Below are 107,849 nucleotides of genomic sequence, written 5' to 3' on the forward strand. Positions count from 1 at the left end.
ATTAAGTTTCATTATAAATTTTATGTTTTATTTTTAGAATTATATATATTCTTGTATCTTATGCAAAAAAAAAATGAACTGAACAACAAATTTAGTTTCAAATACAAAGTCATGTGTCTTTATTCATAATTTTGAATGTGAAATATTTGTGGACCTTGTAACATTAACAAATATGCGACGATTTTGATGAAATAATTTTTTTTTTATTGTATATGACTTAGTAAAGTAAAATTATGCTAATTATAATAATTTTATTCTCATAAAAACAAAAATATTTAAGTTTTAGTTTTAAAATTTTAATTTTTGACCATGACTTAGCAATCTTTTTTTTGCAAGAAAGTTCCCTACTTACGAAAGCAAACACAATTTCTTTAAAGCTAGTCGATTATACACTCCTTAATAAATAATATATAAAAAGTTTTGTTCAATTATCTTTCCCGGTCACTGAGTAATAGCTTCTTGAAGTAAACAAATTCAAATTCTGCATAATGTACATTATACGTTATGAAGGCGTTTTTCTTTATGTTTTTTGCATACGATATTTTTGTTAATAGGAAAGCAATAAGAAAACTCTAAAAAGAATTGCTAAAATTTAATGGTTTATAATCAAAAACTATTTAATTTATATATACAGACGTCTTATTAAATTAGTTTTTATCTGAATTATACACTAGAAATGTATAAAAAGATGAAATAGCCATATAAATTGTATGACATACCCGCGGGTGTGTTGGGTACTGATGTACGTAATTTTGCTCGGGTATAGACAAGACGGTTAACAGTAGCAGTATAGTGACGAAATTCGAGATTAACAAGTTGTATGAGAACAAGTTGTATAAGAACAAAAATCTATCTTCCAAATTTTAATTTAACAATCAGAACTGGCTTAATAATAGCATTATTATGACGAAATTCAACACAAACAGGAACAAAAATAACTATACCAAATTTGGTGATGATCGGCTCATAATTTATCCTATCCCCCATATTAGCTCCCCACGCTTTAACGCTCAAAGCAGGCAATACTAGCATAGTGGTGAAATTCGTCATAAACAAGTTTATAAGAACAAAAATACATACAACAGTCTAAAATACAAGTATAGTGATGAAAATCAACACAAACAAGTTTCATAGGATGCAAAATCTCATTACCAAATTTTGTAAGGATGGGTCCATAATATGCTTTCTGGTCCCTTATTTATTTATAGCCAAAAATTTTATGCAAAAAATATATCAATCTTTCATAGATTACTGTCATTAAAACGTGCAATATTTAAAAATTTTGAATTTTTTGTCACCTTTTTATAGAAAGCGTTCAAAAAATATAAAATTCTTTAAAAAATATTAAAGTTTAAAGTTTTCAAATAGACCAAGTTTTTAGTATTTAACTGTATCCAAACTCTCCACATAAATTAGTTACTATATTTTAAATTTCCAAAAAATATCTTTTAATTCGAAAAACACGAAAATTTCGGAATGTATGATCATGTTCTACATCTTATTTAATTGCACTTCGTAGGAGTTTGTTTGTTTGTTTTTAGGAACTTTTCAATTAACAAACACTTTAAAGAATTAAAAATGTTCTTGCAATATTAACTTGTACATGGAACAAATTCAATGGGAGTGATAGGTTTGTATGGCTTAAGAAAGATTGGATCATAACTTGTTGTTAAAGTTTCAAAAATGACTCTAAATTTTCATTTATTAGTTGGCTTTTTACCTCTCTTCCAACTTGCTTTTAAACTTTGCATTTCTAGAGATCCCATACCAATTCCAAATGGTTAAATGAGGATTTATTCTCAAATGTACGATTGTAAAAGCAAGAAAATGAGCGAAAAGCTAATTGTGTAGTTTTCTTTTTTTCTCACTCAAAAAGTATATGTTTTGTTTCGTTCATGTACAGAACGATTAAGCAAAGTTAAAAAGTTGTGTATGTATTTTGTAGAAACTTTTGCGAATTGTTTTGTTAGTATTAATACACTGCACAGTGGGGCAGCATCGAAATTTTTTGGAAATAAATCTGGCATTTCTAAACGGCTGATCCGATCGGTGAGCGTAGCCAAGGAGTATTCGAGTTTAAGTTTTGAAGATGAACCCCGCACATGCCCCAGGGACGGCGCTGAGGCGGCTCAAAGTAGGGTACCTACGACATGTAAAATTTTTAAACTCGTGCCATTTTTTTTGGTTTTTCACCCAAATACAAAGATTTTTATATTTTCTGAAAGCGACGAGATCTTGAAAAAACATGCTTGGACATACTACTTATCTCTTATAATATCCGAGTTATAGGCATTTTAAAATTTAGTGATACAAAATTTACCATACCTTAGTCCGCCTTTTTTTGAATACCGGGCGTAATTTTGAACCAAATGGACTCAATTCTTGTTAGTTAGACAACAAAATTTCCAATAATATACAAAAAATTTCAGATCAATATCATTTACAGATCCAAAAATATACGTTTTTTAATTTAAAAATTCAAAAAATTTTAGATTTTTGCCAAAAATGTGTCTTAACTCTTTTATTAATAAAATAAAATTTTCTTTAAGAACATATAACAATTTTATAGTTTTCTAAAAGGTATCTTTAGGCAGAACGCTTTGGCGTAAAAAACTTGTCCTATTTTTTGAAAATGTTGCCACTGCGTCCTTCCGAATATGACCTATTTTTTATCAAAACTTCAAATTTGGGCGACATGTTCTAAAATCCCAAAGCTGGGATCAGAAAACTGAAAGCAGTTTGGGAAACCTCAATATGTTTTCTATTTACTCCAAAAGTATTTTCCCAGCCCTGAAAGAAATGTGGACCCTATGGGCAAAAAAGTAAAAAATCCCATTTTTGGGATTTTCATTCCTATTTTTGGGAATTGCGGGATGCCCTTTGACCTTTTCAATTTTTGCATTTTCTTATTTGAAATGACAAATTTAACAAGCGTTGAAAATTTCATAGAGTTTTGTTCATAAATAAAGATTTTGTCATATATTACATATTTGTTTAATTTCTAAAACTACGATTTATATCAAAATTTTAATAGGGTCGCTACAACAATTTAGTCCATATTTATCCCTTAATATCTTTTTTTTAGTTAGATATGGAAATTCTCGATTCTTTACAAAAATTTTCAAGTCAATATCTCAATTACATTCAAAAATATGTTCATTTAAACCTGTATCCTTTAATTTCATATTTTTCATATTTTAGTATTAAATATGACAGAACATATTTAAATCTTATATTTACCTATTTTCTATTTGTTTGCTTATCCTTATAATTTAAAGGTCCTATTATGCTTAAATTTTCAGAAATTTATAACTATTTTTTTCCTTTAATTTCATATTTTTCATATTTTAGTATTAAATATGACAGAACATATTTAAATCTTATATTTACCTATTTTCTATTTGTTTGCTTATTCTTATAATTTAAAGGTCCTATTATGCTTAAATTTTCAGAAATTTATAACTATTTTTTTCCTTTAATTTCATATTTTTCATATTTTAGTATTAAATATGACAGAACATATTTAAATCTTATATTTACCTATTTTCTATTTGTTTGCTTATCCTTATAATTTAAAGGTCCTATTATGCTTTAATTTTCAGAAATTTATAACTATTTTTTACCTAAATTTTTTCGACAGATCATTTCGTTCTGTTTCGTTTATGATCATGTAGGTAAAAATATACAGGTAATGATAATTTCGATTCATTCACTAATAAGAAATATCAATGACTGAATTACAGGTTATAGTAATATAGTCCTAAATGTTAATAGGTAGACAATTCGTAATTTTTTACTTTGGAATACCTGTATCGGAAATGACAAGAATTGGTATATAAGTAAACTTCTCAGATTTTAAGTACCATATTTAATAAATCTACAATGAAGATTACATTAAAGTACGAAGAGTTGTGTTCCGTTTTATGGAGTGTATCTTCAAAAGGGCCAGAAAGAATTGAAGACATTTCAAATTATATAAAAACTACATATAGTAGAAAAGTAGACAAAACAGGCATATCAAAAATTGAAAACATTTTAAAACTTTTTGATGTAAAAAATAAGTCTGTGGATGGAAATCAAAAGAAATTTCGATTAAAATTTTGTAGTTGGATGGAAACTACTACGGAAATCTCAACTTACAACACATCAAGAGGAGCGCCTTGCAAGTCATACGAAGATGTTCAAGGTCAAAAAAAAAGAGGGTCACACAAAAACTTTTTTCAATCTCAAATGAGGAAATTGCTGATAATTTAACGAAATGCTGAAAAAGGAAAACCAACCTACGGATGCCGTACATATTGCAACTATTCTTCTTAATGCATCACCAAAACGACTTAAGCGAATTGTGGAAAGTATACCAACTCCAACATCACAATCAAATTTTACTGAAGAGGAAGCAATAGCGCTTATGTTGGAACTGGGTCTCAGTCGAAATAAGTACCAAATATTAAGGAAAGCTCTGCATGAAATAGGACACAATATATTACCATCATACAAGGCGATCCAGGAAAAAAAAAACAAACTATCCTACCATCACCTATTGCTGTTAATGATGTGGAAGCTTGTATTGATATATCATCTTTGCTCGAAAACACAGCATCAAGAATTGTGTCAGACTTTTCAGAAGACCAACTAAGGAAAATTCATAACTGTGATGTTGTCTTAATGTGTAAGTGGGGATGTGACGGTTTATCAGCACTTCCAGAATACAAACAAGCTTGTGGAAGTCGGACATTAGCAGACTACAAAAGTGTATTTATGTCATCATTAGTGCCATTACGAATTCGTTCATATTCCCTTAATCCATCATCGTCAAGCATCGGAAATTCATTTGAAGATATATGGATCAATACAACTCCGGGTTCAAAAAATTTTTGTAGACCCATTGGATTTGAATATATAAAGGAGTCAAAGAAAACAACAAAAAATTTAGTGGAATATTTAAAAGATGAAATAAATGCACTGGAGCCCATTTGCATAAAAATAAAGGAATCTGCTTTTTTCCGCAGCTCTCAGTTCTTTCAACTCTTCATTATTTTTTGTTGATTTAGTAAGATTCTCTGGCACACTTCTATATTTGAGGTCGTATGCTATGTGTAAAAAGTAATCCAAAAATCGTATTCTGGCATGAAGTGGTGAAATTCCGAAAGACAGGACTTTTTCATTAATACTTCTGCTTTTGTTTATATTTGAGAATTGCGCCTTTTTCTCATTACATATTGAGCATCTCGAGAAGGAAGAAGTTTCTGTTACTGGAGCCCATTTGCATAAAATAAAGGAATTCTCTATTAACGTATCATATCAGCTAAGCTTAACAATGATTGATGGAAATGTCAGCAATGCCATAACAGAAACTTCTTCCTTCTGGAGATGCTCAATATGTAATGAGAAAAAGTCGCAATTCTCAAATATAAACAAAAGCGGAAGTATTAATGAAGAAGTCCTGTCTTTCGGAATTTCACCACTTCATGCCAGAATACGATTTTTGGATTACTTTTTACACATAGCATACGACCTCAAATATAGAAGTGTGCCAGAGAATCTTACTAAATCAACAAAAAATAATGAAGAGTTGAAAGAACTGAGAGCTGCGGAAAAAAGCAGAATCCAAGAAGAATTTAAAGTTCAGATGGGATTAAACATCGACAAACCACTTCCAAGTTGCGGTAGTACAAATGACGGTAATACGGCGAGAAGGTTTTTTCGTGATTTTGAAATTACTTCAAAAATAACTGGAATCGACAAGGAGTTGCTTCGAAGAGTTAACACTATTTTAATGGCACTGAATAGTAAACATAAAATTAATGGAAATCGATTTGGGGAATATACATCTGAAATTTCTAAATTACTTGTATCTCTGTATCCATGGAGGGAACTAACACCAACAGTACACAAAGTATTGTGTCATGGTCAAATAATAATTGAATCGAATATTCTTCCACTTGGAGAGTTAACAGAAGAAGCCCAGGAAGCGAGGAATCGAGATTTTAAGCATGTTCAACTATTCAGCTCAAGAAAATGCTCCAGGCAATCACAGAATGAAGATATTTTTAATAGTTTACTTCTATCTTCTGATCCTGTTCTTTCAACTATGCGAAAAAGATGGATTTGTTATGAAACTCTATCATCTCAAAACAAGGAAGATTTAAAGGACTTATATTACCTTATGGATATGTATACCGATATGACAGATTATTTTATAGAAAATAAGTAGTGTTAGGAATTAACTATATAAGTAGGTTGTAAGAATTAATTGTATTATGTTTAAGATAAACAGTTCAAATAAAAAAGCTATTATACTAACTGATGATATTGTATTAAATTGTGTTTTATATTTCGGTGGGCGGGAAAGGTGGTTTGTGTGGGGTGATTTAGGTGTTGTTGTGCGTGGCTCATAATAAAATTATAATTTTTTTATTGTATATACAATGTTATAGTCTTTAATAAAATAATTAACTAAATAATTTTTAAAAATTGTCCAAATATTTTATTCAACACCAAATGTATGTTCTGTCATACTTAATACTAAAATATGAAAAAGATGAAATTAAAGGACACAGGTTTAAATGAACATATTTTTGAATGTAATTGAGATATTGGCTTGAAATTTTTTGTAAAGGGTCGAGAATTTCCATATCTAACTAAAAAATTATATTAAGGGATAAATATGGACTAAATTGTTGTAGCTATCTGCGACCCTATTAAAATTTTGATGTAAATCATAGTTTTAGAAATTAAACAAATATGTAATATATGACAAAATCTTTATTTATGAACAAAACTCAATGAAATTTTCAACGCTTGTTAAATTTGTCATTTCAAATAAGAAAATACAAAAAAAATTGAAAAGGTCAAAGGGCATCCCGCAATTCCGAAAAATAGGAATGAAAATCCCAAAAATGGGATTTTTTACTTTTTTACCCATAGGGTCCACATTTCTTTCAGGGCTGGGAAAATACTTCCGGAGTAAATAGAAAACATATTGAGGTTTCCCAAACTGCTTTCAGTTTTCTGATCCCAGCTTTGGGATTTTAGAACATGTCGCCCAAAGTTGAAGTTTTGATAAAAAATAGGTCATATTCGGAAGGACGCAGTGGCAACATTTTCAAAAAATAGGACAAGTTTTTTACGCCAAAGCGTTCTGCGTAAAGATATCTTTTAGAAAAATATAAAATTGTTATATGTTCTTAAAGAAAATTTTATTTTATTAATAAAAGAGTTAAGACACATTTTTGGCAAAAAAAACAGCAAAAATCTAAAATTTTTTGAATTTTTAAATTAAAAAACGTATATTTTTGGATCTGTAAATGATATAAATGATATAAATTTTGTTGTCTAACTAACAAGAATTGAGTCCATTTGGTTCAAAATTACGCCCAGTATTCAAAAAAAGGCGGACCAAGGTATGGTAAATTTTGTATCACTAAATTTTAAAATGCCTATAACTCGGATATTATAAGAGATAAGAAGTATGTCCAAGCATGTTTTTTCAAGATCTCGTCGAGCGCTTTCAGAAAATATATCTTTGTATTTGGGTGAAAAACAAAAAAATGGCACGAGTTTAAAAATTTTACATGTCGTAGGTACCCTACTTTGAGCCGCCACAGCGCCGTCCCTGGGGCATCTGCGGGGTTCATCTTCAAAACTTAAACTCGAATACTCCTTGGCTACGCTCACGCCAAATATTTTCCCGATCGGATCAGCCGTTTAGAAATGCCAGATTTATTTCCAAAAAATTTCGATTCTGACCCACTGTGCACTGCTCGTTAATCGATTCCGAAAAATTTTAAAATATATAAATATTTTTTTATAAAATAAATAAAAAGTGTGTATGAAACTAAAGAGCCACAGCTCCACATTCAAAGAGCCGCATTTGGCTCGCGAGCCATAGTTTGCCGACCCCTGATCTATCCTCAATTATCGATCTATCCTCATAACTTTTTGTAGACCGATTTTGGTTCATATAAAACTTGTTTACTTGAATATCATCGATGTACTCGCATTTTTATGCCAGTAATTAGCGTTGAAGTAATTTTCTAAACGGGGCTTATATGCGGGGTAGGTTATGTCGAATTTCATACCTCATATTTTTAAGCCCGCAAAGATCATTTAAGTAATTTTCTGAAGGACCTTATATGGGGGTAGGGCCAATTATGGACCGATCCACATATAATTTGTAAGAGAGATTTTGCCTCGCGAGGAACTTACTTGTGTCAAATTTTATCGCTATACTCGTATTTTTTAACCAGTAATGAACGTTAAAGTCATTTTCTGAAGGGGACCTTGTATGGTCAATTATGGACTGATCGTAACTAAATTTGGTAGAGAGATTTTGGCTCACATAAAACTTATGTGTGTCGAATTTCGTCACTATATTCATATTTTTAAGCCATTAATGAGCGTTAAAGTCATTTTCTGAAGCGGACTTTATGTGGGGGGTAGGGTCATTTATGGGCCGATCCTAAAAAAAGTTGCTAGGGAGGTTTTGGTCCGTAAGAAACTTACTTATACCTAATTTCATCGCTATACTCGAATGTTTAGGCCAGTAATGAGTGCTAAAGTCATTTTTTGAAGGGGACCTTATATGGAGGATAGGGTCAATTTTGGAACGATCCTCAAAAAATTTGGTAGAAAGATGAAACTTACTTATACCGAATTTCATCGCTATACTCCGATGTTTAGGCCAGTAATGAGTGTTAAAGTCATTTTATGAAGGGGACCTTATATGGGGAATAGGGTCAATTATGAACCGATCCTCAAAAAAATTGGTAGAAAGATTTTGGCTCATATGAAACTTATTTATGTCGAATTTCATCGCTATACTCGAATGTTTAGGCCAGTAATGACGGTTAAAGTCATTTTCTGAAAGGGACCATATATGGGGAGTAGGGTCAATAATGGACCGATCCTCAAAAATTTGGTAGAAAGATTTTGGGTAATACGATACTTATTTATGTCGAATTTCATCGCTATACTCGAACTTGGAAGTCGACTTGTATAGGGGCTATCCGAAAACGTGGACCGATATTGCTCATTTTCAATACCAAACAAACCTTAGCAATAGAGAATATTTATGTAAAATTAGCTCCTCCCTTGTGGGTGCTATCGTGATTTAAACAGACAGACGGACGGATGGACAGACGGGCGGACATGGCTAGATCGTCTTAGAATTTAATAAGGACCCAGAATATACATACGTTTATGGGTCTATGACCAATATTTCGATGTGTTACAAATGGAGTGACAAAATCAATATACCCCCCATCTTTTTTGATGGTGGGTATAATAAATTAAAAGAAAATGATGAAACTAAAAACGCTTTCATTAATGATTTTTTAATGTGATTTATTTTTCATAATAAAGCATTTATATTTAATATTACCTTGTTTCGATACATTTAAGCAATTTATAGATGAAAAACTAATTTTCTGAAAGAGGCTTTATATGGGGGGGCTAGGGGCAAATATGGACCAAGCCCGATAAAATTTTGTGAATATTTTTATATTTCTGAATTTCATCGCAATATTTGTGTTTACATTGACAGCCAGCCAGACGGACGAAAACAGCTTAATCGACTCAGATTAAATCTAAGCCGATTGGTATATTTTAAGGTGGGTATAGGACAAATATTTTCGTATGTTACAAAAATCAGCACAAACCCAATATACCCTCCTCACTAAAGTGGTGTAGGGTATAATGAAGAAGATGTGGAAAGTTTACTGTTGGCGGCAACAAATAATCCATTGAAACGTAGATCAAATCATCACCCAAGAGAAGACACAGATGACGATGACAATCAATCTGCTTTTTTATCTCCTAATTAATAATTAACAAGTAGGAAAGTAAAGTCGGACATGGCCGACTATATGACACCCTAGACCAGGGGTATATTTTGAAAATTATTTATTTTAAATAAAGAAACTTTTATGTTGAATTTTACCTTAATTCCGATGTATTTAAGCAATTTATTGATGAAAAACTAAATTTCTAAAAGAGGCTTTATATGGGAGTTAGGGTTAGGGCTAGGTGAAATAATGGACCGATTTCAACCATTTTCAATAGGCATCGGCCTTGAGGTAAAAAACTAGTTTGGTCCAAATTTTATCAAAATATCTTGAAAAGTGACCTAATTCTGAGTCCATCGGTATACTTTAAGGTGGGTGTAGGACCAATATGTTAGTGCGTTACAAACATCAGCACAAACGTATAATACCCTCCCCACTATAGTGGTGTAGGGTATAAAAATATAAATTTTTTTTATTGTCTTGTTTTTTAATAAATTTTTAATGAATAAACACTTTAATAATTTTGAAATCTTTGAAAATTAGTATACATCTTTTAATTTCCCAATGTTAAATATAATTTCTGTCAACATGAGAAGCAATTGATAAGTTTAATATGTTTAAAACAATGATTACAAAATTTCCACAACTACCCTACAAGAAACTTGGCTTTCTTTAAACGTAGTGCAAATCTATAATATTTGGTTGCATTGTGTTCATTACTGTAGATCAGATGGCTATGGCGGGACATCAATTTTTATACACAACAGTTTAAAATATAAAACAGAAATCTGTCAAAGTAAAGACTTTGTCGAAACAATTACTATCATCTTGAAAGATATCAGAATTAATGCTAATACTTTAAAATTTACATCATTCTATAGATCTCAGAATTTATAGAAAGTTTACTGGTAGAAATCCTACCATAATTGTTTGTGATTCAAATATTGATATTTTACAAAATTCAACAAAACCAAGATTTGCTACATGTATTGATCATGTTTATAGTTATATAAATCAAACAATGTTTATGATACTATAGCTTGTGAATTAACAGATCATAATACAATATCATGTAAGATTAAATCCCAAATTTTAAGAAATAATGAATATGTTGAAATAAAGACCAAGATTTGTAATTATGAGCTTGCAAAGTTAAAACTGCATAATTTCTTGCAGACATATCAAGAATCTGGAAATCCGTCGGAAGATACCTCAAATATCTCAAATGCTGCTAAAATTGCTACCACAGAAAAATGTGAACAAAAATTAAAAAAAATTATATAACGCCTTGGATGAATAAAAACTTACAGGATTTAATATTATACAAGAAAAATGTAATGTTGATAGCATTTTGAAGAGAATTAGTAATATTATTTGGAAGGCCTGCAGAGAATATATGAATAATTACTAATTTGAAAACTTAAGCCAAATTCAACAAGAACCGAAAAAATGCTGGAAATTTTTAAATGAAAATCTAGGTCGAAACATAAAAAGTCAAAATAACTGTTAAGATGAAATGGGGAACTGATTACAGATGATCAAAAAAGCAATTTTTTTAAAAAATATTTTATTGAAACTTCAAGAAAATTGAAAGACCAAATACAAATATTTAATAATATTGTGAATACATGAATATACCCTGATGTGTTAAAAGTAGAAAAAATTGTACCCATACCCAAAGAATCCAATATTGTATTTATATAAAAATACAGACCAGTCGCATTACTGCCAATAATTGACAAAGTATTCGAAAAAATTCTTTATAAACAATTATTATCGTATATGGATGAACACAACACATTGGTATAGGAAAAAAAAGAGGGAAATAATTCGGTAACTTCTAAACGGTTAATCCGATTTTGATGAAATTTGGTATGCACAAAGAGGAGGTGTTGTCGAGTTTAGGTTTTGAATTTGGACACCTCGGCTATGTTAAATTTTTAAAACGATCCTATTTCTTCATTTGAGTTCCGATTTAAAAAAAATTCGTATATAGAATCTCCTCATCGAGCACTATAAAAAATGTCGTCGTAGCAGTAAATTATCTCTTATAGTTTAGGAGATATTCGCATTTGAAAATTAAAATTTTAAAATTTTTACCGTCCTTACTTTAGTTTTTTGATAATAGTGGGTCCAAATATTCCCGATTTTCGCCATTTTTTTTTTGCTTAACAACAAGTTTATATATCAAGCAGTGAAAGAATTATGTAAAAATCATGACTGAGTCCAAAGTTATAGGCATTTTAATTTAAAAAATTAAAAAAAAAGACGATTTTTTGCCATTTTTTTGGGAAAAAAGTATCTTTTTCTTTTTAAGTTATCTAAAAAGTTTCTAAGAAGATGTATATAGAATTTATACTTTTTGGAAAGCTGACTTTACATAAAATACGATAAATGAAACAAAACCTAAAAATTTTTGATACCGAGGGGACCAGGTCCATCCAAAAAAACCCTGTTTTTTATGGAAAATTCAATTTTGAGCAAAAATTCTCAAATCGCATAGTCGATATCAAATTATAGTGACCTGTTTTATATGACCCAATAAGTTCTTAATCATTTTGTAACGGGTTTCGATAACCCCGCCCCTGGTATGGATATAATAGGCAAAAAACCAAAAAATCCCATTTTTGGGATTTTTTAAAACTTTTTTGGGAATTCCGGGATTTTTAATAAGAAAATTCGAAATTTTTATTTAATTTTGGATTTTGAGTAAAAAAATCTACCTAACTGTAAAATTTCATCAAAAAATATTCATAAATAAAATTTTTATTGCAATTTGAAAAATTTGTATCTTCGCAAAAACTGAATAAAAAACATTTTTTAATTTTTTTTAAAGTATTCCGCGAAATTTAAGGTTAACTCTTAAATTTGTTACATATATGGATGAAAATAATAGTGCTAGGTAAATTTTCTAAAAGATGTTGATAATTGCAATAAAAATTTTATTTATGAATATTTTTTGATGAAATTTTACAGTTAGGTAGATTTTTTTTACTCAAAATCCAAAATTAAATAAAAATTTCGAATTTTCTTATTAGAAATCCCGGAATTCCCAACAATGGGATTTTTTGGGTTTTTGCCTATTATATCCATACCAGGGGCGGGGTTATCGAAACCCGTTACAAAATGATTAAGAACATATAAAACAGTTCACTATAATTTGATATCGACTATGCGATTTGAGAATTTTTGCTCAAAATTGAATTTTCCATAAAAAATAGGGTTTTTTTGGATGGACCTGGTCCCCTCGATATCAAAAATTTTTAGGTTTTGTTTCATTTATCGTATTTTATGTAAAGTCAGCTTTCCAAAAAGTATAAATTCTATATACATCTTCTTAGAAACTTTTTAGATAACTTAAAAAGAAAAAGATACTTTTTTCCCAAAAAATGGCAAAAAATCGCCTTTTTTAATTTTTTAAATTAAAATGCCTATAACTTTGGACTCAGTCATGATTTTTACATAATTATTTCACTGCTTGATATATAAACTTGTTGTTAAGCGAATAAAAAAAAAACTAAAGTAAGGACGGTAAAAATTTTTAAATTTTAATTTTCAAATGCGAATATCTCCTAAACTATAAGAGATAATTTACTGCTACATTTTTTATAGTGCTCGATGAGGAGATTCTATATACGAAATTTTTTTTAAATCGGAACTCAAATGAAGAAATAGGATCGTTTTAAAAATTTAACATAGCCGAGGTGTCCTAATTTGAGGACCCCCCGCCGGGCCCCTGGTTGGCCTATAAGGTCCAAATTCAAAACCTAAACTCGACAACACCTCCTCTTTGTGCATACCAAATTTCATCAAATTTTTTTTTCCTATACCACTGTGCACATGTTATTATTTAAACATCAATATGGTTTCAAAAAAGGATGTGGGACAGAGAAAGCCTTAATCAATATGGTTAATAATATTTGCAAAGGTTTGGGCAATGGATTTAATGGTGTAGGTGGAATTTTTTATGATTTATCAAAAGCATTTGACCTTGTTGATCATGCAATATTAATAGAAAAACTTCGTTATTCTGGTCTTAGCCAGAGTTCGTTATTATTGCTAAAAAATTACTTAGCGAATAGGCAACAATATGTTGAAATTAATTCTCGGAAGAACAGTTTGAGTGCTGTTGAGTTTGGAGTTCCACAGGGAAGTGTATTGGGCCCATTGTTGTTTTCTATCTATCTGAATGATATACAAAATCTACAACTATATATTTGGAAAGCTTATAATGTTTGCAGATGATATTAGTTTTTATACCCTTATAAACACGAACTTGTTTTGAAAACCAAAATGGAATATGACTCAGCACTAATTATGGAGTATATGAGGATTAACAAGTTGAACTTAAATGCAAAAAAAAAAAACTAACTAATAAGATTCAGACCTTATTCGATAGATGGCCATATGATACCCTACACCAGTTATGAATATTAAATGTGATTTATTTTTCATAATAAAGCATTTATCTTCAATATTACCTTGTTCCGATACATTTAAGCAATTTATGGGTGAAAAACTAATTTTCTGAAAGAGGCTTTATATGGGGGGCAAATATGGACCAAGCCCGATAAAGTTTTGTGAATATATTTATATAATATTTATTTCTGCTGAATTTCATAGCGATATTTGTGTTTATAAGTCAATTTTTGAAATTCAAGTAATTTTCTAAAGGGGACTTTATATGGGAGCTAGAAATTTATAAAACTTAGTTGTGTCGCTTTTTATTAATTATGAGCTAGGGGGGCTAGGTGAAATAATGGACCGATTTTAACAATTTGCAATAGGGCCAAAAAAAAGCGTGTGTACCAAATTTCATCCAATTATATTGAAAATTGTGACCTGTACTGTTGCGCACAACGTTTACATGGACAGCCAATATACAGGTATATATAACATAATTATGAGCTCAGAAGCCCTTTTCTGTTGTATGGGGGCTTGGTGAAATAATGGATCGATTTTAACCATTTTCAATAGGCTTCCTGGGCCAAAAATGCGTGCGTGCCAAACTTCATCCAATTATCTTGAAAATTGCGAATTGTACCTTTTTTTGTATGTTACAAACATCAGCACAAACCCAATATACCGTTCTCGCTAAAGTGGTGTAGGGTATAACAAAACTTATTATCTATCAAACGTTGGTTCACAGTCATTTAAATTACTTACCTAATTTATATGCCTTCAAAAAAAAAAAAACAACTAGCTAAAATCACTGCAAAGATGCCAGAATAAAGCTTCAAAGACATTTTACAATTTGCCTTTGACGTTTTCAACATTATATCTGTATAAAGATGTATCTGTTTCAATTCTTCCAATATATGGACTATATAAATTTCGACTATTAACGTATGTTTTTTATACCCTACACCACTTTAGTGGCGAGGTATATTGGGTTTGTGCTGATGTTTGTAACATACAAAAAAAGGTACAATTCGCAATTTTCAAGATAATTGGATGAAGTTTGGCTCGCACGCATTTTTGGCCCAGGAAGCCTATTGAAAATGGTTAAAATCGATCCATTATTTCACCAAGCCCCCATACAACAGAAAAGGGCTTCTGAGCTCATAATTATGTTATATATACCTGTATATTGATAAAAATCGGCATAACTAAGTTTTATACAAGTCTTAATGACCTCGCCAAATTTCATAAAGATGGGGCCTCATTTGACCCTAGCTCCCATACAAATCCCCCTTCACAAAATTACTTCAATGCCCAAAATTAACTTATAAACGCAAATATCGCGATGAAATTCAGCACAAAGAAATATTATATAAATATAAATACATTCCCTAGCCAATAATTTCCAAATAAAATAATGAAAAACACCCAATTTAACTGAAAAAATAGACGATATAATTTAGAAAAAAGGGTCTTTATTTCATTATGAAATAACCCCCAAAAAATGGAAATAAAGCCCAATGAAACAATACCCAAAACTATTTTGAGAATACATGTGTGTGTATGTAAACATATAAAAATGAAAGATCTTTCTTATCAAGTTCAAGTTTGCCAGTTGAAATCGTCGCTCAACTTATCAGTTGAAATCGTCGTTCAAACATATTCAATTCCTGACCATTCAGTTCAATTTATGAATAAAGTCCATTCAAATTTAGAATATAGGTATTAATTAAAGTGATATAAAACATAGTAACTAACACTTACATTCAAATAATTATTTAAGAAAAAATTGTATGTTTCATATTTTAAACAGATAGGCTCGATAGTGGCCTGTATACGAAGAGAGCATACGAAGTTATGTTCAGGATCCCTTAGATCGAACTTCGTATACAGCAGCTTTGAACGACATTCATAGAGACGCCATCAATACCGCGGTTTCAGGTTACCGCATGAATGTCGTTCTTGGAGGTCGCCCACCGCCCATAGCAGAAATAGAGAAGAACCTGCCGCGGAAAACAAGAGTTGCTCTGGCACAACTGAGATCGGGATGGAGCAACAGGATCAACGCCTACTGGTCCCGCATAGACCGTGCCGTCCCCAATATATGCCCATCTTGTGGACAGGGTCCCCGTGATATCCACCACATATTCAACTGTCCAGCCCACCCTACTTCACTTAGCCCAATGGATTTATGGACTTGGACCTAAATACAGAACCCCCGGATTAAAATTGTATAGTTTAAGCTGTTACAACAACAACATAGTGGCCTAGGTGTATTACTTTCGGATTTCTTCCGCGATTTTTGTTACCATTTACCATTTGTTACCATTGTTCAACCATTACAAATATTTCATCTGTTAAAACTCTATTACCATATCATGCATGTTACTTCTAAATTCAATTATTTTAAATTAAAAATATATCATCGCTTCTAGAAACAAAGTGTGACGTTGGATATATTTCAATAAAGACCACTGACTGCCATATAAATAAACTTTGGTATTTTGAATATTTTATTATTATATATTGATATTAATGCGAACATCAGGGTAATATTTGAAAGACGTCCATTAATGGACAGTGCTCTTTCGAATTAAAAATATTAAAAAATTTAAATAGGGAGTAGGGTTATTTATACATATATGCACTAATTCTCATAAAAGTCGGTAGGAAGATTTCATTTCCTTATTTATTTCAAATTTCATAGATCTACTTGTATTTTTAAGCTAGTAATGAGCATTAAAGTAATTTTCTTAAAGGGAACTTATATGGGGTAGGGTCAATTATGGACCGATCCACATAAAATATGGTAGAGAGATTTTAATTAATATTTTTAATTCGAAAGAGCACTGTCCATTAATGGACCTCGTTCAAATATTACCCTGATGTTCTCATTAATATCGATATATAATAATAAAATATTCAAAATATCAAAGTTTATTTATATGGCAGTGATTTGATGGTGGGTATACAAGATTCGGCATAGCCGAATATAACACTCTTACTTGTTAAGTCTTTATATAGTATTGGTAATCACACCATTTCATTTTCAAGAAACCAATCATCATACAACACAAGAAATAATATGAATTTGAAAATCAAAAGATGCCGTTTAGAAACAACATAATAGATGATTGAGTATGCGGGTAGTTTGGAATTTAATAATCTTCCAGATAATATTAAAAACTCTGAAAGAATTTCTGTGTTTAAAAGAAATTTAATAGAATATTTAATTGAAAATTTTGAAATGTTTCTGTTGTAACTTATTTACAAATACATGTATATAAATCATAAACATACTTTTTATATGATAAATCTGTAATAAATTAGTATGTTAATTTCTTGCCAACTCGTCCCAATTATGTCCAAGGGGCGCACGAAGGAGTAAATATCGCAAAAGTGGCGATTAATTGGTTTTTGAAAAATGATTTTTTTGTATAAAATTGGGTACCGAATAAAACTAGACAAAATTATGTATCACTAACATTTAAAATATTCTTTTTAAAATTTACTGATTTTTTGTACTGCGCTTTCAAAGTTGAAAATTTTTTATTTTTTTTTAAAAAACTAAAAAAATTTAAATTTAAGAATTTTTCAGATTTAATTTGAACAAGAAAAAATTTTAAAAATAAATATTTCAAAATGGAACCATCAACTTCAGGTACTTGGGAATATATTTTGATAGATTTTATTAAACTCTTTGTTTTCTTAATATTTATTGAATTTTTTTAAATAGTCTAAAATTAACCCGTTTTTGAACTTTAATGGAATGCATCTTAAAATGTTATCATTTGTTAGCTCTGAAAAAATGGGTAAAAATTACTACATATAGTCTTCTTTAATATTATATTCTTTAATAATATGATTTTAATAAACGTACCCAGCTCTTGTAATCATAATACAGGAGAACGAATTAGTTATGTTTTCGTGTTTATTATCAGTATTTACATCGTTATTGTTATTGTTTTAAATGTAGCCATAAAATATTTACTAAAACTAATGTTAATAGTTTTCTTAGTTTTTTTTATTTATTTTATTATTATTATAATTAAAATTGTTGTTTTTTTAAATTTTAAAAAATATATAATGGGGTGCAATTTGTTGTACTAAAAAAATTGAGAAAAAACCAATGAAGACATATTTAATAGACTTTTGTTAAACTCCGATCCTATAGTTTCAAGTATGAGCAAAAAATATGAAAAAAAACCGGTTCTACCAAAAGCGGCATTGGATCTCCTTATTCTTTCAAATGACTCAAATAATAAGAATAACTCTGCAGAAAGCAGTGATGATAGTTTCGATGATGATAGTGAGAATGAAAATTACAAAGAATAAGAAAATAACCGCAATAATTCACTACCCACTTTCAAATTAATCCTAACATATATTATAAATCTCTTTGTAAGTCTGATCGTTTGTTTGGTTGTTCGTCAATCACGCCTAAGCGGCTGGACCGATTTTCTTCAAATTTGGAACATGAACATAGATCTATACTTGGAGAGTGTTATAGGCTATATATTTTTTTCAGAACTTGGACTAGGAGGGGGCAAAAAGGGGGTAAAATGGGTGAAAACGGGCAAAATGAGTACTATTGATAGTAAATACTGATTTTGTTTATCCTTAAGCAAAATCATTTTCGATTAAACTACTTAATTTGTTAGAAATATAAATTAATAAAGTGCCGTTGCGAAAATTGGACCGGAAGGGGACAAAAAAAATAGGCCAAATGGCGAATATCTAACAAAATTAGTACTTTTGTGCTTTAAGAACGATTTTTTCTATTCTAAAGCCAAAATATTATAATAAACTATGATTTTGATAGTCTCAGACATTATAAATCTCTTTGTAAGTCTGTTCGTTTGTTTGTTTATTTGTTTGTTTGTTTGTTCGTCAATTACGCCTAAGCGGCTGGACCGATTTTCTTCAAACTGGGAACATGGTAGATCTATACTTGGAGAGTGTTATAGGCTATATATTCTTTTCAGAACTTGGACTAGGTGGGGGCAAAAAGGGGGTACAATGGATGAAAAACGGACAAAATGAGTACTATTGATAGTAAATACTGATTTTGTCTATCCTTAAACAAAATCATTTTCGATTAAACTACTTAATTTGTTAGAAATATAAATTAATAAAGTGCCGTTGCGAAAATTGGACCGGAAAGGGACAAAATATAGGCCAAATGGCGAAAATCTGACAAAATTAGTACTTTTGTGCTTTAAGATAGATTTTTTCTATTCAAAATATTATAAACTATGAATTTGATAGTCTCAGACATATGTTCATATATTTAGAACTCCTACCCTTAGGGGAAAAAGCCGGTAAAAAATGGAAATCTGTATTTGCTGCGTAAAGAGACTCAATAAATGCATATTTTCAGACAATTTATACTACTTCAATGAATAAATAAAACAAATAAATAAACAAGTAAAAATTTATAGTTGATGATGGCTGACGATATGATGCCCTACACCAGTGATTACGTTACAATTGTTGATTATTTTTTTAATAATAAAACATTTAAATTAATTTTTACTTTATTTCAGAAATATTTTAACAATTTATTGACAAAAAAGGATTTTCTGAAAGAGGGTTATATGGGGGTAGGTGGTTAATATGGGCCTATCCCTATAAATTTTGATGAAGGGATTAACGTCTACATTAGAGATATTTATGTAGAATATCGCCGTAATATTAGTGTTTATAAGTGAATTTGAACCATCAAGTCCTTTTATGAAGGGGACATTATATGGGGGATGTGATCAAATGAGGACCGATCATTGCGAAAATCAGCAGTGTCATTAAAACTTATAAAAAACTTAGTTTTGCATATTTTTGGTGTGATACAAGAACATTTAACATATTTATGAGCTCAAAAGCCATATTCGGAGGTGCGATTGTATGGGGGCTATGCGAAATAATGGTCCGATTTTAAACATTTTCAACAGGATTCTTTCTTGGAAGAGTATGTGCCAAATTCATCAAATTATCTTGCAAATTGCGACCTGTAGCGTGTGCATAATGTTTTTAATTACACTAAATTTGAAACATAGTTAGATATATAGGTGTATGGTGTGATATACTATATTCTTTTCCAAAACTTGGATAAGAAAGGTCAAGAAGGGGTATGTGGATGAAAAAGTGACAAAATTCCTACTTTTGGGAGTAAATACTAATTACACTGAAAAAAATCCATGCCTAATATATACGAAATTGTACGAAATATTTTGGTATAATGCAAAATAAAAAAAAAAAAACAAGTAGGAGTGTTATATTCGGCTATGCCGAATCTTATATACCCACCATCAAACCTCGTTTGAATCGAATGAAACTTATGTCGAATTTCATCTATATACTCGTATTTTTAGGCCAGTTATAAGCGTTAAAGTAATTTTCTGAAGGGGACCTTATATAGGGAGGTAGGGTCAATTATGGGTCGATCCTCATAAAATTTGGTAGACAGAATTTGGTTCGTATTAAATTTATTTGTGCGTTGCAGTCATTTTCTGAAGGGGACCTTATATGGGGGGTAGGGTCAATTATGGACCGATCCTCATAAAATTTTGCATAGTGATTTTGGATCACAAGAAACTTACTTATGTCGAATTTAATCGCTATATTCGTATTTTTAAACAAGTTATGGCTGTTAAAGCTGCTTTTCGAGGGGCCACTTGTATGGGGGCTATCCGAAAACGTGGACCGATATTGCCCATTTTCAATACCAAACAAACCTTACCTATAAGAAATATTTATGTGAAATTTCAACCCTCTAGCTCTTTCCATTCGGACTCTATCGTGCTTTCAACAGACAGACAGACGGACAGACATGGCTAGATCGTCTTAGAATTTAATGAGGACCCAGAATATATATACTTTTGTGGGTCTATGACCAATATTTCGATGTGTTACAAACGGAATGACAAAATCAATATACCTTCATCTTTTTTGATGGTGGGTATAAAAATAATAATTTACATAAATTGAAAACGTGAATTTTTAATAAATATGGTAAAATTTACGAAATATTAATTTATGCAAACATTTTTGTTAATTTTAAAATTATTTTTCTAATTTTAGTTAAAAAATATTCTCCACACGAATTTTTCATTTTTTTATGAAAATAGTGCGTCAAATATATTATACTTTTTCTTAAATTTTATAAAAATGTTGTAGTTTTATCTAATGATAATATACTTAATATTATTATGTTTAATTTCGCTAAAATTTATGAAAAAATATTACGAAATGTTTAATATAATAAGTAATATTTAAGTAATATTTCGTATTATACACGAAATTTTTGTAAATATTACGCAAATATATGTTAAGAATTTTTTTTTCGTAAAGTTGAGCATGGATTAATTTCCCTAGAGGGAAAAACAAAAAAAAAAATCAAAATAAATGTGCAAAAACGGCTTATTATGCGTGCCTTTGCTACATTTTTTGTAGTTTTATGAAATTTGAGAAATATATATTTTTTTATTAATATTTTTCTGCAATCGGTTAAAATATGTGTTTTTGAAAAATGTTTTTGCAAAATATCATTAAAGAGGGAAAGGTTCCTCTCTGACGTGATTTTCTTAATAAATATTCTACAACATAGATTTCTGAAATGATACAAAATATATTAAACAAAATACATAAAGTAGTATGTAGTATTTTTGGTACTGTGTTGGTATGTTTTATAAATATTGTTCAAATTCAATGAAATTTCTTTTATAGCTTTATAAGATCACAAAAAAATTGCAAGGAGTTTTTTTTATAAGGAGACCTTCAGCATTTTTGGAAACATGAATAAGTTAGGGAAAAATTAGCACTTTATGCTTTAAGTCAAGAATTATTCTTTCTCCTAAGTTAAATATGTATGTATATTATAGTTTTACCTAACTAGATATTATTAGAATTATAATTTTGGAATCTTTTAGCTTTGTAAATTGGAAAAAAAATTGTGAAGTAATCTCTTAGTGAGGAATAAAATGAGTAAACTTTTTTAATTTCGTAAATGCTATATTATGTTATGTAAGTCAACGAAATTTTTATATTTCTAAATGTTGAAAAATTTCAGAATTTGATCTATGGACATAAAGCACATTTTTTAGTTTAATCTAACGGGAGAATACTTTAGTATAATGTTATGAAACAACTTAAAACCCCGGGCAACGCCGGGTACAAAAATCTAGTAAAAAATAAATTTTAGTTATATTATAAGATATTTTATTTCTTTGGTTAAATATTGGTATATTTTTTAAGTTATTAATATTGTGGGTCTATTTCGGTTGTAATTTCTATGTGAACTAGGAGAAATAATGGACCAATTCAAACTAAACAATGCGCGACAGATACTTTATATGGGAACTATGATTAAATATGGACATACCATTTTGAATATAAAAAAACATATTTAGTATAAGCTCTAAAACCATATCCGGAAGGTCCATTTGTATGGGAGCTATGCGAAATAACGGAGAGGTTCTCACCAAATTGTAGTTCCGCCTTTTTGAACAATATAAACCTATGTGCCAAATTTTATTATGATATCTTCAAAATTGTGACTTGCACTCATACAAACATATTTAAAATTAAGTCACGGGAATTTTTTTAATTCCAAACATTATTTTTTTACATGAAAATAAATAAACAAATACGACAATAACAAAAAAAATTAATTTTACCCTCCACTGAATTAAGAGCCATTTTCGACGCTTTTACCCCAATGTGCGACGCTGGGACACAATATATTTTTGTAATAACCATTTTATACTGAAATAAATACGATATATAAAAAACTTGTAGTTTTTTTGTACCCAAGTGAGTACAGTCGGAACGAATGGGTTAAAAAATCTTAAAAAAATAAAAACTATTTTTTGGATAGAATGAAGAAATAGCTATCTGAACTCCTTTGGATAATTTTTGCTAGGACCAATTGGTGAACAGTTACGCTCATTTGAATAAAACCCTGTATGACCAAAATGTCCAACTTTGACCCCATGTGCGTCCGGCAGTTCTTGACCGATGGCCTACTATCCTATAGTACTGACAAATGCTATAAAAATTATCAATGAAATAATCATACCTCTAACAACATCCGGTGGTAATTCACTTGGTTGATTTTCACGTATAATTAATTCTGGTTTTCTCGGTTGAATTGGCTCGTCATCTTCAACAAATTTAGGAGCAAACAATAACTTGAAATGTATAGTACAATATACAACTCCTTCGTGACTTTGATATGTATCTAGTCTTTTAAGTGACAAAAACAACAAAAAGTTATAAATAAAATTTAAATGCATTTTGAAAAACATATAAACTTACTTTAATTGCTTGTTGCATTCATTACATCTGAAACAGCTCTTGTGGTAAATATTCTTTTCAGCTTTTACCTCTTCCATTTTATAAACCGGCTTATCACATAGAAAACAATTTTTTTTTACTTCGCCTTGTGGTTGCTATTTAAATAAACAATATAAATAATTAATTATACAGTGATATTAAAGTGAGCGGTAGCGTACATATGTACACTAGAGTGACCGCAAAAAGTCAATGTTGGAATCTTGTTCGTCTTAACCCCACAAAATGTTTCCCCTTTACAGATATTGAGATAGCCGAAATTTGAGCTCGATTAATATGCGTTTAACCGTCTTGTCTATACCCGAGCAAAATTACGTACATCAATACCCAACATATTCGTATATGTAATACAATTTATATGGCTATTTCATCTATTTATACATTTCTAGTGTATAATTCAGATAATTATTAAAACTAATTTAATAAAACGTCTGTATATATAAATTAAATAGTTTTTGATCATAAACCATTAAATTTTAGCAATTTTTAAAGTTTTCTTATTGCTTTAATATTAACAAAAATGTCATATACAAAAAACCTAAAGAAAAACGCCTTCGCAACGTATAATGTACATTATGCAGAATTTGACTTTGTAAAATTTTGACTTCAAGAAGCTATTACTCTGTGACCGGGAAAGATAATTGAACAAAAGTTTTTATATAATATTTATTAAGGTGTATAAAATCGATTAGCATTAAAGAAATAGTTTTTGCTTTCGTAAGTGGGGAACTTTTTTGCAAAAAAAGATTGCTAAGTCATGGTCAAAAATTAAAATTTAAACTTTAATATTTTTGTTTATATGAGAATAAAATTATTATAATCAGCATAATTTTTCTTTACTATTTTGATGAAAAAATTTTTTTAGTCCAAATTTCAAGCCGATACGATAAATAGATCTCGAGATATATCACTTCAAAAATTAAAAACATACCCGGGTATGTGGGTAAGTCAAACAGAGTTACAACAGATTTTGTATCCAAAAACGTAACCTGGTCGCGGTAGGAGAATACTTCGTATATTTTGATATTATGAGATATATGTTACTATTAGGTAAATATTTTGCACATTATTGTTAAAGAATCATAATGTACATAGATTTAGAATTTCAAAAAAATTTAAATCACAGAAATTGATTGAAAAATATGAAAGTTATTAAAAATTCCCCAGGCCATTAACGTGTCTCAGATCACTTGATTAGGAAATGTGGGAAAAATATTAACTTGTTTTGGAAAATATTCTAATAAATCTATTTTATTACATAAAATCTATATGTACACTGAAAATAATCCATGCTTAACTTTACGAAAAAAAATTTCGTAACTACTTTTTTCGTAATATATACGAAAATTTCGTGTATAATACGAAATATTGTTTAATCAACCCCTTTTCTAATTTTACGAAAGTACGAAAACCTGTCGTAATATCTTTTTTCGTATATATTAAGAAACTTTGTTTTCTTTTACAAAAATAATTTCGTTAAGGCATGTAATATTTAACGAAAGTAACGAATTTTTTCGTAACAAGATTATTTAGTAATATACAAGAATTATTTTTGATTTCACAAAAAAATTATTTTGTTACGATTTTTTTTTTTGTTATTTTCGTAATTTTAAGGGAGTTAAATTAAACGTAATTTTTAATTTACAGGAAATTAGCTGCCTAAATTCCTGCAAAATTTTTTATGTTTTTTTAAAAAACGTAAAAAATTTTTTTTTTTTTTTTTTAATTCGCAATCTTTTTCTAAATTTACAATAATTATTTTAAAAGAACTAAAATATTTATGTCTTTAAAAAAATCGTAAAATGAATATTTTTTTCTAAAATTAAATAAAATTATTTTGCATTTTACTAAAATCTTTCGTACAATTTCGTATATATTACGAAAGAATTTCGTGGTGCGAAACCACGAAGCATTTCGTACAATGTACAACATTTTTCGTGTATATTAGGCATGGATTATTTTCAGTGTATAAAAATGAATGTGTGTTTGTTTGTTAGTTTGGACTTTATAGACAGCTAAACGGCTGAACCGATTTTTCTGAAATTTTCACAGTCTCTTCCTGCATGTCTCAAAGGAACTATAGGCTACTTTTTACTTTAATATTTTAAGTGGGAGACGTGCCACGCCAAAATAAGCATTAAAAGTCCTCAAATTTTGTATGCAAAACTTTGACATCCATATGAACATATAAGAATAAAATGGGCAATGTAGCTATAGTGGGCGTGGCACCTCGCATCTAAAGAAAATCTTAAATTAGTATATCTGAGAAAATATAACAACTAGAGTCCTCATTTTTTTTCGATGGAACTTAAGTATCAAATTGAATGTTTAGGACAAAAAATGGGTGTACTAGCAAAAGGGGGCATGGTACCTCCCATATGAGTTATGATATGTTGATGAGTTAATCTAGGAAACTATTGGAGATAGAATCTTAATCTTAATTTTTCACAAGGACCTTTAACATCCACGTGAATATTTATGAGAAAAATGGGTGGACTTTCATAAGGGGATTTTGGTACCTTCTATACGGATCTAGTATATGTATAAAAATGAATGTGTGTTTGTACGTTTACTTTATTTGTTTGGACTTTATAAACAGCTAAATTTTCATGGTGTTGCTTTATGTCTGGAAGGAACTATATGCTACTTTTTACTTCAAAATTTCAAGTTTTTACTTCAAAATTTCAAGTGGGCGACGTGCCACGCCCATTTACAAAATAAGTATTAAGAGTCGCTTATCTGAGAAACTGTAAGAGCTAGAGTCCACAAATTTTGTATGAACAACTTTAACATTCATTTGAATACATGGGAATGAAATTAGCAGCCTAGCTGCAGTGGGCGTGGCACCTCCCATATTAAGAAAATCTTAAATTAGTATATCTGAGAAAATATAACAGCTAGAGTCCTCACTTTTTTCGGAGGAACTTTAGTATCAAATTGAATGTTTAGGACAAAAATGGGCGGACTAGCAACTTTTAGGCAGTCTTGGTACCTCCCATAAGAATTAAGTACAAAAATTCGTGTATCTGGAAAGCTAAAATCCTCAATTTTGCACGAAGAACTCTGACATTCAATAGGGGCTTGGCACCTTCCATATAAATTAAAAGCAAAAATTCGTATATCTGGGAAACTGAGCTAGAATCTTCAAAAATAGTAAAGGAAGTTCTTTAATTATTATAACTTTAGGATAGCAAAACACATTTGGTATAGCTTAGAGATATGAAGATAAAGAAAATACTTAAATTAATGTATCATGGAAACTAAAACAGCTGGAGTCTCAAATTTTGTGAAAGTCTCTGTAGTAAGTATTCATATTATTATTTAGAGCAAATGACCAAGATCTGCAACGTGAAATGGGTTACAGTCCACAAGATTTAGAGAATTTGGTGGCAGAAAATTTACCGCATCTACAACCAGAGCAGAGAATGGCATACAATACAATAATGTCAACAATTACAAACCAAACAAGTTAGAGTGCTATATTCGGCTGAGCCGAATCTTAAATACCCTCCACCAGCTACTTTTATATTAATACTGTTTTAATTGATCAAATATTTATAGAAATAAGTTTTCTCATGTCTTAAATAGAAAAACCCCAAGAGTTAAACAGCTTAAATCTCTTACAATTCCAAGATTTTTTGAACATTACAAACCCCATTTTCTTTTATATTTTTATAGCGCCCTAAGATATGCTTTAACGATACTTAATAATTAATAATTCTCGGGGGAGTTTTCCAGATTTTTCCTACCGAGCGCGTCCCCGGGTGGCGGATAGGGGGTGGTGATGGACCATCTGTCCTCTCCCAGCTTTAATTTCACTTAAGCTGAGGGAGGGCAGATTGTCCACCACCTGGGAATATTATATTCCCCGCGGACCAAAAAACTGGAAAAAAAAAAAAAAAAAAACAAATATGGAAAATAAAAATAAAAAGATAAAAGTTACGGTGCAGGGCCTAAATAACCCAGTACCGGCGGCAAGTGTTGATCTACTCGCGAGTCACGTGTCGTCGTCATCCTGCAATCGTGAGCAGAATACTACTACGGAGGTGGGTACCTTGGCCTCCGTGGCGGACAATGCGTCAAGTGTACAGCATGCCGCTGGCAAAAATATAGGGGTGAAAGAGAAGGATGTACTCGGAGAGAGCTCTAAGCTACCTCAGCCTTTAAATATAGGTGAGGGTTCCGACTCTGAATCCTCAGATGATAATAATAATAATACCATTATAGCAAATCCCAAAAAGGATGAAGTAGAGCAAATGGTGAAAGAGGTGAGTGATAGCATAGCTAAACTACCTATTACTAAGAAAAGACTTTCTGGAGCACAGAGGAGGAAGTTGAAAAAGATGCTTCAGGAAATCATAGTTAGTCAATCCCACGACACTCCAAAGGAATCGGACTCTCTCACAAGATCTGAGGCAAAAAGGATCAGGTCACCCGAGGAGTTGACAACTGAGAATAAGCCTAAGAAGAAAAAGAGCTCCCCGTCTTCTAATACACAGTCGAAGCCAAGCCATACTTCACTCAAAGGAATCTCAAGTGAGAATCCTGCGAGTAAGGGTGACAACGCCAAGCCAGATATTCCGAAGATGAACACGTCGGCGAAATCAACCTCGAAGGTAAGGGAATCTCAAAAGAAGCCCCGAAAAACGAGGAAGGAGAAGCTAGACGGAGGAAAAGGTAAAGAGCCGCCATCTTACGCCAAAGTTGCCAGAAGTAGGCACCGGGACGATCTCTGCTATGCAGTTTACGATGCCGGTAATCCGACAGGCAAAATTCCAATAGACCAACAGAGTAAAATAGAAGACCTGGTCAACAATAAGATAGTGGACCATGCAATAGCTTCAAAGGGCAAACAACCAATAGAGAGCGAGAGCTGCGAGTTCAGCATGGGCGTGATGTTGATGAGGTTGGCATCTCACCAATGTGTTAGCACCCTAAAGAACTTGGTGGAAAGTATCCCTCCTCCCTGGGACGGCGCTAGGCTGGGACTGGCAAAGAAGAGCGAGCTTCCGGTGCTCCTAAAGTCCACTGTCTACATAAAAGGATGGGGCAGTAAACTGGCTAATGAACGTATACTGGAAATTCTTGGAGGTCAAAATGCTGAGCTGGCCGTGGAAAAATGGGATGTCTTTTACAGGAAAGAAGAACCTGAGGGAACTTTATTTGTAATAGGTATCGACCAGAAATCCATGGCTAGTCTTGCCAAGAATAAAGGTAGGGCTTACTTCGCCTCTAAATCTGTCATATTCAAAATTGGGAAGGTGCCGATTGGAAGGGCTGTTACAACAAGCCTCGAAAAGGACACTAAAAAACCTAAGACCACAGTATCCACTACTGATAACGTTGAGGAGTCAAATCCTAAAATCGAGGAATTTACCATTAACTCGCCAGAAGAAAGTGTAGTTGCCCTTTCCAAAATTGGGAAGGCGCCGATTGAAAGGGCTGTCAAAACCGGCCCCGACAAGGACACTAAAACACCTAAGACAGTACCCAAAGCATCATTAGCAAGTACTAGCAATGTTGAGGAGTCAAATCCTAAAAGCGAGGAGGAAATCACTCACCCGCCAGAAGACAGAACAGCAATGCTCTCCAGAATTGGGAATGTGTCTATTAAAAATACTGCTATTCCTATGCCTGATAAGGACACCGCAGTGCCATCAACAGTACTCACTGCATTAATAGCCACTTCAGGCTATCCGGAGGAGTCAAATCCAAAGAGCGAGGAGGTGACCACCAACTCGCTGGAAGACAGTTTAATGGATGACCATGATTGAGGTTATCCAAATAAACCTCCATCGGAGCGAGACAGCTACCAACGCTCTGATGGCTAAAATCAACACAGGTAAAATACATATAGCTTTAATCCAGGAACCTTGGACGATTCGCAACAAGGTTTCTGGATTAAATCACGTAAATTTCCAACTTTTCTACGCTGATACAGGATCTCGCCCGAGAACATGTATCTTATGTCACAAGAACTTATGTTTTCTCCTCTCAACAGGATTATCAACATCGGATGCAACGGTGCTGAAGCAAGGTCGAGGCAACATATACCTTGCATCTATTTACCTGCCTTTCGATTCTCCGACCCTACCACCAACGTCGGATCTGATGAAACTGGTTGAAGAGGCACAAAGGAAAAATAAGAAAATTGTAATAGGTTGTGATGCCAACTCGCATCATGTAGCTTGGGGTAGTACAAACACCAATCGCAGGGGACAAGCCCTCATGGATTTCTTTAATACTAAAGACTTGATAACATTGAACTTAGGTAATAAAGCTACCTTCGTCAATAGAATCAGAGAAGAAGTATTAGATATAACTATATGTTCAGAAGAGCTTATAAACGAAATTCAGGATTGGAGAGTTTCGGACGAGCACTCCTTTTCTGATCATCGGTACATAAGATTCAAAATACTAAGGCCACCACCAAAGCCGATAAAGTTTCGGAATAAGTCTAAAACTAATTGGACAATGTTCGGGGCCTTACTAAAGAACCGTTTAGGTCAGGACACTTTTCAATGTCGAAATAAAGAGGATATAGATGCCAAAGTGGAAACGTTCACAAGTGCCCTGGTTGAATCGTTCGAGGACAGCTGCCCTCTGCGTGAGCGGAGATCTGCCCAGGAAAAACCCTGGGTAACTGGGGAGATCCGGAACCTTGGGAAGACTCTTCGCAAACTATTTAACCGGGCACGGCGTAAAAAGACCGCAGTATACTGGGATGAGTATCGTAATAAACTTGGTGAATATAAGAAAATCGTTCGAAGAGCCAAACGAGACTCCTGGAAACTTTTCTGTGAACAGGTAGATAGCGTAAATGAGGTATCGAAGATAAAAAAATTCCTATCCAAAACTCATGTCCAACCGGAATCTATGATCGATGACACGGGCAGGAGGCTTGAGGATATGGAGGAGACAATGAAACTCCTAATGGATTCTCATTTCCCACCCGGTATATCGAATAACATAGATGAACCGATATTGGAGGAAGGGGAGGGTAACACGGAAATAGTTATTACAACTGACATGGTTAAAGGGGCAATCAAGAGCTTTGCTCCCTATAAAGCTGCAGGGCCGGATGGAATTTTCCCGGCACTTTTGCAGATGGAGGCGGGACTGGTTTCCGTACATCTGTCACAGATATTCACTGCATGCTTAAAATTGGCATATACCCCAGTTAAATGGCAGGATGCAAGGGTAATATTTATACCCAAACCAGGGAAACCTAGCTATGCGACACCTAAGTCCTATCGACCGATAAGTCTTACGTCCTTCCTACTTAAAACCTTGGAACGGATAGTCGATAGCATGGTTAAAAGCAGCATACCATACAATGACCTTAAATATAAGCAGCATGCTTATGTAAAGGGACGATCGGTGGAGACCGCTTTAAATGAAGTTGTCCACTACATAGGTGAATCTTTCAATAGCAAACTGTATACACTGGCAGTATGCATTGACATCGAAGGCGCTTTCAATAACGTGCACACTGATACCCTTATCCAATCCCTAGACCAGTTTTATGTTGACCGGGTGCTCCGTAACTGGATCAACTACATGCTAAGGAACAGATGGATAAGCTGCGAGATGTACGATATAACTATCAGGAAAAAGGTATTTCGCGGTATACCACAGGGTGGCATTTTGTCACCTTTACTCTGGGTCACCACGATTAATAGCCTCCTAAGGACCCTAACCGAGAAAGGACTTAGACCTGTCTGCTATGCAGACGATGTCGTAATACTTTTAAAGGGAAAGGATCCAAATTACTTGTGTAGAAGAGCTGAGGAGGCTCTGAATACGGCCTTGAGCTGGGCTCAACCGAGAGGCCTCAATGTTAACCCGGCGAAGACGGAAATCTGTCTTTTCACAAGAAAGACAAAAATTTCTACATATACTGAACCTTGCTTCTTGGGCAAGAAGATACCGGTGACAGACAAAGTTAAGTACTTAGGTGTAATACTTGACCGGAAATTAAAATGGAGACACCACATAGAGGATAGGATCAACAAGGCACATCGGTGCTGGGCGATATGTAGGAGAACCATAGGCATGAAATGGGGTCTTAGTCCTACTATGACAAATTGGCTTTATAAAAGTGTAATTAGACCAATTCTAGCTTATGCTTCAATAATCTGGTGGACTGCTTTGGACAAAAAGTGTAATATCAAACTACTACAGGGAGTTCAGCGTACATGCTGCTTGGGTATAAGTGGTGCCATGTGTACTACTTCAACCAAGGCTCTGGAAACGTTGCTAGATATTCCACCCATTGAAACATATATAAGATATGAGGCGGCGCTTACAGCCGAACGGCTCTTTACTTTAGGCGAACTGGCCAAAAACGGTTATAGGACACGTCATCAATGTATACTGGACACATTGGAAGGTTATACACATTCATCGGACGTGCCTGATCGCATACCAGACACTGAATATGTCGGAAACTTTGAAACGCTAATCCCAGATAGAATGTCTTGGTCAAGCGGAACATTAGAGCAAATACCAGTAGGAATCCGTTGCTACACGGATGGCTCTAAATTAGGGGACAAAGTGGGTCTGGGGTTCTATATTGAAGACCCAGAAACAGAAATATACCACCGTTTACCTAATCATAACACAAGCTTCCAGGCAGAAGTACGAGCAATAACGGAATGTGTAAATTGGATTAGTATAAATATGGCGCCCACAGGGCTTAATATATTTACCGACAGCCAGAAGGCAATTTGTGCGATATCAGGTGATAGAATTAAATCTAAGACCGTATTGGATTGTAAGAAAGCTTTAACTGAATACTCTCCCAGAGGTAAGGTTCACATCATATGGGTACCAGGCCACTCGGGAGTAGCCGGCAACGAAAGGGCGAATGTAATAGCTTTAAAGGGAAGGGAGCTCGATGTAGTTAACCTGACAAACGCAAAACCATTCGACGCAACAAAAGCTGAATTAAAAATATGGATGAGAGAATCCCATAAGGCCTCTTGGAATAATGAAACGGTGGGTAGAACCACAAAGATTCTATGGGGTGACCCTGATGAGAGCAAGACGAGAAATCTTCTCAAAATGAGCAAGTCTGAGGTTAGTATGATGGTACGTATTCTCAGTGGACACACAGGATTACGAGCACATCTATACAAAATTGGACGTGCGAATTCAGACGAATGTAGAGCATGTGGAGAGGACAGTGAAACTCTGGAGCACTTTCTTTGCCATTGTCAGGCATTCGTCGAAGTTAGATCCAAGTATCTTGGAAGTGATGTTATTCCAGAAATAACATTCTTAACCAACACCGATTGGAAGATTCTTAGGAATTACGTCCAGGAAACTGAGTTTCTGAACATGGAAAAATAATACATTCAGTGAACAATTTTTTTTTTTTTTTTTTTTTTTTTTTTTTTTTTTTTTTTTTTTTCTTGAATTGGAGCGCACAACAGGCCCGATAGTGGCCTAGGTGTATTTCTTCGGATTTGATGTAGTATACATCCTCCTATCAACCTACCTACCTACCTACCTAATAATTTGTGTGAAAAACTTAAGGAAATTCAAATTTTCGGGGCAGGACCTAGTATGGGAGATATGACCAATTATGGACCGACCGTAAAAAAATCTTTAAGTAACATTTCTGTATATAAAAACTATATTTCAGTCAAATTTTGTATCTATATCGTAATTTAGTAATAAGTAATGTGTGTTTAAGTGACTTTCGAAAGGCAACCTTGTACGGGACCGATCGCAACCATATTATGAACCGATCGTGAAAAAATCTTAAAATATAATTTTTGTATACAAATTAATATTTGTGCCAAATTTTGTGTCAATAGCTTTATTTGGTAATGAGTAATGTGAGTTTAAGAGATCTTCGTAAAAGGACCTTGTATGTGAGCTATGACCAATTATGTATATAAAGACAAAATTTCAAAATTCTGTATCTATATCATTATTTGGTAATGAATATTGTGCATTTAAGTGATTTTCTGGAGGGGACCTAGTATGAGAGCTATGACCAAATATGGACCGATTGCAAAACAATTTTATAGTGTAATTTATGTATATAAGAGCAATATTTGTGCTAAATGTTTATATATCAATATTTTGTAATGAGCTATGTGCGTTTAAGTGATTTTCAGGAGGGGAACTTGTATGGGAGCTATGACCAATTATGGACCGATCCGAAAAAAAAACTTCCATAATAATATTTCTGTATATGTGAACAATACTTGTACCAAATTTTATATGGATATCTTAATTTAGTAATGAGTTATGTGCGTTTAAGTGATTTTCGGAAAGGGACCTTGTACGGGAGCTATGACCAATTATGGACCGATCGGAAAAAAATTCCATAGTAATATTTCTATATGTGAGAGCAATACTTGTACCAAACTTTATATGGATATTTTAATTTAGTAATGAGTTATGTGTGTTTAAGTGATTTTCGGGATTGGACCTTGTACGGAGCTATGACCAATTATGGACCGATCGGAAAAAAATTTCATAGTAATATTTATATATGTGAGAGCAAAACATGTACCAAACTTTATATGGATATTTTAATTTAGTAATGAGTTATGTGTGTTTAAGTGATTTTGGGAAGGGACCTTGTATGGGAGCTGTGACCAATTATGGACCGATCGGAAAAAAAATTCACAGTAATATTTCTGTGCATATGAGCAATACTTGTACCAAACTTTATATGGATATTTTAATTTAGTAATGAGTTATGTGTGTTTAAGTGATTTTGGGAAGGGACCTTGTATGGGAGCTGTGACCAATTATGGACCGATCGGAAAAAAATTTCACAGTAATATTTCTATGCATATGAGCAATACTTGTACCAAATTTTGTATGGATATCTTAATTTAGTAATGAGTTATGTTCGTTTAAGTGATTTTCGGGAAGGGTCCTTGTATGGGAGCTATGACCAATTATGGACCGATCGGAAAAAACTGTCACAGTAATATTTCTGTGCATATGAGCAATACTTGTACCAAATTTTATATGGATATCTTGATTTAGTAATGAGTTATGTGCGTTTAAGTGATTTTCGGGAGGGGACCTTATATGGGAGCTATGACCAATTATGGACCGATCGGAAAAAAATTTCATAGTAATGTTTCTGTGCATATGAGTAATACTTATTCCACATTTTATATGGTTATCTTAATTTAGTAAGGAGTTATGCACGTTTAAGTGATTTTCGGGAAGGGTCCTTGTATGGGAGCTATGACCAATTATGAACCGATCGGAAAAAACTTTCACAGTAATATTTTTGTACATATGAGCAATACTTATTCCAAATTTTATATGGATATCTTAATTTAGTAATGAGTTATGCGCGTTTAAGTGATTTTCGAGAGGGGACCTTGTATGGGAGCTATGTCCAATTATGGAGCGATCCAGAAAATTCTATTGACATAAGATTTTAAGTTGTAAAATTTTGTGAAGATACCAACATTCTGACGGAAGTTATTAACAAAAAAAGTTATTAAACTTAAACTTTTGTATGGGAGGTATATGAAATTTTGGACCGATGCTGGCAATTTTCAGCAGAAATAAATATCTTGTGTAGAAACGAATGTATGATGACTTTCATGAAATTATCTTGCATAGTTTTCGAGAAAATTACATCAGAATGTGTAAAAAATGCTTATTTTTTTCGAGGTTGTTTTAAATTTTGATTCATAACTTTTCCCAATGTGAACAGATTTTGCTCATTTTCAATACCAAACTGTACCGGATAATAATGAATGTTTTGAGTGAATTTGGTTAAATTATATTGCTTCGTTTTAACGTGAGCGTGTTTTACACAGACAGCAGACAGACGGACGGACGGACATAGCTAAATCGACTCAGAATTTCATAAGGACCCAGAATATATATACTCTGTTGGGTCTCAGATGAATATTTCTTGGTGTTACACACGGAATGACAAAGTTATATATACCCTCTATCACCACTGATGGTGGTGGAGGGTATAAAAAGAAGGATTTTATTTCATTGATGCGCCAGGAGGAACCGGAAAAACCTTTCTCATCTCATTAATTTTAGCTAAAGTTCGATCACAAAAGAATAATGCCATAGCCATTGCGTCATCAGGTATTGCTGCAACACTTTTAGATGGAGGCAGAACTGCGCATTCTGCACTCAAATTACCATTGAAAACTCAATTTTCTAAAGAGTATGCATTTAATGTTTAAAAAATAGGCAGTGGTTATGTGAGCGTGCTTTACTGGCACCCAAAAACATTGACGTTAATTGTATCAATACTGTTACAAATAATGATGATGTCGTCAATTATCCTGTAGAATTTTTGAATACATTTGATTTACCATGCTTTCCCCTCCACGAACTGAACTTGACAATTGGCGTTCCAATTATTTTATTGCGAAATATTGATCCACCACATCTTTGTAATGGTACTCGATTAACAGTTAAGAAATTAATGATCAACTTAATCGAAGGAACGATTATAACTGGCCAATATAAAAGAACGGATGTCTTACTACCTCGGACCCAATGACTACATCGGAAATGCCATTCGACTTTAAACGGTTGCAATTTCCTATACGTTTGGCATTCGCGATGGCAATAAACAAATCTCAGGGTCAATCCCTGCATCCATGCTTCTCACATAGTCAGTTTTGTGTTGCATGCTTGCGAGTTGGGAAACCTTCAGATTTGTATATCTACGCGTTTGAGGGGAAAACGAAAAATATTGTATATCCCAAGGATATCAAACTTTCTTTGTCTTATTACGTTATGGTTTTGAATAATAACAAACAAATATTAATAAAATTTTCCTAAACAAAAAATTTATTTCAATACATTTGGAATATTTCTTATTTTATATCGACAGGAGTAGCAAAGCACGCCGGGTTTTAGCTAGTATATCTATATTTACTCGAATATAAGTGTTTGTCCTTAAAAGATATCATGAACCTGTTCTCAGCTATGATACAAATTTTTTACACAGCAGTTTCAAAATTCCAGTTTTTTTAAATCTTTGTTAAACAAATTTTAAAATTTATGGTTAATAGATAAGGGAATAAAACAGTGAAAAATGAGGTCAAAACCTTTTATATGTAGTTTAGCTGTACCTGCGATTTGAATTTTGCGAATTTCTAGAAAAATTATTTTTTTTGTAATATTTTACAAAATAAGCCCTAATTCTTTACTGTTATACATTTTGAACAAAATATTTACAGAATATTATTTCCTATAAGAGGTATTGACCAAATTCACTGTTTTATTCCCTAATCTATTGACCATAAATCCCCTGGTGATATTTCAAAAATGTTTAAATTTGTTTAACAAAGATTTAAAAAAACTGAAAATGGAGTTTTGAAAATGCCGTGTAAAAAATTATTTTTTTATCATAGCTGAGAACAGGTTAACGATATATGTTAAAGGACAAAAACTTATATTCGAGTAAATATTACAAAAAAATTAATTAATAAAATAATGTAATAAAATAGATTTATTAGAATATTTTCCAAAATAAGTTAATATTTTTTCCTCATGAGACACGTTAATGGCCCTGGGTATACTCCTACCGCGATCAGGTCACGTTTTTGGAGACAAAATCTGTTGTAACTCCGTTTGACTTAAAGTAACAAGAATTATGTACATAATATACATTTTGAAGTAGAATATTAGCTTTGTCTTAAGCGTGTTTCTATTATTTACCGTTCTGGAGTTATAGCTTCATATGGTAGCTTTTTGGCAAAAAATTGCATTTTTTCAAACTTTGAGCGACGAGCGTCTTTTAATCGAGTTCAAATTTTGGCTACTCAATATGCGGAAAGGGAAATCATTTTGTGGGGTTGGGACGAACAAGATTCTGACATTCTCCCCATATAAGATCCGGTCAGTCTAATGTACACACTGTTGCCAGATTTGACGGTTTATTGTTATTTTGATGATTTTCACTGTAAAAAATGGCCTGTTGACGATAAATTTGACGATTTTTTTAAATAGGATTTTTGTACTAATTTTAATACATTTTATATAATTTTGAAGAAAGTCGATGTAAGTATTTAGAATATCCAATAAAAAAGTTAATAAATTAAACATTATAATGTCTTAGAGTATTTCCTTTGATCAAATGATTTACGTAATAACGAACTCAAAACTTTTGGAGAATTTCTCTCTTTTGGGCCAACACTTAGGGGTTATTGGATCTAGAATAATTGGTAGTGGGAAGAAGGATAAAAGGAGTAGTGTTTTTGGACATTTGAATTAAAGGAGGAAGTTTGTTTTGCATACGAATAATTGAAACATCTAATATACATAAATTTACTAGAGATAATAACAAGTTAGTTTGCAAGAACTCAATGTAAAGCAGTGGTTCTCAAACACATACTACCATAGAGAACAGAATTCAATTCAAAATAGAAGTATACTAATAAAATGACTACAAACTATAAAGTATATGCTATCTGTCAAAAATTTATTATGGATTTTGACAGCCAGCGTATATCAAAGTCTATATATAAACAAGTTACAGTGCTATATTCTGCCGTGCCGAATATTAAATACCCTCCACCAGCAAGTTACTTTTTATTAAAACCCATTTAACTATCTAATTTTTATATAACTTGACAGAATTGTTGTTTCCGTAGTGAGGGTACTAACATTTATGCATACGTGGAACTAATTTTGATTATATATTTTATATTAATAGACCAGTTGTAAACATTTTAATATAATGATTTATCTATACCCAGCAGTTCGACAAAGAGTCAATGCATACGAAAAAGACAGTAATTTCCAATAATAGTTAACCACCTGGATGATCGTAATTCGTATGTTTTGGGTCATTCGTCACGAATGTACCCTTTGTAATCGAGAATGAAGACAGTCGTCACTTTAGTGTCCTCTTTGTAAGCGGGAGCGGAGACAGTCGTATCTTTACTATCCTCAAGTAACCTAGAGATTATACTCTTAAAAGTTTTTTTTTTTTTTTTGTTGTACTTCCGAAAGTAGCTATTTTACCCATCTTTTGGAGAAATGATTGTTACTTTCTACTAATGTGCCACCATCTGGTTGACTCAAATTTATATCTTTCGGGTCAATCGTCACATTATTGTCCCATAGTATTCTAGAGAGTAGACACTTGAAATTTTTAAATTTTAGTTCCATTAATATCTTACCACCTCCAATTCGTATGTTTTTGGTCTTTCGTCACAAATAAACTCTTTGTAAACGAGAATGAAGACAATCGTCACTTTAGTGTCCCCTTTGTAAGCGAGAGCGGAGGCAATCGTCTTTTTACTGTATCCTTGTAGGGTGTAGAGTGACGATTGACTTCCTCGTAGGACAAGCCCATGTTAAAATGGTTGGTCACCTGGGTAGTCAGGTGGCTAGGGGCCACCACAAGTGGTAGGTTAATGAATTAAGTGATTTTCAGAAGTAAAATTCCGTATAACGATTTATATGTATATACAAAATACACATTTATGTCGAATTTTATCCCGATGACTTTGATTGTCAATGTGCGTTTAAGTAATTTTCGGAAATTATCCTTATATGGGAGTTGTGACCAATTATGGACCGATCAGGAAAAAATTTCGTATAATGATTTATATGCAAAAAAAGAAATTCAAGTCGAATATTACTCCAATAGATTTATTAATTAATAAAATATGTACGTTTAAGTGATTTTCGGAAGTGGAATTTATATAGGAGCTATGACCAATTACGGGCCTCTCCAGAAAAATTTCGTAGAGTGATATGTATGTACACAAAACATATTTGTGTCGAATTTTATCAAGATAGCTTTATTTGACAATGAAAGATGTTAGTTTAAATGATTTTCGGAAGAGGTCCTTATATGGGAGCTATGACCATATAAGGAAGTGGACCTTATATGGGAGCTACGACTAATAATAAACCGTTCTGAAAATAAAATTGGTAGAATGATTTGTATGTACACAAAACGTATTCAACTCAAATTTTATCACAAAAGCCTTATTTATCAATGAATTATGTCCGTTTAGGTGATTTTTGGAGGTAGACTTTATACGGGGGCTATGATCAATTATGGACCGAATGAGATCTAGGTTGGTAGTATGTTTTCTATTCATATTATATTTGTATATACAAAATTTTGTTGATACTGATATAGTAGAGGGAGTTATTAAACTAATTTCTGGGAATACACACCTTTGTATGGGGGCTATGGGAAAAATTGGATCAATTGCTATGAGTTTGAACATATTTGATCCCTGGCACAAAAAAATAATGTGTGACAAATTCATTGAAACATCTTTGGAAGTTTCTGAGAAAAACTACTTAAGAATTGGAAAAAAAAACTTTTTCTATATATTTCTTGGTGTTACACACGGAATGACAAAGTTATATTTCCCTCTATCACCACTGATGGTGGTGGAGGGTATAAAAACTATCAACTGTTCTCCTAGATGCAGCTAAGCAAACTTAAAGTACAAACAAATAAACAAACAAAACTAAAATCTATCGAAATTGATAAAAATTTCTCGATACACACAGAAAACAGATTAGTTGAAAATCGGTTTCAGCTATTAAAAATGTATAAGGGTGATCGCAATATGTTCGTGTTTACAGTACTTTTTGCTTATAGTCCCTTCCGCTTAAAGGCCAAAAACGGATGTAAGCCAAAACAACCCTATTCACCTGCAGGTTTTTTTCGAATTTCATACAAATTATTTGCCCATTTGTGCACTTCGCCTACAGTCCATTTTCGTTTAAAGGCCAATTTTCTTTGGATGTACAACTAATATTGTATAGAAAAAATATTTCATATAGTAGTCCACCCTGCTTTCTTAATACTTTTTTAAACAAACTGGCAAACTTAATTTTTGAAAAAATAGAATCATTTATTGTAAATTCTTTAAAAAAGAAACAATCTAAGATTACAGAATTCTTTAAACATTTTCAACAATTCGTAATTTTTATTTCATATAGAAATTGATATCTATCTTTAAGTGATTTTCGGAGGTGGACTTTATATAGGAGCTATGACCAATTACGGGCCTCTCCAGAAAAATTTCGTAGAGTGATATGTATGTACACAAAACATATTTGTGTCGAATTTTATCAAGATAGCTTTATTTGACAATGAAAGATGTTAGTTTAAATGATTTTCGGAAGAGGTCCTTATATGGGAGCTATGACCAATAATGGCCCGATCCGGGGAAAAATTGGTATTATGATTTATATGTATACAAAACTTTATACCGGTAGCTTTATTTATCAATGAAACATATGCGTTTAAGTGAATTTCGGAAGTGGACCTTATATGGGAGCTACGACTAATAATGGGCCGATCCGAAAAGAAATTTGGTAGAATGATTTGTATGTACACAAAACATATTCAGCTCAAATTTTATTACAAAAGCTTTATTTATCAATGAATTATGTCCGTTTAGGTGATTTTTGGAGGTGGACCTTATGTGGGGGCTATGACCAATTGTGGACCGACTGAAATCTACGTTGGTAGTATGATATCCGTTCATATTATATTTGTATGTACAAAATTTTGTGCTGATACTGATATAGTAGAGGGAGTTATTAACGGTAAACTAATTTCTGGGAATACACACCTTTGTATGGGGGCTATGGAAAATATTGGATCAATTATTATGAGTTTGAACATACTTGATCCCTGGCACAAAAAAATAATGTGTGACAAAAAATCGAAAAATCTTTGGTAGTTTCTGAGAAAACTACTGAAGAATTGGAAAACAACGTTATTATTTTCGAGGTAGTCTGAAATTTTTACTCATAACTTTTTATGTCGTAAACCGATTTTACTGATTTTCAATACGAAACTGTACCGGATAATAAAGAATGTTCTGGTGAACTTCGTGAATTTCTGGATTAAATCACGTAAAATTCCAACTTTTCTACGCTGATACTGGTCGAAGAGGCACAAAGGAAAAATAAGAAAATTGTAATAGGTTGTGATGCCAACTCCCACCATGTAGCTTGGGGTAGTACAGACACCAATAGCAGGGGACAAGCCCTTATGGATTTCCTTAATACTAAATACTTGATCACATCGAACTTAGGTAATAAAGCTACCTTCGTCAATAGAATCAGAGAAGAAGTATTAGATATAACTATATGTTCAGAAGAGCTTATAAACGAAATTCAGGATTAGAGAGTTTCGGACGAGCACTCCTTTTCTGACCATCGGTACATAAGATTCAAAATACTACGCCACCAAAGCCGATAAAGTTTCGGAATAAGTCTAAAACTAATTGGACAATATTCGAAATAAAGAACACATAGATGCCAAAGTAGAAATGCTCACAAGTGCCTTGGTTGAATCGTTCGAGGACAGCTTCCCTCTGCGAGAGCGAAGATCTGCCCAGGAGAAACCCTGGGTAACCGGGGAGATCCGGAACCTTGGTAAGACTCTTCGCAAACTATTAAACCGGGCACGGCGTAAAAAGACCGCAGTATACTGGGATGAGTATCGTAGTAAACTTGGTGAATATAAGAAAATTGTTCGTAAAGCCAAACGAGACTCCTGGAAACTTTTCTGTGAACAGGTAGACAGCGTAAATGACGTATCGAAGATAAAAAAAATCCTATCCAAAACTCATGTCCAACCGGAATCTATGGTCGATGATACGGGCAGGAGGCTGGAGGATATGGAGGAGACAATGAAACTCCTAATGGACTCTCATTTCCCACCCGGTATATCGAATAACATAGATGAACCGATATTGGAGGAAGGGGAGGCTAACACGGAAATTGTAATTACGTCTAATATGGTTAAAGGGGCAATCAAGAGCTTTGCTCCCTATAAGCTGCACGGCCGGATGGTATTTTCCCGGCACTCTTACAGATGGAGGCGGGGCTGGTTTCCGTACATCTGTCTCAGATATTCACTGCTTGCTTGAAATTCACATATACCCCCACTAAATGGCAGGATGCAAGGGTAATATTTATACCTAAACCAGGGAAACCTAGCTATTTGACACCTAAGTGGTATTTTCCCGGCACTCTTACAGATGGAGGCGGGACTGGTTTCCGTACATCTGTCTCAGATATTCACTGCTTGCTTGAAATTCACATATACCCCCCATTAAGTGGCAGGATGCAAGGGTAATATTTATACCTAAACCAGGGAAACCTAGCTATTTGACACCTAAGTCTTATCGACCGATAAGTCTTACGTCCTTCCTACTTAAAACCTTGGAACGGATAGTTGATAGTATGGTTAAAAACAGTATACCCGACAAAGAACTAAAATTTAAGCAGCATGCTTATGTAAAGGGACGATCGGTGGACACCGCTTTAAACGAAGTTGTCCACTACATAGGTGCATTTTTTGATAGCAAACTATATACACTGGCGATATGCATTGACATCGAAGGCGCCTTCAATAACGTGCACAATGATACTCTTATCCAATCCCTAGACCAGTTTTATGTTGACCGGGTGCTCAGTAACTGGATCAACCACATGCTAAGGAACAGATGGATAAGCTGCGAGATGTACGATATAACTATCAGGAAAAAGGTATTTCGCGGTATACCACAGGGTGGCATTTTGTCACCTTTACTCTGGGTTACCACGATTAATAGCCTCCTAAGGACCCTAACCGAGAAAGGACTTAGACCTGTCTGCTATGCAGACGATGTCGTAATACTTTTAAAGGGAAAGGATCCAAATTACTTGTGTAGAAGAGCTGAGGAGGCTCTGAATACGGCCTTGAGCTGGGCTCAACCGAGAGGCCTCAATGTTAACCCGGCAAAAACGGAAATCTGTCTTTTCACAAGAAAGACAAAAATTTCTACGTATACTGAACATTGCTTCCTGGGCAAGAAGATACCAGTGACAGACAAAGTTAAGTACTTAGGTGTACTCCTCGACCGGAAATTAAAATGGAGACACCACATAGAGGATAGGATCAACAAGGCACATCGGTGCTGGGCGATATGTAGGAGAACTATAGGCATGAAATGGGGTCTTAGTCCTACTATGACAAATTGGCTTTATAAAAGTGTAATTAGACCAATTTTAGCTTATGCTTCAACAATCTGGTGGACTGCTTTAGACAAAAAGGGCAATATCAAACTACTACAGGGAGTTCAGCGTACATGCTGCTTGGGTGTAAGTGGTGCCATGTGTACTACTTCAACCAAGGCTCTGGAAACCCATTGAAACATATTTAAGATATGAGGCAACGCTTACAGCCGAACGGCACTTTACTTTTGGCGAACTGGCCAAAAGCGGTTATAGGACACGTCATCAATGTATATTGGACACATTGGAAGGTTATACACAATCATCGGACGTGCCTTATCGTATACCAGACACAGATTATATCGGAAATTTTGAAACGCTAATCGCAGATAGAATGTCTTGGACAAGCGGAACTTTAGAGCAAATACCAGTAGGAATCCGTTGTTACACGGATGGCTCTAAATTGGGGGACAAAGTGGGGCTGGGGTTCTATATTGAAGACCCAGAAACAGAAATATACCACCGTTTACCAAATCATAACACAAGCTTCCAGGCCGGATAGCCGGAAGGCAATTAGGGCGATATCAGGCGATAGAACTAAATCTAAGACCGTATTGGATTGTAAGAAAGCTTTAACTGAATACTCTCCCAGAGGTAAGGTTCACATCATATGGGTACCAGCCCAATCGGGAGTAGTCGGTAACGAAAGGGCGAATGTAATAGCTTTAAAGGGTAGGGAGCTTGAGGCAGTTAACCTGACAAACGCGAAACCATTCGACGCAGCAAAAGCTGAACAAAAAATATGCGTGAGAGAATCCCATAAGGAATCTTGGAATAATGAAACAGTGGGTAGAACCACGAAGATCCTATAGGGTGACGCTGATGAGAGCAAGACGAAAAATCTCCTCAAAATGAGGAAGTCTGAAGTTAGTATGATGGTACGTATTCTGAGTGGACACATAGGATTACGAGCACATCTATGCAAAATTGGACGTGCGGATTCAGACGAATGTAGAGCATGTGGAGAGGATCTTCGTTTTTCGTCAATAAATTGCTTTTTTTGGTCAATTATGGACCGATCCTCGTCAAATATTCTAGAACGATTTTAGTTTAAGCAGTAATGAGCGTCAAAGCCATTTTCTGAAGGGGGCTTTATATGGGGGTAGGATCAATTATGAACCCATCCTTATAAAATTTTACAAAACGATTTAGGTTCCTGTAAAATATGTTCATGTCGAATTTCATCGCTATGCTTCTTTAAGGCAGTTATGAGCGTTAAAGTCTTTTTCTGAAGGGGACCTTATATGGGGGGTAGGGTCAATTATGGACCGATCCTTATAAAATTTTTAATTATATTAAGGTCCCTATAAAATACGTTATGTCGAATTTCGTTGCTATAGATGCTTCTTTTAGACAGTTTCGAGCGTTAAAGTCATTTTCTGAAGGGCACCATATATGGGAGGTAGGGTCAATTATGGACCGATCCTTATAAAATTTTACAGAGCGATTTAGGTTCCATGTCGAATTTCATCGCTTTAGATGCTTCTTTTAGTCAGTTATGAGCGTTAAAGTCATTTTGTGAAGGGGACCTTATATGGGGGCTAGGTGAATTCGTGGACCAGTATGCCCAATTTCAATACCAAACAAGCTGCATCAATATAAAATGTCTGTGCAAAATTTCAGCCCGCTAGCTACTTTCATTTGGACTCTATCGTGTTTTAAACCGACAGACAGATAGACAGACGGACGGACATAGCTAGATCGTCTTAGAATTTAATAAGGATCCAGAATATATACTTTTATGATAAATATTTCGATGTGTTACAAACAAAATGACATAAACAATATACCCCCATCTTTTTTGATGGTGGTATAAAAATAAATCACATTAAATATTAATAGCTGGTGTAGGGTATCATATAGTAGGCCAAGCCCGACTATACTTTCTTACTTGTTTGTGTTCAGCTTTTGTTGCGTCGAATGGTTTCGCGTTTGTCAGGTTAACTGCCTCGAGCTCCCTACCCTTTAAAGCTATTACATTCGCCCTTTCGTTACCGACTACTCCCGATTGGGCTGGTACCCATATGATGTGAACCTTACCTCTGGGAGAGTATTCAGTTAAAGCTTTCTTACAATCCAATACGGTCTTAGATTTAGTTCTATCGCCTGATATCGCCCTAATTGCCTTCCGGCTATCCGGCCTGGAAGCTTGTGTTATGATTTGGTAAACGGTGGTATATTTCTGTTTCTGGGTCTTCAATATAGAACCCCAGCCCCACTTTGTCCCCTAATTTAGAGCCATCCGTGTAACAGCGGATTCCTACTGGTATTTGCTCTAAAGTTCCGCTTGGCCAAGACATTCTATCTGCGATTAGCGTTTCAAAGTTTCCGATATATTCTGTGTCTGGTATACGATAAGGCACGTCCGATGATTGTGTATAACCTTCCAATGTGTCCAGTATACATTGATGACGTGTCCTATAACCGCTTTTGGCCAGTTCGCCAAAAGTAAAGAGCCGTTCGGCTGTAAGCGCCGCCTCATATCTTAAATATGTTTCAATGGGTGGAATGTCTAGTTTCCAGAGCCTTGGTTGAAGTAGTACACATGGCACCACTTATACCCAAGCAGCATGTACGCTGAACTCCCTGTAGTAGTTTGATATTGCACTTGTTGTCTAAAGCAGTCCACCAGATTGTTGAAGCATAAGCTAGAATTGGTCTAATTCCACTTTTATAAAGCCAATTTGTCATAGTAGGACTAAGACCCCATTTCATGCCTATAGTTCTCCTACATATCGCCCAGCACCGATGTGCCTTGTTGATCCTATCCTCTATGTGGTGTCTCCATTTTAGTTTCCGGTCGAGGATTACACCTAAGTACTTAACATTGTCTGTCACTGGTATCTTCTTGCCCAGGAAGCAAGGTTCAGTATACGTAGAAATTTTTGTCTTTCTTGTGAAAAGACAGATTTCCATTTTTGCCGGGTTAACATTGAGGCCTCTCGGTTGAGCCCAGCTCAAGGCCGTATTCAGAGCCTCCTCAGCTCTTCTACACAAGTAATTTGGATCCTTTCCCTTTAATAGTATTACGACATCGTCTGCATAGCAGACAGGTCTAAGTCCTTTCTCGGTTAGGGTCCTTAGGAGGCTATTAATCGTGGTAACCCAGAGTAAAGGTGACAAAATGCCACCCTGTGATATACCGCGAAATACCTTTTTCCTGATAGTTATATCGTATATCTCGCCGCTTATCCATATGTTCCTTAGCATGTGGTTGATCCAGTTACTGAGCACCCGGTCAACATAAAACTGGTCTAGGGATTGGATAAGAGTATCAGTGTGCACGTTATTGAAGGCGCCTTCGATGTCAATGCATATCGCCAGTGTATATAGTTTGCTATCAAAAAATGCACCTATGTAGTGGACAACTTCGTTTAAAGTGGTTTCCACCGATCGTCCCTTTACATAAGCATGCTGCTTAAATTTTAGTTTTTTGTCGGGTATACTGCTTTTAACCATACTATCAACTATCCGTTACAAGGTTTTAAGTAGGAAGGACGTAAGACTTATCGGTCGATAAGACTTAGGTGTCGAATAGCTAGGTTTCCCTGGTTTAGGTATAAATATTACACTTGCATCCTGCCATTTAATCTGAGACAGATGTACGGAAACCAGTCCCGCCTCCATCTGTAAGAGTGCCGGGAAAATACCATCCGGCCGTGGAGCTTTATAGGGAGCAAAGCTCTTGATTGCCCCTTTAACCATATTAGACGTAATTACAATTTCCGTGTTAGCCTCCCCTTCCTCCAATATCGGTTCATCTATGTTATTCGATATACCGGGTGGGAAATGAGAGTCCATTAGGAGTTTCATTGTCTCCTCCATATCCTCCAGCCTCCTGCCCGTATCATCGACCATAGATTCCGGTTGGACATGAGTTTTGGATAGGAATTTTTTATCTTCGATACGTCATTTACGCTGTCTACCTGTTCACAGAAAAGTTTCCAGGAGTCTCGTTTGGCTTTACGAACAATTTTCTTATATTCACCAAGTTTACTACGATACTCATCCCAGTATACTGCGGTCTTTTTACGCCGTGCCCGGTTTAATAGTTTGCGAAGAGTCTTACCAAGGTTCCGGATCTCCCCGGTTACCCAGGGTTTCTCCTGGGCAGATCTTCGCTCTCGCAGAGGGAAGCTGTCCTCGAACGATTCAACCAAGCATTCAACGATTCAACCAAAGTCGGGCGAGGCCGACCATATAATACCCTACACCTTTGACAAAAATATAATGTGATTTAGTTGCCATAATAAAGCATTTAAGTTGAATTGTACCTTGCCTTAGATATACACTCAGCCAACAAAGTCTGCGTTCACCTTAGACATTTTTAGGAAAAATAAAAAAACACATAATAAATATTGAATTCAAATCAAAATTTTTTCGTAAATACTTTATTTACATTACGTATTTAAAAAACATAAAAAACTAAAAAAAGAGATCACTTCATTTATAAAATAATTAGTCATTAATGCATTATCAAATAACTATAACGACCAAAAAGTCTGCTTTCAAGGTTTAAAAAATTTTTAATAGTTTTAATAAACATTAAAAAATGTAAAATTTAATATTTTGTTGGATAGCCACGCTTTTTTAAGACTTCACTCAATCTATTTGGCATAGAATTTACCAATTTATCTGTTTCCTCTGCTGTTATCTTCTCCCATTCTTCCTGCATAACACTTCGTAAAGTTTCCTTGCTGGTTATTGTATACTGGCGAATTTTGCTCTCTAAATGATCCCAAAGATGCTCAATAGGATTGAGATCGGGTGATTGGGGGATGTTTTAAGCTGTCTTGGAGCATTGTACAGGAGCCAAAGTCTTACAACCTCCGCTGTATGCTTTGGATCGTTATCTTGTTGGAACCAAAACGTCGATGATAGGTTAAGTTTTGCTGCACTTTTTTTCAGGTTTTGTTTTAAAATGTTCAAATATCCATATTTATCCATTGTCGATTCAATAAATTCAAGTTGACCCACCCCTGAAGCCGCCATGCATCCCCAAACCATAACTCCACTACCACCATGTTTTACTGTACCAACCAGATTTTGTTTATCAAGCGCAGTTCCTGATTTCCGCCACACAATTTGACGACCTTTTATTCCAAATATGCAGAACTTACTTTCATCTGAAAATAAAACTTGTTTCCAAAATTCTGGGGGCTTATTTATGTAATTACGGGCAAATTCAATGCGCTTTTTTCTGTTTACAGCAGATATGTATGGCTTTCGTCGAGCGACTCTACCATGATATCCAGCTTTGCGTAAAATTTTTTTTGCAGTTTCGCGACAAATACTTTTTTTAAATGTTTGATTTACATTCTCAACAATTTTTGATGATGTAATTCGAGGATTTACTTTCACCATATTGATTATTTTGCGCTCTTCTCGTTCTGATAATATTTTTGGCCGACCAGATCGTGGCTTAGATGTTAAAATTCCGGTTTCTTTGAAGTTGTTAATTACACGCTGGACAGACGAATACGTTCTTCCAATAGTTTGGCCAATTTTTCTGAAGCTTTTTCCTTCTTTCCACAATTTAATAATAATTTTTCTTTCTGAAACAATAATTTCTTTACCTTTGCTATCCATTTTTATTATTCATTATTCTTACAACTTTTATACATTGTAATAACAATTAACTGAAAGTGTGCAAAAACAAGAAAAAAGGACAAAAAATGTAACGGTACTATCACAACAAAACAAATGAACGCAGACTTTTTGGTTGCTTTATTCACGTGTTGCCAGACTTTCACATCTCGCTTTTAAATAAACGAAGAAAAAAATATGGGATTTTTTGTGCTTTTTGATATAAAGATTGCTATGAAGCAAAATAAATAAAAATAACATATTTTAATTACATATTTATATCTATATTTTATATCGCTAATAAACATTTATAATGTGAACGCAGACTTTATTGACCGAGTGTACATACTTAAGCCGTTTATTGTTGAATAAAATTGTGGACATTTAAGTGAAATTTTGATGGGGGCTTTTCATAGGGGCTAGGGTCATATGGGAACCTATTATTATGGAATTCGTGAGGGTCATCAAGTCTTGTATACAACTTGGTTTTTGCAGCTTTTTGTCGAGATATGAGTATATTGAACATAATTATGAACTTAAAAGCCCTATTCGGCGGGTTCAGTTGTATGGGGGCTAGGTGAAATAATGGACCGATGTAAACCATTTTCAACAGGCTTCGTCTACGGTACCATAAAAGATCATCAAGATTCATTGAATTATCTCCAAAATTGCGACCTGTAGTTTGATTACAAGGATTACAAGCCCTATTGGGGGGTTCAGTTGTATGGGGGCTAGGTGAAATAATGGACCGATTTTAACCATTTTCAATAGGCTTCGTCCCTGCGACAATAGAAGATCATGAACCAAATTTCATTGAATTATCTTCAAAATTGTAGTTTTTTTTTTCGAATTACATACAAATTATTTGCCCATTTGTCCACTTCGCCATCCATTTTCGTTTAAAGGCCAAATTTTCTTTGGATGCATAACTAATATTGTATAGAAAAAATATTTCATACAGTCCACCCTGTTTTTATACCCTCCACCACCATCAGTGGTGATAGAGGGTATATATAACTTTGTCATTCCGTGTGTAACACCAAGAAATATTCATCTGAGACCCAACAAAGTATATATAGCTTGTCCGTCCGTCCGTCTGTCTGTGTAAAACACGCTCACGTTAAAACGAAGCAATATAATTTAACCAAATTCACCCAAAACATTCATTATTATCCGGTACAGTTTGGTATTGAAAATGAGCAAAATCTGTTCACATTGGGAAAAGTTATGAATCAAAATTTAAAACAACCTCGAAAAAAATATGCATTTTTTACACATTCTGATGTAATTTTCTCGAAAACTATGCAAGATAATTTCATGAAAGTCATCATACATTCGTTTCTACACAAGATATTTATTTCTGCTGAAAATTGCCAGCATCGGTCCATAATTTCATATACCTCCCATACAAAAGTGCATATTCCCGGAAAATAAGTTTTTTGTTAATAACTTCCGTCAGAATGTTGATATCTTCACAAAATTTTACAACTTAAAATCTTATGTCAATAGAATTCATTGAGAGAAAAAATTTTCTGGATCGCTCCATAATTGGACATAGCTCCCATACAAGGTCCCCTCCCGAAAATCACTTAAACGCGCATAACTCATTACTAAATTAAGATATCCATATAAAATTTGGAATAAGTATTGCTCATATGCACAGAAATATTACTAGGAAATTTTTTCCGATCGGTCCATAATTGGTCATAGCTCCCATATAAGGTCCCCTCCCGAAAATCACTTAAACGCACATAACTCATTACTAAATCAAGATATCCCATATAAAGTCCACTTCCGAAAATCACTTAAACTAATATATTTCATTGAATTATAAAGCTATCGGGATAAAATTCGACACAAATATGTTTTGTCTAAATATAAATCACTCTACATTTTTTTTACGGATCGGTCCATTATTGGTCATAGTTCCAATATAAGGCCCACTTCCGAAAATCACTTAAATGCATATATTTCATCGAATAATAAAGATATCGGGATACAATTCGACACAAGTATGTGTTGTATACATACAAATCATCTTACAAAATTTGGTACAAGTATTGCTCATATGCACAGAAATATTACTGTGACAGTTTTTTCCGATCGGTCCATAATTGGTCATAGCTCCCATACAAGGACCTTTCCCGAAAATCACTTAAACGAACATAACTCATTACTAAATTAAGATATCCATATAAAATTTGGTACAAGTATTTCTCACATATACAGAAATATTACTATGAAATTTTTTTCCGATCGGTCCATAATTGGTCATAGCTCCCATACGAGGTCCCCTCCCGAAAATCACTTAAACACACATAACTCATTACTAAATTAAAATATCCATATAAAGTTTGGTACAAGTATTGCTCATATGCACAGAAATATTACTGTGAATTTTTTTTCCGATCGGTCCATAATTGGTCACAGCTCCCATACAAGGTCCCTTCCCAAAATCACTTAAACACACATAACTCATTACTAAATTAAAATATCCATATAAAATTTGGTACATGTTTTGCTCTCACATATATAAATATTACTATGAAATTTTTTTCCGATCGGTCCATAATTGGTCATAGCTCCGTACAAGGTCCAATCCCGAAAATCACTTAAACATACATAACTCATTACTAAATTAAAATATCCATATAAAATTTGGTACAAGTATTGCTCTCACATATAGAAATATTACTATGGAATTTTTTCCGATCGGTCCATAATTGGTCATAGCTCCCGTACAAGGTCCCCTTCCGAAAATCACTTAAACGCACATAACTCATTACTAAATTAAGATATCCATATAAAATTTGGTACAAGTATTGTTCACATATACAGAAATATTATTATGGAAGTTTTTTTCGGATCGGTCCATAATTGGTCATAGCTCCCATACAAGGTCCCCTCCCGAAAATCACTTAAACGCACATAACTCATTACAAAATATTGATATATAAACATTTAGCACAAATATTGCTCTTATATACATAAATTACACTATAAAATTGTTTTGCAATCGGTCCATATTTGGTCATAGCTCTCATACTAGGTCCCCTCCAGAAAATCACTTAAATGCGCAATATTCATTACCAAATAATGATATAGATACAGAATTTTGAAATTTTGTCTTTATATACATAATTGGTCATAGCTCACATACAAGGTCCTTTTACGAAGATCTCTTAAACTCACATTACTCATTACCAAATAAAGCTATTGACACAAAATTTGGCACAAATATTAGTTTTGTATACAAAAATTATATTTTAAGATTTTTTCACGATCGGTTCATAATATGGTTGCGATCGATCCCGTACAAGGTTCCCTTCCGAAAATCACTTAAACACACATTACTTATTACTAAATTACGATATAGATACAAAATTTGACTGAAATATAGTTTTTATATACAGAAATGTTACTTAAAGATTTGTTTACGGTCGGTCCATAATTGGTCATATCTCCCATACTAGGTCCTGCCCCGAAAATTTGAATTTCCTTAAGTTTTACACACAAATTATTAAGTATCGTTAAAGCATATCTTAGGGCGCTATAAAAATATAAAAGAAAATGGGGTTTGTAATGTTCAAAAAATCTTGGAATTGTAACAGATTTAAGCTGTTTAACTCTTGGGGTTTTTCTATTTAAGACATGAGAAAACTTATTTCTATAAATATTTGATCAATTAAAACAGTATTAATATAAAAGTAGCTGGTGGAGGGAATTTCGGCTCAGCCGAATATAGCACTCTAACTTGTTTTTAATACTTTTTTATACAAACTGGCAAACTCAATTTTTGAAAAAATAGAATCATTTATTGTAAATTCTTTAAAAAAAGAAACAATCTAAGATTACAGAATTCTTTTAAACATTTTCAACAATTTGCAATTTATATTTCATATAGAAATTGATATCTATCTTGTGCTCGATTTTTAGTCATCCAAAGACTTATGCCCCGAAAAAAAGAAAACAATTTTTAAAATTTTGTATGAAAACTACTCAGTTTTTGTTATTGTTTTTCATATAAAATTTTAAATGTTGTTTAACATTTTCACCTTTCTGAATACGGGCCTTAAAATGGATCTCTTATTTTAAGGTTTTTTTGTTTTTTATTACAATAAGCTTTTTTTATACCCTCCACCACCATCAGTGGTGATAGAGGGTATATATAAGTTTGTCGTTCCGTGTGTAACACCAAGAAATATTCATCTAAGACCCAACAAAGTATATATATTCTGGGTCCTTATCAAATTCTGAGTCGATTTAGCTATGTCCGTCTGCCCGTCTGTCTGTCTGTGTAAAACACGCTCACAATAAAACTAAGCAAAGGATATCAACCAAATTCACCCAAAGTATTTATTATTATCCTAAGCAGTTTGGTATTGAATTTCAGACTACCTCGAAAAAAATTACGTTTTTTTCAACATTCTTTTGAAGTTTTGTCAGAAACTACCAAAGATATTTCGATGAATTTTGTCACACATTAATTTTTTATGCCTGTGATCAATTATGTTCAAGATCTTTACAATCGATCGAATATTTCCCATAGCCCCCATACAAAGGTATATATTCCCGGAAATTAGTTTATCGTTAATAACTCCCTCAAATATATCGGTATCAACACAAAATTTTGTACATGCAAATATAATATGAACAGAAATCATACAGTCAACGTAGATCTCAGTCGGTCCACAATTGGTCATAGCTCCCATATAAGGTCCACTTCCGAAAATCACCTAAACGTATATATATCATTGATGAATATAGCTATTGTGATAAAATTCGAGTTAAATATGTTTTGTGTACATACAAATCAATCTACCAAATTTTTTACGGATGGGTCCATTATTGGTCATAGCTCCCATATAAGGCCCACTTCTGAAAATCATTTAAAAGCTCATATTTCATTGTCAAATAAAGCTATCTTGAAAAATTCGACACAAATATGTTTAGTCTAAATATGAATCACGCTACGAAATTTTTTCCGGATAGGCCCATAATTGGTCATAGCTCCCATATAAAGTCCACTTCCGAAAATCACTTAAACTAATATATTTCATTGAATTATAAAGCTATCGGGATAAAATTCGACACAAATATGTTTTGTCTAAATATAAATCACTCTACATTTTTTTTACGGATCGGTCCATTATTGGTCATAGTTCCAATATAAGGCCCACTTCCGAAAATCACTTAAATGCATATATTTCATCGAATAATAAAGATATCGGGATACAATTCGACACAAGTATGTGTTGTATACATACAAATCATCTTACAAAATTTTTTACGGATCGTCCATTATTCGTCATAGCTCCCATATAAGGCCCACTTCCGAAAATCACTTAAAAACACATATTTCATTGTCAACTAAAGCTATCGTCATAAAATTCGACAAAAATATGTTTTGTGTACATTCAAATCATTCCACAAAATTTTTTACGGATCGGTCCAATATTGGTCATAGCTCCCATATGAAGCCCACTTCCGAAAATCACTTAAAAGCACATTGTCAAATAAAGCTATCTTGATAAAATTCGACACAAATATGTTTTGTCTTTATATGAGTCACTCTACGAATTTTTTTCCGGATAGGCTCATAATTGGCCATAACTCCCATATAAAGTCCACTTCCGAAAATCACTTAAACGCATATATTTCATTAAATTCTAATAATATAAGGATAAAGTTCGACTTGAATATATTTTGTGTGCATATAAATCATTCTACCACTTTTTTCCCGGATTGGTCCATTATTGGTCATAGCTCCCATATAAGTCCCACTTCCGAAAATCACTTAAACGCACATATTTAATTGTTAAATAAAGTTATCTAGATAAAATTCGGCACAAATATGTTTTATCTTTATATGAATCACTCTTCCAAAATTTTTCGGATTGGTCCATATATGGTAATAGCTGCTATATAAGGTCCACTTCAAAAAAATCACTTAAGCGCACATATTTCATTATCAAATAAAGATATCTTGATAAAATTCGACAAAAATATGTTTTGTGTAAGGTCATAGCTCGTATACATATAAAGCACTTCCGAAAATCACCTAAACGCACATATTTCATTAATTAGTAAATCTATTATAGTAAAATTCGAATTGATCTTTTTTTGGCATATAAATCATGAAATTTTTTCCTTTTCGGTCGATAATTGGTCACAATTCCCATATAAGGACCATTTCCGAAAATTACTCAAATGCACATTGACAATCAAAGTTATCGGGATAAAATTCGACATAAATGTGTATTTTGTATATATAAATCATTCTATGAAATTAATATACATTTTTCTCGACCTTATTAAAATTAGTTTGACATATGCATTAATGTTAGTACCCTCAATACGGAAACAAAAATTTTGCCAAGTTATCTGAAAATTAGATATTTAAATGAGTTTTAATAAAAAGTAGCTTGCTGGTGGAGGGTATTTAAGATTCGGCATAGCCGAATATAGCACTCTAACTTGTTTTGTTTAAAAAAGTGGTTTTATTGAAGAAAGTACATACTTTGTATATAGTCCAAAATGTGTATTATATCAGGATTTAGTTATAGTCCATAAAGTGGCTTAAGAAGAAATTCGGTTATAGTCCTAATTCGCTTATAGTTCACAAAAATTGTGCAACTGTATACAGTTATATACAACTATAGTTGTGGACTATAAGCAAAAACTACTGTATTAAAAAACTATTATAAAAACAAGTTAGAGTGCTATATTCGGCTAAGCCGAATCTTAAATACCCTCGACCAGCTACTTATATATTAATACTTTTCTAATTGATCAAATATTTGTAGAAATAAGTTTTCTCATGTCTTGAATATAAAAAATACAAAGATTTAAACAGCTTAAATCTATTACAATTCCATGATTTATTGATCATTACAAACGCCATTTTCTTTATATTTTTATAGCGCTTAGCGATATTTAGTAATTTGCATGTATGCATGTGTGTAAAAGATTTAAGGATTTTCAAAATCTATATATATAAAAAAAGTAAGAAAGTATTGTCGGGCTTGGCCAACTATATGATACCCTACACCAGTTATGAATATTTAATGTGATTTATTTTTCATAATAAAGCATATGTCTTGAAATTACCTTGATTCCGATTTATTTAAGCAATTTATGGACTAAAAACTTATTTTCTAAAAGAGGCTTTATATGGGAGATAGGAGCAAATGTGGAACGATCCCGATAAAATGGGCTGGATAGATTTGTATTTATATAATATTTATATAATATATATAATATTTGTCTGTGCTAAATTTGATTGCAATAACAGTGCTAATAAATGAATTGCGGATATTCAAGTCATTTTCTGTAGGGGGCTTTGTATGGGGGCTAGGGTCAAATGAAGTCCGATCATTTCGAAATTCAGCAAGGTCATCAAGGCTTGTATAAAACTTAGTTGTGCGAACTTTCATCGAGATACATTTATATTACACCTAATTATGAGCTCGAAAGCCCTTTTCGGGGGGTTCAGTTGTATGGGGGCTTCAGTTGTAATGGACCGATTTTAACCATTTTCAATATGTTCCGTCCTTGGGTCAAAATAAACGTGTATTCCAAATTTCATCAAATTATCTTGAAAATTGCGACCTGTACTTTGATAACAACGTTTACATGGACATACGGACGGACGGACATCGTTTAAAGTGATTCTGCGTCGATCGGTATACTTTAAGATGGGTATAGTACTAAAATTTTAATGCGTTACAAACATCAGCACAAACGCATAATGCCCTTCCCACTATAGTGGTGTAGGGTATAATGAATGTTTGTTTGTATGTTTGTATGTTTATATGTTTGTATGTTTGAACGTTATAGACTACTAAACGGCTGAACCGATTTTCTTCAAATTTTCACAGCGTATTCCTGGAATAGATAATGGGCTACTTTTTATTTTCAAATTCCAAGTGGGCGGGGAGCCACGCCCATATTAAGAAAATAATTAATCCGTATATTTGAGATAATATAACTGTTAGAGTCCTCAAATTTTGTCGGAACCACTTTAGTGTCAATATGGTTATTTAGGACAAAAAGTAGGCGGACTTGCATTAGGGGGCGTGGCACTTCCCATATAAATTAAATACATAAATTCGTTTATCTTGGAAACTATTACAGTTAGAATCTTAACATTTTACACGAATAACTTTAACATCCATTTAAACATTTTGGGTAATAAATTGGCGGACTACCCATGAGGGCAGCGGCTCCTCCCAAATTAATTAAATACAAAAATTCGTTTATCTGGGAAACTAAAGAAACTAAATTCTTCAAATTTTGCACGAAGAACTTAAATATTCATTTGAACATTTTGGAGGAAAAAAAGCGGACTTTCATCCGGGGGGCTTGAAGCCCCCATATGAATTAAATAAAAAAAATTCGTAAATCTGTGATACTATAGAAGCTAGAATCTTCAAATTTTACATGAAGAACTTTGACATTCATGTGAACATTTAGAGAAAAATGGGCGGACTTTTAATGGGGGGATTGATTAATTAAATACAATACAATATTATTCTCATTTTTCATACCTTACATTAAAATCCTTATTAGCGTTCCCATGTGTAAGTGTTTTTTTATATATATATTGCTTTTAGGGTAGCAAAGCACACTGGGTACAGCTAGTAAATATATATAATTTTGTTCTACACAAATTGATAATGCAACTAGTTAAATACGGTTAAAGCGCTTTAAGGGGCAGGACATTGTATGGGAGATATGACCAATTATAGACCGATCGTAAAAAATTCTTTAAGCTAAATTTCTGTTCATAAAAGCTATATTGGGCCAAATTTTTTATCAATAGCTATATTTGGTAATGAGTAATGTGCTTTTAAGAGATTTTCGTAAAAGGAGGGGACCTAGTATGAGAGCTATGTCCAAATATGGACCGATCGTAAAACTATTTTATAGTTTAACTTATGTATATAAGAGAAATATTTTTGCTAAATGTATGGATATCAATATTTTGTAATGAGATATGTGCTTTCAAATAACATTTCTGTGTACAAAAATAGTATTTATGCCAAATTTTTTTTGGGTATCACTATTTGATAATGAGTTATGTGCCTTTAAGTGTTTTTCTGAAAGGGACCCTGTATGGGAGCTATGATCAATTATGGACCGTTAGGAAAAGAAATTCACAGTAATATTTCTCGGTATATGAGCAATGCTTGTGCCAAACTTTATATGAATATCTTAATTTAGTAATGAGTTATGTGCGTTTAAGTGATTTTCGGGAGGGGACCTTGTATGGGAGCTATGACCAATTATGGACCGATCGGAAAAAAATTTCACAGTAATATTTTCGTGCATATGTGGATATCTTAATTTTGTAATGAGTTATGTGCGTTTAAGTGATTTTCGGGAGGGGACCTTGTATGGGAGCTACGACCAATTATGGACCGCTTGGAGAAAAATTTTACAGTAATATTTTCGTGCATATGAGCAATACTTGTACCAAATTTTATGTGGATATCTTAATTTTGTAATGAGTTATGCGCGTTTAAGTGATTTTCGGGAGGGGACCTTGTATGGGAGCTATGACCAATTATGGACCGCTCGGAGAAAAATATCACAGTAATATTTCTGTGCATATGAGTAATACTTGTACCAAATTTTATATGGATATCTTAATTTAGTAGTGAGTTATGCGCGTTTAAGTGATATTCGGGAGGGCACCTTGTATGGGAGCTATGACCAATTATGGACCGATCGGAAAAAAATTTCATAGTAATATTTTCATGTGGATATCTTAATTTTGTAATGAGTTATGTGCGTTTAAGTGATTTTCGGGAGGGGACCTTGTATGGGAGCTATGACCAATTATAGACCGCTCGGAGAAAACTTTCACAGTAATATTTCTGTGCATATGAGCAATACTTATACCAAATTTTATATGGATATCATAATTTAGTAATGAGTTATGCGCGTTTAAGTTATTTTCGGGAGGGGATCTTGTATGGGAGCTATGACCAATTATGGACCGATACAGAAATTTTTTTCTCTGAATGAATTCTATTCACATAAGGTTTGAATTTGTAAAAAAAAAACCCATTTTCCGGGAATATGTACTTTTGTATGGGAGGTATATGAAATTGTTGATCGATTCTGGCAGCAGGAGTCAAGCTCTTGTGTAGAAACGAATGTATGGTGATTTTCATGGAATTATCTTGGATAGTTTTCGAGAAAATTATTCTGATGTAATTTTCTGTAAAAAATGCTTATTTTTTCGAGGTTGTTTCAAATTTTGATTCATAACTTTTCCCGGTGTGAACCGACTTTGCTTATTTTCAATACCAAACTGCCTAGGACAATAATAAATATTTTGGGTGAATTTCGTTAATTTTTGTTGCTTCGCGTTAACGTGAGAATGTTTTATACAGACAGACGGACGGACAGACGGACATAGCTAAATCGACTCAGAATTTCATAAGGTCCAAGAATATATATACTTAGTTGGGTCTCAGATGAATATTTCTTGGTGTTACACACGGAATGACAAAGTTATATATACCATCTATCACCACTGATGGTGGTGGATGGTATAATAAACTTTCTGTAACAAGAACTTAAATGCCATAATTGGAATCGACTTAAGGTTCACTCTATTGAAAAATTTGTTTATGTTATCAATCTGTGTCTGTAGAAACCTTTTTAAATTGATTCGGTTATTATAACAAACTTTAATTCATTTATTTCAAATTAGATTGCCAACTATTAGTGCCGGTTGCTATAATAAATTATCGAATTCGATGATCTCAATCGATATATCACTTCCCATATAAAACCGAAAATTGTGTAGTGTCAAAACATTAAAAAAATTAAAATTTTACCATTAAAACAAAAGCTTAAGAATCTTAAATACTATTCAAGGAATAAGATAAGGTAAGTCCTATATCTTACGTATTCAACGTCGAAAGCATTTATATACGCATGTATGTGGGCTCATGTATGCATGTTTCATGAAGAATACAACATAATTGATACCACCATCGATATCAGACATCATCCAATGTCGTCCAGTCTGGCCAAAGCACAAAATCGAAATCCAGAAAAAACGCTGATCTGTGGTTATCCACAAATTGTCTTCAATGAAACGGAAATATTCGACTACATGTATGTATGTATGTATATCCAAATTTATTCCGTCATGTTGGTGCCTATTACGAAGGAGCATATCACATCTTAAAATCTATATGGTAGATATTATTATATTTGTTTCTGTTAATTTTTCTTTTAGAACTTTATTTTCAATAAAAATAATTTAAAACAAGTTAAAGTGCTATATTCGGCTGAGCTGAATCTTAAATACCCTCCACCAGCTACTTTTATGTTAATACTTTTCTAATTGATCAAATATTTGTAGAAATAAGTTTTCTCATGTCATAAATAGAAAAAATCCCAAGATTTAAGTAACTTAAATCTATTACAATTCCAAGATTTATTGAACATTACAAACGCCATTTTCTTTTATATTTTTATAGTGCTTAGCGATATTTAGTAATTTGCATATATGCATGTGTGTGAAAGATTTAAGCATTTTCAAAATACATACATATATATAATTTTGTTCTACACAAATTGATAATGCAACTAGTTAAATACGGTTAAAGTGCTTTTAGGGGCAGGACCTAGTATTGGAGATATGACCAATTATAGACCGATCGTACAAAATTCTTTAAGCAGAATTTCTGTACATAAAAGCTATATTACAGTCAAATTTTGTATCTATATCGTAATTTAGTAATAAATAATGTGTGTTTAAGTGATTTTCTGAAGGGAACCTTGTATGGGACCGACCGCACCCATGTTATGAACCGATCGTGAAAAAATCTTGAAATAGAATTTTTGTATACAAAATTAATATTTGTGCCAAATTTTGTATCAATAGCATTATTAGGTAATGAGTAATGTGCGTTTAAGAGATTTTCGTAAAAGGACCTTGTATGGGAGCCATGACCAATTATGTATATAAAGACAAAATTTTAAAATTCTGTATCTATATCATTATTTGGTAATGAATATTGTGCATTTAAGTAAATTTCTGGAGAGGACCTAGTATGAGAGCTATGACCAAATATGGACCGATCGTAAAACAATTTTATAGTGTAATTTATGTATATTAGAGCAATGATGGATATCAATATTTGGTAATGAGTTATGTGCGTTTAAGTGATTTTCGGGAGGGAACCTTGTATGGGAGCTATGACCAAGGATGGACCGATCGTGAAAAAATTTTGAAACAACATTTATGTGTACAAAAATAGTATTTATGTACAAAAATATTATTTATTTATATCACTATTTGGTAATGAGTTATGTGCGTTTAAGTGTTTTTCTGAAAGGGACCTTGTATAGCAGCTGTGATCAATTATGGACCGATAGGAAAAAAATTTAACAGTAATATTTCTCTGTATATGAGCAATACTTCTGCCAAACTTTATATAGATATCTCAATTTAGTAATGAGTTATGTGCGTTTAAGTGAGTTTCGGGAGGGGACCTTGTATGGGAGCTATGACCAATTATGTACCGATCCAAAAAAACTTTCGTAGTAATATTTCTGTGCATATGAGTAATACCTGAACCAAATTTTATATGGATATCTTAATTTAGTAATGAGTGGTTCTCGAGAGGAGACCTTGTATGGGAGCTATGACCAATTATGGACCGATCGGAAAAAACTTTCACAGCAATATTTCTATGCATATGGGCAATACTTGTACCAAATTTTATATGGATATCTTAATTTTATAATGAGTTATGTGCGTTTAAGTGATTTTCGGGAGGTGACCTTGTATGGGAGCTATGACCAATTTTGAACCGATCGGAAAAAAACTTTCACAGTAATATTTTTATGCATACGGGTAATACTTATACCAAATTTTATATGGATATCTTAATTTAGTAATGAGTTATGCGCGTTTAAGTGATTTTTGGGAAGGGACCTTGTATGGGAGCTGTGTCCAATTATGGTCCGATCCAGAAATTTTTTTCTCTGAGTGAATTCAATTGACATAGCATTTTAATTTGTAAAATTTTGTGAAGATATCTTCATTGTGACGGAAGTTATTAACAAAAATCCCATTTTCCGGGAATATGTACTTTTGTATGGGAGGTATATGAAATTGTAGACCAATTTTCAGCAGGGATCAAGATCTTGTGTTGAAACGAATGTATGGTGATTTTCATTGAATTATCTTGAATAGTTTTATAGAAAATTACATCAGAATGTGTAAAAAATGCTTATTTTTTTCGGAGTTGTTTTAAAATTAGATTCATAACTTTTCCCGGTGTTAACCGATTTTGCCCATTTTCAATACCAAACAACTTAGGAAAATGAAGAACATTTTGGATGAATTTTGTTAAACTCCATTGCTTCGTTTTATCGTGAGCGTGTTTTCACAGACAGACGGACATAGCTAAATCGACTCAGAATTTGATAAGGACCCAGAATATATATACTTTGTTGGGTCTCAGATAAATATTTCTTGGTGTTACACACGGAATGACAAAGTTATATATACCCTCTATCACCACTGATGGTGGTGGAGGGTATAAAAACGTCAAAAACGCTAACCATATTTCTTCAGTTATTCTAATCGAATTTTAAGATAGTGGTTAGAACCAGAGTAAGTAATTTTTGCACTCGTCAATATTATCTCATTTATTTCTCTCGTTATACAGCTCATTTTCACGAGAATTATTTTTAAACTCGCGAGAAGTATTTCTATTTCAACTCTTAATTTTTTATGTTCAATTCATGAGCAGTGTTGCCACTTTGGTTATTATTAACCAAAATTGGTTATTTTTATTTTGCATGTGTACATGTGAATTATTTTTTCGTTTTGGTTATTTTTTGCAAACAATTGAACTAAATGCTGTTTGCTTTTATTCTAAAAAAAATAAAAAAAGCTTCTTTTGTCTCTAGTTTTAAATCAATTATGTAAATATACGTATCATCCTGTTTTGAATTTTGGTAATATGTGGAATTTTTTTTTTACTATTCGAAATTTTTTTATTACTGCAATTTGTACATCTACTGGTTATACTTAATCTTAATTAGTTAGGATTTAGCAAAAGTACCTATGAGTTTTCCATATATTAAATATGTTGATTAAAATCATAACAACACCGTAATATTATTTTATTTACACTAGTCAATCTAACATCGTGAATAATGAATCCTCTCTCTCCTTCTGGTGCATCTATGAACTTAAAATCACTTTTTGGGTCGATTCAAACTCGTCCGTCCTTCCTTTAATATTTCTATTGGAACTTTTTATGTAAAGAACTCGCGATACTTGTATGAAAAAACGAAGAAGGCTGTATTTCGCATTTCGATTTTTATGGAATTTGGTGGGAATAGTCTACGTACTTAGTGTATTATGTCCTCCAAATTAAATTTAAAATGTAAAGTATAATTGCAACTCCTATACCTATTTGAAATTTTCCATAAACAGATACTGTGCTAATTTGCCGAAATTCTAAAATAAATGATTTAATAAGAATTAATAAAGTATTTTCTTCTAATTGATGCAAGAATAGTATTACAATATCTTTAAAGTATTAATCAACTGATATTTTTAAGTAACACAGCTAAGGAAAATGAAATTGTATTGTATACAATAATCGCGATATATGCAAAGATTTGATACTCATGACCTTTGACTTCTACTATCTCACCATGACTTTTAGTTCTTTATTTACATTTTCTAGATGATGTTGTATACTAGTTTTTATTTTACCGTCTTAAATTCTAAATTTTGGTCAATTTGTCGGATAATTTGGATAGATTACGTTTACAAATATTGCTGAAGTTATGAATGTATTGCTAACATCCGCTACATGGTATTATAATTTGGTCAAATATACCCCTTAAACCCAAATTTTGAACGAAATCTCGAAATCTGTACGTAAAATGGGAAGAATTTTATAATTTAAAATTGTATTCCAAAAAGTCTTAAGTGGAGTATTTTTGAATTGCTCTAAAACGCGTTAAAAACCCATTTATTTTTTAAAATAAATATTAATTACACTTATTAACGAATCCGCGAAGAGACATATATTTATTGTTGAAAACACGATAGAGTCGAAAAGAACCAAGATAGAAAACTGAAATATTTTCCCAAAATATTTTTAATTGACCCAGTTTGATTGGTATTGAAAATGCGAAATATCGGTCAACGATTTCACTTAGCCCCCATATTATGCCCTATTCAGAAAATTACTATATTGCTTAAAAAAGCATCTATAGCGTTGAAATTCAATATAAAAGTTTTATTGGAAATGTATTTGTCAAAGTTTATGAGGATCGGTACATATAATTGACCATACGTCTCATATAAGATCCCGTACAGAAAATGACTTTAACGCTCATAACTGTCTTCATAATACCAGTTTAGCGACGACATTTAAAATAGTTCCACTTCAGAAAATGAATTTGTTATTTTAATGTCCAAATGTAAACATGAAACAAACAAAAATAATTTTGTTTACTTTTTTCTTAATTTGGTTTTTTTTATTCAAATTTTGGTTAGAAAAAATTTTTGTTGTGGCAACACTGTTCATGAGTGATATCTATCTATTTTGATTTGAGTAAAACTCGCATACAAAAAATGTGTGCGGCAAAACTGGTTTTACGGCGATGTAAAAAAAAAAAAAACAAAAAAAAAAAAATATATATATATATATATATATATATATATATATATATATATATATATATATTTTTTTTGTTTTTTACATCGCCGTAAAACCAGTTTTGCCGCACACATTTTTTGTATATATATACATATATATATCTATATATATATATATATATATATATATATATATATATATATATATATATATATATATATATATATATATATATATATATATATATATATATATATATATATGTTTGTTTGTTTGGACTTTATAGACAGCTACGGCTGAACCGATTTTTCTGAAATTTTCAAAATAAGCATTAAAAGTCCTCAAATTTTGTATGCAAAATTTTGACATCCATATGAACACATAAGAATAAAATGGGCAGCCTAGCTATAGTGAGCGTGGCACCTCCCATATAAAGAAAATCTTAAATTAGTATATCTGAGAAAATATAACAACTAGAGTCCTCATTTTTTTGATGGAACTTTAGTATCAAATTAAATGTTTAGGGCAAAAAATGGGTGTACTAGCAAAAGGGAGAATGGTACCTCCCATATGAGTTATAATATGTTGATGAGTTAATCTGGGAAACTATTGGAGATAGAATCTTAATCTTCATTTTTCACAAGGACTTTCAACATCCACGTGAATATTTATGAGAAAAATGGGTGGACTTTCATAAGGGGGTTTTGGTACCTTCTATACGGATCTATATGTATAAAAATGAATGTGTGTTTGTACGTTTATTTTGTTTGTTTGTTTGGACTTTATAGACAGCTAAATTTTCATAGTGTCTTCCTTTACGTCTGGAAGGAACTATATGCTACTTTTTACTTCAAAATTTCAAGTGGGCGACGTGCCACGCCCGTTTACAAAATAAGTATTAAGAGTCGCATATCTCAGAAACTGTAAGAGCTAGAGTCCAAAAACTTTGTATGGACAATTCTAACATTCATATGAATACATGGGAATGAAATTAGCAGCCTAACTACAGTGGGCGTGGCACCTTCCATATAAAGAAAATCTTAAATTAGTATATCTGAGAAAATATAACAGCTTTTTTGAAGGAACTTTAGTATCAAATTGAATGTTTAGGACAAAAATGGGCGGACTAGCAACTTTTAGGCAGTCTTGGTACCTTCCATATAAATTAAGTACAAAAATTCGTGTATCTGGAAAGCTATTAGAGCTAGAATCCTCAATTTTGCACGAAGAACTCTGACATTGCCATTGCGTCATCAGGTATTGCTGCAACACTTTTAGATGGAGGCAGAACTGCGCATTCTGCACTCAAATTACTCAATTTTGTAAAGATTATGCATTTAAAACTCAATTTTGTAAAGATTATGCATTTAATGTTAAGAAAAATAGGCAGTGGTTATGTGAGCGTGCTTTACTGGCACCCAAAAACATTGACGTTAATTGTATCAATAATATTATTTTGAATAGAATCGATGGTATTTTAAAAACATATATATCCATCGATACTGTTACAAATAATGATGATGTCGTCAATTATCCTGTAGAATTTTTGAATACATTTGATTTACCAGGCTTTCCACTCCACGAACTGAAGTTGAAAATTGGCGTTCCAATTATTTTATTGCGAAATATTGATCCACCACGTCTTTGTAATGGTTCTCGATTAACAGTTAAGAAATTAATGATCAACTTAAACGAAGCAACGATTATAACTGACCAATATAAAAGAACGGATGTCTTACTACCTCGGATCCCATGACAACATCGGAAATGCAATTCGACTTTAAACGGTTGCAATTTCCTATACGTTTGGCATTCGCGATGACAATAAACAAATCTCAGGGTCAATCCCTGCAAGTGTGTGGAATAAATCTCGAAAATCCTTGCTTCTCACATAGTCAGCTTTATGTTGCATGCTTGCGAGTTAGGAAACCTTCAGATTTGTTATCTACGCGTTTGAGGGGAAAACGAAAAATATTGTATATCCCAAGGATTTAGAATAGGAAATAATTATATAATTATTATTATAATTATACAATTATATTTTAGTAATTTTTTAATATTTTGTAAATTTTATTTTTAGGAGTAAGAAATAATTATTAACAAATAATATACATAAATATCAATTATTCAATAAAATACTTTAAATATCAAACTTTCTTTGTCTTATTACTTTATGGTTTTGGATAGTGACTAACAAATATTAATAACATTTTCCTAAACAAAAAATGTATTTCAATACATTTTGAATATTTTTTATTTTATATCGACAGGAGTAGCAAAGCACGCCGGGTTTTAGCTAGTACAATATATAAAACTCCTGATAAATTCATTTGTACTCGTTTCATAGGAGAAATGTATTTTCCGCTCTATAAATTTAATATTTCTCGTGAGATTTATATTTAAACTCAGGAGAAAAAAAGATATATTCACAATAAAATAAATAATTTATTTCGCTCGAATTAATATCTCTCTAGAGAGAAATCAATTTCAACGTTCTCCTTACTCTGGTTAGAACTAACAAAATTCGATTGGAAAAAATTCGGTTGCGACAATGAATTTGTTTTCGCTGTGTAGTTAAAATAATTACTATAAAAACGTAAAAATACCATTAAGCATGTATCTATATATATAAAAATGAATGTGTGTTTGTATGTTTGTTTGGACTTTATAGACGGCTAAACGGCTGGAGCGATTTTCCTGAAATTTTCACAGTGTCTTCCTGTATGTCTGGAAGGAACTATAGGCTACTTTTTACTTCAAAATTTCAAGTGGGCGACGTGCAATGCCCACATTCAAAATAAGTATTAAAAGTCGCATATCTCATAAACTGCAAGAGTTGGAGTCCTCAAATTTTGTATGGACAACTTTGACAACCATAAGAATATTTTTGGACAAAATGGGCGGATAAGCGATAGTGGGCGTGGCACCTTCCATATGAAGAAAGTCTGAAATCAGTATATCTGAGAAAATATAACAGATAGAGTTCTCAAATTTTGTCGGAATCACTATAGTGTCAATATTATTATTTAAGGAAAAAGGAGGCGGACTAGCAGCAGGGGCGTGGCACCTCCCATATGAATTAAATACAAAAAATCGCTTATCTGGGAAAAAATTAGAGTTAAAATCTTCAAATTTTGCATGAAGAACTTTAACATCTATGTAAACATTTTGTGTAATAAATTGGCGGACTACCAATGGGGGGACATTGCTCCTCCCATATGAATAAAATATACAAAAATTCGTTTGTTTGGGAAACTACCCAGCAAAATCTTTACTTACCCGGTAAGTGCGTAAGTAATAGTGGAGCAAAGTGTAAGTACTTTCTTTTTGGGTGAATAACTACTTATTTTTGATTGACGATGACCAAAAAATAACTGGTTACAAATGTGCTTACCCGACTATTCCGGATTTATTTTCTGTGTTTATTAGTCTATTCTATTAGCCAATGCTCCATTAACAAGTTGTTTTATCGTGCTATTTGGAATAGTTTTCACACAAAGGTGCAAATCAATATTTCTTCAAAAATCTTCTAATATCGACTAGGTTTAAAACTCTTAACTAATTCCTTATTAGACATACGCTCTATACATCTGGCTACAAATTAAATTTGAAAGTGCCCTTAGTTCCCTACCAGCGATTGAGAATGCTGATTTTAGTATAATTTCTCAAAAAAAGTTTACTAAATGTTTCTACAAATTAGTCAAAATTTACTAATTAAAGCTCATTTTCAATTTGTAAATTTTTAAAGGACATTTTGATCCAGAAATATAGAAATATATAGTCATTACAGATAGAAAAATATTCTGTTTACTTTTAGAAGAAACCCGGGCAACGCCGGGTACGCGCAGCTAGTAATATATAAATGGAAAATAACTTTGACGATTTCGAAAAATCAGTTTTTTCACGAAATTTGACGATTTTGCACCCAAATCATCTGGCAACTATGCTATTTCGTTGTAGTCCATACACTAAAAATAATCCATGCTTAACTTTACCAAAAAAATTTCGTAACTACTTTTTTCGTAATACATAGGAAAAATTCGTGCATAATACGAAATATTATTTAACAACCCCTTTTCTAATTTTACGAAAGTATGTAAGAAAACCTGTCGTAATATCTTTTTTCGTATACATTAAGAAACTTTGTTTTATTTTACAAAAAAATTTCGTAAACGCATGCTATATTTAACGAAAGTAACGAATTTTTTTCGTAACTAAATTATTTAGTAATATACAAGAATTATTTTTGCTTTTACAAACTAAAATTATTTTGTTACGAATCTTTTTGTTAATTTCGTAATTTTAAGCGAGTAAAATTAAACATAATTTTAAATTGACAGGAAATTAGCTGCCTTATTTCTTAAGTTTTAGAAGGCGAACTTTTGATGATATTTTGATTTATTTTAAACTAAAAGTATGTATATATGTATGTACATATATACTTCCTAATCTTGATGGAAATAATATTTTGAAAATTGTTTTCCAATTTGAAATATAAAAGTCACACATACTTTATATTTTCTTTGATATACATATGTATTTTAGAGTTTTTTCTCTCTTACTTTTTAATTTTCAATTTTTTCAATAACATTTAGTACGATAATTTGTGTAAATAAATATTTACTAATTTAAGAAGTACATTAATTTTAATGTATAATTTTAAAGTATTTCAATTAATCGTAATAATTAAAATTTTCTGATGTACATTATTTTTAAAACATTTACATCACTGTTTTTTTTTCTTGTTTACATTTTTATGTCAGCTGTTTATAGCTGTCACTCAACGTTGTGGATTGAATTCTACTTTCTGCAGGTTCATCCGCAACTTCAACGTTACGGCCAAACTAACGACTTACATAGGTTTTCGTAACCCAAAAACGAATCAGCTGATTCATCACGGAACGTAAAGACTAACTGAGCCTTTATTATGCAAAAACGATTATTAAGTTAACAATCCCAGGAAAAACTTACATTGAAAAGTAATGAGTTAAAAAGCTAATAAAACCTCTTTTCACTACTTCTTCATTTTGAGTCATTATGTTAACACGGCGATGTTATTGGAGGCAAGCACTTCTACGTTCGCTTACAAATAGGGAGTTAAAAAAGTACTTGCAATTTCTCTTACAAAACAATTGTTGAGTAAGTTGTTTTTTTAATAATAAAAAGAGCCAGCTAGAATACGAACCAGGGACTTCGGTTTGTTATTCAAATGTTCTACTCACTGCACCACTGCTTAGCTATTTTATGGCGCGTCAAATAATGGTTTTCACATACAAATCTAATTATGTTTTCTTTTTTGTAAATCACAATTGTTAACAAGCAATTAAATAAAATGTGCAAACAAAATGACAAAGCCGACAATAAAGTACTTCTATATCAGATTATAAGAAAGTCATTACTAGAGTACTTCTAAGTAATGCAGACGGTAAGTAGTAGTCATTGAAAAGTAAGTGGTTATGGAAGTACAACCCATTACCGAGTTTTTGCTGGAATGGCTGTTAAAACCTGTTTTATATGGAAAAAGAATGTAGACATCTTTTTCAACTTTAATAATCGTTTTTTCATAAGACAGTTACGCTTGTATTTATAAAAAATCTTATTTTGCTTTTAATACACACAATAGTTAAAGCACAATTTAGCCTTAAAAGCCATTATTAAAATTGTGGCATTCATAAACAAATAACAAGTTAGAGTGCACAGTGGGGCAGAATCAAAACTTTTTAGAAATAAATCTGGCATTTCTAAACGGCTGATCCGATCGGTATAAAATTTGGCATGAGCGTAGCCAAGGATTATTCGAGTTTAAGTTTTGAAGATGAACCCCGCAGATGCCCCAGGGACGGCGCTGTGGCGGCTCAAAGTAGGGTACCTACGACATGTAAAATTTTTAAACTCGTGCCATTTTTTTGTTTTTCATCCAAGATTTTTTTTATTTTCTGAAAGCGCTCGCCGAGATCTTGAAAAAACATGATTGGACATACTACTTATCTCTTATAGTATCCTAGTTATAGGCATTTAAAAATTTAGTGATACAAAATTTACCATACCTTGGTCCGCCTTTTTTTGAATACCGGGCGTAATTTTGGACCAAATGGACTCAATTTTTTCTTGTTAGTTAGACAACCAATAATATACAATCAATGATCAATATCATTTACAGATCCAAAAATATACGTTTTTTAATTTAAAAATTAAAAAATTTTTAGATTTTTGCCGGTTTTTGCCAAAAATGTGTCTTAACTCTTTTATTAATAAAATAAAATTTTCTTTAAGAACATATAACAATTTTATAGTTTTCTAAAAGGTATCTTTACGCAGAACGCTTTGGCGTAAAAAACTTGTCCTATTTTTTGAAAATGTTGCCACTGCGTCCTTCCGACTATGACCCATTTTTTATCAAAACTTCAACTTTGGGCGACATGTTCTAAAATCCCAAAGCTGGGATCAGAAAACTGAAAGCAGTTTTGGAAACCTCAATATGTTTTCTATTTACTCCAAAAGTATTTTCCCAGCCCTGAAAGAAATGTGGACCCTATGGGCAAAAAAGTAAAAAATCCAATTTTTGGGATTTTCATTCCTATTTTTGGGAATTGCGGGATGCCCTTTGACCTTTTCAATTTTTTTTTTTGCATTTTCTTATTTGAAATGACAAATTTAACAAGCGTTGAAAATTTCATTGAGTTTTGTTCATAAATAAAGATTTTGTCTTATATTACATATTTGTTAAATTTCTAAAACTATGATTTATATCAAAATTTTAATAGGGTCGCAGATAGCTACAATAATTTAGTCCATATTTATCCCTTAATATCTTTTTTTAGTTAGATATGGAAATTCTCGACCCTTTACAAAAAATTTTAAGCCAATATCTCAATTACATTCAAAAATATGTTCATTTAAACCTGTATCCTTTAATTTCATATTTTTCATATTTTAGTATTAAATATGACAGAACATATTTAAATCTTATATTTACCTATTTTCTATTTGTTTGCTTATTCTTATAATTGAAAGGTCCTATTATGTTTAAATTTTCAGAAATTTATAACTATTTTTTACCTAAATTTTTTCGGCAGATCATTTCGTTCTGTTTCGTTTATGATCATGTAGGTAAAAATATACAGGTAATGATAATTTCGATTCATTCACTAATAAGAAATATCAATGACTGAATTACAGGTTATAATAATATGTCCTAAATGTTAATAGGTAGACAATTTGTAATTTTTTACTTTGGAATACCTGTATCGGAAATGACAAGAATTGGTATATAAGTAAACTTCTCAGATTTTAAGTACCATATTTAATAAATCTACAATGAAGATTACATTAAAGTACGAAGAGTTGTGTTCCGTTTTATGGAGTGTATCTTCAAAAGGGCCAGAAAGAATTGAAGACATTTCAAATTATATAAAAACTACATATAGTAGAAAAGTAGACAAAACAGGCATATCAAAAATTGAAAACATTTTAAAACTTTTTGATGTAAAAAATAAGTCTGTGGATGGAAATCAAAAGAAATTTCGATTAAAATTTTGTAGTTGGATGGAAACTACTACGGAAATCTCAACTTACAACACATCAAGAGGAGCGCCTTGCAAGTCATACGAAGACTTATGTTCAAGGTCAAAAAAAAAGAGGGTCACACAAAAACTTTTTTCAATCTCAAATGAGGAAATTGCTGATAATTTAACGAAATGCTGAAAAAGGAAAACCAACCTACGGATGCCGTACATATTGCAACTATTCTTCCTAATGCATCACCAAAACGACTTAAGCGAATTGTGGAAAGTATACCAACTCCAACATCACAATCAAATTTTACTGAAGAGGAAGCAATAGCGCTTATGTTGGAACTGGGTCTCAGTCGAAATAAGTACCAAATATTAAGGAAAGCTCTGCATGAAATAGGACACAATATATTACCATCATACAAGGCGATCCAGGAAAAAAAACAAACTATCCTACCATCACCTATTGCTGTTAATGATGTGGAAGCTTGTATTGATATATCATCTTTGCTCGAAAACACAGCATCAAGAATTGTGTCAGACTTTTCAGAAGACCAACTAAGGAAAATTCATAACTGTGATGTTGTCTTAATGTGTAAGTGGGGATGTGACGGTTTATCAGCACTTCCAGAATACAAACAAGCTTGTGGAAGTCGGACATTAGCAGACTACAAAAGTGTATTTATGTCATCATTAGTGCCATTACGAATTCGTTCATATTCCCTTAATCCATCATCGTCAAGCATCGGAAATTCATTTGAAGATATATGGATCAATACAACTCCGGGTTCAAAAAATTTTTGTAGACCCATTGGATTTGAATATATAAAGGAGTCAAAGAAAACAACAAAAGATTTAGTGGAATATTTAAAAGATGAAATAAATGCACTGGAGCCCATTTGCATAAAAATAAAGGAATTCTCTATTTACGTATCATATCAGCTAAGCTTAACAATGATTGATGGAAATGTCAGCAATGCCATAACAGAAACTTCTTCCTTCTGGAGATGCTCAATATGTAATGAGAAAAAGTCGCAATTCTCAAATATAAACAAAAGCGGAAGTATTAATGAAGAAGTCCTGTCTTTCGGAATTTCACCACTTCATGCCAGAATACGATTTTTGGATTACTTTTTACACATAGCATACGCCCTCAAATATAGAAGTGTGCCAGAGAATCTTACTAAATCAACAAAAAATAATGAAGAGTTGAAAGAACTGAGAGCTGCGAAAAAAAGCAGAATCCAAGAAGAATTTAAAGTTCAGATGGGATTTAACATCGACAAACCACTTCCAAGTTGCGGTAGTACAAATGACGGTAAGGTTTTTTCGTGATTTTTAAATTACTTCAAAAATAACTGGAATCGACAAGGAGTTGCTTCGAAGAGTTAACACTATTTTAATGGCACTGAATAGTAAACATAAAATTAATGGAAATCGATTTGGGGAATATACATCTGAAATTTCTAAATTACTTGTATCTCTGTATCCATGGAGGGAACTAACACCAACAGTACACAAAGTATTGTGTCATGGTCAAATAATAATTGAATCGAATATTCTTCCACTCGGAGAGTTAACAGAAGAAGCCCAGGAAGCGAGGAATCGAGATTTTAAGCATGTTCAACTATTCAGTTCAAAAAAATGCTCCAGGCAATCACAGAATGAAGATAGTTTTAATAGTTTACTTTTATCTTCTGATCCTGTTCTTTCAACTATGCGAAAAAGATGGATTTGTTATGAAACTCTATCATCTCAAAACAAGGAAGATTTAAAAGACGTATATTACCTTCTGGATATGTATACCGATATGACAGATTATTTTATAGAAAATAAGTAGTGTTAGGAATTAACTATATAAGTAGGTTGTAAGAATTAATTGTATTATGTTAAAGATGAACAGTTCAAATAAAAAAAGCTATTATACCAACTGATGATATTGTATTAAATTGTGTTTTATATTTCGGTGGGCGGGAAAGGTGGTTTGTGTGGGGTGATTTAGGTGTTGTTGTGCGTGGCTCATAATAAAATTATAATTTTTTTATTGTATATACAATGTTATAGTCTTTAATAAAATAATTAACTAAATAATTTTTAAAAATTGTCCAAATATTTTATTCAACACCAAATGTATGTTCTGTCATACTTAATACTAAAATATGAAAAAGATGAAATTAAAGGACACAGGTTTAAATGAACATATTTTTGAATGTAATTGAGATATTGGCTTGAAAATTTTTATAAACAATCGAGAATTTCCATATCTAACTAAAAAAGATATTAAGGGATAAATATGGACTAAATTGTTGTAGCTATCTGCGACCCTATTAAAATTTTGATATAAATCATAGTTTTAGAAATTAAACAAATATGTAATATATGACAAAATCTTTATTTATGAACAAAACTCAATGAAATTTTCAACGCTTGTTAAATTTCAAATAAGAAAATGCAAAAAAATTGAAAAGGTCAAAGGGCATCACGCAATTCCCAAAAACTGGAATCAAAATCCCAAAAATGGGATTTTTTACTTTTTTGCCCATAGGGTCCACATTTCTTTCAGGGCTGGGAAAATACTTTTGGAGTAAATAGAAAACATATTGGGGTTTCCAAAACTGCTTTCAGTTTTCTGATCCCTGCTTTGGGATTTTAGAACATGTCGCCCAAAGTTGAAGTTTTGATAAAAAATAGGTCATATTCGGAAGAACGCAGTGGCAACATTTTCAAAAAATAGGACAAGTTTTTTACGCCAAAGCGTTCTGCGTAAATATACCTTTTAGAAAACTATAAAATTGTTATATGTTCTTAAAGAAAATTTTATTTTATTAATAAAAGAGTTAAGACACATTTTTGGCAAAAAACGGCAAAAATCTAAAATTTTTTTAATTTTTAAATTAAAAAACGAATATTTTTGGATCTGTAAATGATATTGATCGGAAATTTTTTGTATATTATTGGAAATTTTGTTGTCTAAAAAATTGAGTCCATTTGGTCCAAAATTACGCCCGGTATTCAAAAAAAGGCGGACCAAGGTATGGTAAATTTTGTATCACTAAATTTTTAAATGCCTATAACTCAGATATTATAAGAGATAAGTAGTATGTCTCGTCGAGCGCTTTCAGAAAATATAAAAAATCTTTGCATTTGGGTGAAAAACAAAAAAATGGCACGAGTTTAAAAATTTTACATGTCGTAGGTACCTTACTTTGAGCCGCCACAGCGCCGTCCCTGGGGCATCTGCGGGGTTCATCTTCAAAACTCCTTGGCTACGCTCATGCCAAATTTTATCCCGATCGGATCAGCCGTTTAGAAATGCCAGATTTATTTCCAAAAAATTTCGATTCTGCCCCACTGTGGAGTGCTATATTCGGCTGAGCCGGTTCTTAAATACCCTCCACCAGCTACTTTTATATTAATACTTTTTTAATTGATCAAATATTTGTAGATACAAGTTTTCTCATGTCTTAAATAGATAAACCCCAAGATTTAAACAGCTTAAATCTGTTACAATTCCAAAATTTATTGAACATTTTCTTTTATATTTTTATAGCGCCCTAAAATACGCTTTAACGATATTTAATAATGTGCATGTGTGTGAAAGATTTAAGGATTTTCAAAATACATATATATAATTTTGTTCTACACAAATTGATAAAACAATTTTATAGTGTAATTTATGTATATAAGAGCAATATTTGTGCTAAATGTATGGATATCAATATTTTGTAATGAGTTATGTGCGTTTAAGTGATTTTCGGGAAGGGATATATAGCTTATTCAAAAATCTTAAGGTCATAAAATGTATAAAATTTGCATATCATTACAATTTTGGTACAGAGTACATTTCTTAGAACAATATATTTTCCTTATTCACCTAAATAACTGTCAGTTTTCAAGCTACGACAGTTTCGTATACCTCATTTTAATCCGTAGGAAACGCACTTTTTTTTATATATAACTTATTTAAAAATCTTAAGTTCATAAAATTGATCAAATTGGCATATCATTACAATTTTGGTACACAGTAAATTTCTTAGTATATTGTATTTTCCATCTTCACGCAAATAACTTTGTCAGTTTTCAAGCTTGAAATTTTATACGATTAATGGTATGTATTTTTGAAATTAATAAAATGCCCCGAAGACTTTTGCCTCTACAGCAGGGGCACTACAATTCAAAGTACGGTGTGACATAATTTAAACTGAACAGTTCTTTAATTCTACTGCACATGGAAAAATTAAAACAAATCATTTGAAAGTGTCCTTAGTTCCCTGCCAGTGATTGAAAATGCTGATTTCAGTATAATTTCTCAAAAAAAGTTGTTTAAATTTTTCTACAAATTAGTAAAAATTTCCTAATTTAATTTCAATTTCTAAACTTTTAAGGACTTTTTGGTCCTTAAAGGATTAGGGATTAAAAAAAGGCAGAAAAATAAAATAACTATTTTTTCGTTATAAGATAAATTTTGATATCTATTTCAAAAAAAGTCATTACAGATAGATAAATATTCTCTTTACTTTTTGAAGAAACCCGGGCAACGCCGGGTACACGCAGCTAGTTTTTATATAAATAGATGAGGGTGCCACGCCCCCTATTTCTAGTCCTCCAATTTTTCCATCAAATAATCATATGGATGTCAAAATTGTCCATAAAAAATTTGAGGACTCTAGTTGTACCATGTTCCGAGATATTCGACTTTTGAATAAGTGGGCGTGGCACCCCTCCCACTTGCAATTTCAAAATAAAAAGTAGCCTATAGTTCCTTCCAGATATAGGGGAACATACACTGAAAATTTCAAGAAGATCGCTTCAGTGGTTTAGCCTCCTATAAGGTACAAACAAACAAATAAACAAACATACATTGATTTTTATATATGTATATAGATGTTCAATATCGTAAACAAAAAACCCTCTCTAAATAAATTCTCATTTAAAAAAGACCATGTGTCATGTGTTCCCCAATTACAGATTATTATTCATTCAGGACCATGTATGTTCAAATTTATGTTTCTAGATTGAATATTTTGGAAAAATCAAAAAGTACCATTAGAGAGATAAAAAGTACTAAAAGTGCTATTCTAAAGAATCTTATTCAATAAGGACCGTCTATGTTTAATAATCATGTGTTTTGGATTCATATTATAAAATATACAAATAGCATCAATTGAAGACAGAAAAAGTACCAAAAATGGAGTACATTCTACCTTTGCGGAAAGTACTAATAAAAAGATAACCATTTTTCCACTTTTTAGAAAATTAAGTTTAAGAAATATTCTGTGTTTAAATCTATATACATATCAAATTCAAACGATTCAAATCTGCATTCATTTGTTCCTGAAAAATTGTGGTTTCAAAAAGTACCAAACAATTTACCCGAATTTCCAAAATAATATACCAATAGCTTATTTTGTGTGAGTAAATTAACTATTTTTTCAAATTTTATAAAAATTGGCTTAAATTGAATAAATAAAATTTTCCGTTTTCACCTTTTTGGTACTTTTTTTCCCAGTGAAATACAAATATTTTGTTTCAATAAATATTACAGAAAGGTTCGAAAAAGTTTTCTTAATATGCTAAAAAAAAGTACCAAAAATACAGTTTTGTTCCCTTTTACATCCAAAAAGGACTGAATTTTAAAAAAGGACGAAACAGGTGTCTCATAATTTTGGAAGATATATCCCAAATATTTACAAAAATTGTGTTAAGTTTATTTGTTAAAAAGTTATAAAGGGCCAAAAAAGGTACCAAAATCCTCTTTGTTACACATTTTCACCCCTTAAAAGTACGAATTTCAAAAACGTACCAGACACCCCTCTGCTCATTTTAAGTGTAGATACAAGTGCATTTTAAATTTTTCTTGTATCACTAATATTTCACCCCTAAATGTACAAATTTCCAAAAATCTCTCCTTAGTGAATCTACATAACCAAAAACACATCTAGTGTCAAACTTTCATTATTCTATGTTCATCCGTTTGGGCTGCGCGATGATGAATCAGTCAGTCAGTAACGCTACTCTTTTATATATATATATATAATTTAAAATTTTTCTTGTATCACTAATATTGTGTAAGGTAATTAAGAAAACCTGCTCTACCCGCTTTTCCCCTTTTTAATCCCTAAATGTACAAATTTGCAAAAATCCCTCCTTAGTGAATCTACATAACCAAAAACACATCTACTCTCAAAATTTCATGATTCTAGGTTCAGTCAGTAACGCTACTCTTTTATATATAAGATAAATTTATTTTTAAATCGAGATAATAAAAATCTTTGATCACTTAAATATACCATCAAAAACTTATATTGATATTAAATCAGTTGTGGTTCTTTATATACAGCTCAAATCTAAAATCCATGAAGTTACCCAGCAAAAAATTATCAGAAAATGTAAGCGATAAAATTGGGTAGAAGCAATACAATCCCAGCAAAAACTCGGTAATGGGTTGTACTTCCATAACCACTTACTTTTCAATGACTACTACTTACCGTCTGCATTACTTAGAAGTACTCTAGTAATGACTTTCTTTTAATCTGATATAGAAGTACTTTATTTTCGGCTTTGTCATTTTGTTTGCACATTTTATTTAATTGCGTGTTAACAATTGTGTTTTACAATTAAATTTTTCCTTTGATGCTTACTTAATTAAAAAAGCTTCCAAAATGCAATAAAGTAAGGCAGTGGTTTTGTAATTCTTTAAGTTCTGGTATATCTTTTTAGTATGCTTATTTAGAATGCATACTTTATTGATTATTTATTATTTATAATCGAGTTCTGGAACTTATTTCTAAATCTGGATAATTTTTGATATTTTATCATAATACTCATCTGTGTGTCCATGTTAATCTTGCGCGGCACACAAGGCCTCAAATGGGTCAAGTACGAAGCCTATTAAAAATTGGTTTTGTACAAGCATAAAAGTGTCAAGATTGGGCCTCAATTGACCTTAGCTCTATAAAAACGTACTTTCAGAAAAATAAAAATTTATGTGAAGTTCATCCCACCCTCCTATAACACATTTTAAATTTACTCATATCTTAATTATGACCTACATATATACTTTCTTACTTTTTTCTTCTCTGTTGTTTAAAAAGAAATTGTTGCTAACGTGCGATCAAATAAAATTGACAAATCTAAACAAGTAACTGTTTATATTTTTTGGTAGTTTTATTTTTTATACCCTCTACCACCATGAGTGGTGAAAGAGGTATATATAATAGAAATTAAAATCATTCCGTGTGTAACACCAAGAAATATTCATCTGAGACCCAACAAAGTATATATATTCTTGGAAACTATGCAATATAATTCCATGAAAATCATCGTACATTTATTTTTGCACGAGAACTTTATTCCTGTTGAAAATTGCTGGAATCGGTTCACAATTTTGTATACCTCCCATACAAAAGTACATATTCCCGTAAAATGAGTTTATTGTTAATAACTTCCGTCAGAATGTTGATGTCTTTACAAAAATTTGCAAAATAAAATTATATGTCAATAGAATATATTTAGAGAAAAAAATTTCTGGATCGGTTCATAACTGGAAATAGCTGCCATACTCTCTCCCGAAAATTACTTAAACGCGCAAACCTCATTACTAAATTTAGATATCCATATACAATTTGGTACAAGTATTGCTCTTATATACAGAAATATTACTGTGAAATTTTTTCCCGATCGGTCCTTAATTGGTCATAGCTCCCATACAAGGTCCCCTCCCGAAAATCACTTAAACGCACATAACTCATTACTAATACATAAATCACACTATAAAATTTTTTCACGATCGGTCCATATTTGGTCATAGCTCCCATACAAGATCACCTCCAGAAAATCACTTGAATGCACAATATTCATTACCAAATAATGATATACTAGATATAGTATTTAACCATTATTTTGTCTTTATATACATTAATGTAAATGTGGAATTTTGTACGATCGGAAAAATATATAAAAAATATTTTCTTATTTTTCAGCAATATGGGTCGAATAGAAATTAAAACAAGTTAGAATGTTATATTCGGCTATGCCGAATCTTAAATACCCTCCACCAACAAGCTACTTTTTATTAAAACCCGTTAGTTAATCTAATTTTTAGCTTGACAGCATTTTTGTTTTCGTAGTGAGGGTACTAACATTTATGCATACGTGGAACTAATTTTGATTAGGTTCATAAAATTTTATATTAATAGGCCAGTTGCAAACATTTAATAAATACACAAACATACTCATGTCGAATTTTATCTGGATATAATCATTAATAATGAATTAAGTGGTATTAAGTGATTTTCAGAAGTAAAATTCCGTATAACGATTTATATATACAAAATACACATTTATGTCGAATTTTATCCCGATGACTTTGATTGTCAATGTGCGTTTAAGTAATTTTCGGAAATGATCCTTATTTGCGAGTATGGACCTATCAAGAAAAAATTTCGTATAATGATTTATATGCAAAAAAAAAAAATTCATGTCGAATATTACTCTAATAGATTTATTAATTAATAAAATATGTGCGTTTAAGTGATTTTCGGAAGTGGACCTTATATAGGAGCTATGACCAATTACGGGCCTCCAGAAAAATTTCGTGGAGTGATTCATATGTATGTACACAAAACATATTTGTGTCGAATTTTATCAAGTGATTTTCGGAAGTGGACCTTATATGGGAGCTATGACCATTATGGTCCTATCCGAAAAAAAATTCGTAGAGTGATTCATATATAGACGAAACATATTTGTGTCGTAGTTTATCAAGATACCTTTATTTGACAATTAAATATGTGCTTTTAAGTGATTTTCGGAAGTGGGCCTTATATGGGAGCTACGACTTAAAATGATCCGATAGAATGATCCGAAAAGAAATTTAGTACAATGATTTGCATGTACGCAAAACATATTCAGCTCGAATCTTATCACAAAAGCTTCATTTATCAATGAAATATGTGCGTTTAGGTGATTTTTGGAAGTGGACCTTATATGGGGGCTATGACCAATTGTGTACCGACTGAGATCTACGTAGGTAGTATGATTTCTATTCATATTATATTTGCATGTACAAAATTTTGTGTTGATACGGATATATTTAAGGGAGTTATTAACGATAAACTAATTTTCGGGAATATACAATCCAATGGGAAATATTGGATCAATTGTTATGAGTTTGAGCATACTTGATACCTGGCACAAAAAACTAATGTGTAAAAAAATTCATGGAAATATCTTTTTTGGTTTCTGAGAAAACTACTTAAGAATTGAAAAAAACGTTATTTTTTTATATGTTTTTTCGAGGTGGTCTGAAATTTTTACTCATAACTTTTTATATCGTGAACCAATTTTACTGATTTCCAATACGGATAATAAATAATGTTTTGGGTGAATTTCGTGAATTTCTATTGCTTCGTTTTAACGTGAACGACTCAGAATTTTATAAGGATCAATAATATATATACTTTGTTGCGTATCAGATGAATATTTCTTGGTGTTACACAAGGAATGACAAAGTTATATATACCCTCTATCACCACTGATGGTGGTGGAAGGTATAAACATGAGATAGAGCTGAGTGATATGGAGGAAGAAATTACAGAGAAGACGCGGGATGCTACAGAGTATCTTAATTTAAGGTTTTGGGTTTTATTTATTTATTTATATTTTTAAGATTTGGTTTTGCTATTTTATATTAAAATAAAATACAAAATTATTAAAAAAATATAAAAAACATACGCTTTATTACATTAAACAAGTTAGAGTGCTATATTCGGCTGAGCCGAATCTTAAATACCCTCCACCAGCTACTTTTATATTAATACTTTTTTAATTGATCAAATATTTGTAGAAATAAGTTTTCTCATGTCTCAAATAGAAAAACCCCAAGATTTAAACAGCTAAAATCTGTTACAATTCCAAAATTTATTGAACATTACATTTTCTTTTATATTTTTATAGCGCCCTAAAATAGGCTTTAACGATATTTAATAATCCGCATGTGTGCATGTGTATGAAAGATTTAAGGATTTTCAAAATACATATATATAATTTTGTTCTACACAAATTGATGATGCAACTAGTTAAATACGGTTAAAATACTTTTAGGGGCAGGACCTAGTATGGGAGATATGACCAATTATAGACCGATCGTAAAAAATTCTTTAAGCTAAATTTCTGTACATAAAAGCTATATTTCAGTCAAATTTTGTATCTATATCGTTATTTAGTAATAAGTAATGTGTGTTCAAGTGATTTTCTGAAGGCAACCGTACCATGCTATGGACCGATCGTGAAAAAATCTTGAAATAGAATTTTTGTATACCAAACTAATATTTGTGCCAAATTTTGTATCAATAGCTTTATTTGGTCATGAGTAATGGGCGTTTAAGTGATTTTCGTAAAAGACCTTGTATGGGAGCTATGACCAATTATGTATATAAAGACAAAATTTCAAAATTCTGTATCTATATCATTATTTGGCAATGAATATTGTGCATTTAAGTGATTTTCTGGAGGGGACCTAGTATGAGAGCTATGACCAAATATGGACCTATCGTAAAACAATTTTATAGTGTAATTTATGTATATAAGAGCAATATTTGTGCTAAATGTATGGATATCAATATTTTGTAATGAGTTATGTGCGTTTAAGTGATTTTCGGGAAGGGTCCTTGTATGGGAGCTATGACCAATTATGGACCGATCGGAAAAAAATTTCATAGTAATACTTCTTTATGTGAGAGCAATACTTGTACCAAATTTTATATGAATGTCTTAATTTAGTGATGAGTTATGTGTGTTTAAGTGATTTTCGGGAGGGGACCTTGTATGGGAGCTATGACCAATTATGGACCGATCGGAAAAATATTCACAGTAATATTTCTGTGCATATGAGCAATACTTAATCCAAATTTTATATGGATGTCTTAATTCTGTAATGAGTTGTGCGCGATTAAGTGATTTTCGGGAGGGGACCTTGTATGGGAGCTATGTCCAATTATGAACCCATCCTGAAAATTTTTTCTCTCAATGAATTCTATTGACATAAGATTTTAAGTTGTACAATTTTGTGAAGATATCAGCATTCTGACGGAAGTTATTAACAAAAAACTCATTTTCCGGCAATATGTACTTTTGTATGGGATGTATATGAAATTATGGACCGATTCTGGCAATTTTCAGCAGGAATCAAGATCTTGTGTAGAAACGAATGTATAATGACTTTCATGAAATTATCTTGCATAGTTTTCGAGAAAATTACATCAGAATGTATAAAAAATGCTTATTTTTTTCGGAGTTGTTTTAAATTTTGATTCATAACTTTTCCCAATGTGAACCGATTTTGCTCATTTTCAATACCAAACTGTACCGGGTAATAATGAATATTTTTGCTGAATTTCGTTAATTTCCATTGCTTCGTTTTAACGTGACCGTGTTTTACACAGACAGACAGACGGACATAGCTAAATCGACTCAGAATTTCATAAGGACCCAGAATATATATACTTTGGTGGGTCTCAGATGAATATTTCTTGGTGTTACACACAATGACAAACTTATATATACCCTCTATCACCACTGATGGTGGTGGAGGTAAACGGTAAATTTTTTCGTTATTTGTTATTGTAATTTCTTTGTTTATAAACACAAAGCAAAGAATGAACATCACGTTACGTTGTTATGGGCTAGAAACATGATATTAAGTATACTTAATATCATGTAAAAATTTGAGACAACCTCAAAAAAAATTGTGCTTTTTCACATATTTATTTGTATTTTTTACAAAAACTACTGCAGATAAATTGTTGAATTTTGTCAGAGATATAACTCTTGGTGCAAGGATCAACAATGTTAAAAATCGGATTTTTTCACGATCGGTCCACAATTGGTCATAGCTCCCATACAAGGTCTCCTTCTCAAAATCACTTTAACACATATTTCTCATTACTAAATAAAGGTATCCGTACAAAATGTAGCACAAACATTGCTTTTGTATACAGAAATGATACTGTAAAATTTGTTTACGATCGGTCCGTAATAGGTCGTAGATTTTATTGCTTTTATCTACAGAAATCTTATTATAATTTTTTTTTACGGTCGATCCATAATTGGTCATAGCTTTCATTTTAGGTCCCCTTTCGAGAATAACTTAAACGCATCACCAAATAATGATATCCATAAAAAATTTGGCACAAATATTTATTTTTTAATTTTGTCATACATATAGTTTGGGAATCCACTGAGTTGAAAATCGAAATCAGTCCACAATTTCTTGTACCACCCATAGGCATTAAAAAATTTATTATTTTTCGCAAAAAATTAAATAAAAACTGTCCAAAACGAACAGGATTCGAACTTAAAATCTCCCAGTTGCTACTTTTACGCCATTCCCACTACACTACCAACTAGCTTCGTAATTGTTTGCAACTAATGTTCACATAGAAATTCTCTTTCCTGTTTGTGTAAAAAATTGTTGTTAACCCAAGATCAAATAAAATGTGCACATTGAGAAAGTGTAACTGATAATTTTTTATGCTATTCAGCAACATCAGTGTTGATAAAAGTTATTCAGCAGCAATGTTTTGTACAAACTGAAAATAACATGGCATTTTTATATTAAAAATATTAGTTAACGAAGGACAAAATAATGAAGTGGTGCTGTGGATGGAAGGGAGAATTTACAAACTGAGCATTGCAGGTTCGATTCCTGGTCGATTTATCTTTTTTTGTCATAAATATTTAATTTTTTTTTAATCAAATTAAGTGTCGAAATTCGGTTCAACAATAAAAATTTAAAAGCAATTTTTTTCATAGGATCAACAACGTTGAAAATCTATTGTACCTCCCGTACAACATTATATAAGTTTTATAACTATTACCATACATTTCTCTCACACATAGAAATTATTTTAAATACAGAACATAGGTTTAATTTAGTATGCTCTGTAACAGTCTGTTAAGTGGTAGTTTTGTTTTTAATTCCATATTGTAAGGCGTAATGAAAGTAAGTCTAAAATATTAAGGTAAAGTTGAATCAATCCATAAAATTTGATAATTTATGAAACCAGTTTAAGGTGGAGGGTATTTAAGATTCGGTAAAGTCGAATATAGCACTCTAACTTGTTTGTTCTACAAAAAAAGGTACTTTTTGAATTGTCTATAATATTGAACCTAAAAACATGAAATTAAGTATGTAGAGCCTGATTAGGCCAGAACACATAAAAGGAGACTTTTTGGTACATTTTCGTTCTACAAAAGGTACTTTTCGAATTTTCTATAATATTGAACCTAGAAACATAAAATTTAGCATGTAGGGCCCTTGACCAGGTAAGAACCTATAAAAAGGGACTTTTCCGTTCTACAAAATTTACTTTTTGAATTTTCTATAATATTGAACCTAAAAACATGAAATTTTTATGAAGGGCCTTGACTAGGTAAGAACCTATAAAAAGGGACTTTTTGGTACTTTTTCGTTCTACGAAAGGTACCTTTTGAATTTTTTATAATATTGAATCTAGAAACATGAAATTTAGCATGTAGGGCCTTGACTAGGTAAGAGCCCATAAAATGGGACATTTTGGCACTTTATCGTTCTACAAAAGGTACTTTTTGAATTTTCTATAATATTGAACCTAGAAACATGAAATTAAGTATGTAAAGCCCGGATTAGGTCAGAACACATAAAAGGGGACTTTTTGGTACATTTTTGTTCTGCAAAAGGTACTTTTTGAATTGTCTATAATATTGAACCTAGAAACATGAAATTAAGTATGTAGAGCCCGGACATGAACATGAAATTAAGTATGTAGAGCCCGGATTAGGTCTGAACACATAAAAGGGGACTTTTTGGTACATTTTTGTACTTTTTGACTTTCTATAATATGGAACCTAGAAACATGAAGTTAATTGTGTAGAGCCTGGATTATGTATGTATGTATGTATGTATGTATGTATGTATGTATGTATGTATGTATGTATGTATGTATGTATGTATGTATGTATGTATGTATGTATGTATGTATGTATGTATGTATGTATGTATGTATGTATGTATTGTATGTATGTATGTATGTATGTATGTATGTATGGTATGTATGTATGTATGTAGGATGTATGTATGTATGTATGTATGTATGTATGTATGTATGTATGTAGTATGTATGTATGTATGTATGTATGTATGTAGTATGTATGTATGATTATGTATGTATGTATGTATGTATGTAGTATGTATGTATGTATGTATGTATGTATGTAGGTATGTATGATGTAGTATGTATGTATGATGTAGGTATGTATGTATGTATGTAGTAGTATGTATGTATGTATGTATGTATGTAGTATGTATGTATGTATGTATGTATGTATGTATGTATGTATGTATGTATGTATGTATGTATGATGTATGTATGTAGTAGTATGTATGTATGTATGTATGTATGTATGTATGTAGTATGTATGTATGTATGTATGTATGTATGTTGTATGTATGATGTATGTATGTATGTATGTATGTATGTGTATGTATGTATGTATGTATGTATGTATGTATGTATGTATGTATGTATGTCTGTATGTCTGTATGTATGTATGTATGTATGTATGTATGTATGTATGTATGTATGTATGTATGTATGTATGTATGTATGTATGTATGTATGCATGTATGTATGTATGTATGTATGCATGCATGCATGTATGTACGTATGTGTGTATGTTTGTATGATTGAATATTATAATAGAATGTTGCAATTTTTAGTTGCAGTAATATTAAAATGTGAAGATGTTAAAATATTTTTAGTATTATATTGATAGAAATGTGTATTTTTCTGCAAGTGGTTACTAATATATTAGTAATATATATTAATATATTTCTTTTAAAGAAATTCCGGAAATTAAACCTGATCTCTCTTTGCGAAACACGGTGTTTAATAGTGTTTTTGCTCTTTTTTTAAAAGAAGGACAAAAAATTCCCATACCTTGAGGAGTTATAGTATACACACAATTGGGACGAACGTCGAATTTTTCGGAACGAATATTCGCCGTCAGCAATAGAACACACTTGGGTATATGAAAATGTACACAATCATTGCGTATGACGAAATTCGTCGTACGTAAAGAACTATGCGATAGGTTTATTTCTATTTCTTAAGCAGACGAACGACGAATTAATTGGGGAAAATTGTTTTAAAACCAATTCCGGTAGCTCGAATTTGCTGAAATTTGGCGGTTGTGAGCAGGGTTTATTATTTAGTTTTTAGTTTTATTTTTTTAAATGTCGACTGAACTGAAGAAAGTTCAAGTATTTATTTTTCCCTCACAAGCTAACTGAAGTCAGTCAACTGTGTCAACGCACTGCTGCAATAACTTGCAAGTGGTTTTGTTTTTCTTCAGCAGCCACACACACAAGCAGCGGCCATGTTAAGTTTTTCAACTCAGCCGAACTGAACACAACGACTGAACAGAAAAAACAGATTTGCGTGTGCTGCTTACGTATTGCTGGTTCTTGGTTTCGTTTTCTTACTAAGGGACGTAAAAAAACTGATAGTTTGTACAAATCAAGCCGACTGAACAATAAAACTTGATGGGTTGTTTGTTCAGTAAGACTTTGTTATTGTATGCAATTTGTTTTAGTATATTGTATGTTTTTGTGTTTAAAGTTGACAAAAGTAAATAAAGTAATTGATAATTATTGCTAATAGAAATTGTTAATTAATTTAAAATTTATAAAATTATAAATTACTATACTTATAAATTTAGATATTTTCTTTAAATAAAAATTGATTTAAATTTAAGCATTTTGATGATTTTTTAGTGAGATTTTGTTATTGTATGTATTTTAGGGTGGGTCGAAAATAGGCTTTTCGCTCGGATCAACATCTAATAGTGAAATTATGTTGTATTTTAACGTCAAATGGAAGACTGTAAAATATTATTCAATTATTTTGAGGGTAAGAGCCCGCGCATCGCCGCCAAAGTTTGTAAATGCGTTTATATGGGAAAAATGGCACTTTTTGGAGTTTTTTCACAAAATGAGGCTTTAAGTATTAATTATTGCACCATTTTATAGCAAAATCGTAATGTCTACAAAATTGTCTTTCCAAAAAGATGGAAAAACTCAAAATTGGTTAAACAAATTTTGAGTTATTAAAATTTCCCCCTAGAATTTTGTGATTCTGAAGACATATAAAAGTAAATATAAGAAAATTTTTGTTAGTTTTGAAAAATTTTACAAAAAAATATTATGTTTATCTTTATAATGTTCATAAATGTGCTAGTACGAATTTTTGTTCAAATTGGATAACGCTTACTCGGTTTAGTCTGTGGTCAAAAAAGGGCCATTATTTTAACAGCATCTCCAAAACTCCATTTTCAAACTTTAAAAAATTTTGTTAAATGGATTATTAAAAATTAAAGTTTTATATACTGGATATTATAAAGGATATATATAAGAATTAAACACAGAAAGAATGAGCTCAATACCTCTCATAGTTTTACCGTACCTGCGATGTGAAATTGAATGATTTCGGGAAAAAGGCAGTTTTTGCCATTAATTAAGTAAAAATTATATTATTACCAATTGTTGCTTAATTTTGATCAATTAAATTGCGATTGTTATTTCAGAGTCCATGAAAAGTTGTTTCTGATAAAATTTCCGAAATTAAAAATCATTAACCCTCTAAAAGCCGGGGTCAAAATCAAGTTTTTGTATATTTAATATTCTTCATTAAAAACAGCAAAATATTGTGTATTTAATTATGAATTCATTTTGACAAACCACACGAAAATATATCCAGAGATCTAGGAATCAAACTTCTTCAAAAATTAACCCTCTGTCATACTTGGGGTCAATTCAAGACCGATTTTTTTAAACACTACAAAAAACACTTTTAAAAAGGAATTTTTTAAAATTAATTTTCTTAAAGAATTAATGGATATATATCCAGTATTTGGTTTATCGTATTATTTGAATATAGTAAAAATAACTTCTAAGAAGTTTCATCGATATCCATCAACAAATTAACAACATCATGCTCTTATTTCTTCAAGAACATAAAATATTTAAAATTTTGATTTTGACCCCGGTGTTTAGAGGGTTAATAATTTTTAGTTTCGGAAATTTGATCAGAACTAACTTTCCATGGACTCGGAAATAATAATCGCAATTTACTTGATCAAAATTAAGCAACAATTGGTAATAATATAATTTTTACTTAATTATTGGCAAAAATTGCCTTTTTCCCGAAATCCTTCAAATTCACATCGCAGGTACGGTAAAACTATGAGAGGTATTAAGCTCATTCTTTCTGTGTTTAATTCTTATATATATATCCTTTATAATATATAGCATAGAAAACTTAAATTTTTAATAATCCATTTAACAAAATTTTTTAAAGTTTGAAAATGGAGTTTTGGAGATGCTTTTAAAATAATGGCCCGAGTAAGCGTTATCCAATTTGAACAAAAATTCGTACTAGCACATTTATGAACCTTATAAAGATAAACATAATATTTTTTTGTAAAATTTTTCAAAACTAACAAAAATTTTCTTATATTTACTTTTATATGTCTTCAGAATCACAAAATTCTCGGGGGAAATTTTAATAGCTCAAAATTTGTTTAACCAATTTTGAGTTTTTCCATCTTTTTGGAAAAAAAATTTTGTAGACATTACGATTTTGCTATAAAATGGTGCAATAATTAATACTTAAAGCATCATTTTGTGAAAATACTCCAAAAAGTGCCATTTTTCCCATATAAACGCATTTACAAACTTTAGCGGCGATGCGCGGGCTCTTACCCTCAAAATAATTGAATAATATTTTACAGTCTTCCATTTGACGTTAAAATACAACATAATTTCACTATTAGATGTTGATCCGAGCGAAAAGCCTATTTTCGACCCACCCTAATATACATACATACATACAATAACAAAATCTCACTAAAAAATCATCAAAATGCTTAAATTTAAATCAATTTTTATTTAAAGAAAATATCTAAATTTATAAGTAGAGTAATTTATAATTTTATAAATTTTAAATTAATTAACAATTTCTATTAGCAATAATTATCAATTACTTTGTTTACTTTTGTCAACTTTAAACACAAAAATATACAATGTACTAAAACAAATTGCATACAATAACAAAGTCTTAATGAACAAACAACACATCAAGTTTTATTGTTCAGTCGGCTTGATTTGTACTAACCAGTCAAACTATCAGTTTTTTTACGTCCCTTAGAAAGAAAACGAAACCAAGAACTAAGCAATACGTAAGCAGCACACGCAAAACTGTTTTTACTGTTCAGTCATTGTGTTCAGTTCGGCTGATTTGAAAAACTTAACATGGCCGCTGCTTGTGTGTGTGGCTGCTGAAGAAAAACAAAACCACTTGAAAGTTATTGCAGCAATGTGTTGACACAGTTGACTGACTTCAGTTAGCTTGTAAGGGGAAATTTTAACGAGTTACTATTTTTTAAGCATGGTACTAAATTTAGTCAAATATTTAGTAATTTGCGACTGCAATTAGCAGTTTTTTGAAACCCTGGTTGTGAGTACAGCTAATGACAATACAATATTATGTTCGAATATTCGAAATTATATTCGAAAATTCGAAGTTATGTTCGAAAAATTTGTTATGCTCTTAAAATAAAATCTGGGTCATAAAAACTAGAAATAAAATTTTCGAAAATTCGAACTTAAGTTCGAAAAATTTTTAAAGCCATTAAATTCAGTTCTCGTGGCCCGAATTGTCTGAAATTTGGCAGTCTAGAGTACACTTGATGACACTACAATGCTAAGTTGGAATATTTAAAATTAAGTTCGAAAATTCGAAGTAATGTTCGAAAAAATTTTGAAGGTGTTAAAATAATCTCAAAATTGGGGATATTCACAAAAATATAATTTTAGTTCTTTTCGAGGCCAATTTCTTACTTTTTCTAATTTCGAAATAATGTTCGAATAAATTTTAAAGCTGTTAAAATTATCTCAAAATCGTTGAAATTCACAAAAATATAATTTTTGTTCCTTTTTTTACTTTTTCAATTTCGAACAAACAAAATTTAGAAACGAATTCGCAGTACGAATAATTTGATTGTGTTCCATTCGACGAATTTACGCAACGAATTTTTGTCGACTAGTTCGTCGTGCTATACGAAATTCGTCGTTCGTCCCAATTGTGCGTATACCATTAAAAGGTTAATATATTCTACAAAAATGTTCTGCATAATATTTTACATAAATTTGCTGAACACATATTATACCTAAAATTTAAGAGCCACATGGTTTCTTATGCCGATTAACAATAAGAATGTGCCGTTTATCTATAAAAGTGAGGATTTTAAAAGAATATCGGAAAAATCCGATATATCAGATGTCGCGCATAGAATATGACGTCGAATTTGTCTAAAAGTGAAATGTATACACATTAATATACTATATGTTACGATTGGACAAAAATGGCAGCGTAGTATATAAAAACAAAAAAAAATATGTTTGTATTTTTGGAAATGTTATTAACATACATATATTTAATTCTAGGGGTGACCGAGTGAAGTTTTTATTTTTTCCATACCGACCCACTCTAATGTATACCTTTCTTATGAAGTTGAAGGGTAAATGACACAAATAAAGTTTTTGTGTTAATAGAACAACTGGCTACCACAGGCTCACTATGTAATGAAATTAGTTAATAAATGCATGATATTAATGAAATCTTACACTGAATTTTTCTTGTGCAGTACTAGCATCAATAGAACGTACATGAATTAGATTTCGCTTCTGTAAAGCATCAAATTTACTAAAACTCGATTTCTAAAAAAAGAATAATTTTTTAATAATAGGATGAATTTCATTACTTATTAAACTTACCACTGAAATATTTTGCTTGTCTGTTTCGCCTTTCTTACTTTTTTTGGTTTTAGTTTTCTTCTTGAACGCACTAATGTTATTGATACTGTCATCATCAGCATATAACTGTTTATTACATTGTTTGGTCATTTCTTTCAGATGATCCACTTGCTCCTTTTTCTGATGATCCAATTGCTCTACATTAGACTTAATATGTTCTCCGTTGGATAAACTCGAAGACATGACGTTATGTACTGTTTCTGCCTTTTTTCCTTAAAGTCGACTGAAAAATATTCAAATTAAAAAAATAAACATTTTGCGATAAATCCTCAAAAAATATTTATTAAAATATTCCGAGAAAATTTATTCGGCTGAGCCGAATCTTAAATACCTTCCACCAGCTACTTTTATATTAATCCCTTTAATAGATCAAATTATTATGGAAAATGATTTTCTCATGTTTTCTAATAGAGACAAAATTTTAATATTTTAAATCGGTTAGAATCGTAAGACTTATTGACATTTTATTTTTTATTTTATTGACATTTTATTAACATTTTTGTAAACAAATAGTTGTGCCAAATTTTTTATGAAAATAATTATTTGGTAATGAGTAATGAAAAATTATAGACCGATCGTAAAAAAAATACATTTTTGTATATATATATATATATATATATATATATATATATATATATATATATATATATATATATATATATATATATATACTTAATATATATATATATATTTTTTTTTTTGCCAAATTTTGCATGGATTTCGTTATTTGGTAAATAAAGTACTGCGCAAAAATATAGCGCACCTTGTATAAGGTTTTTATTCTTTTTATATTATTACAATTAATAAAGTTAGAAAAAAAAAATGATTGATGGCAAATTCAAGAACGAAGTCCAGTTTATGTAATAAGTATCAAAATTCGGCGTAAGACGACAAAATAACGGTAATATGGCTTTTTATACAAAACTAACCATAAAAAACTGTTTCATAATTATAGCGCACTCTTTGAAATAAGTTGAAACAATATTGAAAAATGTTAATTAATTTTGAAAAATTGTAACTTATTGTTATGAAATGACAGTTGTCTATGCTTCTGAATGCTATTTAATTTGAAGTGGCAAATTTTAAGCAGTTGTTTTTGGTTATTTTTGCTGATATGTGTCTTGTAGTACTAGTAAATTTCTTTATGTCAAAATATGCTCCTAATTGGTCAATAGTCCATTTTTTTAATGAGGATTATATCTAGTGACATTGGAGATAACCTTCAAATGACATTTTAAAATTTTTTCCCAGGTAAACAACAATCCGACCCTCTAACATGGGTCACTTTTTGGCAGATTTATGATTGTGATTATATAAATTGTAATAATTTTATCAAATTTCACTATAAAGCCTTAAAAAACTTGCTTCTACTGTTTAATCTTAATCTATGGAATAATAACACATCATTACTGTGATCTGAATATGCTTAATTCTACACAAGCTAAACCTCACATGTAATATAAACAATTTAAGAACTAATCCGTTAATATCTAATATCGTATTACATCGATTTGATTAAACATTTGTATACTAATTAAATAAAAATAGTCTTAGCATCCTTTCTCTTGGCCAATTATCTTTTTTAAGGATATGAAAATACTAGGATCACTAAATTTTAACCTTTTGTAGAAAATATTATTATATTTTTGTGCCGATTTAAACATAGGCCTAGTTAAAATATTAAAAACGCTCAATGCTATCGCGCGAAATTTAGACATTTTGGATCTATCAAGGAAATATTCTCAAATAACATTGACTAAATTGTTATCAAATGTTTATAAACTATATTATGATTGATTGATTTCAGATTCATGTCTTCAGAATAGCTGCATAAATTGATTGTAAAATGCTAAAAAATTAATTTGGTAAAAAAAAACCCAAAGTGTTCGCTACACTTTGGTAACTCAATACCATCTGGGACCAAATGGGTCTTAAAATATAGGGGCAGTAGTATTTTATCATCCCGAGATCCAATATTGAAAAACATTTCATATAAGAATATATTATTGCCAATTTGATTATAAATGCGCTATAATTTTGAATCAATATTTAAGGACTTGTTTCGTAAAATATTTTCTAGCGCAGTTATTTTGCTATTTTAAAATAAATTTCAATATTGTTTTAATAAACTGGCCTATATGCTTTAATTTACCGCAAACAACATTTTTTATCTTAAGTTTTTTTTTAATGGTATAAAAAGAGAAAATAATAAATAGAAAGTGCGCTATATTTTTGAGCAGTGCTTTATGCGTTTAAGTGATTTTTGGATTGGGACTTTGCATAGTCCCATGACTTTGCATAGAAGCTATGCCCAAATATGGACCGATCGTAAAAAAAAATTAAAAACAGGATTGAATGCTATATTCGGCAATGCCCTCCACCTGCAAGCAAATTTTTATTAAAACCCAATATAAATATGTTATAAATGGTTAAAATTATAGGCCCGAATTTATAGTTTATACTAAGGAAAGAAATTTTACTTAAGTATGTACTTTAATACTAAAGTACTTTATTTCCCTTATGGAGAACTGTAAAACCCGGCATATGTTTTGTTTCCGTAATTAAGATACTATTTATCATTTTGTAACTTATTTATGCATGTATGTAACTAATTTTGATTAGGCCCAGAAACATTTGTATTAAGTGATTTTCAGATACCGACCGATTATTCTATGACCTAGTATGTGCCGATCCTTCCGATAACCTATATGGGAACTGTGACCAATAATGGGCCAATTCAGAAAAAAAAAATTATAATAGTTTATCTATACACAGAACATAACCATGTCGAGATTAATAATAAATGATGTGGTATTAAGTGGACCAATACTGAAAAAAATTCCTTATTATCAATGAATTATGCGCATTTAAGTGATTATCGGATGTGGACCTTATATGGGAGATATGACCAATAATGGACCGACCCGAAAAAAGAACTACTTCATATATACAAAAAACATATTCATGTCCAATTTTATCCCGATATCTTTATTTATCAAAGAATTAAGCTTGTGTAAGTGAGTTTAGGATGTGGACCTTATATGGGAGCTTTGACCAATTGTGGACCGATACAGATCTAAGTCGGTAGTATGATTCTTAATTTAATTTTTTTCGAGGCAGTCTGAAATTTTTACTCATAACTTTTTAAGCTATGAACCGATTGCTGATTTTCAATACCATACCGCTTAAGAAAACAAAGAATATTCTCAGTGAATTTGGTTGATTTCATTTTCTTAGTTTTAATGTGAGCGTGTTTTAACAAGACAGACAGACGGACATAGCTAAATCGACTCAGAATTTCATAAGAACCCAGAATATATATACTTTGTTGGGTCTCAGATGAGGGAGGGGACTTTGTGTGGGAGCTATGGACCGATTATTTTTACAGTAACATTTCTGCATATAAAAGCTATATTTGTGCCAAATTTTGTTATTATGTATATCGATATTTGGTAATGAGTAACGTGGACAGAAGGTTTTGGAATAAAAGCGGGATCCGTGTGATTAAAAAGCGGGATTTGAATGAAAATATATTGAAAAAGCGGGATTTTGAAAATTGTCATTCATTAATTAAATTTCTATTTAATAAAAATTAATAACAAAACAAGTAAAAACAGTATACTCGAATAAGATGGATCTATATACATACATATGAATATCGATATTAGTTTGAGCATCTGGGTGATTTTCCGAAGATGATCTTTAATTTATTTATTTGAATATTCTGTAATTACAAAAGCCTTCATATGGCTAAAACATACTACAATGAAAGCAACATTTCTGCATAAAATAAAGTAACCCTAAGATAAATTATAATAAAGTTTTAAAATATAAACAATATTATAACAATAATTAAAAATGAAAAACAAAACGAAGAAATTTAAGTCCCAAAGTCAAAGTCTAGATGTATAAAGTTAATTTTTAAGAATTGTTGAAATATTCAATAAGTTTTTTTTTCGTATACAGTACTTTTCGCTTATAGTCACTACCCTTAATTGCACAAAAATTGATGACTGTATCGCTAAAGTGATTATAAACAAAATTTTTGTATATACCACTTATAAAGAAAATCGTATATATTCATTTTTTGTGAATATAAAAAAAATAAAAATTCATGTTTATTAAAGAAATAAATATATTTTTCATAAATCCATTACATTAAAAAAATATTGAATTTGTTTTATAATTTTACAATATACTATTATTTTTCTAATTAAAAAAAAAAATACATTGAGGTGTATCTATTATTTTGAGCAGATGTATATATATATATTTTTTTTTTTTTTTTATTTTTAAAACATCTTGGCTTTTTCGGCTTACCAATACAAAACACTTCTTTATAGGAGCCAATTGAATTGCAAACAAATAAAAGTGTTAGCCGAGACTTTTGTGATTTCCAACCTTTTGCCTGGTCTCCTTTTTTAAAATATGTAGTGTTGGGTAAGGCTTTATAATAAAGACTACTTTCATCGGCATTAAAATTGCAATCAGGTGAATATTCCTTTAATATGCCAAGTAAAAGAGATTGGAAATCTGCAGCTGCCAAATTATAATTTTCAGTCGATTCTCCATGAATATTGCCAAATTTTATATTTGAGCGTTTTCGCCACCGAAATAACCAACTAGAATTTGGTTCAAACTCTTCAAACAAAAATGAACAAATAGGATCGTTTTAAAAATTTAACATAGCCGAGGTGTCCTAATTTGAGGACCCCCCGCCGGGCCCCTGGTTGGCCTATAAGGTCCAAATTCAAAACCTAAACTCGATCGTAAAAAAAATACATTTTTGTATATATATATATATATATATATATATATATATATATATATATATATATATATATATATACTTAATATATATATATATATTTTTTTTTTTTTGCCAAATTTTGCATGGATTTCGTTATTTGGTAAATAAAGTACTGCGCAAAAATATAGCGCACCTTGTATAAGGTTTTTATTCTTTTTATATTATTACAATTAATAAAGTTAGAAAAAAAAAATGATTGATGGCAAATTCAAGAACGAAGTCCAGTTTATGTAATAAGTATCAAAATTCGGCGTAAGACGACAAAATAACGGTAATAGGGCTTTTTATACAAAACTAACCATAAAAAACTGTTTCATAATTATAGCGCACTCTTTGAAATAAGTTGAAACAATATTGAAAAATGTTAATTAATTTTGAAAAATTGTAACTTATTGTTATGAAATGACAGTTGTCTATGCTTCTGAATGCTATTTAATTTGAAGTGGCAAATTTTAAGCAGTTGTTTTTGGTTATTTTTGCTGATATGTGTCTTGTAGTACTAGTAAATTTCTTTATGTCAAAATATGCTCCTAATTGGTCAATAGTCCATTTTTTTAATGAGGATTATATCTAGTGACATTGGAGATAACCTTCAAATGACATTTTAAAATTTTTTCCCAGGTAAACAACAATCCGACCCTCTAACATGGGTCACTTTTTGGCAGATTTATGATTGTGATTATATAAATTGTAATAATTTTATCAAATTTCACTATAAAGCCTTAAAAAACTTGCTTCTACTGTTTAATCTTAATCTATGGAATAATAACACATCATTACTGTGATCTGAATATGCTTAATTCTACACAAGCTAAACCTCACATGTAATATAAACAATTTAAGAACTAATCCGTTAATATCTAATATCGTATTACATCGATTTGATTAAACATTTGTATACTAATTAAATAAAAATAGTCTTAGCATCCTTTCTCTTGGCCAATTATCTTTTTTAAGGATATGAAAATACTAGGATCACTAAATTTTAACCTTTTGTAGAAAATATTATTATATTTTTGTGCCGATTTAAACATAGGCCTAGTTAAAATATTAAAAACGCTCAATGCTATCGCGCGAAATTTAGACATTTTGGATCTATCAAGGAAATATTCTCAAATAACATTGACTAAATTGTTATCAAATGTTTATAAACTATATTATGATTGATTGATTTCAGATTCATGTCTTCAGAATAGCTGCATAAATTGATTGTAAAATGCTAAAAAATTAATTTGGTAAAAAAAAAACCCAAAGTGTTCGCTACACTTTGGTAACTCAATACCATCTGGGACCAAATGGGTCTTAAAATATAGGGGCAGTAGTATTTTATCATCCCGAGATCCAATATTGAAAAACATTTCATATAAGAATATATTATTGCCAATTTGATTATAAATGCGCTATAATTTTGAATCAATATTTAAGGACTTGTTTCGTAAAATATTTTCTAGCGCAGTTATTTTGCTATTTTAAAATAAATTTCAATATTGTTTTAATAAACTGGCCTATATGCTTTAATTTACCGCAAACAACATTTTTTATCTTAAGTTTTTTTAATGGTATAAAAAGAGAAAATAATAAATAGAAAGTGCGCTATATTTTTGAGCAGTGCTTTATGCGTTTAAGTGATTTTTGGATTGGGACTTTGCATAGTCCCATGACTTTGCATAGAAGCTATGCCCAAATATGGACCGATCGTAAAAAAAAATTAAAAACAGGATTGAATGCTATATTCGGCAATGCCCTCCACCTGCAAGCAAATTTTTATTAAAACCCAATATAAATATGTTATAAATGGTTAAAATTATAGGCCCGAATTTATAGTTTATACTAAGGAAAGAAATTTTACTTAAGTATGTACTTTAATACTAAAGTACTTTATTTCCCTTATGGAGAACTGTAAAACCCGGCATATGTTTTGTTTCCGTAATTAAGATACTATTTATCATTTTGTAACTTATTTATGCATGTATGTAACTAATTTTGATTAGGCCCAGAAACATTTGTATTAAGTGATTTTCAGATACCGACCGATTATTCTATGACCTAGTATGTGCCGATCCTTCCGATAACCTATATGGGAACTGTGACCAATAATGGGCCAATTCAGAAAAAAAAAATTATAATAGTTTATCTATACACAGAACATAACCATGTCGAGATTAATAATAAATGATGTGGTATTAAGTGGACCAATACTGAAAAAAATTCCTTATTATCAATGAATTATGCGCATTTAAGTGATTATCGGATGTGGACCTTATATGGGAGATATGACCAATAATGGACCGACCCGAAAAAAGAACTACTTCATATATACAAAAAACATATTCATGTCCAATTTTATCCCGATATCTTTATTTATCAAAGAATTAAGCTTGTGTAAGTGAGTTTAGGATGTGGACCTTATATGGGAGCTTTGACCAATTGTGGACCGATACAGATCTAAGTCGGTAGTATGATTCTTAATTTAATTTTTTTCGAGGCAGTCTGAAATTTTTACTCATAACTTTTTAAGCTATGAACCGATTGCTGATTTTCAATACCATACCGCTTAAGAAAACAAAGAATATTCTCAGTGAATTTGGTTGATTTCATTTTCTTAGTTTTAATGTGAGCGTGTTTTAACAAGACAGACAGACGGACATAGCTAAATCGACTCAGAATTTCATAAGAACCCAGAATATATATACTTTGTTGGGTCTCAGATGAGGGAGGGGACTTTGTGTGGGAGCTATGGACCGATTATTTTTACAGTAACATTTCTGCATATAAAAGCTATATTTGTGCCAAATTTTGTTATTATGTATATCGATATTTGGTAATGAGTAACGTGGACAGAAGGTTTTGGAATAAAAGCGGGATCCGTGTGATTAAAAAGCGGGATTTGAATGAAAATATATTGAAAAAGCGGGATTTTGAAAATTGTCATTCATTAATTAAATTTCTATTTAATAAAAATTAATAACAAAACAAGTAAAAACAGTATACTCGAATAAGATGGATCTATATACATACATATGAATATCGATATTAGTTTGAGCATCTGGGTGATTTTCCGAAGATGATCTTTAATTTATTTATTTGAATATTCTGTAATTACAAAAGCCTTCATATGGCTAAAACATACTACAATGAAAGCAACATTTCTGCATAAAATAAAGTAACCCTAAGATAAATTATAATAAAGTTTTAAAATATAAACAATATTATAACAATAATTAAAAATGAAAAACAAAACGAAGAAATTTAAGTCCCAAAGTCAAAGTCTAGATGTATAAAGTTAATTTTTAAGAATTGTTGAAATATTCAATAAGTTTTTTTTTCGTATACAGTACTTTTCGCTTATAGTCACTACCCTTAATTGCACAAAAATTGATGACTGTATCGCTAAAGTGATTATAAACAAAATTTTTGTATATACCACTTATAAAGAAAATCGTATATATTCATTTTTTGTGAATATAAAAAAAATAAAAATTCATGTTTATTAAAGAAATAAATATATTTTTCATAAATCCATTACATTAAAAAAATATTGAATTTGTTTTATAATTTTACAATATACTATTATTTTTCTAATTACAAAAAAAAAATACATTGAGGTGTATCTATTATTTTGAGCAGATGTATATATATATATTTTTTTTTTTTTTTTATTTTTAAAACATCTTGGCTTTTTCGGCTTACCAATACAAAACACTTATTTATAGGAGCCAATTGAATTGCAAACAAATAAAAGTGTTAGCCGAGACTTTTGTGATTTCCAACCTTTTGCCTGGTCTCCTTTTTTAAAATATGTAGTGTTGGGTAAGGCTTTATAATAAAGACCACTTTCATCGGCATTAAAATTGCAATCAGGTGAATATTCCTTTAATATGCCAAGTAAAAGAGATTGGAAATCTGCAGCTGCCAAATTATAATTTTCAGTCGATTCTCCATGAATATTGCCAAATTTTATATTTGAGCGTTTTCGCCACCGAAATAACCAACTAGAATTTGGTTCAAACTCTTCAAACAAAAATGAACAAATAGGATCGTTTTAAAAATTTAACATAGCCGAGGTGTCCTAATTTGAGGACCCCCCGCCGGGCCCCTGGTTGGCCTATAAGGTCCAAATTCAAAACCTAAACTCGACAACACCTCCTCTTTGTGCATACCAAATTTCATCAAAATCGGATTAACCGTTTAGAAGTTACCGAATTATTTCCCTCTTTTTTTTTCCTATACCACTGTGCGTCGTAGGGTTAAGTGAATACGCGAGCAAATTTCATTTATATGAGACGAGTAACTAAGTTTGTCATCAAGTACCACACCCAAAACTTGAATTTTATCTACACATCCAATATGTTCTCCATTAATTTGAATCATAAAATTATGAGGAAGTGATCCACCGAATTTCATCATTTTTGTTTTTGATAAATTTATAGAAAGGGAATTTGATATTATCCAAGATTCCAAAGTACGCAATGTATCGATAACGAATATCTTAAGTTCATTTAGTGAGTCTTCTTCAAAAAACAATAGCTGTATATCATCAGCAAAGGCCTCACACGAATCAATATTAATATGAGAAAACAAATTGTTAATATATATAGAAAATAACAGTGGCCCAAGGACCGAACCTTGAGCTACACCTTATTGAATCCGTTTCTGATCTAGTTCCATTCAGAAAAACAAATTGATCACGACCGGATAAATACGAGTACATTAATCAACAAGACGTTCTTGTAAACCTAAACTCAGTGATAAGCTTTTTAATCATTATGACGTGATCTTAGCGATTAAATGCCTTTGAAAGATCTGATAAAACCAAAACACAAGCCTTATTCGAATTATTTTTTTCCCTTATTGTCTCTGTTATACCTAATAATGCTGAAGATGTGTTACAGTTTCACCGGAATCCAGTTAGTCTGTCATTTAATAACGAGTATTGATAAATATATTGACCTATTTGATATTGAACAATGTGCTCAATAACTCTTGAGAGCGCCGGCAAAATACTTATTGGTTTTAAATTCGTTACACTAAAATCCGTATCTAAGTTTCCTTTCGGTAAATAAACAACTCCAAATAGTACATTAATATTGTTAAAATTAAATTCAATAAAAATAACATCGCATTCACTATAATGAGATTCTACATCGGAGGAGCTCAATATTGCTATTACATAGCACGCGTGATAGGGTAAGAAAATTCTGCTGACGCTAAGTTGATACACATACACTATAGGTTTAATTCTTCTTCTTTTTATAATGAGCAATATCAGTTGATTTGCTCTCAACTTGAAAAACAAAATCAAATCAGTTGCTGATCAGAACTTGTCGAAGCAAGGTCTGTGCGCGCCGTTTTTAAAATACACACAGAAATACAACAACAAAAATTTGAGAAAGCCGAATTAATGTAGGAGAACATGAGAGAACAGTTGATAGTTTTTTATATATAGACTTTGATATACGCTGGCTGTCAAAATCCGTAATAAATATTTGACAGTTAGCATATACTTTATAGTTTGTAGTCATTTTATTAGTATACTTTTATTTCGAATTGAATTCTGTTCTCTGCTGCTTTACCAACACAAATAAAACTATGGTTGTCTATGGTAGTATGTGTTTGAGCATCTCTGTTCTACATCAAAAAGTTTATATCGAAGTTTGCGAGATATATAGATACCAACTCCTCCACTCCTTCCTTCCTGCCTACCATTTCGACAAAAACTATAGTTTTGTATAAATACAGAAGACATGGGGCTTAAGCCATGTTTCAGTAATACCAAAAATGTCATATGACGATTCTTCTATCAATTTGCTTAGTTCATCAAACTTAATTGAATATGTGGCTGGCTTAATGCTTTGACAATTGTTATGACCTATATTTAAACTACATATTGGATACTTCATATAGTTTCTAAATTCTCGAGCATCAAGGATAATAGGACCCAAATTGACGTTAACGGAATAATTTCTCAGATATACAAATTTTTGTATTTAATTCATATGAAAGGTTCCAAGAACCCCAAATGAATGTCCGCACATTTTACTTCCAAATGTTCATTTTTATGTTAATTTTAAGATTCTACCTCTAATAGTTTCTAGATAAACGAATTTTTGTATTTAATTCATATGGGAAGTGCTACTTCCCATATTGCTAGTCCGCCAATTTATTACCCAAATGTTAAAATTAATGTCAAATTGTAGATCTAATAGTTTCCCAGATAAACGAATTTTTTATTTAATTCGTATGGAAGGGACCACGGCCCCTATTGCTAGTCCGCCAATTTTTCCTCCAAAATGTTCACATAGATGTTAAAGTGCTTCGTGTAAAATTTAAAGATTCCTGCTCCAATAGTTTCCCAAATAAACGATTTTTTGTATTTAATTCATATGGGAGTACCACGCCCCCTATTGCTATTCCGCTAATTTTTTGTCCTAAGTATTCATGTTGATACTAAAGTGGCTCCGAAAAATTAGAGGACTCTAGCTGTTATATTTTCTCAGATATACTAACTTAAGATTTTCTTTATATGGGAGGGGCCACGCCCACTATAGTTAGTCTGCCCCTATTTTCCTCATTTGTTTATGTGGATGTCAAAGATGTCCATACAAAATTTGAGGACTCTCGTTGTTGCAGTTTCTGAGATATGTGATTTTAAATACTTATTATGTATGTGGGCGTGGCACTTTGCCCACATGAAATTTTAAAATAAAAAGTAGCCTATAGTTCCCCCAAAATGTTTACATAGTTGTTAAAGAGCTTCGAGCAAATATTAAAGGTTCCAGCTCCAATAGTTTCCCAAATAAACGATTTTTATACCCTTCACCTTCGTGAGAAGGGTATATATAAGTTTGTCATTCCGTTTGTAATTTCCACAATATAATTTTCCGACCCTATAAAGCATATATATTCTGGATCCTTATAGATAGCGGAGTCGATTAAGCCATGTCCGTCTGTCTGTCTGTTGAAATCAATTTTCTGAAGACCCCAGATATCTTCGGGATCCAAATCTTCAATAATTCTCTCAGACATGCTTTCGAGAAGCTTCCTATTGAAAATCAGCAAAATCGGTCCATAAATAACTACCTCTGAAAATTTCATCAATAAATTATAAATAAAAGCATAAAAAACAACAACAAGCAGATTAAGCAGTATTATGTTGGTAATACAGCTCATATTTGTTTGAGCGTGGTAGTACAGTTTGAGGGTGGTAGTACAGTACAACGGTTAATATTTCTTTCTGCGCTAATACAATTTATATTTGTATATGTGTATGTTTTGTGTGACATGTGTGCAGAGATACAAGTCGATTCAAAATGCGGCTTGTACTACAATTAATGTATTTATTTGTTATTGTTGTTTTTACTTACTTTAATATTGATATAAAATGTAAAATTATAATAAAATGCAAAAATTAATTGAAATTTATAAAATTAAATTAAATTCTAAAAATATATAAAAACTGTTTTTTAAAACATACTTGGTAAAGGGTATACATATAAGATTCGGCACAGCCGAATATACAGTAGCGAGCACAAAATATGCAACGCGTGACGATATGATCTTCGATTTCGTCTGTTTCGAAATAACGGTAATGAATCCATCTCTTCTTTTTGCTGTTTATTCTCTTAACTCTGGGCTTCCAAACAAGCGAAATTTTGTTTCAATTTCTATTACGCAAAGTGAAATATTTTATATTTGCTGAAAAAAGTGAACTTTTTTCGCGAGCACAAAAAATGCAACGCAATAAAATAACAGTAAATTTATGATTTTTATTGCGTATTGAATGAAAGTTTCTTGAAGAAATTAAACAATACGAATATTATAATAGTAGTAATTATTATCTAATCAAAAAGAACTATTATTAAAGCTCTAGAGAATAAGAATCCATGCTTGAAATTGGTTCGTTCTTTTGAGTGAAAAATTTGGCGTAAATCGATATGAATCACGATTTCACTTCAGAAAAAGCATGGAAAGGGAACAGATAGTGGTTGTCTATAGAAAACTTCCACTTTTAAAGACCGTCAGGTGATTAAATTGTTTAAAATCGGCTCACGAAAGAAGATAGTGGACGTTGCTAGTTTCACAAAGGAGCATATGGGTGACTCTATTGGAGTTCACATTGCTCGCGGACGTTTTAATAAAGTGTAATTTGCTTGGAAAACATTTTACTAAGGAACCATTCATCAGTAGAGTCAAGAAAAACAAGCCCCGTTATTTTGCGAAACGTATCAGCATTGGTCAAGTGAACAGCAGTTTAAGGTCTTATGTGACGACGTGAGCAAATAAAATTTATTTGGCTCCGATACCATAAATTTCTTACTAGATGGCCTAGACAAAGACAATATATTCGTCTAATAGTCACATATGTCGAAAAATCCATTTTGGAGTGGTTCAAGAAGCGAGATTTTCTCAATGAAATCACTGATTATATGTCAAGCATTTACAGTACCACCTGACCAATGCTTAACACATTTCTCAAACTCAAAGCGGTACTTTTTATTGACTCTACTAATCTGGGATTTCTTTGTGAATCATTTTCCAAGCAAATTACACTTTGTTAAACCTTCTGCGGGCAATTTGAACTCCAATAGAGTCACCCATATGCTCCTTTGTGAAACCAGCAACGTCCACTGACATCTTTCGTGAGGCGATTTTGAACAATTTAATCATGTGACGGTCTCTAAAAGTGGTAGTTTTCCAAAAATGACCACTATCTGTTACCTTTCCACGCTTTCTCTCAAGTGAAATCGTAATACAGATCGATTTACGTCAAATTTTTCACTCAAAAAACAAACCAATTTCAAGCATGAATTCTTATCCTATAGAGCTTTAATAATAGTTATTTTTTGATTAGACAATAATTACTACTATTATAATATTCGTATTGTTTAATTTCTTCAAGAAACTTTCATTCAAAACGCAATAAAAATCATAAATTTACTGTTATTTCATTGCATTGCATTTTTTGTGCTCGCGAAAAAAGTTCACTTTTTCCAGCAAATATAAAATATTTCACTTTGCGTAATAGAAATTGAAATAAAATGTCGCTTATTTGGAAGCTCTGAGTTAAGAGAATAAACAGCAAAAAGAAGAGATGGATTGATTACCGTTGTTTCGAATCAGACAAAATCAAAGATCATATGACCCCGCGTTGCAATTTTTGTGCTCGCTACTGTAGAAATCTGACTTGTTTGTATTTAATTCATATGGGAGGTGCCACGCTCCCCATTGCTAGACCGCTAATTTGTTGTCCTAAATATTCATGTTGATACTAAAGTGGCTCCGAAAAATTGGATGACTGTGGCTGTTATATTTTCTCAGATATACTAATTTAAGGTTTTCTTTATGTGGGAGGGGCCACGCCCACTATAGCTAGTCCGCCCATTTTGCCTCCATATGTTCATGCGGATGTCAAAGTTGTCCATTCTAAATTTTAAAACACTAGCTGTTGCAGAGGTATGTGATTTTAGATACTTATTGTGTATGTGGGCGTGGCACTGTGCCCACATGAAATTTTAAAATAAAAGTAGCCCACAGTTCCTTCAAGACATAGAGGACAAACATACATACATACATACATACATACATACATACATACATACATACATACATACATACATACATACATACACACACATACATACATACATACATACATACATACATACATACATACATACATACATACATACATACATACATACATACATACATACATACATACATACATACATACATACATACATACATACATACATACATACATACATACATACATACATACATACATACATACATACATACATACATACATACATACATACATACATACATACATACATACATACATACATACATACATACATACATACATACATACATACATACATACATACATACATACATACATACATACATACATACATACATACATACATACATACATACATACATACATACATACATACATACATACATACATACATACATACATACATACATACATACATACATACATACATACATACATACATACATACATACATACATACATACATACATACATACATACATACATACATACATACATACATACATACATACATACATACATACATACATACATACATACTACATACATACATACATACATACATACATACATACATACATACATACATACATACATACATACATACATACATACATACATACATACATACATACATACATACATACATACATACATACATACATACATACATACATACATACATACATACATACATACATACATACATACATACATACATACATACATACATACATACATACATACATACATACATACATACATACATACATACATACATACATACATACATACATACATACATACATACATACATACATACATACATACATACATACATACATACATACATACATACATACATACATACATACATACATACATACATACATACATACATACATACATACATACATACATACATACATACATACATACATACATACATACATACATACATACATACATACATACATACATACATACATACATACATACATACATACATACATACATACATACATACATACATACATACATACATACATACATACATACATACATACATACATACATCCTACATACATACATACATCATACATACATACATACATACATACACATTACATACATACATACATACATACATACATACATACATACATACATACATACATACATACATACATACATACCTACATACATACATACATACATACATACAT

The 107,849-nt window shown here is 31.6% G+C and overlaps 1 protein-coding gene across 1 annotated transcript; it reads right to left on the minus strand.

Annotated features, from left to right (window-relative positions):
• Positions 1–23,259: 23,259 nt before the first annotated feature.
• On the minus strand, positions 23,260–92,447 carry LOC119612052 (LIM domain and actin-binding protein 1-like; the record flags this gene model as incomplete). The annotated part of the gene is made up of 4 exons (XM_037967762.1): positions 92,186–92,447; positions 92,036–92,128; positions 23,499–23,632; positions 23,260–23,426 (listed from the first exon to the last, which is right to left on the minus strand). Coding segments are annotated over exons 1-4 (616 nt in total), but the record flags the coding sequence as incomplete, so codon positions are not given.
• Positions 92,448–107,849: the final 15,402 nt, after the last annotated feature.

This window comes from Lucilia sericata, unplaced genomic scaffold (genome assembly GCF_015586225.1).
Source record: "Lucilia sericata isolate MDLA Ls3-8-SP2 unplaced genomic scaffold, ASM1558622v1 Contig001590F_arrow, whole genome shotgun sequence".
Classification (NCBI taxonomy): Eukaryota; Metazoa; Arthropoda; class Insecta; order Diptera; family Calliphoridae; genus Lucilia; species Lucilia sericata.